Here is a 113,681-nt window from a genome sequence, read left to right on the forward strand (position 1 = left end):
GAACCCTGATAAGGTATCGGTTATTTAGGGCATGGACACCATTGAACCTATTTCCCTTGAATGTTTAAGCATAGGCTGCACATTCACTTCCCTTGTTCTTCTGGTTCTTTCAAAAACAAGTGACCATAAGAGCTGATGCTGTGGGTTGGCTATTCTATATTAGACTCTCCATTATACTTTCAAAATCAATGATTTCATGCTTCAAGCACAAATGCATTTACATATCCGCTTTTGATTAAACTCTACATTTCTTCACAAATGAAAGAAATTACCATGAAGACCTTTATTACAAATTCCAGATGCACTTGCACCAGTGAGTTACTGGTGATTATTGGCAAGGCAAGGGCTCACATTTTTACATTGGCGTTATTGCCTTACATGAACAATATTGTTCACATGTCACAATATTACTGAACATACTGATTTAACTACAGAAAATAATGTAATTATAACTTAATTTAACAGACGCTGTTCAATAAGAAGCAAACAGAAGCTGTGTTATAGATGTTTAATTGTGCAGCGAGCACAGCCTCTGTTGTCGTTATAATTTAAGAGAAAATAGAGCAACAAAAAAAAAGTGCCTTGGGCGACAGTTTCCTACAAGATAGCCTAAGAGAACAATATCTGCGTCCAAAATGAAAAGAGCGCAGTAGTTGTGCTGTGCGGACAGGTTAAGACAAATAATGAGTCATTTAGCGCTGTTATTTCAGGAGTGTGCTGCTACACACAAATACACACCTACTTTGGAAGTGAGGGTTTAGGACGTGGATCGACAGCCTTGGGCATACAAAGCACTTCGCGCATGTCATGTGTAGGCTACGTGGTTTGTGCGAGCGCCAGTTGTGAATGAAAAAAGTGTGTTTTTTTTGGATGAAGGAAGGAGAAACATGGACAGGTCTCGCGGCGTAGTACGACTGGTGAACCCACGTGCACCGGAGCGCCCGCAGCGCATAGTTGACTGACGCTTCGGATTCTTTGTCAGTTACTTTTCTGCCGTCAACTTGTCTCCGTGCATCGGTAGCTACTGTTGCGAAACGGTTTCATGCAACTGCCTAATAGGCTGAAATGGATATATATAAACGAATGCTGATTTTATATCTTGCCTGCTCGTTAGGACCTGTGAGTATCAACACTTTATTTCATCCGGTTTCCCATGTAGCTAATTAGTCATTGACGAAAGAAAAGCAAAGAAGTAGGCTATTTAACACACCCAGTCCTCAAACAAATGTGTCAGGTCCAAGGATTTATAGGTAGATTGGGTACTTTTTCATTCTTCTTTTTCTCATTGATGAATGTTTGCGTTTAAAATGTGAAAGCCACGTTAAGTTTTAATAAATGCCTCAAACAGTCGGTCTTCTGTCTCAGCAGCTGCTCATGTGTGTTTGGTCTTATAGGCTACACGGCAGCATTTTGTAACTAAATTGAATTAAACTTCATTTAATGAGTCTGTTTGAAATTAGGCTATTACATTGACAAGTTTAATTTAAACGTCCCTGCAGGCTATCCGTCAGAATTTAATCCAATAAGATCAATTCTAGGCTGACTGGACATAATTGTCTGGATAAGAGAACTTCACTTCTCTTACATTTTGATAAAGCATATGCTATTCAAAATATTATTATTAAAGCATTAATGATAATCAGCCTATGTCGGCAGCTTGCAGTGTCATTTACAGCCTGATAGTTTATGGCATTTTGTGTAGGCAGCATTTGCATGGCAAGTGTGGATGTCAGATTTCCATCAAAATAAATTAAGCTTTGTTTAGTGAATTACGTTAAGCACTCCCTTAGTTTGCATTTAGGTAGCATTTTCTAATAAAAAAAATTAAAAAAAATACTGAAATGTTAAAATAATGCTTTATATTATTAGCCTATGTTGCCTCCTGGTAATGTTAGAAATCTCATTTCTGCAGGTTAACCAGGAAAATCAATTGCCTGTCTATTTACTTTGAAATCCTTTAGATTTGGTTCTTTCGACTGATACTAAGAGTGAAAACAGTACATTCACAATAGCAGTGTTACCCAGATTCCTCTATAGTCACATCTAGGCATATGTTCACCATCAAAACTGGTTGTCATAATGTTGATCATACTATTTGAAAGTGTGAAATCGAATGGTTTTCTTCTCTTTTTGTGACGCCATGGTAACAACCCTCATTTTCTTCTCTGTTCATCCCTGTGTCCATGCGAGCACTGTCCTTGATCATAACTCCTTCCTCACTGCAGAATGTAGTGACTCATGTCTCTATACAGTACAGCTCACCGTGCTACTGAATCCAATTGTGAATATGTAACCCTACGCAGTACAGTATATGTTTAAAAGAATGCTGTTGTTTGCTCAGGGCACATATGTGAAATATTGTAAAGATGCATATTCAACCGGTTTAAACCAAAAGATGCAGATTCAATCACACGATCGGTCCAGTAGATCTGTAGCAAAAAGATTTAGATTCTGCTTATAAAGCAGAGAAAGAAACAATAATATATGCTAAGTTTTATATTTAGTGTATGACATTTATTTCAGTTTATGTGTTACAAGATGTGTTTTCACCCATATCAATCGTTTTTTTGTTTCTGTTTAGAAATGATATTCAGCCAAGTTAAAAGGTACCAAGTGTTGAAGGCACTTTTGGGCCTTTTTGATGGGCAAAACAAGTTGTAAAACACTGCTGTAGATCATATATACTGACCGGGGTAACATTTGAACCAGATGGTCATACTTTCTTTAAGCAGTCTGGTTTGGGAGTACCTATAGCTCTACAGTGAAATTTTGATTGATGCCACCTCTCAATGGCCTCATCTGCCAGAGTACCTGCCATAAATCTCACTGTCCTCTGGTGCTCTAGGAATCCATAAGAGCATATTCCTATACAATACAGCCTACATTTTTAGGGAAAATTGGATACAGCTGCAGAGACAGCTTTAATACAAATAATTTATATTGGGATTTTTAAAAAAAGAAAGTTTTTCCATGTCTAGAGTTTAGTTCTTTAGGGATCGACAGAGGCGAAAAGGGGACATTATTTAGAGTTCAGCACAGTTTAGGTATGCTACACTTGTTAAGTTGCTATGCAAAATTGAAGGAACATCATAAATTGTCCTACCCTTCATCAAACAACTATGACACTTAGGAAAAGGGAGAGGCAGTGTCCCATGTGCACCAGTTCACTTCGTTCTCTTCAAACAGTAATTATGTTTCAGCTTGTAATGTGATCAAAGATCTATTGCATTCAGAAATGTGATGTAGTATTCTTTTTAACTTTAAAAAAGAAAATATATTTTATTGTAAGAAAACATATCTCATGTCAGAATCTTGTTATAATTGTGTTATTGATTTAAACAGATGCCGTCTGTCCAGATGTGTGAGATCATGTGGGAGCTGGAAACCGAGAAAGTGGAGTGTTTGTCCAAGCTGGAAAACATCACGTCAGGTGTGTACACTGCATATCCGTCACGCCATACTAAATTGTATGCATGTAAAGAAAGTGATTCCTTTATATTGGGGATATATGCTGTTAAACAATCCTGTTAAATGTACAGCAGTGGTTATCAAAATCTACTTTTTTACCTTAGAATGTACGGATATCCACAATACCTGATGAATCATCAGTGGCCTGTCCAAAAGACATGTCCAGTACTTGTGTGTAGACGGTGCACAAGATCATACGCACAAAGACAAAACACCATCAGGGCAACATGCTATAAGCATTTACTTCAGCAAATAGCATTAAGCTTTGTATCAGTAGAAACCCAGTAGTATATTCAAAATTATTGCACTTTCCCCCGTCATATCCTCCTGAGATGAGAGAATTATGTATTTTATTTTTGGAAAAAATCCTCCGATGACACAAATATTGTCATTTTGCGTCATCGGAGGAATTTTTGGATAGAGACTACAGCCAATAAAAGGAGCTAGTTCGGCATGTTTTCAACCCGCCCACAGGGATTTGATCTCGCTCACAGAATGTAAATGCGCACGGCCGCGCTCGGCTCGGACATTCATAACTGGGCGGTGTGGAGCAAAGTGAGTGTTTCAACTTTTCAAATGAATTCCTATGAAAGTTAAGCTTCCATACGCATGAACTGAAAACGCGCCAGACTGAACATGCGGTGTAAATGTATCCCGTGCTTACCTCAGCTCTGCTCAGCTCTTCGCTCTCGTGATGAATGTAATCTGACTCCTGCTGCGCTTGTGCCGTGATTTTCGTTCGGCTCACTCACACTTTATTTAAAGGGATCATATAATGCCATTTTTATACAAGTTAATATGATTCTTTAGTGTTTAAATGAAAACTTTGTAATATAATTTAATTCAAAATTCTCATTAGTATTGTAAGAAAACACTCGTTTTACCTGGACAAAAACAGCTCTGTTTTCACCAAGCCATTTCAGTGTATACGGCTTTAAATGATGAATGACCCCGCCCATCTGTTCTGTGGGCCGCAGGAGGAGTGTTGCCCTTGACAACAGTAGAGGCCAAACGTGAGTCTCTGAGGACAGATCTGTGCAACTTTATCAGTTTGAACCGGAGTCGGGGCAAGACGACAACGAAATTTGACATTTAAGGCTAAACAGGAAGTTTCTGAATGGTTTGTTAACCTAATGTCACTTTGATCTATCTTTATGTACTGGCAGAGTAATGTTAGTGCGAATGCTATGTGTTTACTGATGTATATGTTAGTTCATTTACAGATTGTTACAGCTAATGCCAATAAAAACTTTTTTTTCCTGTTAATGTCGGTTTGTCAGTGATGCATAACGTTATCTATGCATTGTTGTAATAACTGTTACAACAGTTATTACAGCAATGCATATATATAGCATTTTTTTTTACAGTAACAGACTTATATAAACTATTTACTTATTAAGATGTACTTATTTAAGGTTAGTGTTACCACGTCCACGTTACTTTTAAAAACAGCGTACAGAGTTTGTAATAACACAACCATAACACGTGTTTCATTATAAATGTGGGATTATGAATTATATTGTCATACATAGAAAGCCTGCCGTATTTTAACTTACCCTGTAAACTTTAGCTGCATTCATCGTGAAGCGTGCAAGCGTTTCAAACTACACTCACTTCTTCTGGAGATGCAGCAGGAACACGAAGAGCTGGTACAGATCTGAATCCAGGAGCAGCTTCTTAGCCAAACTTGCCTTATACTACCTCAGTTATAAAGCAGTCTGGTGAGAAATGCTTTGTGGTTTGCGCAGACATAAAAGCATCGACGAAAACAAAACTCAGCCACTGTGTCTTCAGTGATTCGGATTTAGAAACATCAGAATGACTGCTGTGTTCATTATTACACCCAAGAACAGAACACCACAATCGTTTAGACGCCATTCTGCCCCAGCGTCTCTACTTATACAACAGCAGACTATGACAATGATAGCTTGAGCTCGCTTAGGGCAGGTCTAAGATGAAACGCTGCTTGTCAATCAACGGTCATGGGAGGGGTGTCCGATCATGTGACGTCACACATCGAACGGCTCGATTTGAGACGGGGGAAAACTTATTAGGAGATTTAAAAAAAAACACTTGGTGGATTTTTATCATTATAGGATGGTTGTGTACAGGCACTGCCAACACACATTTCCATACAATCAGCTTGTAAAAGTGCTTAACAGATATGTTCAGTTTTTAATTGTAGTGCCTGTTCTCTAACTGAACAAAATGATTTTATTACTATGAAATTCAAAACGACAGTGGGGGCGGGGTCATGGTGGGCAAGTTATAACCTGTAGCGGTGACTTCGGGGGTGGCCTTGTTGGGCATCGAAGCAAGTGCATTCTGGGAGTTGTCTTTTTATCCACATGAGACAAAAATGCGTTTTCTGTCTTTTCTCAGTCTAGAAGGCACCAAATTCAAATATTATTTCACATTTCTTCTACATACATGAACCAGTTTAAATAATACACATTCATCATCCCAGCGCTGAAGTATCCCTTTAACTAAATAACACAAAACACGCTAATGTACATTGCTGATAACAAAACGTAGCAAAACTATATTTATATGAATATAATAATATGTGATGCATTACACAGGGACTTCTGGAAAAGTTTTTTTACTGAGTAAAATTACATATAATGCAATGGTCTATTAAAAAACAAGTTATGTGATTGTGTCTGTTTTGAGTGTAATCACTTCCAACTAGAAAGCCATACATGAGCACTACATAAAGCTGAAAAATATGGAATATGATGTTGGCCTAATAAAGCCAACATTTGAAGTGTTTTAAGATCTTATTAAATAGCTACAAAAAAGCTTTGCTGCTTATCTGCATAGCTGCAAAGGTGTCAATATTTTTTCCCTCTCATCTTCCCACAGACTGCAGTCAGCTCAAACCTCTCTTCTCATTACTATAGATACTGTGGATTGGACAGATAATAGTTGTTTTGTGTTTGCTTGTCTGGGTCATAACTTATTCGGTTTTAGAAGAGGCTACACACTGGCTAATTATGCAGAAATGTCATTTGAATCGGGCAGTGTGATTTTCACCACATCAGGCGTTTCATTTGTTTCACTGTCATTACCTGATTTTTAACCAGTGGTTGTTTCAGTGCAGTGTCTTAGTAAACCAACAAATTCTTTCTTTTTTATGCATTATTTTCCATCGATTAGATATTAGACTTTGTTCAGAGAGCAAATCCATGTGCTACCCACCGAATTCAGATCTGCCCAGATTCACACGCTGTCACATTCTCTGTTTTTTAGTCCCCAGCCTGCCCCTTTTCCAGCTAATGATGCTTTTTTGTCTGCTAAAAATAACTGAAATTATATGAATTGTGCTTTTTTTCACCTCAATATTAAAGTCTGATTCTGCTGTTATAATGAAAAACATGGGGGAAAAGGTCCCCAGTGATACCAGGTTTTATCCAGACTGGCACGGAGGACAATAACCACAAATGAGCTATGATAACGCATTTAATTGCAAATTCAAATAACCTTAATTACCGGAATCATGAACATGGATTTGTGTGTGTAGAAAAGCTAGTAAATTAAACTCATAAGTGTCTTAGTATGTGGACTTCACCAAGAGCTTCAGTGCCTGACTATTGGGCATGCACCTCATCAAACCGAAATGCTGCCTATTCCTGCCTAATCTCATATTGATTTAGTTCTTAATGGACGAAGCAATTACAAAAGCTAGATGTATGAAACTGATGTCTGATTATCTTTGAGCTAGTGTGTAAAGGTTGTGTGCTGTCGTCTGTGTTGTCTTGTGATGAAAATCTCAATGACAAATCTCCCCTGAGTAATATATCTTGGACCAATATGCAAACTGATCTCCTCAGACTGTGAGATGTATTTTGATAAAGCGCTCTCTTGTGGCATTGTGTTTAATGGGTTTCTCTTTGTCAGGTAGCCCAGTATAAATCTCATATCAGTTGGATTTTAAAATTGGAAGGTAGAATTAAATGGAATCAAGCCAGTTCACCAAATCAAATGGTGTAACACACTTTAAACGTGGCATGTTATTTCATTTTTAATTCTAGAACTGATCAGAACACAGTTGAAAATGGAATGTTTTTATGGAAGTTTTATGTGTCAAGAACCAAAATAACTGTACATGATTCTATTGGCCAATTAATGGGACAATCTAGACCCTATCACCAATTAAAACATGATTAGGTGGCAGTGTTTTGTCAGTTTCCATCTCCTAATCAGTTTTTCTTTTGCATTTCTTTGGTAAGGTTGCACAGGTGAATGGGATCTAGCGTGTTGGCCATCAGCCAGGATTGGAGAGATAGTCACAATCCCCTGTCCAAATTACTTCAGCCATGTCAGTAATCAGAGAGGTAAGTCAATATAGATGCAAAATGTTTTCAATAAACTTGTCCTTCTCCTTGTGTTTTCAACATTATTCTATTTCTTATCATTTTTGATAACGTCTTTAAAAAGTCACTAGTAGTTCTGCAGCCTCTTTGGAAACTTATTTTCAGAGAAATGTGCTTGCAAAAAAAAAACATCCTGCAAATGGCGTGGATAATAATTTAGCAACGATGTCTAACTTGTTAACGTTGCTTGTGGTTTCCAGAGTGAATCGTTTATTTTATCATAGGTTTTCCTCCCGATTAAATTCCTTACAACGGGAGGAACGCATCATAAACTCAGCGATAACAAGCCCCACCCATTAAAAGGGACTATGTGATTGGTAAATTTTCCTTGAAATTAGTCTCCCTATTAATACTTGCTATCGCTCTGGAATTTCACAGCTGTACCACCAATCAGAGAACTGAAAGCATTAGGTGGAAAAATCTATATAGTATGTCTCTATATAAAAACCTCATATCCTACACAACACAAACTGAAGTGGCAGATTAGAAGGGTTTATTTCCTCCAAAAGATTTAGATGTTTGTTGTCAAATTATAAATTCCTAAAATAACATTAGAACTGATGACATTTTGGTTAAAAAAAAAAAAAAAAAAAAAAAAAATATATATATATATATATATATATATATATATATATATATATATATATATATATATATATATATATATATATATATATATATATATATATTTAAAAGTTTGTAAACATTTTTTTTTGCAATAGCTTAGGCCCTGACGGTTCCCATCTGATCATAACCAATATCACATTATTTAAAGCCTTTTTCTTCAGAGTTCTTCTGATTAGTCTTTGATAGCTCTGGAGACAAGACGAAGATTGTCTGTGCTATTGGGACCTGCTGCTGTAATTTAGCAGAGACATTGACACACAAACTGTATTCATGAGACTTTCTCTGGGGAGAAACTGGTGGCCAATTATTTGCTAAGAATTCATGAATTGCTGTAATTTATTCAAGCAAGGAAAGCCATGGCTAACTTTTAATATCATTTAGTAAGCCTTTTGGGGTTGAGTTAGGGTAAGAAGGATTAGCTGTGTATTCAGCAATAGAACATAAACTCAAGGTAGCTGTTTTTGTTTTTGGAAACCAAGAAGCAGACATGACATCATCTTTTTACATATATATTTTTGAAATCACCCTTTTTATAAACACACACACACACACACACACACACACACACACAGAGGTTTGCTATCTTTGTGGGGCCCTCTCCATAGACATAATAGTTTTTATATTACAGAAAACTTAAAGCTACACTGTGTAACTTTTTTAGTTTATTCTAAGCTAAAAACACTTAGTTATTTCAAAAATATATGTGTTTATTAATGTGTATTTACTTCTTTCAAGTAATAAAATATTCTCGTAAGTTTATAATATGCCATTGAAAATACATACAGGTGAGGGGTTCGAATGCTGGTCGCCATGTTGCTCCTCCATCTTGAAAGTACATTAGCCAAAGAGGAACATACCCGTAAATTCAAGCTTCGCCTTTCACATTTTAACACTCAATGGCACAGTGTCGAATGTAAAGAGGGGAATTGCCATGTTAATCTTGGACTAAATCGGCCACCATAGGAGTTGAAACGAAATTTAGAATTGTGAGAAACAGAAACTATTATTCACTGGATGGTCATATACCTTTACACCGCTAGATGGGGGAAAATGTCACACAGTGTAGCTTTAAATTTTCAACAACAAAACAAAAATCATTCTGTATGATTTATACGTTTGTTTTCTCATGGGGACCTCAATTTAGGTGCCCACAGTGACAAAAAAGAAATAATTTGGGGGGAAAAATTTCAGAAACTGTTAGGACCAATAAAATCATTAAAACATATAAAATCAGAAAACAACCCGCGGAAAAAAACGTGGACTTGGCAACACAGTGCAGTTGAGCTCCGTTGATGTCGCTTCGTTGCTCTGATTGGTTGTTGGTCTAACCAATTTATGTCTTTCCTGGTTCGGTTGAAACACGCCGCATAATCACAGCCCAATGGAGCAGTTTCAGACTCATATTCTTACTAGAATTGAGTATGACCACGTCAGGCTAGCGTCGATTAGACAAGAGTATGAATATTTGAAAGATTAGAGTCGTCACACCGGAGTCGGGTTTATTGAGGATGACGTGCTGGTGAGGCAAATTCAGAGGAGACACCAATTGACACGAGCTCAGCAGACACTCCAGGATGCAATGGTCATGTCTGGGCGCAGGTCCACCATCGGATCCGGACACGGCCTAAAACCGTCCGACAGCAGTAAACCTCGGGATAAACAGAGAAACTAACATTAGCGTAGATGCCACTCTTTTTATGATGTAACGAGTACATCAGGTGTTATGGGAAGTGTTCCCGGTTCCGGCTGACCTAGTTAATGCAGCCTAACATGACCGGATCCTGCCATGAGCTGAGACATATCTTGTATATATGGCTTATATGTGGATATAAAGAAGCAATACAGGAGACCTATATGGCCTGATATGCACATATATGCACCTCAATTTTACCTATATGTGGAATATATGTGCATATATGCAGCATACATATTATCATATATGTGTATATATGCAGCATACATATTATATATGTTCATATATGCAGCATACATATTATCATATATGTGCATATACGCAGCATATATGTACATATAAACTGCATATATGTTTCATATATGCGCATATATCCTCATATAGGTTCTTTCCATGTGGGCAATCAGTCAATTAAGTTGAATAATGGAAGAAAAAAAAAATGCTCTATGTGTATGCCATAGTAAAGAGATGTGTTTTTAGTCTAGATTTAAACTGACTGAGTGTGTCAGCTTCCCGAATAATGCTAGGAAGGCTGTTCCAGAGTTTAGGTGATAAATAGGGAAAAGATCAACCGCCTGCAGTTTATTTAGGTATTATCAACGGGCCAGAGTTTTGAGACCGCAATAGACATGATGGAGTATAATGTGTTAAGAGCTCACTCAAGTACTGGGGAGCTAAACCGTTTAGTGCTTTGTAAATAATAAGCAAAATTTTAGAATTTATACGACTTTTAATATTGGCCAGTGCAGTGTTGACAGAACTGGGCTAATATGATCGTACTTCCTGGTTCTAGTAAGAACTCGAGCTGCTGCGTTTTGGACTAATTGGAGTTTGTTTATTAAGCGAGCAGGGCAAGCACCCAGTAGAGCATTACAATAATCTAGCCTTGAGCTCATGAACGCATGTACTAACTGTTCAGCATTTTGCATTGAAAGCATGCGCCATAATTTAGATATATTTTTAAGATGGTAGAATGCAGTTCTAATGCAGTTACAGAAATAAATTACAATAGAAAATTTGAAAATTATTATATGAAATTGTATGAATAGTTCAGAATATTTGTGTTTAATCAAATAAATTCAGCCTTGATGAGCATAAGAGATTTCCTTCAAATACATTTTAAAGTTTACTGACTGATTTTTGAACAGTAGTGCATGATTTATGTTTGACTTGATGATTTATAGTTGACTTTGTGAGGTGAAAACAACAAGTGTGGAATTTATTTTAGAAAGGCAACATGATACATTTTGAACCTCTACTGATGTAGATGTTTTATTCATCAATAAAAAAATAAAGGTTCTTTATTGGCATCAATGTTTCCATAAAGAATCTTTAACATCCATGGAACCTTTCCATTGTACAAAAGATTCTTTATTTTGAAAAATATTAGATCATTAAAATATTTATGGTTGTTTTAAGAACTGGTCAGTGAAATGTTCCTTGGGGAACCAAGAAAGGTTCTGATAGAAAGGTGTCAGAATACACAGTGCACCACAGAATGTTGCATATAGGGCTGCATAGCCACAGACCAGGCAGTCAGGGTGCCTATGCTGACCCCTGTCCACCACTGAAAGGACCAACAGTGGGCACAGTATTCCCTGGTGGCTTTGGCCTCTTTGAGCAGGATAATGCGCCCTGCCACAAAGCAAATTTGGTTCAGGATTTGTTTGAGGAGCCCAACGAGTTTGATGTGTTCAGATCTCAGTCCGATCAAGCATCTGTAGGATTTGCTGAACAAATAAGTCCAATCCATGAAGGCCCCACCTCAAAACTTACAGGACTTAAAAGGATCTGCTGCTAACATCTTGGTGCCAGATATCACAGCTCACCTTCACCTTCAGTGGAGTCCATGCCTCAACGGGTCACGACTGTTTTGGCAGCAAAAGGGGGACCAACACAGGAAGGTGGTCCTAATTTGATGCCTGATTGGTGTATGTTGCTTTATGAGATGTCCATTAGAGTCCTTGACTTATGTACTATTTGCTGACTGGCTAATAACTAAACTGCTTCCAGCATAATTTTACTAGCTTGCGATCATGGTTCGTTGCTGACTTGTCTTTTCTACTAGACTGTCCAATGGACCTGTCAGTCATGCTGTCCTTTGATGGACAGGTTTAAACATGAGCACTCATATCATGCCAGACGTCATTCGAACGAAACCTTACCTTGATTTATTTTAGTGTTTATAACTGTCAGGGGAATTTTAAAAAATGCATTTGGTCATAAAATTAATGGAATGCAGCCTTCATTTCATGTTTTTAGTAATAATCTTTATTTTGATATTACCCTAGCTCTTAAATTTTCCTTTTCCTTCTCAAGCACACAGAGGACTAAAAGGAGTCTTGTTGAAATGAAATGTCCGGAGGAACTGAGGACAGTCTATGGTAGTTAAGTTTGCCAATATTTCTTGAGGTTGTAAACATGAAATTGTAAAGGAAAATGAGTGTTTGGATCAATAAGACTTTCAAAGCGGTCTTACTGTAAAAGCAGCTGTGACATCCAAGTGATTCTTATGTAGGGTCCATTTGTGTAATGACACATCATTGTGGAAAATATAGCACTTTTGGCGAGCTATTATAAAGGCTTGTCGTATGTTGAAGATGAATCGGACACCTCTTGTCTGTGTCTGTGAGAAATTGTCTGTGTTTTTATCTTTTCTTTGGACTCTTATACGGATGACAGAATTTAAATGTATTTATTTGCATGTTCTTCTACTCACTTGCACTTTGTCAAAATTTCAGCTTTGATTTATGAGCCTGATTTCATTCTATGAACTGTTTACACACGTCTAATGGCTTCCAGGTCATATCTCTGTCTTGTTGAAAGGGGCATGCCTTGCCTGTGAAACTCTTGAGTGCACTGAGAGAGTGCTCTCTGGAAGAAATCCAAAACATGGATTGAGGGATTTAGATGGTACAGGGTGAAATGCAGTGTATTTATCTTGTGGCGTTCAAGCAGGAGATAGCCTTTGGTGAACTGTGATACAGGCCAGATGTGAATGGGAAAAGACCTGGATATTAGTTTGGGGTTGGCCGAATTGATGATCAAGTGATGGGAAAAAACAGATAACTAACTCTGACTGGGAATGTTGAGTTGGTTTTTAGGGGAGACCAAAACATATATAACTGTAACGTGTTGATGGAACAATTTATGAACAGAGAGAAGAACAAAGGACATGCACAGACTCAGTGGATACAAAAATCCTTATTAATTTATAGCAAACAGATTGCGGCTTTCTGGACCAATAAAAGGAAACTTTTTTTTTTTCTTAGCACCGATTTCCCAGAAATGCTCTGTGTGTATTGCCCAGAAAGAGTGTTTAAAAGATATTCAACCGAAAATGTTGATAATATTAGCTAAAATTGATTTTTTAGGATGCCTACACACTAGAGTTTACTCTACATTAATGAATGCTGCGATTACTCTAATTTCAGTGGAACTATGCAAAATGTATGCAATCATAAATTGGATTGGATTGCTTTTGAGAAGCCAGTTCGCTATGTTCACTTCGTTAAATAATTCTCCTTTTTTATCCATAAAATCTTTTTTATATTGTGTAGGTACCCGTAAAAATGTTGTAATCTAGATACTTTAGCCAAACTTGAATCTATTTGTATTATATAACAAAATATCAACCCAACTGGCAATTATTTTAAAGACATACAGCTATAACTATCAAACAAAATAAGTAGACTTTAGGAGAACTGATTACATAAATCCCCAAAGTGACAAAAAAAAAAAAATCTTGGAAGCAGTTCAGGGGAAAAGTAATCTGTAGAAACATTTGCATATATTCAGACAAGTGGTTTAATTGTATAAATGTAGCCATTTGGGACTGTTGTATGTGTAGAAATATCAGTTTATGGCTCTTTCCCAATAGCACTGATGCTTTGTGTAATCAAGCCTCAAGATTAAGTCTCAATTCCAGTATTCCAGCTGTTCCTATATTGCAGCAGGCGTAAAATTCCTTTTCTTGAAGCTCAATCTGTCCAGTTGTAGTATCAGATTACAGATTCAAAAGAACCTACCAGGTCTTGTGTTATGGTCAAATCAAAAGGCAATTCATTTTTATAGGAGCATGGAAAGGAAAACAAGCGTTGCGAAACTTGGCAGCGCACAGATCCAGGGACATGTCATAAATTTATGGTGGGTGGAGCTTCCAGCGTCCTAACACATGTGAACTTTTTACCCAGGAGCTTTACAGCAAACATACAGTCATTAATCTTCTCAACTTTTCAGAGTGCTTTGTTTGCTCATAACTCAGACTTCACTTTCATACTTCAGTCAAACACACTGTCAATAGTGCAGTGACCTCATGATCACACCTCATATAAATGTTAAGAAAGTAAAGTTTATTAAATCAAACTGGTCAACGTTACTTTACATGCTTGCAAGCAAAGTTAAACACCTTAAAGGAAAGTTCCAGGATCAGTACAAGTCTCAAACAATCGAGAATTTGTTGACTACTATAACATTTTAGCTCCACTCGTCTTTTCTTAAAAAAAAAAAAAATGAATGAATGAATACAATACATGTGAGTTTTATGTCCTGGCTAATCCAAGCATTAAAATGGCAGTGAATGGCAGCCCTAAATTTGATGTGCATCCATCCATTATAAAAGTAATCTACACGGCTCCGGGAGGTGATTTATCCGGGAGGGCCTCCCGAAGGGAATTTATTCGTTTGTGTAAGAAAAATATCCATATTTAAAATTTTATAAAGTAAAATATCTAGCTTCCGGTGGACCGCCTTCCATATTTACCTTATGAAGAAACTGTAACGCCTCTCGCAGTTCACACCACAACTTCATCGGCACACTGGTTACAGATGGTGGTCTGTCGGAACATGGATATTTTAAATGTTAAATATAGATATTTTTCTTACAAAAACCCATTGATTTGCGTCAGAAGGCCTTTATTAAAGGGATAGTTCTCCCTGAAATGAAATTAAAGTCATCTTTTATTCATTCAATACCCTATGTCCTTCTATCCCTTTTGGACCTCAAAAGCAGAAATCTTAAAAAAATAGTCCTGTACGCACTTCTTCCTATAATGGCAGTAGATAGCGACCAGGTTAAAACATTACAGAAATTATACAAAAGTATGACACAATGATACAGTGAGACGCGCTCCATATATGGAAAGTGTCCAGGAGGCATACTGTAAGGTTTTGCGGGAAATAAACTATTATTCAGTCAAAACACTGAGCTCAGCCGTTACTCTGTGTGTGTTCCTGTAGTGACTTCAACCAACGGTCCTCAGCAGGCGTGGCGCGGCGCTCATACACTATTATCATGGCACCCAAGATAAACACACACACAACATTTAGAGAAATCAGGCTCAATAGAAGGAGAAAAAACGCAACTTAAAAATAAAAAAACGCGACTCGTCTTTTCTATATATTTATGATAAAAAATAATACAATACTAATAATAAAACCTCCTGAAGTGAATATTGTGTACAGTTGTCATGACAATAGTGCGTGAGCATGAGCACGGTGCACCGCGCCTGCTGACGGTTCGTACTAGTCAGGAACGCGCGCAGAGTAACGGCTGAGCTCAGTGTTTTGACTGAATAATAGTTTATTTCTCGCAAAGCTTTACGGTATGCCTCCTAGGCACTTTCCACATATGGCGCGACTCTCACCGTATCGTGTCATACTTTTGTATCATTTTTGTAACATTTTAACCTGGTCGCTATCCACTGCCATTATAGGAAGGAGTGCGGGCAGGACTATTTTTTTAAGATTTCTGCTTTTGAGGTCCAAAAGGGATAGAAGGACATAGGGTATTGAATCAACAGCAGGGCGAATAAAAGATGACTTTAATTCCATTTCAGGGTGAACTATCCCTTGAACCTCCCAGAGCAGTGTGGATTACTTTTAAAATGGAAGATGCACTTTTTTTTATTTATTATTTAAGTCTTAGTATACGATTGGGGAAAAAAGTCCTAATCACCTAGGGTGGCTTGGGGATGAATAAATCATAGGGTAATTTTCTTTTTTATGTAAACTATCCCTTTAAGACCATAAAACCCTAAACCAATTGAAAAAGTAACTGATGAATGAATGAAAGTGCTTTTATAAAATTTAAGCTTCACATTTCTGCTTTTAAAACCTCCAAAAACTGGTTACATTAGCTTCCATTGTGAGTACCCCATTATTTTTGGAGGCATGCCACAATTGCTGTTGTTTGAGCTTAACTTGTATTGAACTCAGAATATTCTTTAATTACCCTGCATTCTTGCGTCTTCTCACAATAGTTCAACTTTTGGAGCCGCTGTCATAATAATACGTCAAGCAGCTTGCGTTTGAAAGAGAAGGACACACCTAAACACCCACCTTCACTGCAGAAAACTGTTGTAATAACACTTTGCTCAAAGAGCTTTATCAAAAGCCCAGTCTGATTCATGTTTATACTAGTCATGCTACTGTCAACACTCATTCAAGGACCAAAATTTTTACCAGAACCCCCATCCTCTCCCTTCAGGCTAGCAGTGAATCTTCCATAAATTCTCACAGGAGCAAGCTTATACCCGAGGCCTCCTCTGAGGCCCAGCGTGTGTTTCTGCAGCGTGATTCGAGGCAGAAGATCTCTTCAATGGCACGCTCTGAAATAACATAACAGCAGGTTGATTAGCTCCCATGTTCAGTTCACATCTTCATACATGGCATTGACAGTCCTCATTGTCTTGTCCTTCGGGATGATGAAAGCATTCTTCTGACAATCCCTCATTGAAAACAAGACCAGACTCTAGCAGCAGTAGCTTATCTGCCTCGGTCTCGTCCCATTGCTTAAGATTACACAGACAATGTCTTGTGCGTTTTAATGCACATGTATTTTGAAGAGGAGATCATTTATGAAAAGCATACTGAATGGCAGTGCTTTTGTATTAATAAAAATGTAGTCAACTAAGGATTTGAGCTTTGGATGCCATGAATTTGCTTTCTTTTATCTTCAGTGTTTTTGACTATAATCTGTTTATTAGTCAACACTATAATATAGCTCATATTTTATGTACTTCTCTGTGAATGTCGATGAAAATCGATTTTTGCTCTCAGAGGTAAAACATCATCAGCCACACATACTGCTGGCACACTGATAATGAGGTTTTCAAGCTGTCCCATCTGAGGGAGATGATCATCGCTACAACTTGCCAACTGCATATCAAACGTTCCAAAATGTTGTCAGTGTTTTGCAGTGTGAATTTTTTTTTTTTTTTCTCTCTTGCTTCCCACGTAGCATTTTAATTGGATGTGGGGCTGCTGTTTAACTTCAGAAATAGAAAACAGCTTCTCTGTTCATGTTAACATGTTTAGAGTCTTGGTGAACAGACGGAATGGTGTGGTCAAAAATCTGTCAATTAATTGTGGAAGCTATGCATGGTTTAAAGGTGCACTATGTAAAACAATTTCAGTAAAATATCCAAAAAACCCTAGGCCAGTGTTATATATTTTGTTCAATTGAGTACTTATAATATCCCAAATGTTTCCAACTATTTGTAAATCGTGAGAAATTAGCTATTTTAACCAATAAACCGGAATGTCTGAGGGAGTCGTCTGTCAATTGCGTCATATCTGCATTACCCTCCGTTTCCGAGTTTTATTTAGCAGAAAGCTTCATTCCTACTGCAGTGTGCAACAAGTGTCATAGCATCTGTCGAGAGTAACGTCATAACATGTTTTTCAACACACTCAGATGTATCTAATATGATAAACATAGCTGCGTTACCTCATACTCATGACCGAAAAAAGAGGAAATTGCGACGGCGACTGTGACATAATAAAAGTCCCGCTGCTCACAAGGCGTGTTGCATTCATCTTATTAAAAATCGCTCCAGGTGGTCCTGCTCTACTTCATACTACAGTAATGTTAATAATCGCATCCATGAACTTGATTCCTATCCCGATTCTTTTCCACCGGCCCACAGAATACCACGTCCCAAGATTCTGCCCACAAACTTGGCATAATCAAATCTTTGTTTTGAATAGGCATCCTCTAGCGGACGGAAAATATACATAGTGCATCCTTTGAGAGAAAAAAGATGGAAAAAATCTGATGTGTAAATTCCACTGTTCAAAATGCTACTCATTAAAGTTGCTGTAGCTTATGACATTTCGTTACAAAGAGTCTGTTATAATTAAAGTGCAGTGGATGTGCAGAGTAGAGCCTGATTCTCTAGAGAGGTTTATACCCACCTTCTTTAATGCCCTAATGTTCCCCAAGGATGACAAGGTTACTACAAATGAGAGTAACATTTTCAGAGGTGAAGAAGTTGATGTTTAATTTGTGACTTATCTCTCTAATTGTGAGCCAAATCGTCCCCTTGTTAGATAAAAATACAACCAGTGACAAACAGTACATTCAACTTTTTTTTATTTTATAAAAATGTTTTGACAGGAATCGAAATATGTCCAAATGCAGTGATGCATCTGTATGACATTTTAATACTGAAGTCAGAGGCAAATTTACAATCCTTGCCTCGTAATACTGGGAATTTTTTTGGGAGGTGCTGTTTTTAAAAATTCCATTCCTTACTATTCATCTTCTGTTGTGACATCAACCCTCAAGAAACCTGGTCTCAAGTCTATGGCAGGAAGGTCATGAATTTGATAAGCGTGACATGGACATTGCATGTGGCGCTGAAAAGTGAGAGGAGGATCTAAAGGGTCATTATGAGAATGTCATAATGTGTCCAGTGAGTAAAAGGATTATCCAGCTGGTATTTCAGGCAGCGATAAGACCGACAGGACGACATCTGTTATTTTTCCTCCTCCACTTTGCAGAGCATGATTACCTGATGATGATCTTATGTGCTCTGCTTCACAAATCAGCTCCATTCAGTTTGAAGTCCTCCAGGCCTGAGAGGATTCTCGAGCCAATTAACATTTACCACAGCGATCAGTCAGTGAAATTTGCTTCTTCAGACTGCAAGGCGAACTGTTCCAAAAAAATGACAGATAATTCCATTACATTTTGCTTGAAATAATTCAGATCATGAAATAAGCAAAAAATAAGACTAAGATGTTTAACATTTTTCCGTCCATGTTGATGCAAGTAATTTCCTGTTGATTAATTCTTGACCACTTGAGACCCATGAAGTGCTCATTTCCTTTGCTTGTTTTGCAGTAATAGGTCACCTCATCTTTGGCTATGTGTTTTATGTGTGGCTAAGTGTATCTGAGTAGCAGTGATTACTTGAGTAATGAAGCTGTGATTGAATCTTCTGGTTTAGCACTCTTCACTTCTGTATTTGACCTGCATATTCACTGCCCTTTTGCCTTTTGCAGGAAACATATCGAAGAGCTGTACTGCCAATGGCTGGACGAACATAGACCCAGTTGTCATTGCGTTTAACTGTGGCTACGACCTAAATATCACAGAGGATGGACACATGGTGCGTATGATTCCTTTCTCCCCCCATTCTTTTGATGCCTGTATGTTTTAATCAGCAACAACGTACATTTTCACAGGCACCAAATACACTATCAATCAAGTTATATTGCTGGACCACTCATATTTTTGAAAGGACGACGAGTTGGGTTGCCTGAAGTGCTGTTGCGCTTTGTCAGAACATTGCCCACAAGGCTATGATTTCAACATCAATCGAAGTTTACAATGAAATCTAAAATAAATAAATTAAAACAATGGATGGTAGGTACCCAAAAGTAACTTGAGACTCGAACCTCACCTCAGTTTGTTGTACCTAAAGTATTAATGGTAACACTCTACAATAAGGTTTTATTAGTTAACATTAGTTAATACGTTAGTTAAAGGTGGACTATGCAACTTTTCTGTCCGCTAGATGGCACCTATTCAAAAAAGTCATAGTTTGATGACGTCAAGCGCTTGAGCGCAGCATCTTGGGACATGTGGTTTTCACCTCACAGACAGTGGAAAAGAATCGGGATAGGACTCATGGCAGAAATCGTGTTGATGGCTGTGGTTATTAACATTACTGTAGTATGAAGCAGAGCAGGACCGAGTGTTGCGTCTGTAGCGATTGTTAATGAGATGAACAACACACGCCTCGCGAGCACCAGGACTTTTATTATGAAGGGACACAGTCGTCGGGCGCAGGCGCTATTTCCGCTTTTCCTGTCATGCGTATAAGGTAACGCAGCTCTGTTTATCATATTAGATACAGAGTGTGCTGAAAATAATGTTATGACGTTACTCAGCAGCTGCGGTGACACTTGTTCACACTGCTAAGATTAAAGCGCTTTTGCCAAATAACCATAAACCAAGGGAAATGCAGATATGACGCAAATGACAGACGACTCCCTCAGACGCTATGCTCAGATGTCCTGGCTCCTTGGTTAAAATAGCAATTTTCTCACAATTTACAAATAGTTGGAAACATTTGGGATATTGTAAGTACTCAACTGAATAAAATATATAACACTGGCCCAGTGGTTTTTGGATATTTAATGCAAAAATACGACATAGTGCTCCTATAACATGAACTAACCGTGAACAGCACCTCTGTTCAGAATTAGTTAATCTTTGTTAACTTCAGTTATTACAAATACAGCTGTTCGTGGTAATTAATTAATTGGTTTAAAAATATGATCCGGACATACTACATTCGTCATGTTGTCATTATCATGTGACCTACCAGCATCAGTTGAACTTCAGAATCTTGCCAAAGGTGGCAGGTCATCTGGGTACTTATCACCTATTGTTTTACAATTACTGTATTTTTGGACGTACCACGCTAGAAATTGTATGATCAAAAAAATTTGTTTCGAAGCCGTGTTGATCGCGACAAAACGGTGATCTATTTGTAGTGTGATCTATATTTCCACCACTTAATCAAGTCACTCTTCTTTAAAACATGATGACGTTTTATTTCACGTATTGCATTTCATGTTGCCTCTCATATTGAGCTAGCCTGACAAGCCAGACCCACATCAAGATGTTTGGTCTGGAAACTCACCATAGACCGGGCTCAATCCGAGGGGCGGGATAAACGGTTGTCTTTCAAACTCCCTCTGCACGCGATAGGATAGCACTACAACCAACCAGAGCAACGAAGCTGAAGCAGAACTAGTAGACAGATTAAACTTTCGCCGTATCCGGGCAGAAAATCTCAGAACACATCTTCCCTTTTTAAGAATGACTTCAGTGCCGCTCTTTGTTCTTTTCTCAGAGAAAAGCTTAACTCCAAGTCAATCAGTCGCAGTCAAAGCTGATTCGAAAGACCGCCGTTCGCTAGTTTCTGTGTTTACTAGAAGCACGCAAACGCAACTCGGCCGTCTACAGCTCAGAGCGTTTACAGCTCAGAAGTGTATTGAGAGTTGCTAGACAACACTCTAGATTTCTAGGCTAATATTGAGCTATTTGTACCGCAAAAATGACTGTCTGCCGCTCACACGCGACATTATTCTCTCTATGAAATCTGTAAACCCCATTCACTGGTTCTAACACTATAGCGACTGCATTTTCGCGTCTGCCATCTGCGCTGCATTTTATTCTTTCTGCACGGCCGTGGTATCACAAGTGTGTGGCCGTGCACAGCTTAGAGGGAACATTGCTTTCATGTTCCATCATGTTTACAGAACACGTTTGTGTGAATCTATGTACACTGGGCTTTTTACACTGCTTCGCAAATGAAGGTCAGTAAATGCAGGATTTGCACAAAAGTTGCTTCTCAAAGATGAATCAATACCATCTCTTCATGATCCATAATGTGTGTGTTTGCAAATCGCCTTTCTGAATGTGCTAATTTAGATAAAGCTTGTTATTTTTAGCACAAAAAAATGCTCACTGCAGCTGTTTTTTCCCCCCTACCTACTACATATTAGGAAAGTAGGTATATAATTCAGCCAGTCACTTGTTTTGTTATGAATCTGTGTTTTGAACAAATAGTTGAATGAATAGTTGAACAAATAGCTGAATGAATCAATAAACACATGTATTTTCACCACCTACTGGTGTACCAATGTAATCTCCAGAAAGACTGCATCAGTGAAAAATACAAACCGCTGATTGATGCGTAGTTAAACAGAATTATTCAGTTTTAATAGAAAATCTTCCGCTTAAATGGCAGCTAGTTAAATCAATTACCATATTTTCCGGACTATAAGTCAAACTTTTTTTTATCGTTTGGTTGGTCCTGCAACTTATACTCCGGACCGACTCATAGTCCGGGAAAATACGGTATCCAAAGCAATCAAGACTGTTGTTAATAGTTCTTATTCCAGTTATATAAGTAATTTTTTGAGTTTAGTTGGCTTTCATTCATTCACCTTTTCCCCCTCGTAGGGTGACTTCCTGGCCTCTGTGAGAATTGGATATACTATTGGTCACACTGTGTCTCTTATATCCCTCATTATCGCCATCATCATCCTGTGCTTTTTCAGGTAAATCCACAAATACAACTCAAAATATACCAATGACGTGATACAAGACATTGACAGAAGTCACAGGACCTTGGCTCTTTATGGCTTTTGCCTTTCTCACATGGAAGAAACAAATAACCACATTTGATAGCTTTGTTGTCCTCAGTGGATTCCCACATTTTATGTGATTGATTCAGCTGTGTAGCAAATCAATGTTCTGCTCAATCACACCAGAAGACCTTGATCAAAATGGACCGTTTTATATCACATTTAACAACACATTGCGAAAGTGCACAGATCCAGGCGTTTGATAGGGTTATACAGTTTCCTATATTGCACAACCTCCCAAACAAAATGATTTGGTGGTTTGTAACCTCTAGCATTCCGCTTTGCAGTGCACAAGCCTCTCAGTAGTAAATTAACCAAAGTGAATATTCCCCTTACTGACCTTAGAGGTGAAGCCAGATCTCCAGTGTATTGAACAGCTTCCTCTTTCGGCTTGCATCACACTTAATTAAACAGGAACACAGTTCTTGAGAGTCTTGATATGTTTAAGCTCTCATACATATACAGTAGTATAGGAGTTTCCTACTCAGCTTTGAGCACAATCAGTGTATTTGAACAGAACAAGTGTCTCCTCTCAACCTGAACAACATATATGAAAAATGAAGACCAATCTATTGAGTGCTGATGGCAATATCTATCATGGAAATGTCATGAATTGGGAATTTGATTTTCTGTTTCTAATATGCATTGTCTAAACACACGCACACGCGCACACACACACACACACACACACACACACACACACACACACACACACACACACACACACACACACACACACACACACACTGTTTATACACACACCAAATTATTATCCAAGTGACACATCAGTAGGACTAGAATTTTAGTACAATGAACCTTTTTTTAAAAGATTTTTTTTAGTTTTTCAAAAAAAGTATTTCTCATATTGTTTTAGGAAACTGCCTGGTATCTCAGAGAGATTAAGCAAGCCACAGTTCTCATGCAAAATTGGAAGATGAAATAAAATGTTTTTGATTTAAGTGATGTAGAGCACAGAAAAACCCCATCAGATAAAGGCATATTAAGGGAAGTTTCTATAAAACTAATTAATTATATTAAAAGGGTATATACCATCCAGAAATCCATTCATCTGGGCCACCCATCGCAGTACAACATTTATCAGTAAATACAAAAATGAGTCTTCATGTATTTCTAAACCCACTGTAAACATTTCTCTTTGTGAGCTTTGGTTATAGAAGGCTGAAATGCATGTTTACACAACAGATAGCCTGCATGTAGAGCTTCTTGAGACTCAAGAAACACCAGGAGCTTCAAATACCTGTTTGCTGCTCAACAGTGGCTTTTTTATACCTACCCTTTTTAATCAAATGAATTAGTTTGACAGAACTACCCTTCTTAAAGGGATAATTCACCCAAAAATGAAAATGTGATGTTTATCTGCTTACCCCCAAGGGCTTTCCAGATGTAGGTGTCTTTGTTTCTTCAGTAGAACACAAATGAAGATTTTTAATTTAAACCATTGCAGTCTGCCATTCATAATGCATGTGAATGGGTAACAACTGAGAAACCGAACAGTATTTGTTTTGTTTTTTTACCTCATATCCAGACGAATATCATCTAGTGTTCCCATTCGTCATTAATTCCGTCTAGTAAGGTCAAACCGGCACCATCATTGATTTTTTAAAGAGATAGTTCACCTAAAAATGAAAATTATGTCATTAATTACTCACTCTCACTAACCCGTAATACCTTCGTTCATCTTCGGAACACAAATTAAGATATTTTTGATGGGTTTGTAATGACAGAATTTTCATTTTTGGGTGTACTATCCCTTTAAAAGTGCACTATGCAACTATCCGTCCACTGGAGGGCACCTATTCAAAACAAAGGCGTAGTTTGATGACACCAAGTTTGAGTGCAGCATCTTGGGACATGTGGTCTTCACCTCACAGCCGGTGGAAAATAGGACTCGGGCAGAAATCACGTCGGGACTTTTATTATGACGGGACGGGACACAGCCGACGGGCGCTTGCACTATTTCCGCTTTTCATGAGTATAAGGTAAAGCAGCTCTGTTAATCATATTAGATACATTTAAGTGTGTTTAAAATGATGTTATGACGTTACTCTGTGTGTTCACTCGGCGCTGCTGTGACATGTTCATAGTGCTAAGAGAAAAGCGCTTCTGCAGAATAAAACTGAGGGTAACACAGATATGACGCAATTGACAGGCGACTCGCTCAAACGCTATGCTGAAACGTCCCGGGTCCTTGGTTAAAATAGCAATTTTCTCACAATTTTCAAATAGTTGGAAACATTTGGGATATTCAACTGAACAAATTATATAATACTGGCCTAGTGGTTTTTGGATATTTTACTGAAAAAATACTACATAGTGCACCTTTAAGTCTTTATATGACATGGTTTTTCTGTGCTCTAAATCACTCACAAATCTGTTTGATAATCAAAATTCATAATTCAGCTTTTGCTAAATATTAGTGAGTTTCATCCCTTTTGCAAGATATTGCACAATTTCATGCTTTTTATCTTCAAATAGATCTTTCTTCTTTCCCATATTGCATGATAACTGACTTGCGTAATAATGTGCAGCAATCACCCTAAGTAGGTTTTCTATTAACCTAAGAAGACCTGGCGCACTACTCGACAAAACTGTCTGAGATTGATCATTTTAGATTAATGATCTAAAAACGATACAAGAAATTAAACAAACATACACTTTCTTTGAAAAACAAAAATGTTGTACTGAAATCCTACTAATATGTCACTTGTATAATAATTAGCATTTAATATTATCTAGATTAATCTTCAGTACTTGGTTAATTGTGTTTTTGCATATTATGCATTATGGTAAAACAAACCACCGAGCCTCTTTCTCTCTTTGCTTCCCAGAAAACTGCACTGCACAAGGAATTACATCCATATTCACCTGTTCATGTCCTTTATACTGAAGGGTGTGGCTGTAATAATGAAGGATGTAGTCCTGTATGAGGTGGAGGAACCTGATGGCTGCCACCATGCCTCTGTAAGTGGTTTTTAAGTAAAGGATTATATAAACAATGTTTACATCAGGTGTGCTGCAACGTCCTGTGCTACGTCCTGAAAAGTGTTGCTAAAGTGCCTCGCTTTAAGGCACCAATGGACTTTTATCAGGAGGAAATTGGAGCTTTATCTTTAATGTCTACATTTTCTATAACTGTTTATTTCACACCGACATAATGAGTTGTTCTGCAGTAAACTGTACTAACAGATACCGCAGGAATGTGGACGGGGTTTTGATATTGCGGCTCTACTTCCTGCTCTCTATTGCGCAGATGCAGGTCCCGAATCAGCGCACGATGTCAGAGACACATTGGTGGCTTCACATTTATACAATGGAAGATAGTGAATGGGCGTCCATCTTTTTTACAGTTTTTGATCCAGAGAAATCTGCTATTTTAACCAGTGTAACATCACGTGTCATAATAACCATGGAAACACCAAAGATGCTTTAATATACAGTCCCTGACAAAAGTCTTGTCGCTTATCTATTTTCTAGAAATACCTGATATTAACCTGACTTTTAATTAATTAATTGGTGTTAGAAATAGCTCATATGAAAAGCTAAAACCCTCCCAAATGATGTTTAATGCACTGAAATAAATAATTTTCACAGAAAAAATATTTATAATTTAATCAAGACAGAAAGGTCAAATTTTGGCAAGACGTTTTGGCAAAAAGTTTTGTCGCCCATATAGAAATTGAACAAATTTACTGCAAATACAAAAATATGTCAGCAAATGAAGTTGTGTTGCTGTGAGATCCAAATTTAATATCTTGTATGACTTCCATGAGCTTGAAGGACTGCATCCATGCGGTTTAGCAAGGATTCATACAATTTATTGATGAAGTCATCAGGAATAGCTAAGAAAGCAGTCTTGCATGCCTCCCAGAGTTCATCAATATTCTTTGGTTTCGTCTTCCATGCGTCCTCTTTCATCCCACCCCACATATGCGCAATGATGTTCATGTCTGGTGACTGGGCTGGCCAATCCTGGAGCATCTTGATCTTCTTCGCCTTGAGGAACTTTGATGTGGAGATGGAAGTATGCGATGGAGCACCGTCCTGCTGCAGAATTTGGCCTCTTTTATGGTTGGGAATATAAGAGGTAGCTAAGATTTCTTGGTATTTTAGACTATTGATGTTCCCTTACATCCTGCAGATCTCTCGCACACCCCCATACTGGATGTAACCCCAGACCATGAATTTTCCGCCACCAAACTTCACTGTTTTCTGGGTGAATCTCGGATCCATTCGGGCACCAGTAGGTCTCCTGCAATATTTGCGGCGACTGTGGTGTAATTAAACAGAAGATTCATCTGAAAAATCCACCTTCTACCACTTTTCCAGCATCCATCCTTTTAGCAGGCTGTGGGCCTTGGCAAATGCCACGCGTTTTTCAATTGTCTTTTGTTTAGTGCTGGCTTCTGGGCACTGATTCGACCATGGAGGCCATTTCGAGACAGAATCTGACAAACTGTTCTGGTTGACACAGGGACTTCAGGTGACCAGGTCTCGTGGAGCTCTGCTGCAGTGGAAAATGGGCTGGCCTTGGATTTTCAAGCCAACAAACGGTCCTCTCGAGCAGTTGTCTTCCGGGGTCTGCCTGACCTGGGCTTGTCAAAAACATCTCCAGTCTCTTCAAATCTTTTTTTTATCCTCTGTACTTGACGCTGAGACACATTGAAGGTGTCTGCCACATCAGCAGTGGCTCTGGTCTTCAGCCTCTTGATAATCAAAACTTTAGTCTCAGGGTGAATCTTAGGCATGTTTGCAGAGGTCTAGTTGCAGTTGATGTGAAGGTCTAGCGTACTGGGGTTCTTTTTATACACACTTGAGACCTAATTGATCCATTATTAGTCACAGGTGAAACTCATATGACAAGGTGACAACACTTATGTCTTCGCAAAAATTGACTCAATGGGCTTTACCAAGCTGTGAATATTAGAATACTTTTTGAAAGTTTAGTTTTTCACTGAATCACTATCAAAAAAAGCTGGTGGGATTAAAATGAGCCATTTCTTGTAAAAATATCTTGATTAGAAATATATTTCACCGGCACTTTAGGTCAATTTGTACACAAGCGACAAGACTTTTGTCAGGGACTGTATTATGTTTTATTAGACAGGTGAGCAACTGTTTGAATACATTTATAGACAGAAAACTAATAATAGTTATACATCTCAACGGTTAGTCTTACTGTTTGAATCTCTTGTTTTCTTGACTTAACATGAGTTAAATGTTTGTACCATGCCTCAGAGCCAGCCAGTGCCTTTTTGTACAGTTTCATACAGCCGACGAGCAAACGCAGTAACGTTAACATAACTTACAAAACAATGTATTCAAATGTATTTTTAGTTTGATTGTATTATAAAACAGCGATGCGTTACCCCTCATTTTGAATTTGTCAAATAAAGTAACCAGTATAAGTAGTAATTCAGCGCTTTCGGCTGTTTTTTTTAGAATAAAATAAAATAATGTGATTTTAAGTGATCAAACATAACTGTAACAAAGAAGGAGGGGGTTTAAAGGAACTGTATGTAAGAAATTTTTTTCAATTAATCATAAAATGGCCCTGATGTCACTAGACATTAAGAAATCATGTATTTCAAACACTTATATCACTGACAACAATAGCCTGGCCTGGATATTGTCATTTAAAAGTTTTTGTTGCAGCCCTCAACTGATGTTGATGTTGACATCTTGTGTTTGTCCTGAAGCTCCACCCTCCACCTATCTACCAATCACCAAATCAGTAATGTTTCTCAGCTCTGCTCTAGTTACCCCAGCTGCAGCTACAAACGCTCCTGCTGGATCCTGCAGCCTATTGGGCCTTTCACACCGAACGCGGAATGCGCTGCGCTTGCCGCGGGGTTCAGCGTAGCCCTTCAGATACAACGCGATATGCTCTTCGCTGGCCAGAGCAAAGTAGGCAGAGTTTTAAAACTTTTAGTTGGAGTTCTATTTCTATATTCGTTCAGGAGCAAATCTACCCCGTGCTAAGAAGCGAGCGAGGAAGAAGAGGCTGTGGGAGCATGAAACCCTTAGGTTTAGTGAACAGTTTGGGAATTTAGTCTTGCGAAAGAGCTCCGTTTCCACAGCGACCGTTTCCAGGTGTCCTTTTAGCTCAGTAGGGAGCTGTTTGCTGGGCACAGTACAAGCTGTCCATCCATTTTGCTTTCCGTGCTCGTTTCGATGTACCATTTCTATTGGCCGCACGGTTAATTGTCACAGAGCACAGCGGCAAAAGTATAAATATTTTGAACTTTGACCGCGGCATGCTTTCAAGCCCGTCAAGGGTACGCTCTGCTGCGCGTGCGCTTTAGTCGGCGCAGCAACAAACCATCCTTGTGCGGCGCAAACCATTAAAATAAATGGATTTCTTAGCGCAGCGGTGCCGTTGCTGCGTTCGGTGTGAAAGGCCCATATCTGGCAATCCCGAGTCAGGGGGGAGGGGGAGAGGGGATACAACGCTCTACAGTCATTTGAAAGTGATTGCAGTACCAGTCTTGGCCACAATCTTACATACACTTCCTTTAAATGTAAATTTCAATTGTAAAATAAAAAAAAACGAAAGAAGCGACCAACTGTATCATATAAGCATAATGAAAACAGCAGCGTAAACGTCCTGGGCTTTCGGCCCTGAGTTTCATCGGATGGCTTTCCATCCAATGTGGCGGTGAAGACAACAACTCCCATGATTCCACACTCATTCACGGTTTTATTGTTTTTGAATAAGCAATCTCTAGCAGTGAAACTTACACACTGCCTTTAATACTGATGTTATCCAAGGCAATATACAAATTGGTAACTGAGACACTAAATGGCGCTAGCCTGTTGTGGCAAATATACTGGGAAGACTTGAGGCCTGTTGCATGAAGCTAGCAGAACAAACTCTGAGTTTCAGAGTAGGTTTAGAGTTGACAAATCCAGATAAATCCAACCTGGTTTAGATTAAATTCAACCGTTTCTCAAAGCTCAGTATAAACTTTCTCTGTCAACTCAGGTTTAATCCAGAGTTAGTGATTAATTCTGAAGCGCGTGCACCTGTGTGACACGTCAGACTTTTGACAGAGTCAAACAGCCAATCCCGTCAAATCACGGCCACTCACATCAAGTGTGATACGTCAAACAGCCAATCACAGTGTCCGTTTGATTCACTTCTCTTCTGAAGATTGAGAGATCGTTTTAAAAATGATTAAATTAAATGTGTTTACAAGCCAGGAATAAACACTGCTGCTGCAGCAGAAGTTTGAGAAGGCAGCTGAAAGAATATCTGACTCTCAATGCATGATGTGAATCAAAGAAATATGCCTAATAATTATAGGTTCACAAAGAGCTCAAATGAATACACATTGTTTAAAATAATTATGAATGCATGTTTTATGCATTTATATTAATATTTGTCTACTTGTCAATTAATATAATTATATGAATATATTATATTAATTAAAAGTAATAATTTATAAACTAATTTATAAACTAACGCAAATTTGGAACAAGAGATACAGGGGGTGTGGCTTTATTGCGTCTTTACTTGCAGCTGATTGGTCCAGTTTGGGTTTGCGATCTCTAACCCAGAGTAAAACCTGCTCCAGAGCAGGTTAGTTACCATGGTGATGAACACTGATAAAAAACAATCCACCTTCTTGAGCCCAAAAAAACAGAGTTTGCTCAAACTAATCTTGAACTTGAAACTGGGTAGCAACTGAAACCAAGGGGGTAATCTAGCACTCGGAAAGTGTTCCACCCATAGGGACGGCCATTGCTAACCAAGCCATCACCTGCTGTTAGCATCCCATTGACTCCCTTTCATTTTTGAGTCACTTTGACAGTGAATAACTTTACATCTGAGGCGTTTAAAGACTCCATTTGTCCATTGTTTATTTCTAAAGAAACACGACAATGCATAAAAGGCTCCATTACCTTGTATCTTACACTGTCGCCCCGTAGAAGCTGTTTTTGTAAAAATAGGCTAACGATTGCGTCATAACCAACGCGACTCTGTCGCACAGTTGAGAAATTACCGTATAGACAGGAGGAGACGCTCAGATACAATCTTTTACTGTCTATGAGGCAGTCGGAGGGATGTGGAAACATAAAGTCTGATAAAGTCAAGGGAGAAGAATGGGGAGAAGCCGGTAGTGAGCCAAAAGCAATGGGAGAAAATACTTAAACAACGTGATTCAGATTTCACTTTCCACAACTACTAGAAGACCTACAACTGTCAGACAGGAGGCTCACGTCACATCTACGTCGTCAAGCTCAGTCTGAGCCTGCGCAATTCGCTCAGCCATCAGGAAGTGGGTGCCTATGATTGGCCTCATTTTCCGCCGTTGAAGTCAATGGGATAGCTCTGTCCATTTCTTTTACTGTCTATGACTGAAACCAGCTTTATGCAACAGGCCATTTTTTTTTCGTTATCTGGAATTGAATAGATGTGTTGTGGTTTGCTATTGCTGTGATCTCATGTGAGTGACAGGATGTCCCGCCCTCGCATAGAAAAAAAAACACACCAATGAGAAGAAAAAAGATGTAGTTGCAAGAGGGAGGGGAAGTTATTTAGATTTAAAGATTATGAGGGCACATGAATTAAAACTAACAATTTTGGCATGGATAATTTATTTATAATAAACAATACATTTCATTAAAAAAAATTATATTTTGATTTCATGATGACTTTAATTGTGTAATTATTAAAAATCTATTTCTCTATGGAGAAAATTAACAGGAATTGTACTTCTGGTCCAGGACCTGACAAACCTAACCTCTAAATTCTGCAGAATTATATTGATGCATTGTAAGACCTGTTAACAGGCAACTGTTTATTGTCACCTAACAAAACTGACTTCTGTTCATGTAACCTAAAACAGTATATGCCAGTTTGATGTAGTGACTTTAAATCATATTTATCACTTGAACATAAACACATAAATTACATTCTTTGGGTTACATAGGTGTAGTTGGTTGATTTCTACTTTATTTCTGCTTTCCTAGCTGAATGTAACTGCACCTGGTGAATTCAATAGATTTCCCCCCCTCATAAGGAACAAACAGCACAGACTTCACAATTGATACACTGTCAGTAGTAAATTGCTCTAATGTTTTGTCATGAGGTTTGCTCTTTAAATGCTGGTTGGTAAAGTGCTCTTTAATCTCATTTTGTGGCGAGGTGTAGCTGTGTTTGAGCAGTCCTTTAAGATCTTTGAAGAGTTTGTAAATTACCTTCCTCATCCGGATATGGCCGACGCTGTATTTACCCAGCATCATGGTTATGTCTGGCTTGTTTAGTGCCATTTTCATTGTCATAAATAGCATATGTTATGCTCGAATTAAAAAAAAATTATAAAGTAATAACATTTAGTTTCTAAAGAGTCTTTCTGGCTATTAGAAAGCGTACATGTGTGTAAAGGTTTAGTATTGTGTTCCGTAGTGTGTTTTCCTGTATAAACACTCTTCATGGGTCTGAGTGTTTAGAGCAGTCTGGATGCAGCTGTCCGCCAACAGAATATGTCACATCTGTCACAACAGGGTGCTCAAACACTCATGATGGCACGGTATCCCCTCTGTAAACACCTTTGCAAGGTCACAAAAACATGTTTGACATTTAAGCGGCCCGTAGAGGAATCAAGCTTATTTATTGTCATTTAATTAAAATGGATTTGCTATATAGATAGTTTATGACCGTGTGATTATTGCCATAATTATGAAACACTTCTAGGCGATAATTATATGTAGTAAATATCTGAACAGTTGGAGTATTATGAGTTTTAAACATTAACAGACCAGCATGCAGCAGTTCTTATACGTGTTTACACTCTTTTTAATGCCCCTCTTTAGAAGTATTGCACAATGTTTTCTAGTGCCTAGCACATGTAACACCAGCGCACAGGCATTCCCTTTGTTTAAGTACATGGTAAACATTGCAAGACCGCAGTTCCTGTTATAATATACACAAGTGCATCATAGTTCTAAACAAAATCCTCTCTGCATTTTACAGGTGGGCTGCAAGGCTGCGGTGGTTTTCTTCCAGTACGGCGTCATAGCCAGTTTCTTCTGGTTACTGGTGGAGGGTCTGTATCTGCACGCTCTCCTGGCCGTGTCCTTCTTCTCTGAGAGGAAGTACTTCTGGTGGTACATTCTCATTGGATGGGGTGTGTATGTGCATGTATCTCAGTGCCAATGACATTAAGATACATGGCCCCTCGATCTCGTAACTCTTCACGACAGGAGAGAAACGTCTGTCAAATATGAAGGAAATATTGATCACTAAAGTCAATAGGACCTTGGTCATGTACTCACTCGAGATTTAACTGTTAACCTTTCCATTGACGTCACTATATTATGTTGCAAAAAGTTTCACACCACATTTCTTTAAATTTAAGATTCTAAAATGCGATAAGCAGGCGCCGACCTGTGTTTTTTAGGGTCAATTGAGGTTTGAGGCTAATTGCAATCCCACGTGTTTTATTGAATTGTGTAGGCCAATTAAACAAGGAATCCCTGGAAATATGCCTCCATATAGCTATGCCTTAATATGTCAAAACTGTCTTCATATAGAGGAAAATAGTCGATATGTGTGTTACAGGTGTTCCGGGGGTCTTCATAACAATCTGGAGCATCACAAAAGCTTATTTACATGATATTGGGTGAGTAAATGGCGCTTGTTCGCAGAACAGTACTTTGCTACTTGCTGATATTTTTATATTTTATGGGAGCCATATAAAAACACATCTCCTTGTTGTAGCCACTGTTACGTTACCTAAGAGAGTAACAATAAACTGGAGCAATGGATGTTGCTGTTTTTTTTTTTAGTTTATGAGCTTAGTTGAATTTCTGTCTTCTACACACCTTTTGCCGATAGTTACAGTATAGCTGACACTGTAAATTTTACTCAAGGCTGTTCCTTGATAATAAATGACATGCCTTGATGGAGGTCAGTAGTCTATATTTGGAACAGAGCTCATGGGAGGGGACATTTGAAAAGAATTTACGTGGATATTTTCTTCTTCTTCGCCATGTTTGTAAAAATGTATTTATTTCCTTTTAACAGATGCTGGGATTTTATTGACGATAATCTGTGGTGGATTATAAAAACCCCTACGTTGATAACGATACTGGTGAGCTGCATAAAATTAATTATATATTAGTTATATAATTTGGCAAGTGCTGAATGAAATATTTCAAATAGGTCCTAATCTATTTATACTGTTTTTCTAGATGAACTTTATTCTCTTCATTTGTATCATACGGATACTTCGTCAGAAAATCAGTTGCCGGGATATTGGGAGAAATGAATCACACCAGTACTCGTGAGTTTTTGTTAGACATCTCAGTCTATCATGCACAATATAATTCACAAAAATATTCCAACGTATTCCATTTCTTTTGATTTACAGGAGACTTGCAAAATCAACTCTTCTTTTGATTCCCTTGTTTGGAATAAACTACATAATCTTTGCCTTTATGCCTCATCACATCCAGTCTTATGTGCGTCTGGTGTTTGATTTGATCCTGGGGTCCTTCCAGGTAGAAAGCAGGGGACTGAAACACGTTTTTACCCACAGCTATACTCTTCTCAATTGCTATAAGCAATTGCTTATCTAGTTTGGATTCCTTAAATGCCAATAGAATACTAAGACTGGCTACAACTAGACTCACCGTGGGATCTGCCAGCTTGCCTCAACCCCAGACATGCCCAGTGATATTTATTCCCTCCATGTTTGTTATGCAGCTAGTTGAAAAGGTCGAATGAGGAAATACAAAAATAACCATAAATACTTGAAACATTTACCAGCTTTCTTTTTCTTAAAGAGATAGTTCACCCAAAAATAAAAAATCAGTCATCATTTACTTACCCTCATGTTGTTCCAAACCTGTATGATTTTCTTGGTTCTGCTGAACCAAAAGGTGATATTTGAAAAAAAAAAAAAATGATAGAACAACCATTTACTACCACAATATTTTTTCCCTACGATAGTAGTGAATGGTTGCTCTATCTGCTTGGTTACAAACATTTTTCCAAATATCATCTTTTGTGTTCAGCAGAACAAAGAAACTAATACAGGTTTGGAACAACATGAGGGTAAGTAAATGATGACAGAATTTTCATTTTTGGGTGAACTATCCCTTCAAGTCAAATGAGTTGAACTTTAAATATAACCATTGCTTTTTGTGGACTAATGGTAATTTCCTTAATTTGATTTATAATTAAAATTAGACTAACATAAATATGTCTAAATATATATCATGCACAGACCTTTTAATGACATCCCATTCTTAATCTGTATGGTTTAATATGAAGTTGGCCCACCCTTTGCAGGTATAACAGATTCAACTCTTCTGGAAAGGCTTTCCACAAGGTTTAGAAGTGTTTATGGGAATTTTTTTGACCATTCTTCCCGAAACCCATTTGTGAGGTCAGGCACTGATGTTGGACGAGAAGGCCTTCACTCTAATTCATCCCAAAGGTGTTCTATCGGGCTGAGGTCAGGCACAGGCCAAACAAGTTCCTCCACACCAAACTCGCTCATCCATGTCTTACTAAACTACAGGGCCAAGCCCAAATCCTGAAATACAACAACCACCATAGCCCCCCCTCCATCAAACTTTTCACTTGGCACAATGCATTCAGGCAAGTACAGTTCTCCTGGCAACTGCCAAACCCAGACTCATCCATCGCATTGCCAGACAGAGAAGCGTGATTCGTTACTCTAGTCTAGAGAACACGTCTCCGCTGCTCGGCCATGGAAACACATTCCATGAAGCTTTCTGAAGGCCACAAAAAGTTTGGAGGTCTGTAGCTATTGACCCTGCAGAAAGTTGGTGACTTCTGCGCACTGTGCCCCTCAACATTTGTAGAAGCATCTGCATGCCTAGGTGCTTGATTGTATACAGCTGTGGCCAAGGAAGTGATTGGAATTCAATGATTTGGAGGAGTGTTCCAAAACTTTTGTCAATGTAGTGTGTGTGTGTGTGTGTGTGTGTGTGTGTGTGTGTGTGTGTGTGTGTGTGTGTGTGTGTGTGTGTGTGTGTGTGTGTGTGTGTGTGTGTGTGTGTGTGTGTGTGTGTGTGTGTGTGTGTGTGTGTGTGTGTGTATTTATATATATGTGTGTGTGTGTATGTATGTATGTTTGTGCTCTTCTCTTATTATAGAGAATATAATTCTCTTATTTTGGAAAACTTCAGGTAAATTGGTAAAGAAAAAAGTCTTCCAGTTTTTCAAAATGTGTTTGTTGCTTTATTGTAAGGATTTAGATTTGTTTTACATAAAACTGTAAAATATTTAACTGTGACTGACTTTTTTTTCAGGGATTTTGTGTCGCTGTCCTGTACTGTTTTCTAAATGGAGAGGTAATATTATCATAATTTCTTTTTTATTTATGTATTATTAAAGCAGAAAGAGAATTGCACATGCCAGTTACACTGCCAGTCAAATGTTTGAAAACACATTGTGTGAATTTGTTTCTTGTGAAATCTTATCTAAACTTAATTTCTTAAAAATAACTTTTTCCCCCTGACCTCATTCACACACTGTTTAGGTTCAGTCTGAGATTAAACGAAAGTGGAGGCGGTGGCACATGCAGAGATTTCTGGGAGCTGATACCAAGTACCACCAGCCCTCGATGGCAAGCAACGGCCTCAACTTCAGCTCTCAAATCACCATGATGACGAAATGCAGCCCCTCCACACGTCGCGCTTCCGCCTGCCAAGAGGATTTCTCCACCGTCTGAGTGTAGAGTGATTATCCGTTTATAATGAGACACAGAAACCAATAAATCTGTGCTTACATGCACCAAAAGGCTGTCACCCGGACCACCTCCAACATCTACAGGTAGCAGCTCCGCCGTCATTCCTGTAGAAACCGAGCATTTCACTGCTCAGCAGGAGCATGAGAGAAACCGTTCAGCTCAAGGCTTATGGTGATGGTGTGGCATGGGATGTATCTTCATAGCCATCATTTCAAACACTTTGATCAGGAGAGAAATATGAGAGTAAAATGGACTCTTTGAGGTTTGATTGTGTTTCATTAAACAACTGACTCTGAACAGCAAGGGACCGTGACTTTAGTACAAGAATGCGATCACTGATGGAAGAAGACCACGATATCCCGTGGCTGATGAAGCATCTGATTCGTGCTCCCTATTCATTGCTCCATTTTTGTGCACAACATTAGTCTTCTAGTTGGTATCTCTCTGTTGTGTTTTTCTGTTTCCCCTCCCTGCCCTCATTATGCTGCTCGAGATTTGTCAGACTCTTAATAACCTGTAAAGCTGAATGGTGACCTTTTAGGTCTCTCGTGACCGTGTTTTATTTTTATCTCCTTCCTTATTCCAGGGGGAAAAAGTCATGTGATTTAGACAGTCTGACAATCTGCTACAATCCTGTTTTTGCGTCCTACCCATTTGTGTCCTGTGCTTGCGTGTCTGTGTTCATGTGGACAAACACAAACGCCATAAAAGCAAGTTTACTTGTGCAGCTGAACTGCGTCATTCTATGTGTTTTATGATAGTGATTTATAGTTAAAATTGACATGGGTTGTGTAACTGTGCACTGTTGCATAAAGACAATTGTATGAGAGATTTTTTTTATGAGATTGTTCTTTATAAAGAGGATTTATTTGGTTCTTTAGTCCAAATTCTTTTTAGCTGTCAGAAGTATGCATATTGTTAATAGCCATAGTTGCTGACATGAAAATGTTCCTGCATGTTTGCATGCACACTTCCTGTCACTATAATGTCACTATAAGAGAAAATGTCACTATAAGGTGTTATTGCTGTTTTTTGAAAGTGTATTGTGGATGTTGTCATAGAAAGTATACAGATCAAGTAGATCTTAGTATGCCTGTCTTTTCTAATAAATTATTTATTTTCAGTTATTTTTTATATTATATTTAACAATCTTTAACATCACCATAAATCAATTTTAATTAGTTTTTATTTATTTTAATTTAATTGTATATTTTATTTTAATTTTACTTTAGTTTTTTTTTTTTTTTTTTTTTAACAAAGACAATGACTTTTTTTTGCAGAATATGGGAAGTTCTTCAAAAAACAAAAAGGACGAGGCCTTTTTTTCTTTGGAGGAAGAGCTTTTATTGTGTGGGTTGTAATACTTATTAATAGCTGCTGGTATTAGTTAAAAAAAATCTGGTATTGTTAAAAGGCATGGTTTGCTTCCCAAGGAATGAACAGATGTCATTTTTCAACAAGATAATGCTCCTGCCCAAATTACAAAGACAACCAATAAGTGGTTAGGCTCATATTTTGGCCTGGCAGAGTCCATATTTGAGCCCTATAGTGAATATTTAGTCTCGCATTAAACTCATACAAACTGGGGGACATATTGAAACTGCAAGTTTACTTATATGACTTTACTCAACATTTAACCCTCATTCTACCCTCCGGTTATTTTGAATTAAAAATATTTAATCTTAATATTGAGAGTTCAGCAGAGTGGTCATCACAAGATCCTAGGACTTTTGTCGCACTTGAACTCGCTTGAACTATACAAATGCACAAAAATGTTTTTGACTGGGTTCAAAGAGTTTTGTGGTTGAAATTTTAAAAAGTAACAAATCCTTCCCTTGCACAGGAAATAATAGAATGCGAGGAATGCTTCAAGTATCCAGAAAAACCTAAACATGCTCAAAATTCTAAATAATTTATGCTAAAACTACCAAAACATTTTTTATGATGTGGACGTTTCAGAATTCGCACTGATGAAACCGACTTTAGGACCCAGGGGAACGGCTCATTTACTCCATCTAGTGGCAGGAGTCATGAAATATGTTATTATCTCCTCTCCCCCCCCATAAGATGTGATCGCGCATGCGCATTGACTTGCGTAGTTATGACTTCGAGATGCACGTTACGGCCATGGTTACGGCGCTGGAAGGGAATAAAACTACAATTGTATTTATTTATATATTTATTGTAATTGCACTTGTTTGATTTTATAGTTGTTAGTGACCAACTGTAATGGTAAAATTATCAAATGTTTAAAATGTAAATTGTAAATGTAATAAATAAATGTAAATTATTTCGTTTCTTGGTTATGTCTCCAACAAATTAATAATATGCTCACACTTTCAGCCTGTTTAAAAGTAAGTTTTATTTGGGTTCAAGTTTATGCATTTAATCAACTTGAGGAATTGGTTATCTTGACTTTAGACTAATCATTTAATAATTATAAAAACCTTTGAAATGTCTACCGGGCAACAGCAGATGCATAAAAATAACATCAGGAGCAACAATAATCAATAGATAGGTTTAGGAGGACAGAATTCAAATGTGTCAGCGTGAAACCGCTGTAGTGAAACTGCGCATGCGCGGGCAAAACCGCGGCTGGGGTGAAACTGTGAAACTGCGGCTCAGGACAGATATTATAGGAGGATGTCGGCAAAGACACCCAATGTAAGATATTTTGTGCTGAATTAAAAGGGTTATGCTTTATATTGTGAGTTATATTGAATTGAATTTGAAAAAAATGTGCTTAAATGACCATTTAGTAATTCAAGAGGGTGGAGTGTATTTTTTCCATAAGAAGGGTGGATGGGTGGATGTGTTTAAAGTTGTATCTTTAAATTGCCTTTAAAGATGACTGACTGACTGACTGACCAACGCTATCTCACGACCAATTCGTAAGTATTTTACGAGGTGGCTATTCGTACAACTTTGTACGTCATCGTCAGCTGGAGTGACTGTGTTCCCCGCTGAACTTTGTGAGATTGCGTTTATTGAATGAGGGACAGCTTTTAGTGAATATAAAGTATAACTTATTACCACCACTAACGTTACACGCTTCAAAACACTGACCCATCCACATGCGGGATTCAGTCGAAAAATGTGATGAATGACGGTTATAAACATTCATGTCGAAATTTGGCTCCTAAAAATGTCAGGAAAACAAGATTCCTGGCTGCATATCATTATCCTTGGATCACTGAATCTTTGGTAAGTTGTAAGAAAGGATCGTTTGCTCTACTCGTGTTTTCGTTTGCTCTCCATCAACTCCAGTCACGCAGCAGCTCTTCTGCCACTCACCCCTGTTACGGCGGGAAAGTGACGATTTAGCAACAACAAAAACGTACGCATTTGTACAAATTAAGCACCTCGTAAAATATGTACGAATTGCCTTGAGATCGAGTTGGACTGGATGGATGGATTGATTGTATAAAAATTTAATTTTCTAGGTATTCACCTCCCATAACAAACTGAACACATTGTATTAATTAACCACAATAGCACTGGTTTGTTTTAATTTATTGTGGATTTCAGATTTCCCTTGACGTTTCAAAACCGTAATGTAGCCTAGACGAGACATTCACTGTCTGTTAGGATGACAATCAAATCTTGAGCGAGAATGATAGCGCGACAGAAACCAGGCTGCAGTGTAAGGTGAGAGAGAGCTCGTCTGTTTGTTTACCTCCCGTCTGAAACACATCTGTCATTTATCTACTAAATCCCTTCTTAAATTATTCTCGTAACTCTCCCCTTATCATTTTGTGTATAATATTTATTTTTCGATGTTTGAATACAAGGGAGCTCACTGATGTCCCACTAGACTAGAGAGATCAGCCAAACGCAGCATGGCCAAATCTGGTTTAAAATTACAGAGAGATCTCAATACATAAACAACATTTTAGTTTTATTGTGAGCAGATGAGGGGGGGGGGGGGGGGGCTGGAAACTAAGCCTAGAATCTCACTATGTTAATTAGATATAAAATATTAATGAAAGCATGAAACCCCTCAACTACTTCACAAATGGAACATTTAAATGCTACATTGGATATTATAGGTTAATTAAATTCTCATAACTCATTATTACAAACATCTTTGTTTGAGAAGCTTAATATTATGTCCTATACCAACCCTGACTTTTCTGGTCACCTGAGCAAAAACATTCTTCATACCAGACCTGTACAGCATATGCAAACACATACAAAATGTGCCATTTCATCAGTCATCAAGGGTTAAATAAAATACAATAGCAGCTGATGACTGATATATCCGTCATCAAGGGTTAAATAAAATAGAAATGGCACTTTTTTTTTTTTTTTTTTTTACACAATGCTGTGCAACTCTTCTTTAACAAGAAAAACTATTAAAAACTCCCAATATTTTCTATATCAGGGTTGTTGTTACAACCGTAAACAATTCCCTTTGTGAGATCAATTCTTTATTAGGCTTACCATATAACAGAACAGCCTATAATATAATATAAAAACTAACTGAAGTATTTACACTGATTTAGGCTGTTATATCATTTTAAATGCTTCAAATTACAAAAAAATAAAATAGATCTAGTATGTTCAAGGGAACGTGAACTCTTTTATAGTTATCTAAACATCTCTGAAACCAAAACCACGCACACATCTATTTAAACTGACGTGTACTGAGGAGTTTTGAGTTTCCACGCTACACTTGTGGTGGGTGTTATTAAAAATGTCTCTTATGCTACCGTGCTGTGACCATCATCTGTTATTTCCACCACTTCTTTAAAACATGATGACGTTATATTTCACATCTTTGCGTTCCACGTTAGGGATATTTGTGCATTATGCTTACTCATAAAGGTCAAAAATCACTTAGATTTACAATCTTCCTCTTACACCATGCTGTTGAGGAACAAATATTTTGGTGTCTAACGATTATAATCTTTTTTTGATAGTTTAAAGCTAAAGAATTGACAATAATGCAAAATGTGTACCTTGAATGCAATGTAAGTCGCTTTGGATAAAAGCCTCTGCCAAATGCATAAATGTAAATGTAACGGGTCACAGCACACACTCTGGATTTATGCCTGATAACAACACCAAAGACAATTAGGCTACATTTAGAAAGAAAACTTTTACTTAAAAAAATAGAAGAAGAAACATTTACAATAGAAAGTAGGATTAATATAAGGTATTCTACAACCATTGTAGCCTACATTTAAGCAGAGCCGTAATTAACCTCAGACCTGGGGGACATGTCCCCACAATATTAGAAATGGACATAGCCTATTATTGTTTAAATGTTATAGATGTTATAAATTATTTTCTGGTCTGGTTAAAAATCAATGAATAGTGCACATTTATGCCATGCGATTTAAAGGAACTGTATGTAAGAAATGTATTTCAATTAATCATAAAATGGCCCTGATATGCCACTAGACAATAAGAAATCATGTTAATTTCAAATACTTATATCACTGACAACAGTAGTCCGGCCAGGATATTGTCATTTAAAAGTTGTTGTTGCAGCCCTCAACTGATGTTGATGTTGACATGTTGGGTTTTGTCCTGAAGCTCCACCCTCTTCCTATCTACCAATCGTGAAGTCAGTAGTGTTTCGGCATCCGGGTTGCCAGCTCTGCTCTAGTTACCACAGCTGCAGCTCAAGCCTGCAGTCTCCCTCTCATTTACTGAAGCTTTCGCGCCTCGATCGCCCCCCGGTGACCGGTCCCAGTATAGCCGCCCCTCTGTGATTTCTAATGGACGCGAGGCAATCTAAATAATAAAATTACACTTCAAAAATGTTTCCCCCAAAGTTAGTTTATGTCACTGAAGGCAGTTATCATCACGATGATTTCATTTCAGGTGTTCGTTTTAAAAATAAGTTTAGTTTGAGTTAGTTATTTGATGCTATAAAAACGGGGGTGTGACGTCATGATTGACAGCTAAGACTGACGGCTTCTCTGAGTGAAGTTGTCACTGAGGCGCTAACGGACTTTTTTCGAAATTTTTGGGAGCAGATTAGAGGTTTAGCTTTAATTTCTACATTTCCATAACTGTTTATTTCACACCAACATAATTAATTGTTCTGCATCTGCGAGAGTGTGGGCGGGCTTTTGATATCGCGACTGTACTTCCTGCTCTACTTCCTGCGCTCTACTGCGCAACTCCGGTCCCGAAATCGCTACTGCGCAGACTCGGTCCCAAGATGTCCGCGCCGTGCAAGGCTGCCTGAAAGCTTCAAATATGGCAAGCGGAAACGGATGATGTCGAGTCGTCCATATTTTTTTACGGTCTATGCTGCAGCTACAAATGCTCCCGCTGGATCCTGCGGCTTATCTGGCAACCTCGAGTCAGGGGGAAGGGGAGAGGGGATACAACGTTCTACAGTCATTTGAAAGTGATTGCAGTACCAGTTTTGGCCACAATCTTACATACACTTCCTTTAAAAAGTTAGTTCACCCAAAAATTAAAATTCTGTCATTAATTACTCACCATCATTTAAAACAATATGTTAAATTGTTCTCTGATATCTACATAGAGGATATGTGGCTTATTTAAGGGAAAAATTTGTCCAGATACAGTTTTACAGGTCCATTAACAACCCTAGAAATTGTCCCTATATGATGTAATGCTCTGTTTTTGCCTTATTTGGAAGGGTTATGAATATTAATGTGTAGCTCTGCTCTGATTAGCATATTTAAGCTGCTCACAGCAGTTCAGTAATGCGGCTCGTGAGTCCTGACCGTCCTGACCGAACACAGACCGACTGAATCACACTTTAAGCAAAACATCTCAAATGGAGATTGCTGAAATGCAGCTTACTTGTTTAGTTTTGTTGGTGTTTTCAGATCATCCGCGCGCGAGAAAGAGCTTGCGTGCTTCCTGTTGCCAGATCTCAGTCATCAAATCCCCCAAACAGAGCTTTTCAGTTTTACCTAAACATGGCCAATCTGGCAACCATATGCACGCAAGCTCTCTTTTGCGTGCGGATGATCTGAAAACACCAATAAACAAGAAAGCTGCATTTCAGCAATCTCCATTTGCGATGTTCTGCTTAAAGTGTCATTCAGTCTACATTTTAGACTTGTCTTTTTTCGTCAATGATATTGCATGTTTATATAACGTTAGTCACAATGTAGGCTAACGTTACGCAGTGACTGTGATGTAGCCTAATCTGAAATACAAATAGGTAAAAACATCATAGGAAACACCATACTTCAGATCTCAAAAATATAAATATATAACTTATATTTTTACAAAATGAATAGCCTTGTCAAATGACTATCGTTTTAACTTATATGATGGAAAAGGTGACGTTTGCTAGAAGGATCGATTGAATATCTGTAAGCAACGTATCTACGGTTGTATTTTGTAATACAAAATAATATTAACCTTTGTCATTAGACACACTATTCAGTTTTGTATGGTACTTGGTGTTTCCTATATTGTTACTGTACTAGCATGTTGCGTTATCTAGACAATGCTGTCTCTCTAAGAAACTTTCAGTACACAGTCAATAAGTGGATAAAATCGCTATTACTGCTTGTAGGAATATAGTTGTAATTGCCCCTTTCTTCAGTTTAAGACACTGAGCTAAGCTTGCTTGAAATGGGCCGAACAAACGAACGATCTTGAATTAAATTGTTGTGGTATCCGATTATAAACATCAACCATGACTGTTGACATTTTTTATCTGTGGGAAGGGTAGAAAAGTCTCCTGCACAGCCTGGAACACGACATGTGTCCAAGTTTGTTTACCTGCAGTCTCGATGCCACCTGACAATGCACATGTTTGGACAGATGCAAATGTTGCATAGAAATGATCCCCAACGCTTGCATCACGGTTGGGTTTATTTTGAGAAGCACTTTTTTCCCTGGTGTTTTTCATTTACGAGATTTACATAAGAAGTAGGAGGCAATGGTGTTTAAGACTCACAGTATGTGATGTCCATGTACTGAACTTATTATTTCACTATGGCAAGGTTATTTCAATTTTTCATTCTAGGGCACCTTTAAGATATTTTTGTTGAAATCTGATGGTTCCGAAAGGCCACCGATGTCATTTCCTCTCTCAAGACCCACAATCCTGACAATGTTTACTTTTACGGTTTTTATATTTTAATGCATTATATAGGATTGTAAGAGTGCATATTTTATCTCCCTGGTCGGAATTTGAAAGAGCAGCTGGATTAATAAAGTGTAGTTCTTCATTTTTAATAAATAAAAGTCACACAGTTTGGTAACAAACTGATTTTAATTTCCATTTAATTTAAAGTAAACTATTGTAGCTTCTGTCTGGGATGCACTGTCACAAGAAAGAAAGACTAAGAATATTATTTGATGAATACTATTCAAATTTTACCTATGGATTTTACTAATATAAGTGTTATTATAGCTGTAGTTAACCAAAAGTAACTAGGCTAATATAATTAAATAAATAAATGTTAACTGACATAAAATAAAAAATATAAAAAAACTTCTTATTTTCATTTAGTTGTTAGTAATTAGTAAATAACCTGTTATTTAGTTTAATTAACCTAATGTACCAAACTAAAACAAATAAAATACACAATAAAGATGAATAATAACTACAACAACAACAAAAGACAAAAACAACCATATACATAAAAAACTATAATAGGTCCTCAGGGGTACTAAAATAACACTAGTATTGCCAAATCTGTTTGTTACAGTGTGTACAAGGCAGAAATAGTTTGCACCCAAAGTTTCGCCTCTTTTTTTTTCTATTTAAAAGGGCAGGTGGTCCTTGGGGAAAAAGAATGAAGCGTCAAGCCTGAATGATTATTTCTAAACTAGAATCAGGCCTAAAATTTCCCCCACTGTTCTATTTCTTATGCTTCATTAAAAAAATATTAAATAGTCCTAGATTAAAATGCAAGTTTGAGCTTTTTTAACTGGTATGTCAGTGCCATAATTTTGTCTCAAGATGCACACCAGCAATGTTTTATAAAAACTACTTAAATATCCTAATTGAACTACAGGTTTAACAACATTAGTTTAATGTTTTATATTGAGTAGATTGAGTGTTTTTTAATAGATATTTAAAAGGACCAATTAATATAAATTCTGGGGCACTTTTTTATCTGAATGAGGGGGAAAACATAAAAATAAAACCTCAATCAGTTAAAAGGAAAATTCTGAATCATAAGATCATGAGACCTAAAAAAAAGAAGCTGGAAATAATGCACTCATTTATGGCAGTTGTTGTTGTTTTTACTCAGTACTTGTTGGCATTACTTTTTAAGTATTATGAGTATGTTAAGACTAGGGCAAGGCATTGAATATCAAAAATATATTTCAAAACGTTAAAAAAGGGAACATTCTGTTATAGAAACAATACAATAAGGGGGGAAAAATCTGTGAAACCTGACTGCAGAACTGTGTTCTGGCGCCACCTCGTGGCCACAGTGGCGCTCTGCAGCTGTTACTGTGCGGTGAACCGGTTAACTCCGCTGTGGACTCGCTGACCCCGCTGCCATGGGCTCTACTGTTATGACTGCGCAGCTGGCGCCAGGTGCTCAAGGAAAGCGTTTGAAGATATTCAAAAACGTGTTCTTATTATTTGTAAACATAATGTGCGTCGAGAGATGCGGATTGTGGATTTCCTTTCTTTAATCACGTCCCTGTCGCTTTAAAGCTCCAGACAAAACGACCCATATGATTTTCGACCTCCAATCATCATCACTCCCTGGTTGAGAGTGCGAGCCCTTCTCCGTGCGGACATGGCGAAAAAGAACAGGTTTCTAAACAGAAGAGCACAGTGGGGATTTAAATGACAGCTATTTTCATGAAAACGAAGCACTGAAATGCTAAGGAGGGGAGACGGTACTCCTTGGAGGCAGAGAGCACTGAATCACCATGGTTGTAAGACCCGTTCTCTGACTGTTTGTTACCTGCATGTCTCTTGAGGTTTATTAGGCCTGTATAATCTGACATTTATCAATAATGTCTGAATAACGACGTGCCATGTAATACAGATGTGCTGGTCGCATTCAATTGCCTCGTCTATGGAGAGCTTCATCAACTTTAAGCGGCTTTATTATAAGATGTGGATGTTTTGAAACATCTTTTCTGTTTTTAATTAACATTAAAGTAGCAGGTCCAGCTCATGACTTTGGACAATACTGGTTAAATGAGCAATGATGTCTGTTTACAGTAATGTTGGTAAATCAAGCTACTTATCAAACGCCAGATCTTAATATATATATATATATATATATATATATATATATATATATATATATATATATATATATAATCATGATTAAAATATGATAATATTATGATAGCTCAAAGCTGTATATCATTTAGACCCGATGTGTGTTTTGTCTAGAAATAGTTTTCTATTATTAAAAGATTTGTAATTACTATACCAGCGTGTTGTTTGATTGCAATGTAAATCTATATCGTCTCAATGAAATCTGATGCTTTGTTGTAGCTCATAGTGGAGAAAACTGCCGAGCACCCATCTGCAGAGTTCTCCCTCATTGAGGATGAGACCCTTCACTGCACCTTCTTGATGGACAGACTGAACCAACAACGTCTGTTCCAACCAGATCTATGTGACGTGGACATCGTCCTCCTGCATCACCAGACTTCTTTCCAGTTCCAGGCCCACAAGGGTGTCCTAGCAGCCTACAGCCCCTTCTTCCACTCACTCTTTGCATCGAGTAAGGAGCTGCGGCGTGTGGAACTCTCCCTGGAGGCTCTCCAGCCTCAAGGCCTGCAGCAGATCCTCAACTTCATCTACACATCCAAGCTGCTAGTCTCCAGCTGCAATGCCCAGGACGTGCTCAAAGCTGCCACGGTGCTCCAGATGAGCAACATCGCCACTTCTTGCAGTGAACTCATTACTAGAGGTTCGCTGGAAATCAGTCCTGGTGTGGACCAATCTAAACAGGAAGTCAGCGCTCAGCGCTGGAGTAACAGCAGCTCGGTAAATTCCAACTTTCACATGGAGATCAAGCAAGAGAAGGACCCCTCCTGTGCCAAAATCTATGGAGGAAAAGGTGAAGAGAACGCGTATTCTGTTCAAGTTGGCGATTGCAGTCAAGTGCAAGTTGGTGCTTGTAAAGTAGAAGGGAAGGAAACAGGAATCCTAAAGGACTCTGAAGAACTTGATTCCTTTAACAGAGAGCAAATAATTGTAGAGTTGAATTTGAACAACCAGACCCTTAATGTGTCCAAAGGTTTAGAGGGCAATGCAGCAGCTCAGTCACCCTCAGCACAACAGCTTCCTGGAAAAGGAAGGAGGAGCGATGAGACTGTTGAGGAATCAAGAGACAATGTGGCCTTGGAAGAGGAGGAAGAGGAGGGTGAGCAAAGTGAAGATGATGATGATGATGTGAGACTTGAAGGCACCAGTGAGGAGGAAGGTGACCACGCATTACCAGTATTTATATCTGAAAGATCACTTCGACAAACCCGGGCCCCTGGTGATGCATTAGCGATGGTCTCCAAGAGAAGCAGTGTGAGTGTGAGTCAAGAGACGACTCATGAGGAACGCCTGGACCAGGATAGTTTGAAGTTTCAGAATTTCACCTGTATGAAGTGCCCCAAGACGTTCAACAACTGCTGGTACCTGGAGAAGCACATGAACGTGACCCATAACCACATGCATATCTGTGACAAGTGTGGAAAACGCTTCCTTCTGGAAAGTGAGCTACTGCTGCATCAGCAGACCGACTGTGAGAAGAGCATACAGGTGGGCGTTTTTGGCTGGATCTATTCATATATTCAAAGGAAAACACTTAAATATAACATTTGTACATACGGTGGCTTAAATACACCTCTTTTATGATGAATATGCTTTTAATTTCTGTATTATTTTATTTTAATTGAGAGAGGCATAAAGTCAAAACTGTCCTGATATGAAGAAATATGCCTCATTAAAATAATTAAATCCTTGAAAAGGAAAAAGTAGTTTTAATTTTTATTATAATTTCTTAGGGGGAAAAAACATTTAACTGCTTCACTTTTTAAAACTTGAAAAATAGTTGTTAACATATTTGTAATATATAGAAACATTTTGAAAACAATAATTAGGTCTTATACTCGTCCTGAAAAGGTAATAAAAAAAAGAAAAGAAAACATGAAACCAACATGAACACAGAAAGTACATATTTATGAACTTAAACTAGATTTTTAAAAGATGTTTCCTTTTCTTTATTGCAGAAATGTTTATTTGTCACAGGAATATTCAAACACAGACAAACATGAGAGTTAAAGTCGGCATAAAACAAGTTGCAATAGTCTTTTCTTCCCTATTTTGACATATATACGAGTGAAATGGCTTCTCAAACAAGAAAAAATGTGGGATGGGAGTTGATTTTGTCCATCGGGAATTGATTGGATCATTAGATGGTTGTGGTTTGCTATTACCGTGATCTCATTTGAGTGACAGGATGTCCCTCCTTCATTTACGAGGATTCATAAATAATTTAAAAAAAATATATATATATATATATATATATATATACGTGAGGAAAATAAGTATTTGAACACCCTGCTATTTTGCAAGTTCTCCCGCATGTCCACTGTGAGAGACAATCTATTAAAAAAAATTCAGAAATCACAATGTGTGATTATTATTTTTTTAAACGATTTATTTGTGCAGCTGCAAATAAGTATTTGAACACCTGAGAAAATCAGTGTTAATATTTGGTACAGTAGCCTTTGTTTGCAATTACAGAGGTCAAACGTTTCCTGTAGTTTTTCACCAGGATTGCACACACTGCAGGAGGGATTTTGGCCCACTCCTCCACACAGATCTTCTCTAGATCAGTCAGGTTTCTGGCCTGTCGCTGAGAAACATGGAGTTTGAGCTCCCTCCAAAGATGTTCTCTCAAAATCTCGCAATACATGGCCCCGGTCATCCTCTCCTTAATACAGTGCAGTCGCCCTGTCCCATGTGCAGAAAAACACCATAGATTACGTCTCTCACAGTGGACATGCACCTACGATGACAATTTTAGACCCCTCCATGATTTCTGAGTGGGAGAACTTGCAAAATAGCAGGGTGTATATATAATATGGACATAATAGTTTTTTTTTTTTTTTTTTTTTACTGGTGTTTGTCTCATTTTGTAGTGTCTAACTTGTGGAAAAGCTTTCAGGAAGCTCTGGTCGCTCCATGAGCACAATAAGATCGTTCATGGCTATGCTGAGAAGAAGTACACTTGTGAGATCTGTGAGAAGAAATTCTACACAATGGCTCATGTACGCAAACACATGGTCGGTGAGTTGTGTTTGTGCAATTTTCACTTTTAAATCTTTACTCGCAGTATCTCTCATACTTTAAACAGTAAGCTTTGACTGTATGACTAATTTTTTACTTGTTCTAAATGTCTTTAGCCCACACAAAAGAGATGCCATTTACCTGTGAGACGTGTGGCAAGTCCTTTAAAAGGAGCATGTCCCTGAAGGTCCACTCTCTCCAACATTCAGGAGAGAAGCCTTTCCAGTGTGAGGTATGAAAACAATAAGCAATAAACTAGGACAAACTGTGACTATTTTCATTGTTATTCTTTCCATATTAGAACACCAGAGAATAAGGCATATGAAAACAAACAAAAAAATATTAAACTCCAGGCTCTTTGCGACATCAAAAGTGAATAAATGCTTAAAATCACAAGATTATTATTATTATTTTAAAATGTTTTAGACCAAGTGCTTATTTTTAATCAAAATGTTTAAAACTTGCTTGTATGATTTGAAGCTACCCTGTTATTATTGTTTCCTGCTGTGATTTTCAGCAGCGTTGAAGAGAAAATAAATCATGTTTTGCGGGGGTTTGTATATATGTTAGTTGGTAGTAACGATTGGCAAAAAAGAGAGTATAGAACGTAATAACAACAGGAACGTTTTTTCTATCAATTTGTCGATGCCAGCTAATTGCTATCACAAACATAACATTTCTCGTGCAGTCTACCTCGATGAGTCGATTCCCAAAACGAATGAGTCAGTTCTTTTAATACAAAGTAAATGAGTGAGTTACTGATTTTAATCAGTTGAAACAGCTTTAACAGAAAGAAATACATTTGTTAAATCAGCTGTATCTGTATTAATACCTAGTAAATAATAATAGAAAGTTATTCTATGGTTTCTGCACAGTGATGATAAACTATAACCAGGTGAACATGTCTTTTTGCATCATTACATTGCGTATTTTAGCACAGCTGAATAAACCAATCAGCATGCAGGACCAGAACGGTCTGTTTTATAATATTGATTATTAATTGTTCATTTTTCCACTTCATCCTTTAGGTCTGCAGTGAACGTTTTCAGTATAAGTACCAACTGCGCTCTCACATGAGCATCCACATCGGACACAAGCAGTTTATGTGTCAGTGGTGTGGGAAGGACTTCAGTATGAAACAGTATTTTGATGAGCACATGAAGACGCACACAGGTGAGACGCTCTTACACATGTGGAGCACTTTGAAATCTTTTATACAGTCAGTCTAAGAGGCCAGCTGATTCTTTTTTAGGAGAGAAACCGTACATATGTGAGATCTGTGGGAAGAGCTTTACGAGTCGACCCAATATGAAGCGGCACAGGCGTACACACACAGGAGAGAAGCCTTACCCCTGTGAAGCTTGTGGCCAGCGTTTCCGCTTCTCCAACATGTTGAAAGCTCACAGAGAGAAGTGTTCCCAGGTCAGGAACCCTCCACTGCTGGACTCCTCTGCTGTAATCAATCAGACGGAAGCCGCTGCAAACCAAGAACTGCCTGTTGGGATGGAAACACTGAGAGATCTCAGCCCACATCTGCATGGCATAGTCACTTTCCCATCATCGGTTCTCCACTCAATGGATGGGGGTCCGTCACATTCTCAGCTGCGTTCCCTTACGCCACTCTACTCCACTGGAAGGACAGACTCCAGGAATCTGTAACTACTGCGCTGTAATATCATATTGTTTCTTTGTGATGCAAAGGTACGTTTTATGTAGCAAAGAGGCTGGGATTTCATGTAAGTCTTTGTTTGTTTGCATATGTCATTGTATCTAATGTTTTAATACTCGTTCTAAAATCCCTTCCATTCCCATCTCAAATGTTGACAGAGTTCTCTGTGCTATAATAAACCCTAGTTAGGGAGTGAAATACTAATATTATTACCCAGATGTATAATACTAAATGTAATACATATATGCTTTTATGTACAGTATATTTACAGAATAATACAAAAGCATATTAGCTTATATAGCGTTGAGTTTACATTTTATTGGTCTTAGATGCTTTATTGCCTCTTCCAATTGTTTATATGTCAAAGTTTGTCCATAAGTACTATTTGTATTTAGGGTGATGGCCTGCTATATATACATGCACTATATTGCCAAAAGTTTTGAGACGCATGCCTCTACATGCACATGTACTTTAATAAATATTAATATATGACATCCCATTCTTAATCCATATGGTTTAATATGGAGTTGGCCCACCCTTTGTAGCTATAATAGCTTCAACTCTTCTGGGAAGGCTTTCCACAATGTTAAGGAGTGTGTTTAGGGGTAATATTTTGACCATTCTTCTAGAAGTGTATTTGTGCGGTCAGGCACTGATGTTAGACGAGAAGGCCTTCACTCTAATTCATCCCAAAGGTGTTCTATCGGGTTGACGTCAGGACCCTGTGCAGGCCAGTTAAATTCCTACAGACCAAACTCGCTCATCTATGTCTTTATGGACCTTGCTTTGTGCACTGGTGTGTAGGCATGTTGGAACAGGTCATGTTTAACTGGTAATTGTTTAACTGGTAACAGTCATTTTTAACTGGTAATTTTTTACAGGGCTCATCCCCAAACTGTTCCCACAAATTGGGGAGCATGAAATTGTCCAAAATGTCTTGCTATGCTGAAGCATTAAGCATTCCTTTTACTGGAATTAAGAGTCCACGCCCACCCCCTTACAAACAACTTCGCACCACAATCCCCCCTCCTCCAAACTTTACACTTGGCTCAGTTAAATCAGGCAAGTACTGTTGGCAACCGCCAAACCCAGACTCGTCCATCTGATTGCCAGACAGAAAAGTGTGTGATTCATCATGCCAGGGGGGTTTGGTCTAATAGCCTCAGGCATAAATTAGAAATTGCATTCGCGGTGGCACTGTGGTGCGATTGAAAAGGACACTTTTACAATTAAAGGGGCTCTCAGATAACATCACTGCTCTTGAGTCAAGTTGTGGCTTTAAACCACATGCATCCGATGCTTTGCGTTGCACTGGATGATGTAAGGCTTGGATACAGCTGCTCGGCCATGGAAACACATTCCATGAAGCTTTCTACACACTGTTCTTGAGCTAATCTGAAGGCTACACAAAGTTTGGAGGTCTGTAGCTATTGACTCTGCAGAACGTTGGCGACTTCTGCGCACTGTGCGCCACAGCATTCGCTGACCCTGCTCTGTGGTTTTACATGGCCTACCACTGAGTGGCTGAGTTGCTGTTGTTCCCAATTGCTTCCCCTTTGTTATAATACCACTAACAGTTGATGGTAGAATATTTAGTAGTGAGGAAATTTCACAAATGGACTTTTGCACATGTGGCAACCTATCACGGCTCCACGCTTGAGTTCACTGAGCTCCTGAGAGCAACCCATTCTTTCACAAATGTTTATAGAAGCGTCTGCATGCCTAGGTGCTTGATTTTATACAGCTGTGGCCATGGAAGTGATTGGAACACCTGAATTCAATGATTTGGAGGGGTGTCCCAATACTTTTGGCAATATAGTGTAAGTTTAGAATTCATGGTAGGTAACGCAGGTCTTGTCGGTGATGGAAATGTGCATCAGTAGATTCTGCCACTTTATTTTTTCGGCTTGTTGATGTGAAGGGTTTCATAAGCATTTGTTTAGTCTTTACATTTTGTGAAAGTTTTATCATTAAGAAGCATTAAATGTGCTGTAAGTTTTCACTTTACTAAAGTATAAAAATACCATAATATGCTTGCAGATATATAGGAAACATGCTAAATTCACCTACTTGTTTCTCAGAAAAACAATGCTACAGCCAGTTATTCTAGTTTGAAATTTGCATTCCGTGTGGGAATGTCTGTTTTTGTTTTGGTCTGTGCGATACCACATGCCGCCATTTTACCCAATAGTATTTCAACACCACAGGTTGCCAGTTGGCGGAAAACGAAGCATGTTGCTGCCATGGATGCCAGCAAACAAATTGGGTCAGCGATCACAGATTCTACCCGTCCTAAAAAAACTCACCATCCATCAAAAAATCTCTATGAACGAGAGTATATTAAAACGCGTATAAATCAACTTACTGTGTGGGTTTCATTGTCAACTATTGCGTGTCCTCAAGTTGGCAACCTGCATGAACTTCAAGTCTGAGGAGGAGGAGGCAGGGGAAAACAACTCTCCAATATTTCGAATTTGGACTGCAGTATCCATTTCAATGTCAATCCTACATACCGCACTTTTAATAATTATAATTTGTATGTTGTTTACAGCTGGTAAAGCTGATAAATTTATGAGTCAAAAAGTTTATGGCTCATTTGTTTAGTTACGAAAGTTTGCGTTTTTGGTTGAATGTGTATGGGTTGAACTTGAGCCGTTATTGTTGGACATAAAAACCACAGCGCCACTTTAACCGGTGAATTATTAGAGAAAACTGTTATTCTCCACTATTTAATATACATCCACTTCTCAGTCTCATGCAGACTCTAATGTTGTGTCTTCTGAATTAAAAAAAAATATTTTTTATTGTTTTTAACTGATCATTTTTACACTTTGTATGCAGGGATCGTATAGTCTTATATTATAATCTTTAACTGTTTTTGCACAGCAGTAATTTTGGTATTTTTTTATGAATTGGGTATTACAACCGTATATCTGCACTGTTTTTACTTCTGTTTATGTAATTAAGCATATTTTGGTGTTCAGATCTCTTCATTCCAGTGTGTTTGTGTTTGCTTCAGCTGTCTATTAGTTATGATGAAGGTGAGGATCCATAATGAAAGTCAATAGCAGTATCAACACAAAAACATGGCATGCATAATATAAATTAACAGTTGTATTCCTTCACCCTGAACTTGTTTTTTATTTTCATTTGGCTTTGGACATTTACTACAGACACAACTGTGTTATGTTGTTAGTTTTCATTTAGTTTGGTCATTGTCTACACTACAGTATATTAGGTTATTGTTCAGTCATTACATTTATTTCTCCCTCTCTCTTTAAATATAAGAACATTGCACTTGGTCATAATTGCAAAATGTTAAGTTCTCATCTAAAATAAAAATAGAATAATATAAATCAATGTACATGGACATTTAAAAAAGGTCAAATTATTCAACATTTAATTACCCAAAATGACTAACAAAGCATTCTTTTGAAAAAAAAAAAAAATTGTCTCCATCTTTTTCTTGGAACAGCTGAATCTGTTTTTAGACTATTTGCATCAGATCTTCTGTACACTGACCCAGTGAAATTCATAACTTCAACTTGGATATAAAACACTGATCTATTACAGTATATACCTAAAGATTTACCACAAACTATATTAACATTAAGCAAGCTAGGTCTGTGCTGTTCAATTTGATTCAGTGGAATATATGTATTGCTCATTTGTGAAAATGTGGGTGGCATTGTTTTGTGTATTTTGTCTATAGATGACTACTGTACATCACATCTTTGTGAGTCTCAAGGTGTTTAACCGCGCCCCAAGCACTGTGGCCCCTGCAGCGTAACGGATCTCCCTCAGGATCCCGTTCCAGCAGTTCTCCTCCTCATCAAACCTGTCAGGCAAATCACAAGTTCAAACCTCATGTCTCAAATTTACTTTCAAATATATGACCAGGTTTCCTTAACTCAGTAAATCTCATTAAACCAGTTTGAGTTTAACCTAAATACTCACTTCCATATGTCGTTCATTTCAGTGGGCTCCAGTTTTTCGGTGGTCTCTTTGGGCATCATAGCAAAACCCCCCACAGCATACAAGCACCCGCCCAGTTCGATCAGGTTAAGAGAGCTCCTCTCCTGAGGGAACTCCACAAACTCCGACCAGCTATGCAGGAGACACACAAGTGAGAAACTTTCCACCTAATTTAGTGTCTCATGAGCTTGTAATGTACACACAATATGATGAAAGAGCGATACGTACGAGTTGTTGGCGATATCGTAGACCTCCACACTGCTAGTCAGACCGTTATCGGTGACTCCAGTCACCACATAAATTTTGTTTTTGTAAACAGCAGCGCCGAACAGTGAGCGGGCAGTTTTCATGGGTGCCAGATCCTTCCATTCAAACTTAGTTGGGTCATAGACACATACTCGCCTCAGGCATTTCCTAAATGATCACATTTCAAGTCATGTGGTTATAAAAAACTGAGGACAACCTGGCATTACAATATGTGTTTGTAAATCTGGTTCTTCACTCACTTGCTCTCAGTTTTTCCACCAATAACATAGACCAGCCCTTCGTTTGAAACGATTCCATGTCCATAAACTGCATACGGAAGAGGGTCCGACTCTCCCCATTTGAATGACCTGTGTAATAATGAAATTGTCAATGAAAACAAATCCGCATTCAGTCATATCAAACAACATCCTATTGACCAGGGGCTATTACTAGGACTGGCTTAATGAGGATACACATGAAGAACATGACTGTGAGGTATACACATAACAGAGTATATATATATATATATATATATATATATATATATACATATGGGCGAAAATGCCTTGTTGATGCTAGAGGTCAGAGGAGAATGGGCCGACTGATTCAAGCTGATAGAAGAGCAACTTTGACTGAAATAACCACTTGTTACAACCGAGGTATGCAACAAAGCATTTGTGAAGCCACAACACACACAACCTTGAGGCGGATGGGCTACAACAGCAGAAGACCCCACCGGGTACCACTCATCTCCACTACAAATAGGAAAAAGAGGCTACAATTTGCAAGCTCACAATTTGAGTAAGACTGTAAAAATATTGCCTGGTCTGATGAGTCTCGGTTTTCTGTTGAGACATTTAGATGGTAGAGTCAGAATTTGGCGTAAACAGAATGAGAACATTGATTCAGCATACCTTCTTACCACTGTGAAGGCTGGTGGTGGTGGTGTAATGGTGTGGGGGATGTTTTCTTGGCACACTTTAGGCCCCTTAGTGCCAATTGGGCATCGTTTAAATGCCACGGCCTACCTGAGCATTGTTTCTGACTGTGTCCATCCCTTTATGAGCACCATATACACATCCTCTGATGGCTACTTCCAGCAGAATAATGCACTATGCCACAAAGCTCGAATCATTTCAAATTGGTTTCTTGAACATGACAATGAGTTCACTTTACTAAAATTGCCCCACAGTCACTAGATCTCAACCCAATAGAGCATCTTTGGGACGTGGTGGAACGGGAGCTTCATGCCCAGGATGCGCATCCCACAAATCATCTCCATCAACTGCAAGATGCTATCCTATCAATATGGGCCAATATTTCTAAAGAATGCTTTCAGCACCTTGTTGAATCAATGCCACGTAGAATTAAGGCAGTTCTGAAGGCGAAAGGGGGTCAAACACAGTATTAGTATGGTGTTCCTAATAATCCTTTAGGTGAGTGTATATATATAAAATATTAAATGGCACAGCAAATAAGAGCACCTTAATGGCTTTATTGAAATCATTTCTGAAATCTTGATGATTTTTTTTGTATGTTGCAGAGCTAGAAAGGCAAGACACAGAATTCTATGACCATGTCACATCCTCTCTACCTTCAATTTTGAAGTCTACATAGATGCTGCCTATGATATCTCACAATCCCATGCGTTTGAAAATGTCATTTGAAAGTTGCAGTTTGTGGTCAGTTTGTGTTTTTGACCAACTTTTTTTCTAGAGAGACATTAATATTGTACTAATTAAATATTTGATAACCAAAGCTATCTCTGTTTTGTCATAGACCATTAGGCTGTTATGCTGCCTCAGCTATGAAACTGTCTGAAATCAGTTTCGGGATATACCTTTGTGCGCAAATGTTGCCTTCAATACCTGATTAGTCAGCAGCTTGTTGCAAAATCTCCTGATTGTACTCACTGTCTGTCGTAGATCATAACCGAATCTAGTGCACGTTCTCCTTCCTTCAGCTCTTTTCCTCCCACTACATAGATGGAGTTCTCAGCCTCAGCCAGACCGAATAGACAGCGGGGGTTTGGTAGTGAGGGCATCCCCAGCCATTCAGAGCTCATGGGATCAAACTGGGGGATAAAGAAGAGCTCAGAATAATCCAAAAATACTGTTCCTTTCTGAAACGAGTATAAGTGTTTGATTCCTTCAACAAAATCCCTTCAGAAGTTTCATTGAAAATGGAAATACATGAGGAAAATATCATGTAGGCATTATTAAAAACATGACACATGACGTACAAAGCTTTAACAGCTGTTCTGAAGCAAAATAGACCCTGAGGGTCATTCTCACAAATGTTTTTTTGGAACCAGAGATTCGTGATGCTTTGAGTCATTGATTTGTAATGGAAATACATTAAGCAACATTTGTAAAACATGCCTGTGTGTTACCTGAAGAAAGTAGGAACTGAACGGCTGTTCTTTGTTCTCCTCACTGTACATCAGACCTCCAGCGACAAAAATCTGGTTTTCCTTTGTGACAAGACTGCAGTGGTTCTTGGGTATCTCGGTGGATGTAGACGCCATATAGCACTCGTTTGCACCAACGTCATACGCCACTGTTCCTGCGTCACTAATCATCAATATAAGGTCTGTTTGAAACATTCCAAAACGTGGGTTGTCATTTAGGATGCCCGGCAGCAAACCCTCTTCATCCTCGTCTTCATAATCCGCCGTTGCTCCTTCCTTTCTGTGCGATGACCTTTTGACCCTATGTAGCAGTCCTTTCTGTGCATCCTTGATAAGCTGGAGCTCCTTCTTGAGCTCCTGATTCATCTTGATCAGTTTGTGACCCTCGACTTTCTCTTTAAAGTAACTTGTGGGCATAAGACGGAAACGTACGCAGTGTAGAAGTTCCGGGAGGTCTTTCAGTCTCTCATTTATGTCATACTCCACCCAGTCCATGAGAGATTCAAACACTGACTCTTCTCGTTCCACATTCAGAGAGTCACATGTGATGATAGCCGCCAACTCGCTGGGACCCAGCTGATGGAAGTCTTGGTCCCGAATGATGAGGGGATACCGGTCGCAGATGAAGTCCCGTGCCTCCATGGCCAAACGTGGACAGTCTAGCAACAGTCCCAGTCTAAAGATGGCCAGACAGTTACTGAGAACTAGCTTCTGCTGCAGATACGTCACACACACACTGAAGATTGATGGAATCTGGTACATGTTGGCTGCCATAAAAATGTCTTGGACGTTCTGCTCAGTTAGGTTGATATCCGAGGTGTATATGTACCTCAGGATCATTTCCATGATCCCAGGTTCGATGTCTTTTAGAACAATTTCCCGATTTTTGCTCTCTTCTAGGTCTGACAGGAACATGGCTTTGAAGTAAGGGCTGCTAGCGGCTAGTACTAGCCGATGGCAAGGAAACTCTTTGTCTCTGATCTTCAGAACACAGTCCACAAACTTGTTAGCATCTAGGAGATCACAGAGCCCATCTTGTAGGAGCGTTTGCTGGTACATCCGCGGCTCTGTCACTGGGTCCACTGACATGGAAGCCATCTTGTTATGGTTTGATGTGATATGTCAGTAGGAGGGAGGGATGTCCTATTCCTCTCCCACTGCAGAACTGAACTGACTGTATTAACACTGTTACTCTAAAAGAGAAATGGCGGAGGATGTGCTGCTTTTGTGTGGCCTCCTTCTTCAGCTGTTTCTGTCTGTCCATCTATATATAGAAATTCGCAAATGAACCACACTTAGGTCCTGAAATTCAACCTGTCCCTCCCTCCCCCCTGCCAAACAGATCATGCCAACAGCTGACATGTTGCTCACTGGGACTACTAAGGGACTACATAAGATCTTACGCAAAAGGGCAGTATATTGCCACAAGATGTGAAAATGTAAAAGTTGAAAAGAAGAGTTACAGAGAGAAACAAAAGATGGAAATCAGACCAGATTTGTCTACCTGTTGCTTTGAGAGATAATGTCCACCCCTCTAGTGGAGTTACTTAGGGTCATGGGCTTATACATCATATATATATATATATATATATATATATATATATATATATAGCATCAATTGAGAGAAACTAGCAATGCCAATATTTAAATTTGCAACATTTATAATTGGTTTTATTATTTTCAAAGAACAGTAGAAAAGTGACAGGAAAGAACATGTCCCAGGCTAGACTTCAACGTCCTTATGAGCACAATAGCACTTTATTTGTAATAGTTACAACATAATTTATGATGTTACTGTAGTGCTTTGTAATTTTTTTCCAAATGGAACGAAGTGGAAATGGCAGGGAGAAGAGGAATGCTGAAATGACAAGAGCTGGATTTAAACATGTGTCACTTACAGGACTGCCATGGCTTAATGTTTGAGCTCATGCATTAACCACTAGGCCACAGCTTGTTTACAGTTTTACTGGTCACAAGCATTTTTCTGGTCATTTTATAAATATTTAATAAAAGCAATTTTTGGCCAGAGGCTAAAGACTACAGTCAGCAGAGGGAGCTATTTCCGCATGTTTTTAACCCATGCATGGTGGGGATGGGAGATCACACTCACAGCTCAGCTCGCAGCTGCTGGCATTCATGTAAACGGCGGCCGGCAGAGCAAAGTAAGTGTTTCAAAATCTCAAATTAATTCCTATTAAAAGTTAAGCTTTCAAAGGCATGAACTGAAAACGTGCCAGACTGCGCTGTGAATATATATTCCGCGAGCGCGGCCACGTTTACCTCAGCTCTCATCACGAGAGCTCATTCAGCTCATTCATCACGATGATGAATGTAATCTGACTCCTGCTGCGTTTGTGCTGTGACACTCCCTCAGCGGGTAAATCACATTATATTGAACAGACACGGTCAGTTTTTAATTGTAGTGTCTGTTCTCTAACTGAACTGATTTTGTGAAAATTAACATGGTGGGGAAAGAGATCCCTCCAGTAATCCAGCAGCGGTGGCTTTGGGAGTGGCCTCATAGCGAAGCATTCTGGGAATTGTTCTCTTTTATCCCCATGGGGAAAAAAATCATTTTCTGTCTTATCTCAGTCTAGAAAGCACCAAATTCAAAAATAATTTCACATTTCTACTACATCAATGACCCAGTTTAAATACAGATTCATCTTCCCAGTGCCCCTTAACCATAAAGGTGTCAAAAGGGGGGTTTCACAGTAACGAACCATTTTTGGATTCTAATGAACCTTTAGATGCCAATAAAGCACATTTATTTAGTGTATATGAAGACAAGCGAAATGTTAATTCTGTGCTAATAACCCATGTAAGGTGACAAAAGGGAGGTCCAAAGGGAGAACGAAAACTGGGATATGTAATTGTGTGCTGATAACAGCATAGCAGACCTACAGTATTCATCAGTGTATATTTAGACCTATTAATCAACTCAAATCTCCAGTGTGCCACTCAAAGCTCGATGTAGGACAAAGCCTAATAGGGAAATGTGTTCACACCGTATCATCTGCTGGAGTGTGACATGAGTAACAAAAAATGTGACTGCACAAAGTTTAACTTTGAAAAGTGACTAAGTTCTGTGTGATTGAAATGCCCCATCATGACTATTGTATAAGCCTTTCAGAACCATGTAAAATAAAATACAAGCTCATTTAGCTCCTAACACGTATGTTTTGTGTCATAATAATGGCTGCAAACCCTGGTTTTCATAGTAATCTAAAACTAGAAATAAAAACATAAAAATGGTACTTAAAATAAATGTTACTATATCTATCTATCTATCTATCTATCTATCTATCTATCTATCTATCTATCTATCTATCTATCTTTCTATCTATCTATCTATCTATCTATCTATCTATCTATCTATCTATCTATCTATCTATCTATCTATCTATCTATCTATCTATCTATCTATATATATATAGTTGTACATATATAAACTTTTCAGCAAGTTGCCAAGGCAACATTCTCATTTACATTTGTTTATCTTGATGTACTAAAGCTAAAACTTAAATAAAATTAAAAAAAACATATAGACATTAAAAAACAATGAAAAAATTACCAAAACGCACGACTTGTAGTTAACACACAACTTTAAAATTGAGACAGAAGATATAATAAAACATTAATTTAAAATATGAATAAAAAACTAACAATGTCTAAAAAAAATACTATAATAACATGGCTGTAAACATATTAAATATTAAGAAAGACTGAAACAAATGACAACCCTGAAAACATTGTACATTTTCTTTTTATTGTTCAATATATTACTTATTCATAAAATATTTGGCAAACCCATCCTTTAAAAAGCTATAACCACTGAAAATATAAATAAAAAATGCACTTGGTTTGTCTGTGCAAGATTATGTTAGAGAACAGGTTGCATTTGGCTACAGCAAGTGCACTTCAGAACTATTCACAGTTAAAAACATCTTGTGTTTTTAAAACAGGCTTGTGCAAAGCAGTGACCATAGTGACGGCACTGCATCGGTCTGGCATGAAAGCTCAGGGGCAGAATTAACAAGAAGGGCCTCAAGAGCTGGATCGGATTCAGTGACCTCTCTGTCCTTTACTCTGCCTTCTGTTTGCCCATCTGGGGGGGCGGCACTGGTTCTGGATCATCTAGTAGAGCCTGCTTTCGCTCTCTCTCCTTGATCAGCTGCACGCCACAGTAGGTCACAAACAGCACCGAGAGAGTGGACAAGGGGAAGCCTGAGGGAATCACAAGGGTCCTATTATTCTCCATGTACACACTCTTTTTTTCTCTTCCTCTGAACTTTTTTTGCAACATTTTTACATACACAGAGACACATTTTGTTTTAGTTTTCATTATATAATGCCATAAAGCATAACAATTACCTTTAAGAAGCAGCCTCTTAGCAACCAGCTGAGCAAAATCCAGACTGTTCAGTGCCAAGACATTGTACAGGACAATCTGCCAGAAGTTAACGGCGTTGAACAAGCCCCTGATTCGACGTGACATTGCCTCAGATATAAGATTCCGCTGGAAAAATATTAATATTACATTCTTGCTGAACTCAGAGTAAGCAAATGCTGTTATTTTCATTAATAATAAACTGTATTTTATATAGCACCTTTAAAAGCAGTTTATCAAAGCACTTTACACAAGATAACCAATACATAATACAATGATAAGAAAGATAAAAAAACAATTTTTTTTAAGTTGAGCTTTAAGAATCCCAAAAGTATAAGGTTCCCTAAGTTCAAGAGAAAGAGAGTTCTAATAGCAGCATAAGAAGAAAAATCTGTTGTCATTGTTTTTAAGTGGGTTTGAGGAACAGCCAACAGATTAGATAGTGTAGAGTGCAGTCTACGATTTGGAACTTAAGGAGTTAGCAACTCGGATAAATAATGTGTAGTAAATAATGTGTGTGCTGTTATATGTCAGCATCATATTAGTGAAATGTAATGCTATTCAGTCATGATGTAATATAAAGATAATCATTTTAGAAAAAATTATTAAAAACCCACATGCTCGAATCCATCAGGCTAAATTACACTGTTTGTTCAGTGGATGTCTTTGTGATCTTACCTCAATGGTGGAAAACGGTGGCAGAGAAAAGAGCTTTGCCACCCACAGCTCAAAGTTTAGGCCAAAGCAGTTAAAGAAAGACCAGATGTAAACCAGTTCACAAGGTCCGAGCCACAGAGTTGTGACAGCAAAGGTGCAGATGGTTGCAAGAAGCTCCTTGAAGATAGCATCATGGTTTTCTCCAATATGGTCATAGACATATCTTAAACAGAGAATAGAAGATATATGTTGTAAAAATGAATATTTTTCCTGAGTTTATGATTGATATAGCTATATATATTTTAAAATGACATGATGATACACATATGTGATTGATTATTTGCTCACTTGCATAGCCAGTCATTGATACCTCTGTCAAAGTGTCTGAAAAGTCAATGTCAGAAGAAACTGTTAACATGTGATCTGGTTACACAGACTAAAAACATTCTCCATTACTTGTCTGTTAACGACAGTTCTTACGTTTCAGCGAAGACATAGAGCATCGTGATGCATTTAGGAGGCTGAGGGGGGTCAAGATGGTCCAGTCTAGATACCGTGTTAATGACACCAAACATGACGGCTGCTTTTACCCAGTCATATACCAGATTAGAGTATGCCAAGCCAGCTGAAACACAATACAATCAATATTGTAGTGATAGTAAACTGAAAACTGAAATTGATTGTACTTACAAATAATTAGAAACTACTTGTAACATAATTTCTAAACATCCACTGTGTTTTTTTATAAACATCATTTACTAAAATGAAATAATTTGATTAAACTGACCCAGAGACCAGTCAGACAGTTGCTTCAAAAGCTTCAAATCATTAGGGATGGTCAAAATGTACAAGAAATGGAAAAAGACATCCACCACCAAAATAGCCCCAAGGTGCACCAAAGCATGAATGGTGATGTTCCACATCTCTCTTTCTTTACGAGTCAAGTTAGGGTTGTTAGCCTGAGAATATCAGAGGGATCGTTACAGTCATACTTAACCAGAGTGACACACAATTACATTTATGTATTCTATTATATAGATTGTGTTTTATATAAACAATTTCCCAGACCTTTCAATTTATTGTTTTCTTGAGAACTATATTAAGAAGCTATCAGATTCTTGATGTACAGGACTCACCTGCTCATGGAAACGATCAAAGGTCATGACAGGTCCAAAGAAGAAGAAGGGGAGGTAGAAGTTGTACTTGATCAGATCCATGAAACTGTAGTTACCGTCTTTCTTTTCACAGTTCTCTAGAGCAAAGCTCATACAGCGCATAATGGAGAAGCCACAGCCTCCGTAGAACAAGACGTCTTGCAGATCAAAAGAGCCAGTCGCAAAGCCTTCCTGCATTAAACATTATCAGAACATCAAAAAGACCGAACTTAATGGTTTTTCACATGCTGGTATAGACACCTGAACTGCACCCATTTGCATATATGCTCCATTTGGCCAGTTAGTTGGGTTTAACTTTTTTTTTCTAAATTGTAAAATTTTATTTTTGTATCATTATAAAAGATGATACAAAAACTATAGACTTTCTCACCTGCCAAGTGTTAAATGGCTCCATCTTAAAAGTTGCCAGGCTGGTAAGTCCAGCCACAAAGCAGAGCCACTTCCTTTTGACAAGGGCCACACTGTAGAGGATGATGCAGTGAGACAGGATGAGGGAGATGTATGTCCATCCCATAGTAATCAGGACAGCTAGAGATCCATACACCATGTAGATCAAAGATCTGTTCTGTGGGTTAGGAAGAAACTTCCTTGTGAAAAAACACATTTATGTAATCCAGCTGTCACATGCAACAATATTGAATAGGGGTTTTAAAAGACGTTTAAGCAGCTACTGTTTCTAAATGTTAGAAATGACAGTATGTGCTGGAGTTGTAGCAGTGCTAATATTAGTTGGTCAGTTAGTATGGTCAAAGAAAAGAAGTACTTTCATATTACCTTGAATGGATCTATACCAGTCTTCTTTGACAGCAGACAAAATACATGTAACATTTCACACAACATTCAGATTAGATTGTTTCACACATGCATTGTTAATATCAAAAATCTTTTTTTATTTTACTATTTTTGGTTAATAGTTGACTCTGTTGGCATATAAAATCATGCAACATTTGCAGAACACCTATAAAAAACTAGCACAACAAATACTATTATTCTTAAATCATTGTGCACAGGATGCATAACCACATACAATACCTTTGGGGACAACATCGAGCAGATCTTAGCAAAGATCACGTGACCAGAGAGGGCAAACAGGATATGATTGCGGAAAGTGGTAAACCACATAACCCATTCAAAATCTGACGCATCCTGAAGAGACAGAGGATGTCAGTCACAGAAAGCTTAAATATGATTTAATACAAATTGTTTTTGTACGGTAATAACAGTCATAATATAATACTTGCCATTTTTCGGCCAAAGTAGTGCCATCCTGGTTTCACATTCTCCCTAAATGCCTTCCTGTTTACATGCTCTTGAAATAAAAGAGAAAAGATTAACAAAAGCAGCAAGGTGCATTTCAGGCTAAAAAAATTAAATGTATTTTCCATTTTATATTAAGAAGGACGTTTAATCTTTGTTTCATTGCTATAAAATTACAATATTTATTGTGTATGCATGCAGTCTTTGTAGAGAGCTAACCATGTATTCAATGTATTGTAGAAATAAATAAAATGAACAACATATTCACATGATTCAACATTAAATAGGGTGAGCTCCTGCCTCCAGAGCAAAACCTTAATAGCATTACATAAGGTACATTTGCCAGTCTGTATAATCAGAGGCTTCTCTGTGATAATCCAGACTCTGAAATATATTTTGAGATTATGAGATGGTCCTGTGAAATCTGACACATCTTTGTAACATGAATTACAATGATAATACAAATTGCATAACAGATATTATTTGAGAGTCAGGGGTTGTTGGAGGTTTCTATGTAGGACTGGAACATTTTGACCCCAATCTAAAACGATGTTTCTGTTTATGTGCTGAAAAGTACACATAATCAATATGTGATGTTTAAAAAGGTTGTGGCAGGACATGTGGACATTGTGGCTGGTTTGCCCGCACAGAAACATGAATACTATATATAGTGCTCTAATTTACAAAGAACAAGAGAAAATGCACCTTTACTCATGGTGTTGTAGGACATCTATGATAGACATGAATATAATTCTGTGATCGTAATGTAGTAAGAAAAAGCAAGAGATAAAAATAAAGTGTACCACTGGAGGCCTCAATGATCCAGCTGCCTGCCCATAAGAGTGCAAGAGAGAGGACAGCAGTGTACATGTACAGCTCAATCTTGGGAAGGGCTGACTTGATCCCCATGGTTAACCTGAAGAGAAGTCTTACCATTAAAATCTCAATACAATCACATTAAAATGATCTAAGTTACAGGCCACTGCAGAAAATAGATCAGGTTACTGACGTACCTCCACACGTTTGTTAATGTTGTTTTTATTGTTTGTCATGTGAAATGTTCATTAACCAATTATTAATTATGATTTAGAATCTTATTTTGTTAGTATTTTTCTGTATTACACAGTATTTTTATTAGCTTCGCTGTCATACTCACTAACGGCCGTTAACGTTACAGGTCAAACGTCACTCACGCACTCCTCAGATTTCCACTGATCTTTCTCTTCTTTCGTGTATTTTACAACCAGGTCAAATGGACACTATTTAAATACTTTTCGTATATAGAAAACGTATCTAGAGTTTAGTGCTAAGGATAGAAGTAAAACTGTAAGAATATTAAACTATTCTATGAAGCAAAGGAGAAGGCGGAGAAATGTTTACCTAATGACATCCGCGGGCAAATATCTGTCCAATCACAGGGGATTCGTGTTACGTATTTATTAATATTAATGAGGTTGCACATTTTGCAGTTGGAGTAAAAAAAGATTTAAGAGTCAGAAGATAATTATAATAAAGTGCTAGGAATAAAAATATCACCGTTTTTATTCAATTAAATATTTTTTTTACAATTTTTATTTATTTAATAATTCACTAAAACAGCTACAGTGACGTTGTCGAGAAACATGGCATTTCCTTTCGGGGTCCGACAACCTTATAATTTTAATTGCAGAACTAGTTTTCAAAATCCAATTTGAGCAGTGATGTGTAGCCTAATGCTTCAAAACATTACTGTAAATGGTATAGCCTACAACAAAAGCATGAACTTGCCGGTCCTTTCTCATAATATATCTTAATAGCCTACATTTTCGCGCTCGTTTTAGCACTCGTAGTTTATTCGTTACCTTGGCTTGAAATATCAACATAATGTTTTTACTGTGTCTACTGTAAACTGTAAACCCTGTAAGTTTACTCTGCCAAGTGCAATAATAAAAGTAAATGCAAAAGCTGCTATTTTGCTGGAAAGACACTAGGCTACATTTATTAGTTTATTAGTAAAAGTCCATACATGTTCATCAAAAATAGTATATAGCCTAGGATGCATATCCTTTTACGCATTAGCCTACAAAACCGGTGCCTCCGCCTAGGGAATCAATAACAAAACTAAAACGAATTAAACAACAAAAGCATTCGCACTTTAGTTGACACCTGCAGTCTAATTCTCAGAAAACAAGACTGTAAGTCAGTGACTTAAATGGGAGTGCCTTATTTCACGGCTCCTCAGAAAGAGCACAGTCAGCTGCGCCGTAGCCTACAACCTCTTCCTATTTTAGCCTGAGCAGTTGCTCATGGTACAGTGCGGCAGCTGCAGCGCAATGCGATCTCCCACACATCAGGAGATCATTCAGGAGCATGAAAAACCATGGACTGCGCTCCCACGAGCGCCCTGGGCAGTCACTTTTCTTTCATCTTAACATTCAATTAACTACAAGTCATGCTTGTACCTGTTCAATTAAAATTAGTGTATTTGTGTTGACTAATTAAAATAGACCTAAAGCAAGATCTAAAATCATTTTATGATGCTGCCCAGCTCAGAACGCCCACGCCTCACCTCACTTATGGTCCGTGGGACTCTGTCTGTTTACAACACCGTGTACAGTAAGTACAGTAATTCAAAACGAAGTGCACTTGCTCAATACTAACCTCGTATCTGTCTTTCACGGCCTTTCAGATGTACGAAGACAGATGTCAACCCCCACAAAATTGGAGAAAAAAAAAGAAAAGAAAAGGGGGGTGAGTAATAGGGGCTGCTCCTAATACATCCGTCCCGGTTTCCCAGTGCCGATGGAGCACTGAGAGGCAGCAGTAGCTGTTGTGGATGTTGCGGGAGGGGGTGTAGAAAGTGTATTTATAATCCGGACTGGAACCGCAGAGGGGTGGCACCAGAACTGTCCATCAAAAAGGCGCACAAATTCAAGAACCATGCAGCGCTATATGATGCAGGTGCATGATGGACGGGAGGAATACTTTTTTGCTGTGTTCCATGAGATGATACTGTACTGTTGCACAGCAGTCATTTGAGATCATCCAGTGAAGATGAACCATTACTAGCTTCATAATTAATGACATTACTTTGGTATTATATATTTTTTCAACTGTGGGCTACAAGCAAAAGAAACGAATACAAGAATTTTAAGCCCACATTTTGCACTGGCAATTTATAGTTTTGTGATGTATGTCCTGTATATGCTTCTTGTTTATTAAGAAACAAGTGGAAATCTTTTTTGTTGTTGTTGTTGTTGTTGTAGTTGAAATAAATAAAAAAATAATATCCTACTATATTTATGTGTTATGCTCTGTCCACTGCTTGACATCAGGACTAGTTGTTTAAAAAAAATGTAATTACATGAAATCACCTGTATAAAAACAATGTGATTTTTTTCTTCATTCATCAATCAATTTTTAGGTTTCAGGATTTTTAAACCAAACTTTGTGCAAAGATGATTCTCGATTTATATCCCATTTTACTTCATCCAATATGTGGGTAAAATTGCCATAAATGGGTTAGTTTAATACAGTGTGATAATTTGCATATTCATTTGTTTTTGGGACAGCATGTAATGAAAAAATAATGGGAGTAATAATTGGCAATTTTCATAATAATATAATTTTAGGAATAGCCTATAATTTCTTTCCCTATATTTATTTTTTATTATGTCTCCCAAAATGCCTGTTAAACATGCAGCCATGTTCTCAGTGGACATGTATGAAATCAATGCCCTGTTTTGTAACATAAAACCATATTTTGATTAGAACCCTATATAGTATTTTTCTTTAAATTTTGTTGACAAACCATTTGAAAATTAGTTAAACAAAGAGTTGTTGTTGTGGTGAAACCTATTGTTTATATATATATATATATATATATATATATATATATATATATATATATATATATATATATATATATATATATATATATATATATATATATATATATATATATATAAACAATAGGTTAATCAGTTTATAGGCCTACCTAAATAATATAAAAACCAATATAACTATAATTCAAAACATAAAATGCATTGGTTAACATGATGGAAATGTTTGATAAGTTGCGATGGTATCGGCAATAAATACAGACCAGATTGTTTGTTGTTGTCTTGGTTTTTATGTATTTATATATTTTAATAAAGAGACAGAGAACATGAAAAATACGACATAAACGTGAAAGGGGTTTAAAAAATGATATGGCTATATAACATATAACGTGCAACAAAATCTTTGAACAGCAGAGGGAGACATGCGATGTAAATTGAATGCGCAGTGCGCACAGGGAAAGCCCTTACTATTTAAACCTATGATTTAAACCCATGTTTAAACCTCAGGCAGAAATATACGGTCTGTTTCTCACTTCATAATACAGGCACATTTGTCTGACTAAATTGTAGGCTACAGTGCAATGCCCATTTACAATCTATATCCATTTCTTTACTCTAAATAACATATATTTTCGCGTAGCTGCTGAAGCTGCTCAATACATAGACTAGGCTACATTAACTGTAGAAGACATCCTTTGATCATCAAAACAATAAATATTGTGAGATACTTCTCTAAATCTCACTCTTTTTCTTCTCTCACTGTATTTTTCATTCTAATAATCACGAAGCCGAGCTAAAAAAAAACAACAACTATAAACCAAATCAAATGTTCGTGTTTTTAAAATATCGCAACTCTATAGTCGAGTGCCTACTAAAGTGTTGATCAGTCAACTTTGTGAGGAGGACTCCTGCCATTGGGCGGACCGACTGCGCGCTCCCAGGCCGTGCTTTTATTTTTAATGTGAGGGAGGGGGTTCCCAGAAAATACCTCCTCCTGCTGTTCCTCGGCTCTATCTCGTGAATATCAAACACTCGCCGTCTCCATATTGGAAGCAGAGATCAGAAAACACGGGAAATCATGAAGAGGCAGTTTTTGACGCTCGCTTAAGCGCACAGATGTCGGGGTTGACCGCTATAGCTCCAGGAGTTTAACCGCAAGCGTTAAGACATCGCGCGGGTCATTTATTCAGCCCACATTTGGAGGTTTCATGGTCAGCTCGCTAACGCTATCCTACATTAGCAATCCAACCTCCAACTACTTGTTAGCCATTCGGCGCTGGCGCAGTTGATTTTAGTAATGCACATCCGCACGGGCTGATTGATCAAATGTGTGTCCGCGACGCGTATTTTAATGCAACAAAACGCAAAGATTAGTGGTCGGGTGCAGTCCGTTCGCCCACGCTAGCCTGAGCGACAGCAGAGTCTGCTGGCTGGCTGGAGATCTGCCATTAACTCGACTAGCTGTTAGCACAACCTGAAACACGGACACGGCCAGAACTCGCTGGGAAAAGGAGCTAACATCTCGTTTCCATGGACAACACGTCCATAATAACGCAGGTTACGAACCCCAAGGAGGAGGAGATACTCTCGTCAAATGCTGAGAAAGGTGAGAGGTGTTTTTGTGCGTTGAAGCTGGTCGCCGTAGCGCGTTTTGTTAGCTTTACGTTAACTGTTACCCACCATTTTAAACGAGCGGGCTGCGAGCCTGCGTCCGCGGGCAAGAAACATTTCAGGCATTTCATCCCTGTTTGGACTAAAATAAACGGGGATATAGTTCTATTTTGGTAACTTTTAATATGGTTTCGCATGACAACGTGTTCATTTTGGTGCAGAAAAATATGGAGTGTGTGTTTATATAATTGAGCAGTCGTAAAGGCGCAATGTAAACTGCTACGGAGCGAAAGTTTGGGCTCTTGTCAGGGTTGGTCGCCTGTGATGTGGATGGAGACCAACGTAAACATGTTCCGTTCCTTTCTGTCACGGGGCAAGACTTGTAGAGTGCTTTAAAGGGCACATGTTTCATTTAAAAAGCTTTTGATTTGTTGTTCTTTCAGTCAAGTCAGCACATTAGCAGGAATAGTTAAGCATACCATTTGGTATCACCAAACCGAGATTAACTACAGTAACTGTTAGGCCCTACATTAAGACAACTGTTTTCCCACAAATATTGTGCATATTTATAAACATTTCAATAACGAGTCATAATTAAATATTAACTGTTTATTACTCCATAAACCAGAAAAAATGCTGTCAGTCAACAGCAAAAAAAAAAAAATTAAAAAAATTGATTAATCTTTTGGATATAAATTAGGTGAATGAGATATGAACAAACTCAACTGTAAAAACCTTTAGAATATAGGAATAAAACTGAATTTTGTAGTATGTAGCCTACTACTGCTACTAATGTGAATATTTTGATAAATGTATTGCAATTCAAATCTACAGAAGCAAATAGATAGTGTAATAATTAATAAACACTTTAGTACTATTTTTAATGTTTTCATTCCACAAGTCTTAATGCATTGTGAACATGTTACATTATGAAAGCAAAATCTCAAAAAATGACCAGTGCATGAGAAATGCAGAATAGTGTCTTGCCTTAAATAAAATATGTTGCATAACAATTGAAAGTAAAACAATGAGTTGTCATAACTGCTGTGAAGGCAGTTTTGCTGGGCTGCTCATCTGAGGATGTCCGGCTCTGTGACAGCAGGCATTTGGACTGAGCACTTCCAGGGCTTTACCTTTGACCTCTGGGTGGCTGAGTGGAGAAGCTCTTCAACAGCTGCCTTCTCGAAACAGCACAAAATAAAGTTGAACAGTCTAAAATGGTCCTTGCGCTTTTGATGGTCTGTTAGGCAATGCTTTAAATGCAGTTTGTGCTGGCATATGTTGCCTTGATGTCATAAGGACAAGAGTTCCCTTTCCAAAACCACACTCAAAAAAATTACTTGTTAAATTTACTTTAAAAAGTAGCGTCAAGTGGTTTCACACAACTATACAGAGTAATTTTTACAAATAACAGTTTAGTTATATGAACAATATAAATTAAAGATGAAAAACTTTCTTTGAGTAAATAAAAACCATTTGAATTTGTCACTGTTATATAATATTTATATGTGCAGTTTACTTAATAATGTTCAAATTTATAAAAGTGTATTATGTTAGGTTAATTAACCTTATTAAATGAACTATTTGCTCTACAAGTGTATGTGGAAAACTATTAAATAACAAGTGTGTTATTAGAAACAAAATGGAAAAATAACTCCTTGGACAAACTCAATTTAATTGAGGCAGGAATTCCACCCAATAAATATGAGTATATTAGTGGCCACAACTGCAGGCACCACTCTTCTGCTTAATGATAACCACAAAATTACAGAAACTCCTAAATGTCCAACATAACTGAACATTAAAAACACTAACATAAAAAAACAAATTTCCCTTTTCTCAAAAACACATAAAATAACACTTAAATTTACTCTCCCAATGCAGTCCCTTGCAATGCATGCTGGGAACTGCAGATCCACTGCCCAGTTTGTACGTTTTACTCAGCAATGTTAAGTTGACCGAACAAACATTTAAGTAAAGCTGTCGATTCTAATTTTTAGTAGAAACAACTCAGTAAATTTAAGTTCATGTAGAGTTACATGAGTTTAAGTAATGTGAACGAGGATTATTTGAGTGCAACTAACAACGTTAAGGTCTCTTTTTTTGAGTGCATTAGGGAGTCTTTTTAACATGTAGATTAATATTAAGTCAGTAGTAATTACAGGATTTTTTTTAAGGCAGCTGCTTGAGGTTGATGGCATCTGATAGTCTGCCGCAGTGATCAATGTCTCTGGCCCATTGCCTGACAGGGATCTTTTTTGCATTCTGCCCCCAGTTATGTAAAACTTCCTGTACTTTACTGCATGTTATTCTTTTACTTGTTTGGAGTGGATATAGAATCCGTTTATATAACAACTAGTTGTTCATTGTATACTTATTGTGTCTAAACTATTGCTCTTTATGTGTGGGAAAGTCATTTAAATAAGTTAGCTTACTGACAGATGCGTGTTTATGATTTTTGTGTGTTGTGGTATTGCAAAGACACTCTCACCGTGACGGGCTATCATTGAGGTGCTTCCTGACATGTTAATTCCTCTAGCTAAGCTTTTGTCCTCCCACTTTGTAAAAAAGATAGCACTTCTTTTAAAACAAAACATCACAATGCATTATTAGAAGCTGCTTTCTAAATCAACTTTTGGAAGTCCACTTAAAGTGCTGTCTTTTAATAAGCTCCTTCTTGTTACTATATAAATCAGAAGAATCTTTCCAGTTTGTGATGCATTTCAAAAAAGGCATTACATTTAATACTAAATGTTAGTGCAATGTATTGCATATGAAGTTTTGTGGTGAAAATCATGAGATGTTCAGCTGAACCTTTGAGTAGGCTAAAGGGGCGGGAGAGGAATGCACGTTTCTAATAGGCTGTGTGTTTTCTTACCCCACCTCTGCTGCTCCTGCCCCTCCTCTCTTCTTCCCTCTCTCCCTCAAATATTCCCCCTCTTCCGCTTGTCTGTGCCTCTGAAGTCATCAGTGAAGCTTCAGGAACGAGGGAAAATAGCCTCTGCCCCTTAAAATGGTGCTGGATTCGGCAGCCAATGAGTGGAGGGACTTGGGTTTGGGAGCCTAAAGGGGACGGGGTGGGGTTTGTAAGCGAGTGGGGTCTAGTTTCATTTTTTTTTCTGCTTGTCACTATTTTTAAAGGGCCTTTACTTGCTGGTGACCTCAGTCTTAACATACAGAGCCTCCGCTGTGGCGCTGGAATGAAGGCAGATTATTATTAGTGTGTGTGTGTGTGTGTGAGAATGAGGAGAGGAGTACGGCGAGGGTCTTTGACGTCCCTTCATTATGTGCAGTGTATTGGTGTAAAGCCAGTCCTAAATGATTTGTTATATTCTGGACTTTTAATTAAAGATGCCATCATGTGATATCTTGCCTGGTGATATAATGGAGAGAGCCATTTCCCTAAAAGGGTGTTCAAGGCATTCCCACCACCAAGTGTCCCAAATGAGTGTTATTGAGCTTTATATTCCACCTTTTTCTTAATGAACCTATTGAGTTTTAGTGTGCGTGTGTGGCACTTCTGGTTTGTGGAAGTTCTGCTTAAAAATACTAAAACAAATCTATCCCTTATCAGCCAGTTTGACTGAATGAGCTCTAAAACTTTCTCCATGTTTTGGAGAAAGAAGACTTCGAGAAAAACGGAACGCTTGGTATTTTAGTATGATGTGTTACGGCAAGAGCTTCTTTTTTTTCTTTGTATTTCACTGTTACATTATGAAAAAGGACATACTGCACATTTATGGTCTCCTCTTCCAATTTAATTTATAATATATCTCTAGAGTAACTCACGAAAATGCACTGAGAATATCTTTTTTTCTCTCTCTCCAAATCCTCACTTCTTGGTCCAGGTTTGTTTTCACATGAATGCTTTAACATATACAGTGCCTTGCAAAAGTATTCGGTCCCCTTGAACTTTGTGCCCTTTTGCCACATTTCAGGCTTCAAACATAAAGATATAAACTGTAATTTTTTGTGAAGAATCAACAACAAGTGGGACACAATCATGAAGTGGAATGAAATTTATTGGATATTTCAAACTTTTTTTAACAAATCAAAAACTGAAAAATTGGGCGTGCAAAATTATTCGGCCCCTTTACTTTAAGTGCAGCAAACTCTCTCCAGAAGTTCAGTGAGGATCTCTGAATGATCCAATGTTGACCTAAATGACTAATGATAATAAATAGAATCCACCTGTGTGTAATCAAGTCTCCGTATAAATGCACCTGCACTGTGATAGTCTCAGAGGTCCGTTTAATTCGCAGAGAGCATCATGAAGAACAAGGAACACACCAGGCAGGTCCGAGATAATGTGTGGAGAAGTTTAAAGCCGGATTTGGATAAAAAAAAGATTTCCCAAGCTTTAAACATCCCAAGGAGCACTGTGCAAGCGATAATATTGAAATGGAAGGAGTATCAGACCACTGCAAATCTACCAAGACCTGGCCGTCCCTCTAAACTTTCAGCTCATACAAGGAGAAGACTGATTAGAGATGCAGCCAAGAGGCCCATGATCACTCTGGATGAACTGCAGAGATCTACAGCTGAGGTGGGAGACTCTGTCCATAGGACAACAATCAGTCATATACTGCACAAATCTGGCCTTTCTGGAAGAGTGGCAAGAAGAAAGCCATTTCTTAAAGATATCCATAAAAAGTGTTGTTTAAAGTTTGCCACAAGCCACCTGGGAGACGCACCAAACATGTGGAAGAAGGTGCTTACGTAATGCAAAACGTTATGTTTGGTGTAAAAGCAACACAGCTCATCACCCTGAACACACCATCCCCACTGTCAAACATGGTGGTGGCAGCATCATGGTTTGGGCCTGCTTTTCTTCAGCAGGGACAGGGAAGATGGTTAAAATTGATGGGAAGATGGATGGAGCCAAATACAGGACCATTCTGGAAGAAAACCTGATGGAGTCTGCAAAAGACCTGAGACTGGGATGGAGATTTGTCTTCCAACTAGACAATGATCCAAAACATAAAGCAAAATCTACAATGGAATGGCTCAAAAATAAACATATCCAGGTGTTAGAATGGCCAAGTCAAAGTCCAGACCTGAATCCAATCGAGAATCTGTGGAAAGAACTGAAAACTGCTGTTCACAAACGCTCTCCATTCAACCTCACTGAGCTTGAGCTGTTCTGCAGGAGGAATGGGCAAAAATTTCAGTCTCTCGATGTGCCAAACTGATAGAGACATAGCCCAAGCGACTTACAGCTGTAATCCCAGCAAAAGGTGGCGCTACAAAGTATTAACTTAAGGCCGAATAATTTTTTTGATTTGTTAAAAAAGTTTGAAATATCCAATAAATTTAATTTCACTTCATGATTGTGTCCCATTTGTTGTTGGGTTTCATATCAGTGTTTGAAGCCTGAAATGTGGCAAAAGGTTGCAAAGTTCAAGGGGCCGAATACTTTCGCAAGGCACTCTAAATGATCCCCAACGCTTACGTCATGGTTGGGTCTATGTTGAGAAGCACTTTTTTTTTCTGTTGAGTTTTTGATTTACATAAGAAATAGGAGGCAATGGTGTTTAAGACTCACAGTTTGTGATGTCCATGTACTGAACTCTTATTATTTCACTATGGCAAGGTTAATTCAATTTTTCATTCTAGGGCACCTTTAATGTTCCAGTTAATTAACATTTTAGTTTAAAGTCTCTGTAAAGTTAAAACTAAGTATGTGTTCTGAGTTTGTCAAACCACAGAAAAATATGTTATTAACCACCCGCCAAATTTGAATGATAAAAAAAATCGCAAAATAAATAAAATAAGAGATAAAATTCTTGACAAAATTAGCAGTATTCTCTGCTCTCAAACGCTGGGGGCGTGTCCGCTGGCTGCGCTGAAATCACGCCCACTCGCGGGAACGTAGCATAGCCTCCGCCTCACTCAACTGTCACCGCTACAGCCGGAATGGATGCTCATCATGCTCCTAGCAGCTTATTAATTGGGTTTACAAAGCTATACATAATTGAGCCTCCAGAGCCAGAAACAAACGTAGAGGACACTGACATATTCGCTAACCAACATCGTTCCCCTCAATCTGCAACAGTATGGTACGTATTTTTTCCCCTTTCCAGACTCTTAAAACAACGCAAAAGATTGATCACAGTAAACACTTTATACGGATATTTTTTCGTTTATTTGAAAGTATGGTTCATGTCAGCTGCGTGTGGAAAACGTCTGTTAAAAGAGGTGCGATTTTTGAGCACAATTCACATCCAGCAGTAATTCAGGGAACATATTGTGCAAACGCGCCACGTGGCGCATGGATTCGGTCTTCAGACCTTTTACCATTTTGTCAGTTCTGTTGATTTTGATTGATATGCACGAGAGAGAACGGTGATGGTTTTGAAGACAGAGAGAGCGCGTGGCATTAGTCACACGCATTAGTAATCTACATCAATTCATAAATCACAATAACTCATCAAATAAGGCTTTGGCGGGACAAAAAAATTGCTTTGACGGCCGCCAAAAAAATTTAAATGAAGGAAAAACCCAGCCCATTCACCAGTAACGGCGGATTATCAGTGAATCCCAGTTGTCTCCGGCAGAGTGTATAAAACTAATCACTGTGTAAAATAATCACTAACAATGCGGGTGTTTGTGGTGATCCTCAGCTCTCCATCAAAGTGGCTCTTCACAAAATGAATCCACCTCTGATATGATCATTTTTCGGAAATTTAAATAAGGACACCGATCTGTTTTAAATTGTAAGTTATCACATCCAGGTAATAAGCATGTCCACGACAAAGGCATAGCAAACTGTAGGCAATAGTAACTAATAGTACTCGCGATTGAGCGGCAAACTGATGTGAATGTGCTGTAGTTATGAGCCTCAGTGCCTCCAGTGCATCATTGACATGACAGTAGGGGCGGGGCCAGGCTCAGAGGCTCCAGTGCATCATCGAGCCACCGTTTTAGCCCCGCCTAGAAAATCCAAAGCACTGCAATGGTGAAAAACTGTCTGGCAAGCGGAAACGGATGATGTCGAGTCGTCCATATTTTTTTTACGGCCTATGGTCTAACCCCACAATTCAGTACTTCACAGTTCTCAATCTTTGCAATGTTTTAGCAATACATTTATAATGTGTTTATATGTTTTTTCACAACCTTTGCCATGACATACAAAATTAAGCTCAGGTGCATTCTGTTTCCACTGATCACCCTTGAGATGTTTCTGAAACTTGATTGGAGTACACACCTGTTGTAAATTCAGACTTAAGTGATCGGGGGAGAAGGGCCTTAGTCAGGGAGTTGACCAAGAACCTGATCCTGCGTTTCTCTGTGGGGAGAAGACCTTCCAGAACAACAACAATCTCAGCAGCACTCCACCAGTTGCCTGAATGGAAGAGTGCTACACCACTACAGTGAAGCAGTGTGGTGGCAGCATCATGCTGTGGGGATGTTTTTCGGTGGCAGGAACTGGGAGGCTAGTCAGGATCGAGGGAATGATGAATGCAGTGATGTTCTGATACATCCTTGATGAAAACCTGATCCAGAGCGCTCTGTACCTCAGACTGTTGTTTTTCTTTATAATGTTGTCTGTATTTAGTAGATTGTGTTTAACGCACAAAATAGTGATTATCAGTTCAACATACTGAGGTATAGAAATTCTGCATTGAATTTTGACACAACTGCGCTGGTAGCAGTGCATCCCTAGGGGAAACTGTACAAAAATAGGTGTGACAAGCTTGTATCATCATACTCAAATATTGAGCAAAGGCTGTGAATACTTATATACGTTCTTTTTTTAAATAAATTTGCAAAGATTTCAAACAACTTTCACTTTGTCATTGTGGGTTATTATTTGTAAAATTTTGAGGAAAATAATGAATTTAATCCATTTTGGAATAATGCTATAACAACAAAATTTAAAGAAAAAGTGAAGCATTGTGAATACTTTCCAGATGCACTATATTACTGCAGTGATATTTGAAAAAACTATGCTTTACTGACGGAAATTAGTGTAACCCATCTTGGACTTTAAAACAATTTATTTCATTTCTGACACTAGCTGATCTATATTTATCTTTATTAAATATGTATATAGCCACCAGTAAATAATATTGTGTAGAAGTCAATTTTAGAATTATAACCGAAAACTGTAGCGCAGCTTGTTAATACCGGTATTATAGCATTACAGATAACCCATACCATGGCCTGTTTACATTTCAGTGTACACTACCATTCTGACGTTTGCGTTAGTACGTTTACGATAAAGACATTTAAAATCTTACAAAAGACTTCTATTTCTAATAAATGCTTTGTTTGTTTGTTTGTTTTACTTTTTATTCATGAAAGAATCCTGAAATATCTGTTTTCATGAAAAATATTATGTGCTGGGGAAAATGCAGCATTGCCATCACAGGAATAAAATTTAAACGTAAACCTTTATTTATTTAATATATTTAAACAGAAAACAGTTATTTTAAAATGTAATATTTCACAATATTGATTTTTACTGTATTTTTAATATAATAAATGCAACCTTGGTGAGAGTGCTTTCAAAAACAAAAAACAGACCTCAAACTTTTGAGTTCTAGCTGTTGAATATAATGTCACTATATATTGCCTGTTCTTTTTGTAGTTTCGCTGTCTAACAGCAGCCTCAAGAAGAAGAGGACTCGCAGCATCTTCAGCTCGCTGTTCTGCTGCCTGAGGAGTTACGATGCTGAGCCCCCCACCACCCCCAACAACAACAGCAGCCCCCTGCCCCCACCTGTGGAGGAGAACGGAGCTCCCCCAAAGGTGAGACTTCCCAAACGTGATCTCACAGAAGATCAGATGCTTATTGATCCAGAGACTCTGTCTCTGCGTCTTGCCGTCATGTGTGGTTTGCTCATGTTAAATAGAAGTCATCACAACTCTCTCTCCCTCTCTTTTTCTGTGCAGACTGTATCACATGTGTCTGAATTATTGTCCATTTGTCTTGTGGTTCAGCACCTCATTTCCTCTCCTGTTTGTTTCCTCTGTCTTCATCTTTCATGTCCCAGTGTGACCAGGTTGAGGTCATCCCTATCCCCAGTGTATGTATGACTCCACTCCGCGCCGTCTGTCTGTGTGTTCTCGCATGCCGCATGGAGCATCGCACCACTGTACACTCGAATCGTCTTTTGAAGCGGCTCTGTGGACAGTGATGCACTTTGCCTGATGGATGCTTGCATATACTGTATATATTATACTACTTCTGCAGTGACTTGAAAGCCTAATGTTTTTCCACACAATTATGGGCTAAGGCATTTAGCAAGATCTGTTGGCTATGCCACTCCCCTCCACCCCTCAAGCTTTTTAGTATTGGTGGTATAGCTACTTTTAGTTGGATAATACAAGTGTTTATTTCACCGTGTTCTAGACTGTTTAAAGGTGATGAGCAATATTTTCACCACTAGAATGTTCTTCTTTTGCTGTTCAGTCAGGCTACGTTTTACTTGCCATGCCAATGTTTTCACGGGCCTGTTTTTAGCAATGCATTTTTATATTAGCTAGAAATAATCAGATTTTTCATTAATGTTTAGTTTCCTTTTCACAGTTTTTGAAACTTTGAAACAAGCTGGAAATTTTGCAGCTTTAATCCATAAGCCATACATTCAAAAACTATTTTTGTTGACTTTGGCATGCGATGCAAATCATTACTATTTGTCATTTAACATACTGTTAGTGATGCCTTGAGAAGAACACATCGTTTCCAGCTAGATCAAGTACAATTATCTAGAGTACATCACAAAAAAGTTAGCAATGCATAAAAATGTATGTACACTAATGTTCAAAAGTTTGGAGTCAGTAAGATTTCCTTTTTTAAACAGACATTAATGTATTTTGATCAAAGCTGACAGTTAAGACATTTAGAAAATATTTCTATTTCAAATAAATGCTGCTTTTGAACTTTCTATTCATCAAAGAACCCTGTAAAAAATGTGTCATGGTTTCATCACAAATATTAAGCAGCACTGTTTTCAGCATTGAGTTAATAAAAGGAGTGTTTCTTGAAAACCAAATCAGCATATTAGAATGATTTCTGAAGGATCATGTGAAACTGAAGTCTAGTAGATTGGAGTTGCTGTTTTTACTGTATTATTGAGCAAATAATTGCAGCTTTCATGAGCATAGGAGACCTCTAAAAAAAAAAGTCAATAAAATCTTACTGACCCCCTTACTGTTGAACAGCACCTTAGAAATCAACCTATGAATCGTAATGTTTTTTAGCAATAGTAAAAAAAAAGTTGTAGTAAATGAATAGGTTGACCGATTGTCTGTGATCTCTCTCTAATTGATGAGGGTTTAGCGTGTCTTACTGCTGTTAATCTCAATGGTAGGCTGTTGATGTCCCTTCAACAATCAGTCCCTTAATGATTTTGCCATACGATTTTAGAAGTAATGATCATTCAATGATCCCCCAAAAAGTTTCTGCTGATGATTTGCTGTACTGTTGTTTATGTACTGAACAGGATTTCACATCCAGGCGAACTGTAAGTGTTCTGGCGTCTTTTTTTGTTCATTCAGCAGTTCGGACCGAGATCATGACTGCACTCCAGCAGTTCTTCCTAAGCTTGATTCATCCCATTAAACGGACAGGGATTTAGATTAGATAGACTCGACAGCATACTGCCTCCCTCTATAACAAGATTGCCTCTGCTTGAATTGAGACGATGCAGCTAGGATTAGAGAACTGGATCAAGAGAGGGACCCATTCACCCGCAGCTTATAAATAAAGTGATGGGATTTCATACAGGCAGCCAGTGCTGAAGTCACTCTCACACTCTAACCTTACCCATCCTGCATCTCTGATTAATGTGTGAAAAACCTTTTAATCCCCACGCACCGCCGTAATCCTTTCCACTTCCGCTTGGAAAGCGCTGGGATGTTACTGCATGAGCGTCATCTGTGGAGCGCAGGAAACACACTTCCTAAAATGCCTGAAGCTTTCCCTTACAATTCCCAGAGGAGATGTGTAGATAGTTGGGGATCATGCTTCTTTTCCCCATCTTTCTGCTCATTTAGCTTCGTAACAGTCTTAACAGTCGCAGCTTAACTCCGTGCCTCATTTCTCACTCGTTACGCTGAACCTGCTTCATGTTCATCATGTTAACTCCTTATGTTTTGCATTTCCACAGCCTCCAGAGAAGTACCTCCTGCCTGAGGTTAACATAAATGACTATGGGAAGAAGTGCGTGGTAATAGACTTGGATGAGACTCTGGTTCACAGCTCGTTTAAGGTAATTCATTAATTATTGCCTGTAGAATCTAGCCCAGGTAAACTTTCCATAGAAAGACAACCAGGGATGGGTCACAGATGCCATGAAACTGTGACTTCTCTCTGTGTTTTGCTCAGTGTCTGTGACCCGCGGTGACCTATTTGCGTCAGAGAGATCTATGCATGTGAGCAGAGCTTCCTGTGATGCTTGGTGACGGCCCAGTCGGGGCACATTTGTCTCTGCTGCTAGTAGGAGCGTAGAAGAGAAACCCTGATTGTGAAACTCAATAGTGAGCTTTTTATCTTCTTGATCTGTGTGAGAAGCTCAGAAGTTTAGCATGGGGTAGTTTGTTAACGGAGTTTAACCACATAAAGCCTACTGTATCATATTTGATGCACCAAATTCTACAGCCTCTGAATTATTAAGATGATCAGCTTTGCTAAAAAACTTGTGCACGATCTACTTCACGCCTTCTGTCCTCTGATTGATAAGTTCATTCTTTTTAACAAGTAAAAGGCCTTTTAGGTTGATTGTATAATCCTCCTTTAGGTCATGATACGTGTCTCTTTGATGTGCAATCTTTAGTCAATTTTATAAACAAAACATAAAAACATTTACAGTATATTGTTTGTGATATTTCAAGATACACCTTTATTGGACAGAATCAACTTTTTTAATTTGACTACTACGTTTACAGTATACTGTTTCTAATATTTCAAGATACACCTTTACTAGACCGAATCAACTTTTTTAATGTGACTATCAAATATGATACATCAGGCTTTTGGGGACAAAATTATCTACATCACACTGTAAAAAATTTGTGGTGGTTTTTGTTGGTTTAACTTAAAAAAGTAAGTAACCTGGTTGCCTTAAAATTTTGAGTTTATTGAAATTAAAAATTTGAGTTGATACAATGAAGGAAATTAGTTTAATAAATAGAAACTCAAAATATTTTTGTATCTGAATCACATAAAAAATTTGATAAATCATGAAAATAGCACAATTTGGCATGTTTCACTGCATCATCAGAAATAAATCACACATAATTACCCAATATGCTTACAAAATCTTTTAATAATATTTTAATAAAGGTTGTCGAATCTCAAAAAATGTTCATTGTATTAACTCAAATTTTTAATTTCAATGAACTCAAAATTTTAAGGCAACCAGGTAACTTTTTTTCTAAATAATTTTTTACAGTGCATCAGTCATTGCCAAAATTAAAACTACAGAGCTTTGATCATAAAACCAAGCATTTAAATATCATCTCAAGACATAATTTTGTGTAAGTAGTCTGTTAATCTTCTTTAAAGATCTAATTGATTTACATTACAAACTGAATTTCATCCTTTTGGCAATAGATTTTGCAACAAATCATATATTTTTGATCAGTTTGGGCTTCTGAAAAAGAGAGGGAAAAAACTGAAGTGTCCTTCATTTTCTCCTGTAAAAATAAAGGCCTGGTGCATCATACATGATATGCATGGGGAAAAATTGGTGAAAAGGCTCAAACTATTCCATTTCAAAACCTTTTATGTTATTGCGTGTGTTAAAATATGGCTGTACGGAGTTAGTTTGTGTTCCACTGATTTCAGTCATGGTAGTATGGACAAATGTGTGAGGTGTCATACTCAAACCTTTCTGATTAGTAATATTTGGAGGGTTTGTATTAACAGAGCACAGACGCCCTCTGCTGTTCGTTATCACTGCGCTTTCATTGCCATTATGCAAATTATAAGTAAATGGAGCTTTATCACGCATCAGTAACCTCTGATTGCTGTCATCTTGTTTATCAGATGTTAGTTTATTGCTGTGTTAGGATTTGAGATAGTTGAAGGGACTGATAAGCTCACTTGATTTATTATTTTAAAAAAGACCACGCATTAGAGAAAAAATGTATGTTTGGTCTTTTTTTTTTCTTTGAAGTTGTTGATTAGGCATTTGTGTAAGAGACGCATACAACATTTGAGAACTCTTGATAATGTTGTTTTAATAGAATTAAGTGGGTATATTGATGTGAATTTTAAATTGAACAGATTAATAAATCAACTTGATACGATTTATTGGCATTTAAAAGCAATATTCTGTATTTTGAAAGACAATGATTGAAATGAAAACAAATAAAAAACATATTTGAAGCTTATTGAGCCAGTGCATGACAAACCAAAACATGAAGATTTAGTGAAATTCATGCCTATTCAAGTATTTCAGGAAATGTTTGAAACTTAATTGGTTGGGCTTAGTTTGGTCACTTCCTCTATGTTTGTATTTTGACTTGATGTCCTTTGTTACATTTGATGCATTTGTTTCTCTCTCATAGCCTATTAGCAATGCTGATTTCATCGTCCCAGTGGAGATAGATGGCACAGTGCATCAGGTACAGAATTAATGGAAACATGCACATGTTTCATGTTACACTCTAGTCTAGTGTGTTCTATAGCAGTTATGAAGCCATTTATGGGTTTTATGTCAGTGTCGACCTTATTAGATGGAGTGGTGAAAATGGCTGTTCCCTTGTTCAAGTAATCCAGGATAGGCTGTCTGTCCTGGGAGGCCTATTCATGATTACTTGCACTAGGTGGCAGCTGTTTGTCTTCGTGGAGCTGATGCAAATCATCGGTGCTTGATTTGTGTTCCTCAATGGTTTGACCTTCAGATTAAACAACAAAAAAACGACTTTTGGATATATTATATTATACTATTATATTATTTTATAATAATTTTACTACTATTTTATAATAGTTTTATATATTATAAAGATAATTTATTAAAACAATATTTTGACTTAAATGTTTCTGTGTCATTAGATATATAATATATTATTTATTATATTGTTTCATAAAGATTATATGTATAATGAAAATGTATTTAAATAGATTAAATGGCTCTGCATCACATTGTATTATATGGTTTGTATTTTATTGCATGTTAAAGATTTCATTATATGTATTATGAACAGTTATTTTTATTTAAATTGACTTAAATGGCTTATGACAATATTGTACTCTATAATTTCTGTTGTTTTATAAAGATTTTGTTATTGTTGTTTTTATTATTATTGTACTTTTATAGAGTGCAACAGTGCTCGCCCAATTTTTCAGCACTGCTGGTTACGGAATATTTTTTTCCCATTCATTTTTCCCATAGGGATTTAAAAAACAAACAAAAATGTTAAAAGCAATATAAGCCACGAACAAAGTGGACTATGATTTGAAGCACAAATCTATTTGAAAATTGAATTAAAAATACAAAAGTACAAGACTGTGTACCTAACGGCTTTAGTGAGGAAAAGAACTACAATCCCATGAAGCATTGCTAACAACATAATCAAATTTAAAATGTAGAAATATAAAACTACTTATTTAAACATTTTGATTATATCTATAGAAACAATATATTTTAAGTTTATTGCAAATAAATGTTTGAGTATTTTGAGAGTGCAAGGAGAGTGACATTCGCAGTGCTTCATAGGAGTTGATGGAGTTAAAGAGCTCTTTCGGGAAGGTTTGCTTATTTTGGTGGAATTTTCTGTACAGCATCATCGGTTAGTTTTTCCACCAGGAACTCTGCCGTTAATCAATGTAATTTTAAAAATTAAGTTATGTACCAAAGCATATACCATCGATTAACAACATTTTAACTCAGTAGGGCTGTCTAAAAAGGGTTCCAAGTTATTAAAAATCAATTTCCCTATGAAGAAAAATGAATGGAGAAGAGATTTTACTTCCGGAAACTGACTGTTGAACACTTATCATTTAAATTGACTTAAATGTCTCATAATATCTCACCTTTGTAGGTGTATGTGCTCAAAAGGCCTCACGTTGACGAGTTCCTGCAGAAAATGGGCGAGCTGTTCGAGTGTGTGCTTTTCACAGCCAGTCTAGCCAAGGTTTGTCCACTACACGAAGACACTGAATCATTTAATGTCAACAAATATGTCAAAAGACTATGCAGTCAGCATCTCATAACTCCACACGGGATGATATTTACTGTGATATACCTGCCAGAGGTCTGTTTGGTGGGTGTTGATTCATACCTTCTCTGCTAATATCTGACCCCCCTCTCTGTCTCTGTGTGGCCTGCGTTTGTTTTAGATGCTAATGCATGGGTAAGTGTCTCCACGGCAACTGTGACTCTTCCCGAATGCGTGCCATGTACCAGTAGTTGCAGTCGCTGCTGCCTTCACTTTTGACGGCTCACATTCTTTGATTTTGGCCGCTTTTACGATACGCTGCAAAGTTTCATTTGTCACCGTATCTGTAGCTAATGTCTCTGTGTTTTGATTTTCTCATTCCTGTTAGTGACGTTATTAGCTGTTGAGAATGTATGCAGCCTACTGTAGTTTAGATCATGTGTCTTGGTTGCTTTTGTGTCTGTTATATCGAAGACATAACGGCTCATTCGCTTCAATAGCAAGCTTTCAATAGCAAACTCAGGCACGTATCCGACTATAGTTTTGTAATTTGTAGGTTTCCTTACAGTCCTCTTTGTAAACATTTTCATTTGCATAGACATGGGATTAGTGTTGCGTGGCCCTAGCAGCTTGCGTTTTGTCAGTTTCATATTTGTATTTGTTGCAGGGAGCAGCTGGATGATTCCACAGTGACTCTACAGTTTAATCATCAGTGCATGAGCTGCTGAAATAAAACCTCCCTTAACTCTGTCTGTGTGTGCTTCAGTATGCCGACCCGGTGGCTGACCTGCTGGACCAGTGGGGTGTGTTTCGGGTGCGACTCTTCCGGGAATCCTGCGTTTTCCATAGAGGGAACTATGTCAAAGACCTTAGTCGGCTCGGGAGAGAGCTCAGGAACGTCATCATTGTGGACAACTCCCCTGCTTCCTACATTTTCCATCCTGAAAATGCTGTAAGTGTAGATTGCTGATGTAACTTAGTTCGGTTAGTCTTGGACTACTTTAGTAGGGTTCCATTTAAAAAAAACAATGGCAGTTTTTATTTTTTATTTTAATGACTCACAATTATACAGCACAGCCAATGTAGTCTGATTTCCAGATGATTATTTTTAGTGAATCAAAACCATACAGCTTACAACTTACTGCTATATTGTTCTTTAGGTGTGTGAGTAGGGTTTCCACCTCCAGTGTGGCAAAATAAGGGACACCTATTCACGATACCCAGACCCCATCCAAAAACAACTGCATCAAGGACTTTAAGGACACATATTATAAAGAATAAGTCAAGAACTGATTATTTCCACAATGATAACTTGACAGCTCAGCAATAAACCATAAACATGAAATCAAGTATATGAACCTGTAACAGAACACGTTTTTATTATTTAACATTTGATTATTTTATTTATTTCTAAAGAACTCTTTAGTAGCCTATTTGGTACACTTTAAAGGGATAATTCACCCAAGAATAAAAATTGTCATCATTTATTTTCCCTAGTGATGTTCCAAACCTGTATGAGTTTTTTTTTGTTCTGCTAAACACAAAAGATATTTTGAAGAAAGTTTATCAGGCTGCTTTGGGGGCATCATTGACTTCCATAGTAGGAATGCGTCTTCTTATGTGTTTAACATAACAAAGAAATGTATACAGGTTTGTAACAACTTGAGGGTGAGTAAATGATGACAGAATTTTCATTTTTTGGGGGGAACTATCCCTTTAAGCATCTTAAGATCTATCCCTCTTTTTTTAACAATTATGAAATTCATGTTAAATCATGAATTAATTGTATTAATGTACTTAAATTATGACTTATTAATAATAAATATTAATAAAAAACAATAATCACATTTTTATAAAAAAAAAAAAAAAAATGTAAATGTCAAATTTAAAGGGTTAGTTCACCCAAAAATGAAAGTTATTTAGTGAATTACTCACCCTCATGTCGTTGGACACCCGTAAGACCTTTGTTCATCTTCAGAACACAATTGAAGATATTTCTGTTGAAAGCTGATGGCTGAGAAAGGCTTCAGAAAGGCCTCCATTGGCATTCAGTACATTCCTACTCACAAGACCCATAAAGGCACTAAACACATCGATACAAAGTCCATCTCACTACAGTGGCTGTACAATAATGTAACAATGCGACGAAAATAGTTATTGTGTGCAAAAAAAAATCAGTTATTGACGCGATCTTGGCGGATAAAGTCATTATTTAGATTTTTTTTGCGCACAATAACTTTTCGTCGCATTGTAAAATTATTGTACAGCCACTGTAGTGAGATGGACTTTGTATCGATGTGTTTAGTGCCTTTATGAGTCTTGTGAGTAGGAATGTACTGAATGCCAACGGAGGCCTTTCTGAAGCCTTTCTCAGCCATCAGCTTTCAACAGAAATATCTTCATTTGTGTTCTGAAGATGAACGAAGGTCTTACGGGTGTCCAACGACATGAGGGTAAGTAATTCACTTAATAATTTTCATTTTTTGGTGAACTAAACCTTTAATATGACAGGATTATTTATTATGCATAAATATAGCCTAATTAAATGATAACTGAATAATAACATTAGTAAGGCTACTAATTTTTCTAAACAAATAAAATAATTATGTCTGCCAAGCTCTGATAATGTATTGAATATTATATTAATATATTATTCATTAAAAAACAAACGATAGGCCTGTGCCTTAGAAGCACAGATGTGTCTGTCACCACATGCTGCATGAGCAACTGAAATGCTTTTCTGCAATGTGTGCAGTTCGCTTTAGGTTCATCGTGAGTTACTGGACAGACCCACTGACACCCTATTCAGTCCTATATCTGGAGATCATCTTGCCTGGAAACGGTGGACGCGAGCTCGACATGTTTTGACAAAAATGCGCAAGTTTACAGCGCCTGTTCTCGAATGGCATACAAAGCCACTAAAAAAGCCACTGAAAAATCACGAGCAAATGAGCTTCTGTACTAATTGTGAAATTAATTTCTTTATTTTTGCTATTAGTATTCTCCACACTGCAAAATCCTTGTGTTTACTGAACTATGTGTAGACCTATGTAAAATAAATATGACAAATCAATCACGTCCTGTATTGATTTAATACGAGACACGTCATTTTGCCTGTAATGTAATCGGGATGAAATTCTTAAAAAAAACTGCACATGTAATTCTACCGTGAAGCTGAAAGAAAAAATGTCCATGGATCATTCAAAATAGCAAACCTATTTTGAAAGAAAAGAAAAAAAACTATCTGTCCACTGGTTCAAACCACTTCAATATGTCCAAACGAGTAAAGCCGAAGCACAGCCACGCTTTATTTTGTCACCGCTAGGGGGCCAAATTTTTTTCTTTTCCATTTTATTGACAGAGTCATTATCAAAGGAAAATAAATGAATGAAGTTCCCTTTTTAGGACATAATGTATAATTGAGGCCAATTATTGGATTGCATTTTTGCCCCATAAAAAGAAATCCATGTAGATACAACATTTGTGACAATAGTTTAAAATGAATTGTGTAGTTGAATTTAAATGTACATTATCTCTTAATTTGGCTATTGCCCACACCCCCAATATTTCGCCCTCAAAACTCCCAAAAGTATTATGGAACCAGATGGTTAAGATTGTTGCAGCTTATCTCAGTTTTAGTAACAATTTACACTGTCCAAAACTGGTGCAATACGATTCTAAACATTATTATTTGTATTTTTTTTTTAAATTGTCACCTGAAAGTGAAAATGCTGCTCAGTGTGCCAAAAGTACAGGACAAAAGTACATCAAAAAGTACATTTGATGTTTAATATACTGTCATGTGAAGCAAGATTTTGGACCAGTGACATTTCACAAAACGGGATGACAGGATTATCGCTTGTCATCTGGCTGATTGTGTGATTGTGTGTGTGTGTGTCTTCACAGGTTCCCGTGCAGTCGTGGTTCGATGACATGACTGACACGGAGCTCCTGGACCTGCTGCCTTTCTTTGAGGGACTGAGCAAAGAGGACGACGTGTACGGGGTGCTGCAGAACCTGAGGGGCAGGTAACAGCCTGACGAGGGGCCAGTGGAGTCCTCCGGTGGAGAGCAGAGGAGCCGCTCCGCTCCCAGCTCCTCTCTCCTCCAGCCTGCAGTCCCTCACCTCACCGATACCACCGTCGTTCCCAACCGGGACAGTGACATGAACAGACTTTTAACATTTAGTGGACACTCAAATACTTCTCTCTTGAAAAGTGCTTATGATAAACCAAAAAAAATCAACTTTTTTCTTTCCTTTTTTTGAAATGAAAATATTCAAGTCATAACCATTCTCTGAGGTGTTGCTATGCAGGTAGAAATCCGTAGGGTTAAAGGACTGTGGGGTTTCCTCTCCGACCCAACAAAGTGCCTTTTTTGAATGTCATTTTTACGAGGGATATTAACATTTTGTACATGACATATTTCCAGAGAACCGAATCTTTACAAGAATTATATGCTTTAAAACGGAGGCAGGTCAGTCTCTTTTTATAAAAGCACTGTTAAAGAGGCCAGAGATTTTTAATTATGTAAAGCTGGTTACACATCTCCATCTTTGTTCTTCTTGTGCTCCTGTTATTTTCAATTTTGCTTTAGCTTGTGCCATCATATAGACTTAATACTTTTATCTAGACTTGTATGTTTAGTTTTGTTTTCTAAGAGCAAAGGAATGCATTTGCACTTGTTAGGTTACTCGTCTTGTATACCACGGCCTCTTTTGCCAACTAACCTAGGAGAAACGATCTTAAACCGAAGATTGTATCGTGCCAATCGCTAATAGTTTGTCTCTCAATCCGATGCTGAAGTACGTTTTGTTTTTTAGCGAACAGGCCAGATGGAGACAAATGTTTGGACATTTCAAAAATGGGTTGCCCCGCCGGCGGAATTTTAGTCGCCAGTCTTTCTTGAAACTTTATGTTGATCCGAATGCCTTTGGTGAAGTAGCGTAAACACTGCAGTTGTCCCTCCCCCCCGGGTTGTATTAGTAAGGGGAAGTGTCCTTTATGGAAGCCAGGATGCACAATTGCAAATGTATCCCTTTTATCGTTTTTAGTTCTTTTTGTTCATCATTTGAGTTGTTGAGAATTGGTACAGGTCCATCATCTTTATATATTTTTAAATTAGTTTCAACTTGTTTTTAACCATACCCTGCTGCTGCTACCACTGTACACTACACTACAAAAGACCTCCCTGTAGGTACGACCAGTACCAGCCCAGGGACTAGAGCGCTGTGCAGCTTGTGCCAGAGCATCATCCATAGGCGGGACGGACGCATTCGGGCCTTAAAGGGTTTGCTCTTGTCCTGTTGCAGCGCAGCCCTCCTGTTGAGCTAAACGGAGGCCTTTTCTCACCATGAGATTCTGGCTCTGAGGAGTTTTGAAAGTGTTCGGTGCAAGCTGTGCAGACTCTGCATCACCGCAGTGCCTAAGATGAGAGGAGCGGCGGCGGCATGTCCTGATCCGCTGCTGAACAGGCAATAACCTCTCTCTTCTCTCTCTGCCCAGAGTCCGACACGTCACAGTTCAGTCCTTTGTTGTTGTTTTTTCCCCTCAGTCTTTCCTCGTCTACCTCTCTCCATCATCTCTCTTCATCCTGTTCCGCGGCAGGTGACGGAGAGCGATTCATTCACACTTTTATGGTCTTCTGTCAGTATTTGAGATGTATGCTTATGTTATCCACACCTGCTGTTGTCTGCTCGTTGACGTGCTGTACAGCCTCTCCTTCAATCGTCGGCTCTTTCAGATCTGCTGGTTGCTGAAGATCTTCTAGCTGCCTAGGTATATTAAGCGTTCTAATATTAATGATTTCTAGCTTTTGTATCTTTTCGTTAAACACAATACTTCTCACTTTTGAGACTGTCACCTTTTTTAAATATGAACTCCAGGTGATCTGAAAATGTTGAAACACTATTGGTTTTGCTCACAGTTTTTATTTACTTTAGTTCTCTGTGTGGTTTTTCACTTACAAACGGTCAGGTGCTGTTTTTAATATACATTGTTTTCATGACGTCACAATGTTGTAAGTCGGCACATTTAATTAAATTATGCCTTATTTTCTTTGTTTTTCAGTAAGCCATACAGACACGATTTACCCTAGGCTTGAAATCAGTTTGGAGAGGTTGTACAGTGCTGATGTTTGGAGTATATTTCAAGTTAAATTAATTCATGGTTGTCGCAAGTTTTCTTCCGGACTCTGACATGTTATATTAAAGCACCTTTTTAAAAAACCAATGCCTTTTTATTTTGCAGTTTACTAAAATTCCAATATCCTCAGATAATTTCTTTAAAATAAATGTCACCTCTTGACTTGTGAATATTTTTGTGCAAGTTTAGGTTTGAATTCTTTGAATCCACATACAAGTAATTGTTTGTGCTTATTTGGGGTAATAATTAAAATATATATTAATTAAAAAATAAATATTTTAAAACTGTCTTCATTAGTAGGGTTGAAAAATATCAATTAAAAATGAATAAATCTTAGCATTTAATTGAATAAAAATGTAGTTGCAAATAATTATAACGAGTTGAAGGAAAGTTAAATATAAAAATGAATTGAATTAAAAATGTAATTTGAGGTCTGCTCCTTCAATGGACATTTTTAAATATACTCTTAAATCTTATTTTTATTTAGCATTTGGAAACCTGTAATTTTTTTTGTGTAGATCACTGCTTTGGACAGTTCATATTGTTTAAATGTGCTTTATAAATGTTATTGCTTCAATGGCAGGAGCAATTCATCTGCATGAACGTGGGCCAGACGTCATGATCATTAAACTTCATGATCATGTTCTCCAGGATGACGTGATCCAAAGTGCATCAGAACCTCTATACAAAAGTCACATATCACAAATGTACAATGGTAATGACTTCTTTACTTCATATCATACCATCTGTTTTAGGAACACAGACATTGTTAAATATATATTGTGATTTAAAAAAAAAAAATTCATTGTATCCAGGAAGTCCAAGATGTTTTTGTACTGCCAAGCGTTGTCTACTGCAGACTGATCCTGAAGTTTGAGTGTCTGTTATCCTCAAGCCCATTTTAATACTCTGGAAAAACCATTTCTTCATCCCTCTTTTCTCTGGTTGAAGCAATTAAAGAATAATAAGAACTGACGCTACAGTTTTGAATAACTTACATTTATTTCTCCTTTAAATGGATGTATACAGTTGGCAATGTGTGTTTCATTAGAATCACTGATTTCACGAGTTCTCTGACAGTAACAGCCAGAAACATGACAAAAGTACCTTATTTTATATGACAAATCAGTTATGGTATGTAACTACATAAAATACAAAGAATAAAATTAATGCAAGCTTACTAGATACTACAAAGGGTGGAGTGGTCCTGTTTATTTGTAATTCCACCATCAAATTGTTCCTCTGCTAAAATCTGTAGAGCTACAACAACAACAAAAAAATCAGTTCTGTATAACTAAGACTAAAGGCTGACAATGTTCAGAATGCACATTTTTTAGTAAGTAATCCATTTGGCATACTAAAAGGTATAACATTTTACAAGCAATAAAAAGTACAAAACAATTAACTAATTATTTAACTAATAATAGTGAAATATTACAACTTCGGAAAGGTTCCTGTATTCCCACAATTTTTCCTGCCCACTAGAACCACTTGAGCTGCCTCATTTTTTTGCCGACCAATTAAAGCGAGACATCTACCCTTCAGGACATCGTCGCTGTTGAATATAGTGACAAGTCCGGAGTATTAAACTGTATTAAAACCTGCAGCATCGTGTGTATTATTCAGCATCCATAACCATGATGTGAACAAAAAGCCCAGCTGAGGAAAGGAGGTCTCCATTCATGGTGAGCAGTGGCACATGGTGGTATCCTGTGGTTTAACACATAAACAGAAATACACCTTTTATATACCAATGACATGAACAACAAATCTTAGTATTGTTAGTGTAAAAGTAGTTATCGTTGGCCTGACGTGGTCATACTCAATTCTAGTCAGAATATGAGTGTTACTGCTCCATCGGGCTGTACTTATGGGGCATTTCAACCGAACCAGGAAAGATATCAACTGGATAAACCTACAACCCATATGCCTACAACCAATCAGACTAACGGAGCGACGCATATCGTTAGCTGTCAAATGTCAAAAGAACTCAAACAAGTCTGCAGGTTGAACCGACCTCAATTATGAGATATATAGACCCAGGAATGCGAATTTTAGCAGGCAACCTTGCCAAAATAACACCTATTTTACCTCCCAAAGGCCATTATTTTTCCAGAGAACCCCCCCCAAAAAGCTTTTGGGCTTGTTTTAGGCTAATAGTTGGCAGAATTTTGTTGCAAAAACTTGGCAACCTTTTCTGCACACGCTGGAAAAAGTATATGAATGTATATGAACAAGTTCTCCGTTTAGGATTAGAACAAATTCAACAAGCGCCTTTGATGACGTGGATGATTACGTTACTGTTTATCATCTGTCCGTCATCGTCTAGAACCCGCCCCCATGATAATTTCAGTGGTCCGTACAGTTTCTGTTAGGGCATAATTACTCCTCTACGGATCAAGTCCAGACCGAACTGCCTGAGCTCAAATGTTGTGGGCGGGGCTGAGTTCGGCTGGCATCCAGGCTAGGTTATAGTATTTAGCGTGCATACTTATACATACTCGTCTCTTATTTTTGGCTCTTTTTAATTGAAAACTAAACATCCTAAATTTCAAATAGTTTCGCAGATTGCTGTTGCTCTCTTACAGGACTGTAGACTGAAGGACTAACCGTTCTTTAGGCTGTTGAAGGGAAGTGTGTACTGGCCAATAAATTCGTTGTCTGTTGCGACATCGTAGTCCTCAATCAAAAAGCGCACAAGGGCCAGATCTGGCACACACACATCAAACTGGAAGTTTTCATTCCACATGGGGTTGAAGCCTTGAGAGAGAAGAGAGAGCGATTAGGCAACAGCCTGATCTGGAGAGAGTCCTGATTGAGCACATTTACAGGGTTATTATACCGTTATTCTCAATGTACTGCGTTTCCACCATGGTTGTATCAGCTGGCACACCGTAGATCTGCACTTGCACAATGGGATCAACAATGGAGGACTTCCTTTGGCTCAATTTGGGTAACTGCTGAGCTGAGATCACCTAATAAGCAAACAGTAACAGCAATGCACTTGTAACGTTAAATAAAAGGATTTTAAAAAAGCCATCCAGCTGACATGAACAACACAAAGATATAGTCCTGTTGCAGAGCCACTTGCCATCACATGAAGTGTTTTCCTTTTTAACCATGGTCCCTTGGTGAGAGTGATGGGGTCAAACTCAGTGTCTCGGTCTCGTAGGTAAGAAGGCTTTAGGATGTAACCACTCTGACCGTTTTGAAGAAAGAGCCCCTGATTCAGATTCATCTCTAGACAGGGCGTCTGGAAGTTCAGGGCCACTGGAGGAGAAGTGACATTAACATCAACCTCCACTCTGATTAAATATAAATATGAATGCTTTTCACTAGTGTCAGATTCATGTCTTCTTTACCTATCTGACAGCCTGCGTTCCACAGAGGCACAGGGTTAAAGTTTGAGGAGTCTGCTCTCAATCCCGCTGGGTAAATCCGACTGAGTTTGTCTGTATTGTGACGGATATAATCGTTTGCTATGACAGAAAAGAAAAAAAAAGTAATTATTGTGGGAACATGCTTGTTTGGTTTTTATCTTTTTAGCATCCAAGAAGCATTATTAGCTGTGGAATGTGTTTGGGTAGTTAACAAATGGAGATTTTAAGTCTTTTGCTCACCAAGACTGCATTTATTTGATTAAAAGGTAAACCGTTTAGACAGTAATATTGTAAACAGTAAAAACAATAATATTGTGCAAAATTATTACAATAAGATCACTTTTCTAATTGAAATTATTGTAAACTGCCATTCATTCGTGATGGTGAAGCTGAAAACTGGAATAATGATGCTGAAAATTCTGTCACATGATCATTCAGAAATCATTCTAATATGCTGATTTGCTGCTCAAGAAACATTTTCATTATTGAAGCTGCAAGCAGCAAGAAAAGGCCCTCGAACCCAGGACAACAACCAGCCGGCGGGCTCATGAAAACAGCGAACAGTGAGCAAGATGTATTTAAGTGGGTAAATATATGTCAAATATAGCAAAGTCAATTTAATGTGCCAGACTTCCTTCTATAGCTTTGACTAACTAAATATTGCCATGTAGATGGGCAGGGCAGGACTATTATCAAACATGTGAGGTTTGGGTGGGCAGATCAGACATTGTATGCCTGACTTACAACAGCTTCCTGTTTTGTGGCGTTAATCCCATATGTTACAACTTAGCCCCGTGTTGTATGATTTAATGTGTTTCAAACTAGCCTGACAAGCCAGACCCAGAAGCACGCAAACGCAACTCGGCCATCGTCATTATGGCCCCGCCCATAATACTCTATACACGATGTGATTGGCCGTCCAAAGTGAGGAGAATACAGGTCAGAAGTGTATTGAGAGTTCCTAGACGACACTTGCGGGCAGATGAAATTTGCTGCCGCTAGGGTGCGTCTAGATTTCTAGGCTAGTTTCCAACATGTTTGGGACATGATTGCATTATTAAATGTGTTTCTGGGAGTGAATTACAGTGAAAAGGATGCCATTTTCTTTTGCCAGCAGGTGGCACTTTGACTAACTAAATATTGCCCGGTAATAAAAGTATACATTTAAAAGATGTAATTTGTATATATATATATATATATATATATATATATATATATATATATATATATATATATATATATACAAATATATACAATATATAAGTGTATATTCTGTTTTAAACAGGTGACCACTTTTCAAGTTTCACAGGTCTTTTACCACTTTTAGACGACAACTTGCCTTTTGTGTAAATGACCAGTTTTTACTTTGAATGAATCAAAATTAAATTTGCATTAGATTTGAATAGATCATTGAAAATATATTTTCAAATATTTCAATAGATAATTGTATTACTTCAATTTGTATCACTTTTTTTCTGTCCAGCAAATTTATAAATATATGAGAGAAAAAGAAACCTGAAGGGCTCTTTTCCCTGTTGGTCACCTGCTTCTTTACATATTCAAAGTTGTGAGTCAGGAGTCTCGCTCAAAAAGAACCCATCATCTGACATAATGAAGGTTTATGACTGTATTTTGCGGAGCAATAAATCTGTGCCACAGAGTCTCTGTGATATGGATGCATGCGTTTAACAGTCTGAGTTGTGTTTGAGCAGCACAAGTCATGACGTCACACCTGATTCCTCTGCCAGTTTCACAGCTTTTCCCTCTTTGAATGAGGCCATCTCATAGAAGGACTGCTTTTCCCGGGAATCCTCAAACCCATGAAAGGAGACACTTTTGCAGTAGATCACGATATCAGACAGCTCCTTCGCCAACTTCAGCGACTTCGATTCCTGTTTTAGGAAATGTGTAAATGTAAAATAAATAGTAAAAATTAAGAGATATCAAGCATTTAAATGCTAGACATAGAGCACAGAACTCAGCTTACGCTAGACTTCTTCTCACGGTCTTCGTCACCTTCATCATCTTCTTCCTCTGTTACAATTTCTTCATCTACCGTTTTGGACTCGTCTGAAAAGATGTCCTCAAGTTTGTTTAGTCTCTTCCCTTTCACTATGAACCGGCCTTTAAGTTCCTAAACAATACACAGTCATTAAATCAGAGACTGCTGATTCTGCCATCAGCTCACATTTACATTCATCAGCCACTTTTATCAAAATGACTCTACCAATGAAAGGAATACACTTTCTTTGTGTTTTGCCCATTTTTGTTGCTTTCTTTTTAGATTATCTTAAACCCAGGTAAAAGTAAAATGTGTATTTTCTGCACAACTAGAGTCACTAAAATAACCTGCATTCTAAAAGCAGTTTATTTACTGTTGTCCCTGCATATTTGGCTGGAATATGATGAAATGCATATCAATTGTTAATATGCTGAGCAGCATATGCATGTACTGCATATTGATTTTGACAGTAATAGAAGCAGGCAGGACGAGCTGTTTCTAACACGGTCGTTTGAGGAAGCTTATGCTGTAAATGATACTCTGGTGAACAGCAGTGTTCTATTGCTGACTGTGACAGTGACCAGGACAGGCCACACCTTGACCGGCGGGAAAGAAAAACAATGTTATGTAAGCTATGATAATCACCCGCACGCCTGCAGGCAAAGCACCAGTTGCCATAGCAATCCAATGCATCGTCTTCAAAAGCCACAATACCGTGAAAATGGAAAAACAACATCTTAAAACTCTGCCTTTGCAGTTTCCTCATTTTACACATGCAAGCATAATTGATGAGCTGAAGGTCTCTTCTTTAAGAGTGTGAAATATTGAAAATGACTGAAACCGAGTCTGAGATGCAGCGATAATTTCAAATAGAGAGCAGATGCATAAATTCCACACATTCCACACAGAATTCCATCCTGAAAGCATCTCCTGTTCAGACGGGCTGAAAAACTCGTGGGTCTCGTGTCTAAATCCACAGCTACTGGATTATATTAAGCGCTTTGATCTTTTAAAATGCTTTATACGTATTTTAAATGTTCAAACTGCATTTGATTGTCACAATAAAACTGCCCGTAAAACAGCAACATGTGTGCATTTACTCCAAACAGACTTTATTTTGGTTTATTACATTGCTTCCTATAATACGTTTAGATTCTTATTGATCAATCAAGGCATTTTTTGGTGAGATATTTTTGCATTACAACCAATAAAAAGTAGGGATGCATGTTATAAGTTATCATAATATATAATTTACCATATGTGACCCTTGACCACAAAACCAGTCATAAAGGAGATTTATATATTTTACACTAGGAAATTTACAAAATATCTTCATGGAACATGATCTTTACTCAATAATATCCTAATGATTTTGGCATTAAAGATAATTCAATATTTTTTACCCATACAGTGTACTGTTGGCTATTGGCACAAATACACCTGTGGAACTTTCGGCGTTTGGTTTTGTGGTCTAGGTTCATATATTAGTTTTTTTTTATTTTTTATTTTTTTTATATATTTATCCATATATAGAAATAATAGATTTAGTGCATTCCTTTTTCCCAAATTTCCTCATTTTTAAAATTTAAATGACTTAAATAAATAAATAAAATAATACATAAATAAATAATAAATAAATAAAAATATTTAATGTAATCTTTAAACACTCAAAATTAATATCCATTTCCAATGCTGTAGAAACAATCGATTTTTGCCAAGCAATTGCCATGTATTGGATATCAGCAATAACACTTTTGGCTTATCGTATCAGCTAGTAATATTAGCATATTATTTAATATTATGAAGTATTATTGATTATTACTTAATGGGACATGCTGACTTTTTGGGACTTTGGACTTATCTAACTCTGGGGGATACGGTAAATAAGCTATTCTCATCTCTGTGCGTGCCATAACTCTGTCTGACGCATCCACCGCTAGCCTAGCTTAGCACAAAGACTGAAGGTAAATGGCTCCATCTAGCCTACTGCTCAATAAGTGACCAAATAACACCAACATTTTCCGATTTACATGTTGTGATGTGTATAATTACATCATGTACTAAGACCGACGGAAAATTAAGTTTTGATTTTCGAGAACGATATGGCTATGAACTATTCTTTCATTCCTGCATAATGGTCACCAAATGGTAAACGGTCTTCCCTACTACGGTAAACATTTTATTGTGCTAGACAGTGCTAGATATTTCATGTCAATACTTTTTTGTAACTGGGAGTGAAATAAGCAGGATAATGCAGGATACAGTCTGTCATTACAACAAAATAAACCGTCTCGGGCCTGGCTTCCTGAGCACCCTGTCAGTTTTTTTAAATTTTCAGATTATTATTGATTATCAGATTATTTTGTATTTTATAATAACTGGCTTCACCTACGGTATATCCCTTGCATAGGCTTGCAACTGAATATCCCTGTAAATGATCATCTGTATAACATGGCTCAGTGGATTACTGTGTCTTAACATCCAGCTATCACTAACCTCTGGAGAAGGGAAGCTTGTGGGCATATGATCTCCGAGGGGTTTGGTGACCAGAGCGCTACCCAGGATGGAGATCAAGTGTTGAGCCATGGTCTTCTGCTGCTCCACATTGCAGTGGTTCTCCAAAGACAGGATCACAGGGTACTCAGACGTCTGGTGAAGCGAACAATTACATTGTTGTCAGTCACATACACGTGGAACGCACACTAGAAGGACAAGCTCTACAAGTTCCAAAACAAACAGTAGCAGCCACTATATTATCTTGGGTAAATTACAGATATTTGCATCCCTTATGTTTATGAATATTTTTTACCTTAAAGGCATATTCTTTAATGGCTTTAATCACATCTTTGAAGAGGATCTTTGAGGTGAGAGTGTATCCATGATAAATGACTGGCTCTCCATCTGATCCATCCCAGCAGTCCAGCTCCACACAGCGACATCCCTTTAGTAGTGCTCTGTACAGGGACAATGCAACTTGCTACTCCAAAACTCAGTCATCAAAACATGCTTTATCAAAGGTAGATGCTTTCATTAATGAAACTAGAAATGATCAAAGTAAGTGTGCACTTCATTGTTTAACTATGTATTTAAAATGAATTCAAATATTGAATGATCAACATTACTTTATGTACGCTTCAGTGCTACTGGGTCCCTTGAGCTGGTCCTTCAGCAGGTATGTGTTGTGAGAGGAGGAGATGAAGTAATGGTTGAGAGGCTGGTTCATGTCCTGGTAAACACTTTTATGGGCCGGGTTGAAGATCAAACCCTCTGGCTGGCGCAGGTACATTAGGAAGCCATCCTTTGTCATTTGCTGTTTGGCTCTGGCTACCAGAATAACGAAACAGACATGCAATTACAAAAATTCTTTCAAAGCTCATAGTATTTCCTTTTTTTAGGCTAGACTTACTGACACCAAACTTTTAAATGATAGTGTTTACAGCAGGTGTTTTTATCCAAAGCAACTTACAAATAAGAATAACAAGCAGGCGGCATTACCATTTTCATCAAGTTCATATTTCTCAATAAGCTGAAGGGCATCATTTTGAGACGCATCCTCTTTTTGCTCATTCATCAGGAAATTCAGCAGGTCAGCAGCACTCATGAGACCATCTGTCTTTGCATACTGTCCATAGATGACGTCGATCTCCTCTCTTTGTGTCAGGATTTTATAGAAATGCTCGATCTCCTTACCCTCTAGGAATCCACACTTCGATTGGTCACATTTCTGAAAGAGGGGAAACAGTGAAAGTTATTTCTTGTCATCATCTATTGTGAGAAAACATTATAGACAGGTAAACTGGGTTACATTCCTGCATAACAAGCATAAGCATATTACCTTAAACAGCATTTCAGCATAGTCTTCATCCACCTCAATGTTGATGTCTTGTAGAAAGCTCTTCACTTCATTCTGACTCATCTTGTTGTCAAAGTTTATATCTGCTTTACGCATACAACTGTAGATCCAGCTAAAGCTCTGATGTAAGGACAATTAAACAGATTTGAAAAAATAATGCTTAAATTGCAACTCAACAGAACCACAGGTGTTTGGAAAGGATACTGCTCTGTTTTCTTTTGTGGAGAGAGGTTGTTTGTGTTTGAGATGACTTTCTCCAAACCATTGATCCACTTCTTGGCTTCCTCATCAGAGCTGGCGATCAGATCCAGGTTTTTCTGTCCCCCCTTAAACAGGATGGAGAACGCACGACCCTCCACTGTCTCTTCTGTGTATTTCCTTAGACCCTCCGTCTGCCGACCTGTTCGTACCGCCTCAATGTCCTCAACAGAGACTGAGTGAGAAAGACATACATAAACTTAAGTTTACTTCACAAAATTGAATTAATATGTAACCTGGGTGCCACTGAACCTAGACCCTGATCATCCAGGGCTGTCTCAACATTATCAAAAAAAGTACCGCAATTAAGCAGAGTTTAGATTTAAAGGTCCCGTTCTTCGCGTGTTTTCGAAGCTTTGATTATGTTTACAGTGTGCAATATAACATGAGTTCATGTTTCGCTTGTAAAAAAACACACTTTTCACACAATTGACTTATCTTTACAGGGTTGTTTCCTCTGTCCTAAAACGGCCTGATGATTTTCTTGTTCTATGAAGTCCCTCCTTCAGAAACACGTAACGAGTTCTGATTGGGCCAGCGCTTCCCGTGTTGTGATTGAACAGCAGCTTTGCACACTTTGCCTGGAAAGGTCCCGCCTCTTACCATAACGGGGAGATGCAAGCGCTGAATGCGCGCTCTTCTCCACGTGGGAGATCAACAAGACCACGCCCCTTTTTTGCGTGTTCTTGTGGGCAGAGGGTTAGTCAACAAACTGTTCTAGTGTCGTCATTATATCCCTGCACTTCCTGCTGTAGTCCAAACCGGCCGTTCACTGTAGGCTTGGAAAGAGAACTTCTGTTAAATAAAATATCTCGGTTGGCATTGAACTGAGCTTTATAATTTTACAGGTATTATTTATGCTCTAACAGCAACATTACACATGAACTAAAGTTTGAAAGATGGAATCGCGAAGAACGGGACCTTTAATAATTGAATTATGAATCAAATGGTGAGCATGTATTTTGTATGTTTTATAGACCGGTATTTATATCAGTTTATATTTATTTGTTGACAAAAGTGTTTGTGATTCACTAAAAGTCTCGCAATAAAAATTTGGTCAGTCTTAATTTAGTTTTCTGGTAGAAATATCTATCTAAAAATATTATCATTAAAGTGAAAGAGGGACCTGAGAAGCTAAACTTCTTATGTTAGGATTGATTTATGCTTCAAACTATTAAAACAATTTGCAAGACGAGATCCATCTCATAAAAGCAGGTTTTTCCCCCGGTCTCCCTCTGATAAATGCAGTATCATCGCATGTCTGGATGGAAATATGCATATAGAAATTATATGTAGAAGAGGTCTTGCATAATACAAAAGAATTGAAATCCCATTTCTTTTGCATTTGCATCAAGAACAGTTCTATGCCCTTTTTAGTGGGGCTTCAATCATTTAAGTGATGTAAAGCTATTTAAGTGTAAGATGCTGCAAAAGAGAACTAATGCGGTACTGAGCGGAGTTCTCTTTTGCGTCTTCTTGAGCAAATACTTCCACATAATATCCACATAAACACAGTTGGTTATGTCTTAAGTGAACGTAAAAATTTAAGAATGTGTCAATATAACAGTCTTAAAGTCACAGCCTTTAGAGTGTGCGCCGATGCACACTTTGAAAATCTACCAGAAATTTTAGACCATCTGGGGACTTTTGACATACTCTTTTCAACGCACTTTGCTTTGGGACACGTTTATTCTAATCTAATAAGTATAACATACTATTTAGGATGGATAGTATGGACATTGGGACGCAGGGAATCACTCACTGCACTTAACTAAACTTCTGTAGCTTTGCATCTGTGTATATTTGCTTTATACAATTTTCACAAGCTCTGTAAAATTAATATTCACAAGTACTTATAATTAATAATCAATGTTTTATTGTATTTCTTTGTGCTACTGCTTGTATTCGTTTATTAGTTCTGATCCCTGAGTCAATACTTCCGTTTTTTATTTAGTTAACAGTCACACTTGTTATTAATAATATTTTTTCTGTAAGTCAAAATGTAGCCTGCACGTGTACCGATGTGAACTGTACTGCAGAAAGACTGGCATCATTATCATTATAAAAAAATGTTACTGGTAAGTACTGGTAGGCTACTTTTCACTTATGTAGTGGTGCCGATTTAGAGGCAATTGTCTCTTGCTACACAGTCTCAATGAGGGCTAAACCTCCTGTGGATGAAATCCTAGAACCATATATTTTTCCTCATAGTATGCAAACCTTGGGTTGTTTGCATACTATGAGGAAAAATATACAAACATTTTAGACATAGCCTCAGGGCTGACGTTTTTCAGCACTGGTTACAAAAATGACAATATAACTTGAATATGCAGTGGTCAAAAGCACACCACTTGCACACTAATTTAGCAAAACATTTGTTTCAAATACCCTTTTAATTAATTACATGTAAAAATGATGCTCAATATTTTTGTTCAGAAAAAGAAAAACATTTAATAAAAGCAAAAGACAAAGTCATTGACTATTATGTTCAAATTATTACTGTTCAAAAGTTTGGGGTCAGATTTTTTTAATCTTTTTTTCGAAGTATCTTACGGTCAACAAGGCTGCATTTATTTATAAAAATAAATAAATAAATAAATAAATAAATAAATAAATAAATAAATAGAAAAATGAAAAACTTTTTCTATTTGAATACATTTTAAACGGTTTAAAATAAGTTATTCCTGCGAGTTTTTTAGCAGCCATTACTTCGGTCTTCTTAATATGCTGATTTGAGTTTTAAAAACATTTATTATGCAGTCTCAATTTCTAACATTTCTATTGCAGTGTCCATTATTTTTCAGGATTCCCTGGTGAATAGAAAGCATTTATTTGAAATAGAAATCTTTTGTTACATTATAAAAGCCTTTACTGTCACTTTTGATCAATGTAATGTCCTTACGGAATAAAAGTTAATTATTAACGTAAAAATTTCTTTGTGACCCCAAACTTTTGAATGGTAAAAAGTAGTTCAATAAATCAATTATAACAAATAAAAAGTTCAATAAATCAGTGTATTTAAAGTACTGCAAAAATATCAATCTAATTAATTTAACCACACCCAGTAAACATCGGCCTCGCTCCCTCTGATACTGTTGGCATAAACCTGTAGTCCAAAATAATGGTATCCATTATGGATACAATAACTTTGAGATTAAAGAACACAAGAAAAATATACTGTATATGCAATAATATACTTTATACACTAATGTTACCCATATTGTGCAAAAAATTTTTTGGATGAGCCAGCAAATTCTATAGTAACTTCTGTGAGAGACTTTCACTAACACATTCTGGCCAACAAAGCACAACTTGGGTCAGTGCAGGATACGAACAAGAGTGCATGCAAATAAAGGGCTGTTTCTAACATCCCTGTGCATATAATTTTAGGACTCACATGTGTGTTTGGACTTCAGGGTCTTTTTGGATTCGTGCCACATGGTTTTGCAGTCCTCCTGCAGCTTGTAGTAGCGCGTCTTTTTCCATGACCCCGAACGGACTTTTAAAAGGTCCCCGCCGTTTATCAGGAACTGCAGGTCTTTGTCACCCTCCAACCCTGTGGGGAGGACGAGGGCAAGACCATTTATGTATTCATTCATTCAAAGCTCATATTATTTCCTTTTGAGAAGCAGATTTGTGGATCATTTCCCATATCACAACATCCTTTTTTTGCATAAAGGCAGAACAAACAAAAGGATTATTTTGTCCCTCTGTGATTCAATTGAGGAAGGAACCAACCCTTTCATTAATACAACTGCTGAGGAAGAAAATTTGGTTTGAACTTCTATGTAAAACACAAAAGACTCTGCCATACTGTGGACACTTGACACCAACCAGGAGCAGATATTAGGTCACACTGCCAAAGCACAAAATGCATTATTTACCAAGGCGTGGTGTGTATTTGAGAGCAATTTACACACAACCATGAAACAATAGGTGTGACGTGATCTCGCTCCATTTACGAGCCTGGGACCTATTTACAATATCTAAGAAGGCAACTTGAGGCAGATAATGACTTCCTGGTTACGAGATTTCCTTAGAGATGATGCATGTCAATGAACCGTATGCTTTTTAAAATAAGCAATAGAATAACACTGTAAACGCAAGTATGAATGGTGAAGCTCTCAGATTACACTGAAACAATATAATTGTTATATTCATCCTCCTACCTAGAAGTTTCATGTTGTCGCGCGCTACTGTCTTGCTCTGCGCGCGGTATAAGGACTCTTGAGACTTGGTCCGAACTGGTTGTCTTCGTACACACTGCATAATGTGAATTTTCAGCTAAGAAAATCAATACCGTTTCCGATAAAAAAAGAGCCGCAAACATATCCCATGCATCGACTTGCTGTGCTGTATCGCTCACACACTTGTCTGCGGATTCGGGGCGTGTACTAATCCAAAGTTCATCCCTAGAATAGCCTAAAACAGTGTTTGATGCCTTTAGTCTGATCCCAGTGAATAGCAATATTTGTTGGCGAATTCAATCAGCGCGTTAAGGATATATATTTAAAGAAAGATATCACTATAGGATATAATTGATAAAATTATGCTACAAAGCGTGAATGCTAAACAAACGTAACAGCTGGTAAAATACCTGTTGATCTTTGGCGCGTCTCTCTGTGCAGAAGCAATGGCGCCATCTAGTGTTTGTATTTGCCAGTTCACTGACAGACTGATGTGTTTAGCCTCCCTGGAGTCCCTCCACACTCCAACTTGATCCAGAGGATTTATGATAACCCTCCACGTGCTACGTGCAGATAAAAACATACTAATGCCATTTTATTTTTCCCTCTTTGAGCTCTTCATTTTGCTTTCGGCTAAAGAATAATTTCAGAATTAAACAGGGGCTCTTACTGCACTTTAAATATATATATTTTTGGTTTAACTTAAAAAAGTAAGAAACCTGGTTGCCTTAGAATGTTTAGTTTATTGAAATAAAAAAAAATGGAAGTTAATAAATAAAGTTAATAAAGTTAATAAATAAAGTTAAATAAAGAAGTTAATAAATAAAACTCAAATTATTGAATCAGAAAATTTTTACAAACTCTTTTAATAATATTTGGATAAAGGCTGTCGATTCTCAAAAATGTTCATTGTAGTACCTCAAATTTTTAATTTCAATGAACTAAATTAAGGCAACCAGGTAACTTTTTTTTTTTTAATTACAGTGTACAAAAATTGTTGATATGTTTTGAGGTGTTTAAATGTAGACGCCAATAATGTTACTGTTAACTAAAACAAAAATTTAAATAAAGCTGAAATAAAAACGAAATATTAGATGAGGAAGATTTAAATTAAGCAATGGCAAATAAAAGGACTAAAAAAACTAAAATTAGATTAATTGAAGTAACCTACTAAATTTACAAAAACTCAAATAAAGCTAAATAGAAATATTAAATAAAAACACTAATAAAAATGACAAAATCACATACGTTGGGCTACTAAAACTAACTCTAACATTATAATGAAACCTGAAAATAAGAAAATAATAAAAGCTCATTCAAAATATTAATAAATAATATATAAACTAAAATAACACTGATATAGGTCCAATTCAAGCTACTTTTATCTATACAATGTTTAAAAAAAAGCAAACTATTACACTGTAAAAAATATTGTTGGTTTAACTAAAAAAAGTCACCTTCATTGAAGTTAAAAATGTCAGTTAATACAATAAGGGAGAACGGTTTAATCAACATACTCTAAATATTATGCTATCCGAAACATTAATTATCCTAGTTGAAAACAAATCATGTAAAAAAAGTTTTTCGCAAAGTGGTTCGCATTGTTTATTTACAGATTTAGACAGGTTTACTCCATGCACAGCATAAACATGACCCACATTTGGGTTCTTAAAAAGCCTGAGGCATATGACTGTGTGCTTGATGTGTATACATCTCCTGAATCAGTATCTCTGTCATCCAGAGGGAAATAACTGATGCGTCTCACTGAAAGCAGGAAGAGCCAGTGGGTTTGTAAGAGCAGATAGATGATAGCCCAATACAAATATTAAAAACAACAACAATAGAACCACTGCAAGTGTTTGCTTTCTTTAACCCCACCCTGCACAAACTGAATGTGTCATGTTAAACTTTTAAGAATACTTTTCCTAAGGCTGAAAAACACTGTTAAATGAGCAGAGCCTTGGTTAGAAGAGCAAGTAAGCCCATAATTTAACAGACATTTCAGGAACTGAAGTAATGAAAGGGGTGTTATGTGAGATAGTAGACGGAATGTTGCTCCAGGCTACTGACACCTCTCCTGTGCCCCATCCTCAATAGACAATCTGTTATTATATTGCTGCAAAATTGGAGCACTGTAGTAAGATGGGCAAATACACCCAACAAATGACAATAGGCCTTCAAAGTTGCTAAGGGTGTGGCAGCCATATTATGTCCGCTAACTCAATACACCACCCATTCATGCGTCCATCACACGCATCCACAAAAATAGCTTGACCGAAAACAAAAATGAGTGGTTTGTGAAACTATTTCCAAACTTAGTGTACAAATTAAATGCAAATAAAAACACAAATAATACATTTAACACTGTGTTGTTTGTATAGCCCGTTAAATGAAATATTTCATAAACTAGCGCGTGAGGGCATGTTTGTAATGGTCAACATTCAGTTGCGCGTGGCTGAAACTCAAGAGCGCGTGCAGCAGTAGTGAACAGGTCTGAACGGCTCTCGAGCTGAACTTTTAGATGTTTGTCGATTGGCTTTTGTGATACGCACAACCATTTCGGAATCATTTTAAATTAGCTGCAACAGAGCTCCGTCTCGGTTTTCATTTAACACTTACATTGTTTATCAGCAATGCCGTTGGAATCCATTTTTAGTAAATACAGCAGACTGTTATCCTCCTCGTGCACAATATGTCCAGTGTTCTCGATTTTAGGAGTTCACACTCAAAAATAAACTACATAGACCGTCGCAAAATCTCGCTGACGCAAATGAGAGCGGATCCTCTATTCCTCCAGTCTTCTCGGCACAGGTAGAGATTACCTGCCTGTGGGTACTAGCGTCTCAGTAAAAGGTATCCAATGATGAGCCACTCCCACTGATCAGTTCAGCATCTGTACGTGCCTCCAGCTGCCTGTAGGGGTCATGACAAATTATGCTCATGCAGTAAAGCAAATCCAGACTGAGATTGAATGTTTGGTTTGTTTCATCTTGGAGAAGCTGTTCTTAAACGTGCAATAGGCTACTGCACCTGTAATTAGAGCTGTAGACACTACGCATTTGTTGAGCAAATATGCTGTATTAGTGTAGCCTATTGAATCTGCTATCCATGCAGCACTAGCCTAATAATGTATAGTCTGGAAAGCAATAAGCTAGTCATGTAACTATTTTAAGAGTTATTTAACAGATACTAAGGCCATCTGCTTAAAGGGATTCAAAGAGAAAGACTGCGTTGCTGAGTGGGGTTTGCTTTGGACAAAAATACATAGGCCTAAAACTTTTTAAGGCTATATGCACCTTAAACTGAGTTTGCATTGCACAATAAAAAGTTTTTTCCTGTAGCCTTGCAACAGTGATATTTTAAATCTCTTGGTTTTGATTAGTTATCTTAGGCCTATATATTTAAATTCAAAGGAGAGTGGTGGATTTTTATTTTTTATCCAATTAAAGAGTAGTGAAGATTCACTAAAATATATTGGGCTAAATCTGATATCATTCATGCATGGAGGCTATTACAGAAAAAAAACTCATTATTTTCTAATACATGATTAAATTATATTATTTCTAATAAAAGTATTATTTTAAATGATTATCTCTTGACTTCAAACATATATAAACCTTGGAACACGTATCCAGGTGTTATTGGGTCTGTGCTGATTAGCATTTCACATGATTGTAGTTCTCTTTGTGGCTGGAGATGTTTAAAGATCGCCTTTGTCAAAGAATTCCTTTGCGGACTGATAGCGATCAAGGAACTCATTTTACTGACAAAATGAAATGCTCTCAATGCAGCTCTCATATAACAGCTGAGAATAAAACAAACATTCCAAGACATATAAATCCTATTCTCTGAACAAGCCTCTATGGACGTTAGCCTTTTGACTCGTATGCAATCGCCCACTGGCAATGCAAAATGACATGCTTGTAAGGTCATTTCTGAGATTGTTAAAAGGGAACTTATTAATTGACCAGTCCCTGGTAAACCAGGCTGGGCCAAGAGACCAACTGTCTAAAAGGAAAAAGACAAATATATTAAATGTATACTTCAATTTCACAAATGTCATATGAATCGATTTGTGATTGTTTTCCTCGAGCTGTGGTAATATTTTAGGCTACAGCATGGGACACAAATGAAGTGTAGAACATCACATCTGCTCTATACAAACATCGCAAGTACTATTCACCTTCTTACTGAACTTAAGTAATGCCATCTGTCTTCAAGCCCTCAGTGTTTCCTCAGAAACTGAACAGAGTATTGTACTTTATGTCACCTTTCTAGTGAAGAAAATCACAAACACGAGTATGTATAGCCCAGAGGGTTAAGCAGATTTCAGATTTTTACAATACATAATGATTAATGTCATGTATGTCATGTAAGTCCTTTTCAGGTTTAGAAAAAATTATATGTGAAAATATTTATGGTGTAAAATATGTGCAAATATAGTGCCCTCCAATAAAGTGCAAACCTTACAGCAGTGTTGCTTGTTTTTAAGAAAGCCAGCAAGTCACCGTGACCGCAGTTACTTCCCAGTGATCAGGTGATCTGTGAGAATACATTCTTAGACAAAATGCTGTACGTACTTATTGTATGCTGTAAGTTTTCTATTTTTTTTTTAAAGTATGCAGGTTTTGAAAAATAACCTGTTGCCTGTCATTATATCCTGTTGTCGACATGCGATCTACGTCACGCAGAGTGAATGCCTTCACAGACAGAGATCTTAGATATCAAAGATACCTGCCTAGACAAATACTTAACAGTGCAATGTAAATCCATGTGCAACTCTTCAGACATTTTAGGAAGTTACTGTGAATGTCTTGTCATCTGTCACACTCACTGTATGATTTTGCTTGTTTCCTACAACAATAGTCACGCAGTAGTGCGTATAGCTGTGCGCTGTTGTGCCAATCAGCAGTCCCATTCATGGCTGGCTTACCCTCCAAGCCGTGTCAGCTCTGGGATGAGTGCATTTTAACATTAGGCCAATCTGCAGCCTCAGGAAGAGAGGCCTTATTCCCCAAATCCACCTCTATGTTGAAGGGGCCGAGGATAAGAATGCAGACAGAAGGCAGCATTTGATGCCTTGGCTTCAATAGGCTGATTATTTAACATATTTAATAAAAAAGACTAATGTTCGTACACATGTAAAATTGAAAAAATTTTGACTGGCTAAAAAAATAGAATATGATAATTTTTATAGAAATATGCACACACTATATATATATATATATACACACACACTGAAAAAAAATTCAGTTGACATTTACGGTAAAAAGCAAAAACAAAACTGGTTGCTGTGGATTCCATAATTGTATTATACATTTTTTACAGTAACTAACTTTATATTCTAACCTAAACTAATATCTGTTTTGTACCTTTGACACACATGACATTACATTCATTTAACAAAATTTGAAAAAACAAACAAACAATTAAAACCCATTAATTTAACAAGATGTGAAACCCAATTTCCAGAAAGGTTGGGACATTTTTAAAAATGCTATAAAATCTGTGATTTGTTAATTCTCTTGAACATTTATTTAACTGACAAAAGTACAAAGAAAAGATTTCCAACAATTTCACTGATCATCTCAATTGTATTTTGTAACTATAAAACAATTTTTATATTGATGGCTGCAACACACTCCAAAAAAGTTGGGACAGAGGCAAAATAAAAGTGAAAAAATTATAGAATATCCATGTAAAGCAGGTGAATTTGTAATAGGTGAGGGCATCGTGACTGAGTATATAAGGAGCATATATTATTTGCATATATAATATTGTGAAAGGATTCATGAATTCCAGAGAAATGAATGTGTTCTCTGTTGAATGTGCGTGAGATGGAATTGCATGAATCCGTCATACTACTGTATTAAAAACAGCCGTGGCCTCGAGAGTACTTTGGAAAACTGTTGTCAGTTAACACAGTCTGCCACTGACGCTGGATCAAGAACTGCAACTTAAATATGCAAGGAGATAGCTATCAATTCTCTGCATAGATATAGATGTCGCCATATCCTCAGGGCCCGAGCTAATCTCAGATGGTCCAAAAGACAGTGGAATGTTTTTGGGGAAAACGAGCATTGAGTTCTCGGTACTAAAGATGAAAGGGACCATCCAGACTTTCATCAGCGACAGGTGCAAAAACACACATCTGTCATGGTTTGGGGCTGCAGTAGTGCAAACGGTATGACTTGTATATATATATATATATATATATATATATATATATATATATATATATATATATATATATATATATATATATATATATATATATATATATGTGAAGGTACCATTGATGTTTCTGCATATATTGGGATTGTATAGAGACATATACTGTCATCAAGATGACATCTTTCCAAGACAATGCCAGGCCTCATGACAGAGTGGTTTCATAGATTCTGTCTGCACCATACACCCTTAAAAATAAAGGTGCCAGGAAGAACCAAAAATGGGCTTTCACAGTGATGCCATAAAAGAACCATTTTTTGGTTCCCCAAATAACCATTTTGTGAAAGTTTCTTTAAAGAACCATTTTTTTTCTAACCATTTTATAGTTTAAAGAACCTTTTTACACTACAAAGAGCCTTTTGTGCAATGGAAATGTTCTTTGGCTAAAGGTTCTTCATGGACCATTTCTTCATTCAACCATTTAAGAACCTTTAGAGTTGATGTGTCTGACTGCTCGCCTGCAGTCCAGATCTGTCTCTTTTTGAAAATGTATGGCCCATCATGAAAAGGAGAAGCAGATGATGGCCACAGGACTGTTGAGCAGATGTCTTATATCAGACAAGATTGGGCAAAAATTCAACTTGCAAAACTTCAACTCAATTCCCAAATGATTAAAAAGTGTACATAAAAGGAAAAGTGATGTGAGACCGTGGTAAACATGCCTCTTTCCCAACTTTGTTTGGAGTGTGATTGCAGCCATCAAAATAATTGTTTACATTTGACAGTTAAATAAATGTTCAAGAGAGCGAACAAATAACACATTTTTGAATTTATTGCATTTTACAAAATGTCCCAACTTTTGTGGAAATGGGATTTTAACATAAAACTCTGATGTATATAACTGATAAAAAATAAAATAAAATAAATAGGGAAAAAAAGTTATTTCAACAAAAATACATAAAATGTGAAGTAAATTCCCAGGAAATTCTGGAAATGTCAATTTACAGTTTTCACGGTAAAAAATGTTTTAACTCACAAAAAAGGTAAATAACAGTATTTTTTGTGATTTAAAAAAAAAACAAATCACTGCATAATTTACCGTGAAATATATGAAGTCACTTCATGACTCCTGTTGCAATGCTGAATTTTCTGCTTAATATTTTTTTTAATATTTAAATATTTCACACAAATATTAAGCAGTTAAAATGTCTAATAATAAGGAAAAAATTAATTGAGTACTAATAACAACTGATGATCACCTGAAGGATTGTGTGGCTTGTGAGTCATGTTTTTTAGTAGCTATTTGAACGATTTAAAAAAACACAATATATTTTTTTTTAATATTTTACACTGAAAATGGTTGTGTAAAGAGTTGATTGCTGATTCAGGTCACTTTTTCATTTTAGTTTCCATATGTGAATTTGGAGAAACTGAAACTTATGTGGGAATGCATGGAATGCTCACAAAATTATCATCCTGCAGGCTCTTTCGTAACATTAATGCTAATCCTTTGTGTAATTATTACACAGGGTACTGTTAATGTTGATGTTTTATTAAGTCAAAAAATGTTCTGGTTTACATTTCAACACACAGCGTGCTGCATTCAGATAAAGTAGCACATTGTACTTATGAGAAAGTCTTGTATATTGATTGTTTATTTGTATTGTATTTATAGCCATTTTTATGGGTCTATAACTGGAGGAAAATTTTATTTTATTTTTTTAATTATAACTTAATCTAGAGGATTTAGCCCCTTAAACTGGGCAACCTGCA

The 113,681-nt window shown here is 37.5% G+C and overlaps 6 protein-coding genes across 16 annotated transcripts; 3 read left to right on the forward strand and 3 right to left on the reverse strand.

The window, feature by feature from the left end:
- The first annotated feature begins 585 nt into the window (after positions 1 to 585).
- On the forward strand, positions 586 to 37,485 carry vipr1a (vasoactive intestinal peptide receptor 1a). The gene is made up of 13 exons (XM_067453837.1): positions 586 to 1,119; positions 3,343 to 3,430; positions 7,701 to 7,805; positions 19,453 to 19,559; positions 22,430 to 22,527; positions 25,464 to 25,596; positions 32,612 to 32,765; positions 33,200 to 33,260; positions 33,665 to 33,731; positions 33,832 to 33,923; positions 34,011 to 34,140; positions 35,923 to 35,964; positions 36,153 to 37,485. The coding sequence occupies exons 1-13, from the start codon at positions 1,066 to 1,068 to the stop codon at positions 36,342 to 36,344; spliced, it is 1,323 nt and encodes a 440-aa protein (XP_067309938.1). The 5' UTR covers positions 586 to 1,065; the 3' UTR covers positions 36,345 to 37,485.
- A 1,460-nt stretch (positions 37,486 to 38,945) lies between these two features.
- Positions 38,946 to 54,940, forward strand: zbtb47a (zinc finger and BTB domain containing 47a). 4 transcript variants are annotated; one of them, XM_067453846.1, is made up of 7 exons: positions 38,946 to 39,026; positions 46,792 to 48,057; positions 49,443 to 49,590; positions 49,707 to 49,822; positions 50,619 to 50,763; positions 50,843 to 51,291; positions 53,467 to 54,940. In XM_067453846.1, the coding sequence occupies exons 1-6, from the start codon at positions 39,006 to 39,008 to the stop codon at positions 51,247 to 51,249; spliced, it is 2,103 nt and encodes a 700-aa protein (XP_067309947.1). In that variant the 5' UTR covers positions 38,946 to 39,005; the 3' UTR covers positions 51,250 to 51,291; positions 53,467 to 54,940. The 4 variants fall into 4 exon arrangements, with proteins under 4 accessions (XP_067309947.1, XP_067309946.1, XP_067309949.1 ...); XM_067453845.1 differs by having other exon boundaries at positions 50,843 to 54,939; XM_067453848.1 differs by lacking the exon at positions 38,946 to 39,026 and adding an exon at positions 45,787 to 46,214 and having other exon boundaries at positions 50,843 to 54,939.
- An 18-nt stretch (positions 54,941 to 54,958) lies between these two features.
- On the reverse strand, positions 54,959 to 59,461 carry klhl40a (kelch-like family member 40a). The gene is made up of 6 exons (XM_067453849.1): positions 57,873 to 59,461; positions 57,394 to 57,554; positions 55,741 to 55,848; positions 55,463 to 55,648; positions 55,217 to 55,366; positions 54,959 to 55,097 (listed from the first exon to the last, which is right to left on the reverse strand). Exons 1-6 carry the CDS (start codon positions 58,986 to 58,988, stop codon positions 54,986 to 54,988), a joined length of 1,833 nt encoding a protein of 610 aa, XP_067309950.1. The 5' UTR covers positions 58,989 to 59,461; the 3' UTR covers positions 54,959 to 54,985.
- A 2,175-nt stretch (positions 59,462 to 61,636) lies between these two features.
- Positions 61,637 to 68,308, reverse strand: hhatla (hedgehog acyltransferase like, a). 5 transcript variants are annotated; one of them, XM_067453077.1, is made up of 13 exons: positions 68,010 to 68,308; positions 66,173 to 66,285; positions 65,354 to 65,421; positions 65,145 to 65,258; positions 64,887 to 64,907; positions 64,483 to 64,677; positions 64,074 to 64,283; positions 63,725 to 63,896; positions 63,418 to 63,562; positions 63,286 to 63,321; positions 62,959 to 63,160; positions 62,265 to 62,409; positions 61,637 to 62,117 (listed from the first exon to the last, which is right to left on the reverse strand). In XM_067453077.1, exons 2-13 carry the CDS (start codon positions 66,276 to 66,278, stop codon positions 61,975 to 61,977), a joined length of 1,557 nt encoding a protein of 518 aa, XP_067309178.1. In that variant the 5' UTR covers positions 66,279 to 66,285; positions 68,010 to 68,308; the 3' UTR covers positions 61,637 to 61,974. The 5 variants fall into 5 exon arrangements, with proteins under 5 accessions (XP_067309178.1, XP_067309175.1, XP_067309177.1 ...); XM_067453074.1 differs by having other exon boundaries at positions 64,887 to 64,910; XM_067453076.1 differs by lacking the exon at positions 68,010 to 68,308 and adding an exon at positions 66,563 to 66,763 and having other exon boundaries at positions 64,887 to 64,910.
- Positions 68,309 to 70,159: 1,851 nt separating this feature from the next.
- ctdsplb (CTD (carboxy-terminal domain, RNA polymerase II, polypeptide A) small phosphatase-like b) lies at positions 70,160 to 92,158 on the forward strand. 2 transcript variants are annotated; one of them, XM_067453854.1, is made up of 8 exons: positions 70,160 to 70,796; positions 79,395 to 79,555; positions 79,801 to 79,833; positions 81,919 to 82,020; positions 84,323 to 84,379; positions 85,799 to 85,891; positions 86,682 to 86,867; positions 89,822 to 92,158. In XM_067453854.1, exons 1-8 carry the CDS (start codon positions 70,721 to 70,723, stop codon positions 89,945 to 89,947), a joined length of 834 nt encoding a protein of 277 aa, XP_067309955.1. In that variant the 5' UTR covers positions 70,160 to 70,720; the 3' UTR covers positions 89,948 to 92,158. The 2 variants fall into 2 exon arrangements, with proteins under 2 accessions (XP_067309955.1, XP_067309957.1); XM_067453856.1 differs by lacking the exon at positions 79,801 to 79,833 and having other exon boundaries at positions 70,161 to 70,796.
- An 892-nt stretch (positions 92,159 to 93,050) lies between these two features.
- On the reverse strand, positions 93,051 to 108,598 carry plcd1b (phospholipase C, delta 1b). 3 transcript variants are annotated; one of them, XM_067453852.1, is made up of 16 exons: positions 108,357 to 108,598; positions 106,148 to 106,300; positions 104,948 to 105,106; positions 101,497 to 101,725; positions 101,275 to 101,404; positions 100,935 to 101,163; positions 100,562 to 100,763; positions 100,249 to 100,393; positions 99,936 to 100,088; positions 97,425 to 97,571; positions 97,170 to 97,329; positions 95,420 to 95,536; positions 95,149 to 95,327; positions 94,900 to 95,032; positions 94,668 to 94,817; positions 93,051 to 93,767 (listed from the first exon to the last, which is right to left on the reverse strand). In XM_067453852.1, exons 2-16 carry the CDS (start codon positions 106,191 to 106,193, stop codon positions 93,676 to 93,678), a joined length of 2,271 nt encoding a protein of 756 aa, XP_067309953.1. In that variant the 5' UTR covers positions 106,194 to 106,300; positions 108,357 to 108,598; the 3' UTR covers positions 93,051 to 93,675. The 3 variants fall into 3 exon arrangements, with proteins under 3 accessions (XP_067309953.1, XP_067309952.1, XP_067309954.1); XM_067453851.1 differs by lacking the exons at positions 106,148 to 106,300; positions 108,357 to 108,598 and adding an exon at positions 105,720 to 105,923; XM_067453853.1 differs by lacking the exon at positions 106,148 to 106,300 and having other exon boundaries at positions 93,052 to 93,767; positions 108,357 to 108,597.
- Between the last annotated feature and the right edge of the window lie 5,083 nt (positions 108,599 to 113,681).

Source organism: Pseudorasbora parva, chromosome 9, assembly GCF_024679245.1.
Source record: "Pseudorasbora parva isolate DD20220531a chromosome 9, ASM2467924v1, whole genome shotgun sequence".
Lineage (NCBI taxonomy): Eukaryota > Metazoa > Chordata > Actinopteri > Cypriniformes > Gobionidae > Pseudorasbora > Pseudorasbora parva.

Bases quoted from the DNA above. Each gene is read 5' to 3' on its own strand.
- hhatla (XM_067453074.1), bottom strand. From the start codon at position 66,278: ATGGGGATCAAGTCAGCCCTTCCCAAGATTGAGCTGTACATGTACACT. The intron at 64,911-65,144 runs GTATTGTATGTG...CTGCTGTCAAAG, and splicing joins GCTCGATGTTGTCCCCAAAG to AAGACTGGTATAGATCCATT. The intron at 63,563-63,724 runs GTCAGTTTAATC...ATTGTGTTTCAG, and splicing joins ACTGTCTGACTGGTCTCTGG to CTGGCTTGGCATACTCTAAT.
- zbtb47a (XM_067453846.1), top strand. From the start codon at position 39,006: ATGTCGGCAAAGACACCCAAT. The intron at 49,591-49,706 runs GTGAGTTGTGTT...AAATGTCTTTAG, and splicing joins TGTACGCAAACACATGGTCG to CCCACACAAAAGAGATGCCA. The intron at 50,764-50,842 runs GTGAGACGCTCT...ATTCTTTTTTAG, and splicing joins GCACATGAAGACGCACACAG to GAGAGAAACCGTACATATGT.
- plcd1b (XM_067453851.1), bottom strand. From the start codon at position 105,819: ATGCAGTGTGTACGAAGACAACCAGTTCGGACCAAGTCTCAAGAGTCC. The intron at 97,330-97,424 runs GTAAGCTGAGTT...TTCCTAAAACAG, and splicing joins ACCGTGAGAAGAAGTCTAGC to GAATCGAAGTCGCTGAAGTT. The intron at 95,033-95,148 runs GCAAGTGGCTCT...TTTGCTTATTAG, and splicing joins GGAAAACACTTCATGTGATG to GTGATCTCAGCTCAGCAGTT.
- ctdsplb (XM_067453854.1), top strand. From the start codon at position 70,721: ATGGACAACACGTCCATAATAACGCAGGTTACGAACCCCAAGGAGGAG. The intron at 79,556-79,800 runs GTGAGACTTCCC...TTCATGTCCCAG, and splicing joins AGAACGGAGCTCCCCCAAAG to TGTGACCAGGTTGAGGTCAT. The intron at 84,380-85,798 runs GTACAGAATTAA...TCACCTTTGTAG, and splicing joins TAGATGGCACAGTGCATCAG to GTGTATGTGCTCAAAAGGCC.
- klhl40a (XM_067453849.1), bottom strand. From the start codon at position 58,988: ATGGCTTCCATGTCAGTGGACCCAGTGACAGAGCCGCGGATGTACCAG. The intron at 55,649-55,740 runs GTGAGTGAAGAA...GTGATCATTTAG, and splicing joins GGTGGAAAAACTGAGAGCAA to GAAATGCCTGAGGCGAGTAT. The intron at 55,367-55,462 runs GTACGTATCGCT...TCTCCTGCATAG, and splicing joins TACGATATCGCCAACAACTC to CTGGTCGGAGTTTGTGGAGT.
- vipr1a (XM_067453837.1), top strand. From the start codon at position 1,066: ATGGATATATATAAACGAATGCTGATTTTATATCTTGCCTGCTCGTTA. The intron at 33,261-33,664 runs GTGAGTAAATGG...TCCTTTTAACAG, and splicing joins GCTTATTTACATGATATTGG to ATGCTGGGATTTTATTGACG. The intron at 33,924-34,010 runs GTGAGTTTTTGT...TTTGATTTACAG, and splicing joins AATGAATCACACCAGTACTC to GAGACTTGCAAAATCAACTC.